This window comes from Melanerpes formicivorus, unplaced genomic scaffold, assembly GCF_026170545.1.
Source record: "Melanerpes formicivorus ecotype bairdi unplaced genomic scaffold, bMelFor1.0.p_v2 SCAF_13, whole genome shotgun sequence".
NCBI lineage: Eukaryota > Metazoa > Chordata > Aves > Piciformes > Picidae > Melanerpes > Melanerpes formicivorus.
In genome coordinates, this window is record NW_027142365.1 from 4731124 (window position 1) to 4851801 (window position 120678).

A 120678-nucleotide genomic window follows, 5' to 3' on the forward strand; every position below is an offset into this window, starting at 1 on the left:
CAAAAGGCATAAATGATCTCTCTCTGCTTCAGCTGCCATATGAGAACAAGACACCAATCCTTCATCTCAATGGCTTGGGGTCTGATTCCCATGAAAGCACAGTCCGGAGGAGTCTGGACCTCAGGGGTGTGCCCACCATGGCGTGAACGAGCTGCCATGGGGTAACCTTTGCCAGGCTCACACACCCATTAACCAGTGCCACTGCAGCTGAGCCTCCCCTGCCTCTGCAGCCTTTGCTGCCGAGCGTCTCCCTTCTGCTGGATTCAGCTGACACTGGAAATCGCAAAGGCTCTGCCTGGTGACCCTGACCAGAGCGGGCTGGAAGCTGCTGGGTTCCAGAAGGTTTTCATTAGGGCTGAGAGAGAGCCCCTGAGGTTTTGTGGAACTCCAGAAGTATCTGTACAGCAATTTGCAAAACCACCCTGCTTGCAGGGATGTTTGTTTTCGCTGATCCTCTTTGCTTTTTGTCTTCCCCTCCTCAGGGTCTCCCACTTGAAGGCAGACACGCCGGTCTGCCCAGGGGAAACGCTTTCCCTGTGTCGTGGCTGAAGACTGAGGACAGGATGCTCAGAAAGAGGTTGGTCTTCATTACCAAGTTGCCAGGCTGGTGTTGGTTGATCTGAGCTTGCTCTTGTCTTTTACTACCCAGTTCCTGCAGTGATACTGGTTGGGAAACTTCATCCATCCATATCCTGTGCTCTCACTCTGCTGCCACCCCTACAGCAGCAAGTGACATTCCCTGCTACCGTCTTACAGCAGACATGAGGCAGGTGAACATCTCAGTGTAGCTCTCCCACAGTGCCTCACCCTGAGATTAAGCCTGTAAATCATCTGCATTTGCTTTGTGAATGCCTGAATCAGGCCTCTAAAAGACTGTAATTTAATAACAGTAATCAGGAGCTGATAGCCCAGATCCTCAACTCAGCTGGTTGTGGCTTATGTAAAGACCAGAAAACCACTCAGGAGCAGCAACACAATAGTTTTGTTTTCCTGCATCTTATTCCCCCATGACTAGACCCTGTGAAATCCACCACTCTGCCTTAAAGTTCACTCTTTGCCTAAAGAGCCAGTCCCTGCTGAGTCTTCATTGCCACCAAGTATTTCCCTGAAGGTTTTTCTGGCCTTCAGGAGAAGCAGGCTGATGTTCTGCAGCAGCAGCAAAACAAAGCTTTTCTAGGAGAAACCTCATCCATCCTAGCAGATAGTCAGCCAATAACCCCAAGAACATCAGGTGCCCAAACCTGCCATCTGCATTAGAATCAGGGTTTGATGGTGACCCTGGGGTGCTGGGCACGCAGGGCTTGAGTCCTTCTGGAAGTCTCTCCCACATAAAGCAATGGTCTGAATACATCCGGATCTGAGCTGGGGCCCCTGCGCAGCACTCCTCCTCTGGCTGGAAGGCAGCCAGGGCTCCTGTTTGCCCTTGCCACGTCATGGTCCCACCTCAGCCATCCTGTTTTCTCAGTGCACCTGCTAATTCTTGGTGGCAGCGGGCGAGAACAAACGGAGAGAGGTGCCGCGGAACCCACGCCCGCAGTGCACACAGACATGGCCTCTCCCGGAGCTTTACCACCTCCTGGCTGACCCTGTGCCTGGGCCAGTCGCAGATTAGTCTCCTCAAAGGTGACAGCAGCTCTTCTGCTCCAAGGCAGGACTCACTCACCAGTGGGAGTTTGGAAGAAGCATCCTCCTCGAGGATTTTCCCCCAGTGTAATTGCAGGAGAGAAAACACAGTGCAGTTTATCACTCTGCAAAGCCTTTGGTAGAACCCAGAGAGACCAAGGGAGGTCTGGCATGGTGTGATCATTTCCATCAGTGTTGTTAGACCAAAGTCAGCGCACTTACATTCACTGAGTTGTTTCTCCTTGCTAGCAGACACTTGGAGTTGTACCTCCCACCTTCAAGGATGAGTTATGGACATTTTAGGGAGGTTCAAGACTGACCAGAAGCTCTTGCAGCCCTTGCTGTGGTGCTACATCAACTCTGGCCCTCTCTCCTTTTCTTTTGCAGGAAGCTACTTTTCCCCATAAGCCTGAGGAAACATGAGCCAGTTATACCCAGCAGAGCTGGCTTAAGATGGGTTTTGCACTAAGATTGCCAAGCAATGAATTGGAGCAACAGGTACAGGTTTCTTCTGCCTCAATGCTGTAACCCCTGCGCCAGAGAGACTGCTCCTGTCGTAACCTGTTGCAAGCTGTTGGCTCTGGGAAGGCCAACAGCATCTCAGGAGCCATTGCCAAACCTTTTCCTGCCTGAAGTCAGCACTTACCACTTGGCACTTACCACTTGCCGAGGCCACTCCTTTCTTCTGAATCAGGAGAAGAGGATTTGGCCCATACTGCCTCCTAGGTATCCACCACTCACACAGCTCCATGCACAGCATTGCCCAAGAGCCCCTGAAAGGGCTCATTTGCAGAACCAAGGCTTCTCTTTGTGCTGAGAGCCATCCACTGTCACAAGATGACCAGGTAAGGGTGTAAAGACTCCCTGCAGCTCAAGACAATAGTCTCTGTTAGTGCAGCACAGCCTGGCACTGTCCCTGTCCCAAGGGGTTTCCATTTGCTGCTGTTTGCCATGAGCTAGCACACTGTCACCTAGCAGAGGCAGCTCTGCTGCCTGCTCAACTGGTGCTTGCAGAGCACTGCCAGTGAAACTGTGTCCACTCAGAGCCCTGACCTCCACCAGCCCAAGCTTGCCAGGACAAAGAGCAACGCTGTGTTCACTGGCCTGCCTCAAAATTCCCTTGCAGGCAGCTGGGCCAAATCCTGATGCTCAGTCTCTCATGGCTGCCATTCTTGCTTGCAGGTTAGATGCAATGGCTGGCTGAGATGTACTTCTTGGAGGGGTCTTCTGCTTCAGCAAGTTATAAGCCCCAGGAAGAGAGGTTTGTGCATGTATAACAGCCAATATCCATACACAGGTCTCTCTTTCTCACCTTTTTCCCAATAAGCAGGATACAGCAGGTGAGGGATTAGTACATTCCATAGCCCAGTCCTCCTCTGCCACATCCATTAGAGGCATTATGTAGATATTTTTGGTTGGTTGGTTGGTTGGGTTGGGTTGGGTTGGTATTTGATGTGATGGCTTTGCAAGGCAGAGAAGTGTCTGGGTGAGACTACTTGAGGAATATGTAGTAAAATATCAATAGAATAGAATAGAATAGAATAGAATAGAATAGAATAGAATAGAATAGAATAGAATAGAATAGAATAGAATAGAATAGAATAGACCAGGTTGAAAGAGACCTTTGAGATCATCATGTCCAACCTATCATATAACACCATCTAATCAACTAAACCATGGCACCCAGCACCCCATCAAGTCTCCTCCTAAACACCTCCAGTGATGGTGACTCCACCACCTCCCTGGGCAGCACATTCCAATGGCCAATCACTCTCACTATGAAGAATTTCTTCCTAACATCCAGCCTAAACCTACCCTGGCACAGCTTGAGACTGTGTCCTCTTGTTCTGGTGCTGGTTGAGTGAGAGAAGAGACCAGCCCCTGCCTGTCTACAACCTCCCTTCAGGAAGTTGTAGAGAGCAATAAGGTCCTCCCTGAGCCTCCTCTTCTCCAGGCTAAGCAACCCCAGCTCCCTCAGCCTCTCCTCACAGGGCTGTGCTCCAGACCCCTCCCCAGCTTTGTTGCCCTTCTCTGGACATGTTCCAGCAAGTCAACATCTTTCCTAAACTGAGGGACCCAGAACTGGACACAGGACTCAAGGTGTGGCCTAACCAGTGCTTTGGTTCTAGGTCAAGGAAAGCACTCCTGAAAAGTGTTCAGAAATTCATGCAGTGCTTTGGCTGCTGCAAGTCAGGACAGTTGACCTCACATAAGTGGTGATAGGACTTTGCACTGGTGTCCTGAGCAGCTCCTCCCCTTGCTTTTCCAGTGTGAGGCCCCTGCTGAGTTATCTCATCTGCAGGGTTTGGCTCTTCCCTCTTCCTCCCAGAGCTCCACCCCCGAAAGCAGGGTGGAAATACCTTTGCAACATGTCATTTTGCAAATACATCCCTGGCAGAGCCTGCTTCCCTGCACACAATGTCAACCTTGTCCACAGGCACGTGGGTCAGTCAAGGCTGAAGCAGATGTGGGCCACTGCACTGCCAAACCTTGACTCTGCACTTGATTCTTCCTCCCAGCAGCTTCTGATTTACCCCAGCATCAGCCTGTGACAATGTCTTCAGTGTCTCAGGCTGAAAACAGCCTCATCTGCCAGCTGTATGCATGAAAAACCCCCACAAGCTCTGGGAATACCAAGTCAAGGCTCAGGACAAGAATATGAGCGCATCAGGTCACGCACGTGGCACAAATAGCTGGAGAGGAAAATCTCAGGCCACTTCTCAGTTATGAAAGTCAGGCTGGTCTGTTCTCTACCAACACTGAGTTAAACTGCTTGGAAATAATGCTTTCTGCTCTGTAACCCCACGGCATGACCAGAATCAGCAGGAAGCTAAAGTGCCTGCAGCTCAACACTAAATGAGGCCATTTTTAATGGTAAACCTTTTTTTTTCCCCCCCTTGGCACTGACTGTTCCAAGCTGCTTTGCATCTACTCCTAAGGATTTGGGCTCCTTGAACCCAGAACTATTTATCACTTTTTCATGGTGGTGATGGAAAGGGCCCAGCAGCTCAAACATCACCTGTCCACGAGCCTGCTGGGCAGCACCAAAGCTCTGGTACATGCTTCATCCCAGAGCTCAAACTCAACTAGCCACAGACATGGAAATGAGCGGGTTCACATCAGCACTGAAAATGATCCCAACATGCAACAGCTATTCATTAACCCCTTGGTGCTGGGGTTAATAAGTTCATGGGGCAAAAGGGAAATGGAGGCACCATGAAGTTTGGTGCTGATCCTCTGAGATCCCCAGCTGTCCTCACCCCATCTTCTAACACTTCCCAGCAGACCTACTGGTGTATGACCCTCATCACTGCGCCAGCACTGGGCTTGGGATTGACTGCAAAGATAAAAAGCAGACTCTGTTGCAGGTGCCTGTCTTCTGTGGACTGGAGGAAGACAGCCCTGCAACAGAGGAAGACAATCAGCACAGTGAAACTGAAAAGAATGAGAGGTGAAGGCTGTTACTGGTTTTACAAGCTGCAGCCTGCTGGCCTTAGGGGATGAAGAGCTGGGTAAGAGTCTGGTTTGCATTTTCAATCAGGAAACTAAGATCCGTGAAGTGTCCAGCTCAGGTAGGGGCTGAATGAGCAGGTTCAACCTGCCCCCTGTTTACAGCTGTCTGTGGTTAGTGGTACACAGGTCTGCAGCTAGTGTCACAGGTATTTTGAGTGCTCTTCCCATTGCAGGTCTTTTAAGTCTAGAAGTGGTCAGTGGACAAGACCTGTGGCAACTGTTGGTTCAAACCTAGTCTGATATGTGGTTTAGCTGACAAGCTGATCCGTATCTGTTTTCAGTTTGTGTGGGGTAATCTAAAGAATGAAGGAAGTGGCAAGAGAAGTTTTATCTGTAGGAAGGGAAGGACTTGGCTGGTTTCCAGCCCACAAGAGTTGTGTAGTGTAGTCTCCATCCTTGCAGATACTCAAAATGCAGCTGAACGCACTCCTGGCCCCCTCAGAGGCAAAGCCACCAGCTCAGAAGAAGGTAAGAAGGGGGGCATCTACCCTTCTCCAGGCAGAGATTGTCCCTCCACTGGCAGTGAGCAGCACCATGCTGATGCCAGACAGGAGCACCTGGGAATCAGAAGAGATAGTTTGTTTTCACATCCTTCACAGCCTGTGGCATCAGGGCATCTTTGGAGCAGATGGCTGCCTATTCCAGCCACCCTTCACAGGTACAGATAGTGCAAGGAGTACCCACGGACACAGCTTCCTGCTGCAGGAGGCAGCTACAGCCAGGAGCAATGATAAACCAGTTTCTGGTTTATCATTATTCTTCTCCCTGGAGAGCAGCCGGGTTGCATGCTCCAACACTCTGTTGCATCCCCTTTTCATCCAGTAATCCTGAGGCAGTCCTCACCCCTGCTCCCCACCGTCCCACACTGCCACATACCCAGGGCTCCAGCCTGCCAGCACAGGGAGACCCAGGCTGGCCCTGCAGGAAGCCCAGGAGAAGGCTCTCTGCCCTGAAAACCTCTTGCCTTGGTCCAGCAGTGCCAAAATTGGCCGCAGCCAGTCAGGGACCAGAGCTGCTCTTGGGTCTGAGCATTACAGTGCCACTGAGCAGCACCACACCTTGCTTTGTCCAGCAGAAAGAGAAAATGGGGTGGGGGGGTGGGGGAAATTCCATCTCTATCCTTTTAAATCTGGCCAAAACAGGTTTCTAACGAAGCAGCATTTAATAGTTAGAGCTGGGTGAATACAGGGCTGGTGGGGAGTGGATGCAAACAGAGTTGGTTGAAACTCACCCCGGCTTCCCCTCGGTCCCTCCGTGGGCCTGGGAATGGGTGTGATCTCCGAGTAGGAGTGTCCCTGCGGTTAAGTAGAGGATTGAATTACCGAGCACTGCTGCTCCCGAGCTGACAAGGTAGCAGAACAGCAAACAAAAGTGCTTTCAAAGTAGTTCGCCAAAGAGGGGAGAAGGCACCGTGTTTGGCACAGAAGAGAGACGTGCGAGGACACTGCGCGCTTTGCAGCAAGGTAAGCAGCTCCCCTACCCCTCTTAGCCTTAGTTCTGAAGGCCAGAAGAGTCGCTCTGGGGGGATAGTAAGAAACAACAACAAAACAATTAATCGATTGCATTTTAATCTTTTTATTTGGTGGGTTTTGTTTTCCCTCAATTGCTCACTTGGAGTAAACCAGGATGGGTTTGCTGGCAGCAATGAGCCCATCCCAGTGGGCTCAAGCCTTTGGGGACGTGACAAGCACTATCTCAGCTCACCGATAACTGGTCCAGGCTAGCTATCAGCTCCGAGGACACATGCTTTTCATTTAGCTCTGCGCACAGGCTGGCTTTGATTTCGTGCCACGAGCAATTGCCAGGGTTTTGTTTTGGCCTGGTTTGGTTCGTGCTTTGCTGCCGTGGGGATTCGCTCAGAGCTCGCCTGCCCTTGCGACGCGGTCGTGGGTCCAGGCAGTGACAGAAAGTCCTCCTAAATTCTCATCGACAGGTCTTGTCATCTAATCGATAGATCTGCTAATGGCTGAGCTGCCGGGCTGGGTTGCTCTGGAAGTACAGAGTGTTTTGTCCTCCTGTTCGTTTGAGATGCAAATTGCACCGAGATAAAGCTGAGTTGTAATGGAGTGGAGCTGCAGGCTTGCTCGCCAGTATTTTTCTTAGGCGTGCCTGTCAGAAACATAAATATTTAACGCAGGGGAGAACAGATATGAATTAGCATCAGTGGGAGGTTCACAGTTATTCAGGGCTGTCCTTGCACAGATGTAAACAAACGTTACACCAGCTGAAGCAAACCGGCCCCACCGGAGTAGCACTTAGAGGGTGAATCATCCAGGTGCTTTTTACACCCCAGCGCTAAAGGTGCAGATTAGAGCCTGCAAACCAAGAGATGAGACAGTCACTGGTCTTCCTTTTCGGCAGCTTTTTACCCTCCCCTCCCACGCCGGCTGAGATGCTGGGTGGAAGCAAATGTAAGGACGGGCACTAGCTGGCATGGTGCAGGTCAGGGAAGCCCTGACCGCCTTCCCTCACCTTCCTCCTGGCAGAGCCAGGTGAGCCTCCCCTACTCTGCCTACTCCCTGCCCCAACAGGCTGCCCCTTTCCTCCTCCAGCTCCCTTCCTACCAGCAAACACGTCGGTCTCATGACGTTATTTCCAAGGCAGGACTTTGTGGCAACAGTTGCCAAGGTCTCCCAGCGGGGAGCAAAGGTTTCATGCCAGGGCTGCAGACCATGTCACCCTGGCCTCCTGTCTGCCCGTGCATCTCCAAGCCCCTGGTTAGGTTGGGACATTAAATCCCTGCTCTTGAATGGGCAGGGATGCTGAAGATGCTCATGGTGTCTCCTGCTTGTTTGTTCAATGGAGCTGTGCAAGTTTCTGTAGACTTTAAACCTGGAGATTATCTTTTCCAATCTGCATCCCCCTGAGGAGCTATGGGGCATGTGACATGGAGGACACATATCATGGACTGTGGGCTGGGTTTGTCCTGCAACCTGCTCCTCCAGCACCACCCATGTCATGGTCATTCATCCCCAGCTGAGGAGGAAACTGGCTCAGACATCTACTCCATGATATTTGGGTTCTGATCTGTGCCAGGCACATCCTGCTGGACCAGAACATTTCCCTCAATTTTAATAGAGCTAAATACATGGTAGCCAGCTTGGACACGGAGCCCTGAAATGCCCTATGCAATGAAGGGGAGTTCAGGACACAGTAAAAGCCTTTGTGCTACCTGGCCCAGCTGCATTTTAGGCCCCCCTGAGGAGCTTGTGAGCCACTAGCCCTGCTGGAGGTCCCTCTGTCGTCGCAGGGAGTAGGCTCTTTGGTAGCCTTCTGGAGTCTGCTCGGGACCGACACAAATACACAGGTTGGCCTTTCTATGTATGGAATGTCCAACTGCATAAGGAAGGACTCCAATATAGACACAGCACACCCTAACTATCCCTGCTCCAACACTTTGTTTATTCATATCTATTCCTCAGCTCCTGCTGGCCTCTCAGAGAAACAGATCGTGCAGTCACAAGGGGATACACTCTCCTACAACTCATTAAAACTTCTCTTATGCTCTCCCTTTCCACATAATACAGCCCTGGAAATGGGCCTAATTATGATTTATCCTGGATCATTATACATCCCCACTGCATTTCCACCCATTCTGGGTGTAAAAGGAATGCAGAAAGGGGTGAACATTGTCACTAAGTCTCTGGCATCCTTCAGTGTGAGAAGTCCTCAGAGGTGTAATGTTGATTTCCAACACTGGATGATGTGTTCTTGCTTCATTTGCCTTAATTTCCATGGTCCTCTGCTTGAAACAGAAATCCTACTGATTGTTATCCATCTTTATCTGAACCTATTCATGCTTATCTGAGGCAGTGCTGGGTAGAGTAGCAGTGAAACTTGTTATTACCTTATACCCACAGAGGGGATGCTAAATTGCATGGTTGAGCTCCATCCTGGGCAGTTCCTGTGGAATGAGCTATTCAGAGCAGCCAACCTCTCCTACCTAAAAATGTCCTGTTGCCATGGCCTGGGATGAAAGAATAGGTTTCTCTCTGGCCCTTTATTTAAAACTACTCTTACAGAAAACCAGCTGCACAGGGTAAGAAAACAGGCAGGGGTGGAAATCAGATTCTTTTTTGGGTAACAGGCACCATCAAGATACCCATCTTCCTTTTGGGGAAATGGCTGCACTCAGTTGCTGTCTATGAAATAGCTGTCTGGGGCTGAGCAGATCCCACCCATCCCAGGCTTCTAGATGCCTGCTTGCCTTCCCTGTGCTGAGAGAAAAACTCCCACTGGCAGCCCTGGGTGCAAAAGGCAGTCCTGGATGAATGACTCTTTCTAAAGCTGTTTTCAGGATTTGCAGGGATGTTTTGTTCATTTGGCTTTATGCAGTTGATATGCTGCTCTCTCTCAAAGCTGGCCTTCATTTCTGCCAAGAGGGCACTGCACACTCCTCTCGCACTTGCATGGTCCTGCGTGGGCTGGGTTTCACATATTATGCCAAGCAAGTGCCAGCCACATGGCCCTGTGGGCTGAGGCTCTTCTCTTTGCTGTTCTGTGTTGGCAGACAGCAGTGCTCAGGCCTGCAGGAGCCTCACAGCTGCACAGCACAACATTTAGCTCACAGAATCGTGATGCACCAACTCCAGCCATCATACAGCACCTGATACCACAGGGCTAAGTTAGGCTTTCTTAGTGTCCTATGTTCCTCTGCCTCCTGTTCCCAGCAATCCATCCCATCTTCGTATGCCCTGATGTCTGCTTGGATCCTTTTCCTACCACAATAGGGAACAGCCCCCAAAACCCATCTCATGAAGGAGATACAACCATGGCAAAGTCACAGGAGGCCCCTGGGCTGCAGGGTCTGGATAAAACTGGTAAACACACAATGTATGTGCTGATGAACAGCCCTCAGGTTTCATGCAAGCCTAGAGGATAAGGCTGGTGTGGGTGACTGGTACCAAAGAGCTGGGCATTACTGCTGTTCCCTTGAGAGAACATCCCATGAAGGTCTGGCTCTGTTTCAAAGACCTTCAAGCTGATGTCAGGTAACTCACACCTTGAGCACGCCATCCTTAAAACGTGGCAGCCTAGGCTGGGTGGGTTGGTATCTGCTTGTTTGCCCCAAGTGAGATGTCCTTCAGCAGAGCTGTGTCATCCAGCATACACACAGGCTGAGCTTTCCCTTGCAGCTCAAGGAACAAACCTTCCCCTCATCTCATCAGGCCAGCGATGGAGATGCAGTCACCTATGAAGCACTACACTTGGCTCAGGTCATTTCATTCGCAGTCTGAAATGAAAACCTGTTGATTTGGGGTTTTTTTCCTGGGTTTCTCTTCCCAAGTTTGATGTGATGCTTGCAGGCTGAACTGGAGCGAAGGTGGAATGGTTCCTTCCTTTTGATAGCTGCTCTTAACCTTGCTACTTTCCAGTGGGAATTAGAACAGCTTTCTCTGGGAACCTGTTCTCCAGCTGGTCTTGAGTGGAGCCAGAGCAGGACCCCTGCTCCATCACCTGGCAGCAAGGTGTGTTTTTTCAGCTGCACTAGTCAAACTGTGCACCCTGTTCTTTATCTTGTACACATACATGTGTGCACATCTATGCATGGACAGTCTTACACTAAATATAAGCTCTTATGTCCAATAGCAAAAACACTAACTCCTGGACTTGGTCTTGAGAAGGATGGGCCAGGTGGGCATTATGCTTGGGTTTAACTGCAGTTTGTTTGTGTTATTTGGCTTGGTTCATGCTGGCAGCACTGGAAATCAGAGTCTCAGGGCACAGAGGAGAGGACTGAGCTCCCATGCTCTGAGAGAGGTGATGTGCAGTGTGGCAAGCTGGGGTCTCTAGCCTGTAGGACAGTAAGTCCCTCCTGACTGAGAGTCACCAGATCTGCCCTAGATCCAATGTGAGGATGCAAGGTGCCACACAGGAAGAACACCTAAATCCAAGACATCCAAGTGAAGATGGAAGAATCCCAGCCTCTAGCTGCCTCTCCCAGCCCTCCTTCAGGGTCTTCTAACCCTTCGTTGGAAGCATTCATTCTTCATTGGAAGCACTGGCCATTCCTCAGTTTCAGCTGGGAAAATGCCTTCTTCTGAGGGTTTCCCCTCAACTTCCAGCTGTCACACCCACATCTTTGAAATGCAGGTAGTCCCCAGGGCTCAGGAAGCTCTTGCACAGGTGCTCAAACACACATGCTCTGCTCCCTGATGTCTCAGGTCTGGTTTTACTTTACCCACAGCCATTAGGTTAAATAATGCTCAATTAGAATGCTAGTGTGAGAGAGGATCATAACTTTTCTTCTTCCTTCAAGGTGATGAGTAGTTAGAAGTTAATTTATGAGAATGTTTCTAACCTGCATCACTCCTTTGGAAACCAGGAAGGGGAATTAAAATGGCTTCAGCTTTGTTTTCCTTCTGCATGTGTCTCCTGCCCTTGCTGTGGCACAATGCCCTTGCATTTGGATGCAGGGCTGGTCCTGGGCCAGCCATCTCTCCCTTTCACCAGCAGTGAAAGAGCTGAAAGAAAGGAGAGATTTGTTTGGCATGAGCTGGCAAGCCTCCTGCTTGCCTTCCCCTTGGGATGGCTCCGTGCTGTTACTGCCTCAATGCCCGGTGGTGGAATGGATACCTCTGAAGTAGGTGTGGGCCCAAGTGCATTTTGTTTATGTGAAAGTAGTGCACCAGGCACCATGCCAGGGGCGATGCTGCTGCAAGGTGCCTGCACACAGAAGGCTTTTCATTGCCTCTGGTGCCAGTTTTTCCCCCCCCTCACAGATTCCCAGAGAGAGAGAGGTGGGTTTGTGCCAAAGGAGTTTGTTATGGAGTGCTGGGACTGGTGTCAGGGGGAAGCTGCTGCAGCTCAGACTCTGCTGCTGCTTCTGAAAGCTTTGAATTTAATAGGCCTGCCCTCACCCTGTGGAGACGCTCCCTGCCTGGGAGAGCCTGCTGCTTTCAAAGACATCCCAGAGAAGAAGGACTTCCTGAGAAAACAGCCAGCCAGGAGCTGCATGGGTGCTCTGACCTTCTCTGTGAGACACCAAGGCAAGGACTGCCAGGCTCCACGTCCAGCCAATTTGCTCTCCCTCTTCCAACACTGAGCACTGGGCTCTGCATCCAGCATGATGAATGTGGAAACTCAGACTGCATGACTTGGGAGTTGTGGCTGGTGTTAAGGCTCTCTGATTTAATTGTCAGTACATTGTTCTTGCACTGCTGAGAAGTTTGCTGGGACAATACAGCTCTGCTGTTCCCAGGAAAAATAGTCAGTTGTTAATGTTTGAGAGCAGGGAGGATTCAGAAATAGCAGCAGTTTGGGAAAAATCTGCTCCTACAACTCAGTTTCCCAAGACCATCTGCTTGGAGACCAGGCTGCTGGAAAGCTACCAGCAGCAAGATAAATAGAGAGGACAAAGGAGGTCATAAAGAGAGGTGTGGAGAGATGAGCAAGATTTTCTGGATGGAGCCAAGTGTTGAGCCAGAATTTATGGCAGGTGGAAATGAGGCAGCTGCAGGGGCCAGTCAGAGTCAGAAGAGGCAAATCATGGGCTGCCTGCCCTTCTCAATCATATGCCCTCTGAGGAAGCTGAAGAGATCCATGAGACTGGGGGTTGCTGCAACTGAGAAGATGGCTATTTCCCACTCACCTTGTATTTGCTTGGATTCCTTCCTTTTAAATAAGGAACAACAGCAGTTTTGGAGAATTAATGTAAAGCCCATCTGCACATGGCTCACAAGGGGCTAAAAAACATCTCACAGCATCAGTGGACTCCTCAGAAGGACTGTGTGTAAGCTACTGAGTCAGACATGCCAGAAATGAGCAGATGATGAAGGCACAGGTTATAGGCAGCCACACTAATCTGAAGGTCTGCTTCTTGATCACACCTGGGACAGTGGTTGGAGATGGAGTAAGTTAGGAAGGTTCAAGAGATACAGCAACTGGGTCTTGAGGAGAAGGATAGACTTTTGTCAGAGCAAAGTGGTTATTGCTCATGCAGACCCTGAGACATGTTGTGGCTTTGTGCATCCTTTGAATTTATTGAACAGGGCATCTATGCTCTTCCCTCCTAGAGTATAGAGAACTTCTTTTTTGAGGCCTTCAAGAACATAAAATAATCTCAGTGATTCTCCTCTTCATCCAAGGTCCTTAAGTCTTCACTCATATTGACACCTAACAGACTTGAGCATCTCAGTCCTCAGCATCCTGGCCCTCGCCCTATGAGCAAAGACAAGACCACCTACCTGTGATGCAGGTAGCTGCTTGGAGAAGACATCATCTGATGGTCCCTGGCAGTCCTTTGTGGAGAAAGGGAAAATGTGCCCATATGAACACAGTGAAGTCCTTCTTAGCTCCAGATCTACTGACCCAAAACTGAGCAAGAAGCTTCTTCACAGTCTTAGTTCAACCTGTGCAGCACTCCATTTCAAATTCTGATCCATCTCTACTTAATTCAAGGCTAAAAAAACCTTTCAACCTCTTCCATGATCCACCCAGATGACTTGGTAGCACAGACAGGAGATATTTTCTGACCTGTGGCAGTGAAGCCCTAATGCTAAACGGACAGGAAGGTACAGCTTGCTGTTAAGTGCAGCAACTCACCAGGGGCTCACGGGCAAAGGCCCCAAGGAGCCGAGCCCAGAGAGCTCACCTCAGCCATTCTGAAGGCACGAAGTAAAGGCAAGCCTGCCAGCTTCCCTAAGAAGCTGTTCCAATATTTAATTGCCCACCATGATCAGAAATAGCATCTCATTTCAGGGCCTGCCTTACGTAATTTTAGCTGCCAGGCAACAGCCCTTTCCAAGAGGGCTGAAGTGCTCTCTGTGGTCAGCCAGGCGTGTCTGTGCAGAGCCCTCTCCTTGCCTCGCTGGCCAGACCAAGCTCTCCTGAACATGGACCTCACAGGACTTATGGGAGAAAGGTGAGCCAGAATGGACTCTGTCCTTTTTTTACCACCCTCCAAAGCACATATCCATTCCTTACCTCATCAGTGCATCCCAGCACACCCAATGTAAGCAATGGAGTTCAGCTTCTCTGATGGTAACCCTTCCTGTGACTGCATCAGAGGGCAGGAGCTGTCACCAACAGACATGTACACATATGGATATGTATGTCACAGGTGCTTGCAGCTATGCAAACCTTGCCTTCCTGCCAAAAAAAATGGAGGAGAGTGTAATGTATTGTGTCTCATAGCAGTAGGACAAGAGGAAATGGCTCCAAGTTGCATCGAGGGAGCTTTAGGTTGGATATTAGGAAAAAATTCTTCACTGAATGGGTTGGCAAGCCCTGGAACAGCCTGCCCAAGGAAGTGGTGGAGTCACCATCCCTGGAGGGATTTAAATGCTGTGAAGGCGTGGTGCTGAGGGACATGGTTTAGTGGTGACCTGGCAGTGCTGGGTTAATGGCTGGACTTGATCTTAAAGATCTCTTGCAACCCAAACAACTATGTGATTCTATGTGACTGAGTGCATGACATGGGAGAGACGACAAGCCCCACTGCTGGACCTATCATCTCCAGGTGAGATGAAAGCTACTTTCTTACCTCTTGCAACAAGAAAATAAAAGGCAGCTGATACTGATCGAGTACTGTGCTTCTGGACAGCCACTTGCTAGAGACAGTCACCCCTCAGAGCAACAGTCCACAGCAGCAGCAACAGCAACAGAGCCACACAATGTGCAACCCAATGTTGAACTTCATTCCTCTGGGCAAAACAAGAGTTAACTGCTTGTCCCCTCTGCAAGCAAAAAAATGGCACCTACTTGGGCCCAGATGCCCAGCTATAATGGAGACAATGACAGCAATTCAACAGCTCTGGTTTACCTCATCAAATGCCAATCCAAGTATTCCCAATAATTGGGCCTTTCAGGCTGGAAAGGCTGGAGCCACAGCTGCTTCCTATTTTCCTGAGGCTGTGCAGAGCATTAGTCATTTCACCGGGGGTTTTTCATTGCCGTGGCTACAGCCCGGTAAGCGTGCCGCCAAAACCCCAGACAGGCCAAATCAGAACGTTCCTAGGCAGCTTGAAATGACCTCCTGCTCCCCCATATTTTCCTTCCCCACCCAAACAGCCCAGCTCTGCCTGAGGAAACGTCCTGCTGGGTCTGCTTTCTCAACACGTACCAGGTTGACCAAAATGGAGCAGTGGTTGCTGGCGCTTCCACCTCGACTGTTATTCATTAACCAGTCTTGGGAGTGACCTTGACACTTAATTAGTCATCTAGTCTTCCTTGAAGGCAAAGCTTTTCCCCACACTGTGCTGGTAGAGAAGGGATGGGGGTGGTGGTGGTCATATTTAGCAAGCAGGAGTGTTGCTGTGATTGTGCTGTTGAGGGGAGCAAGTGTAAAACAGGCCCATCTGCCCTCACCCACCAGCCCTGTCACCTACATTGTGTTAGGGAAGGCTTTAGTTCTAGCTCTGGATGCTTCAGGTTGTCCCCACTGTGAAATCCAGGCAAGATGCTAGCCACCAACACTTGCTTTCCAGGTCCTCTGCCCTCAAGTAACAGTGGCATTTGTCCTTTGCAGTTTAATTTATAGCATCTTAACCAAGAGTTGGAGACCAGGCAGAGCAGCAGCAAGCCAGAAGTTGTCCTCGTTACGCAACTGCCACCTCTCAGCCTGCACTCCTGGTGTGCACTTGACTATTCTTTCCATGGTTGTGAGGGTTCCTGGTGGAATTATCTGGCTGTGGAGGTGGAAATTGGGTAGTTGTTGCTAATGTTGAGGCAAAGAGGGGAGCTACAGCTGCTGTGGTGCCTCCCTTCTTCCTCCTTCAGAGGCACAGCTGTGTCTGTACAAGGAAGCAAATGTCCACCCCCGTAACCAAGTTTTTTCCAGTGAGTTCTTGCCCCAGAGGCAGTTGACTCATGCTCCTTGCTAATCTGCATTTCACCTAGTGCTGGGCAAAACTGGTTTGGTTGAGATCAGAACTAAGCTGGACACCTCTCCCCAAAATGATCTCCAATCTTTTAACGTCCTTTGTGGTGGTGGTGTTGTTTTAACGTTAGAGAGGTTTCTGCCCTTCCTGGTTTCAGCACAGATGGGAAGTTTTCAGTCTATAAATGCTGGATTTTGTGTCTGGGCAGGAGTTGAATTCTGGGATCATCAGATTAAAAAGCCATGATAAATCATTAATGAAATGAGCTGTCTGATTATATAAGTCATATTCCTATTATTTCTAACTTGGCCAGCAGCCTAAAGAAGCTGGAAAGTCTAAAGAAACAGCCAACACTGTGCTTCACTCTCCACTCCAGCTTAATGACTAAGGAGGAAGGGAGGGACAGCTTTTCCCAGAAAACTGGGGACCAGCACTAATGGCCAAGTTTCAGGTGGAGAAAGGAGCTCCAAGAGTGGAGGAGACCCAAGATCACCACCTTGAGTCAGAGATGTTCGGGTGGGAATCAGTAGAGCATTGCCAGCTGTGGGAGATTTTGTCCAACATGACTGTCTGGGTTCAGAGGACTCTCAGCATCCTTTGGGTTAACTTTTCTGCTGGGAGAGGTTGGGATGCTGGAGAAACAGGGAGCCAGCTGCGTCTCACAGCTGGCCAGCTGCCGGCTTTCCTGCACTGTTAGGCAAGCACGATGCCTGCTGCCTTCCACAGTGAGCAGTGTCAGTTTGGCTATAACACTTCACCCACCCTGAATTCTCCCTCACTTGCAAACATCTTCCCTGGCTTTGTTTTCAGGTTGTGGCTGTTGTGATACTGCAAGGGAAAATTAAGTAAAAGAGAGCTGAGGAAAGAGGCTTCACTTGGCCTTTTCTTTGACAGGGACCTTTTGAATGCCACATCACAAGAAAGGAAAGGTTCTTCTGGTTAAAGATCTGAACTGGGAGCATATTTTTGTTTTCAGTTCCAGATAGCCTTGGGCTTCACAGCAGGTGAGTCAGGACCCCTTTGACAGAAGTGTTTAGCTCCTCTGTAGGCACTGAAATACCTTCCTGGATCTGGCTTTTAATCTGCATCTGGGAATTGAGATGACAAATGTCTTTTTATCTCCTTGATATTTGTCTTCTTGGCTGGAAGCTATCTGGAGGACCTGAGAGGGAGGTGAAGGTTGCTGAATGTGGAGCACCTGGTAGGTACAAGAGGCCATATGGACTCAGTCTTCCATGGTCCCTCAAATGTATTTGTGTTCAGGAAGGAGTGAGTGTGTCTGCCTCCTGCTACCCAGTGCCGCCAGACTGTGGGTGCCTGCTCAGTTAGCAGCCAGCTCTTGGGGCTGTGCTCAGGACCTCCCTGGAGGTACTCTGTTGCCTGTGCAAGGAGCCTGGGTCTGGCAGCTCTGGGCTGTAGGAGATCTGGATGGACCAGTGTTCCTGCCTGGAAGAGTCATTTTTGTGCCCTTTGTGTGCAGACTTTTCAGGAGAAGGATCATCATTTCTTATCACTTTATGGTGCCAAGCTCAGCTCATCTCATCTCTCCATGCTGTCATAGCAGGAGCAATAAACATGTTTCCTGGCAAGGAGATCATCTCTGTTTGTTCCCTCCTTCGTAAGAAGCTCCCTCCATGGCTTTGTTCAATAGCTTCTTTTGTTTTCCACTTTATGGGGGCTCAGTTGTTGTGCCAAGTTGAGGCACTGTTCCTTCTGGTAGGCAGATTCCTACAGCTGAGCAGAGGAGCCCAGGAGAGGCCATGGCCTGCAGTCAGTGCAGTCTCTATCCAGAGAGAGAGAGAAGAAAATGCAGTCCATCAGGTTGCTGTTGTTTGTAATGTGGTACACTCTTTGGGTCTGTCCTGAGCAAATGCAAATCAGGGGAGCAGGCTGGTGGAGGAAATGAATGCCAGCCCCAAGGACCAGTGAGCCGTGGGTTCTCTCAAAGCTGGCTTTGATTTGTGAGCAGGATTGACTCATAAGGGAAGGGCTGATATGGGTCTTGCCCCTAAACAAACACAACCTGTGTCATGGTTGTTAGCCATTGGAATGGGCTGCCCAGGGAGGTGGTGGAGTCACCATCCCTGGAGGGGTTCAAGAGGGTATTGGACGTGGCACTTGGTGCCATGGTTTAGTCATGAGGTCTGTGGTGACAGGTTGGACTTGATGATCTTTGAGGTCTCTTCCAACCTTGGTGATTCTGTGATGGCTGCTCCATGAGACCTCAGATGCTCAGAGGGAACCTGCTGTGCCCCACAGGCCAGCCAGCTCTGCTAGGAGGTAACTCAGCATTTTTGTATGTGCTGGGTTTGGGGCTGATTTGGTTCACAAGGTTGTCCTGTCAACAAGCTGGGTTCAGAAGGTGCTGCTTGAGCAAAACATCAGTTATCCAAGCAGCAGAGAAGGGCAGCATAGCTAAGGGTAGACCTTTTATAGTTTCACAGCTGGTAGGTGTGATAGAGGATGGATGGGAAACCTTCACCTGTTAGAGGGACAGCTGGAGATACAAAAGCATCTACAATGTCCCTAGACTCCTGTGTGTGGGCAACTGAAACCTACCTCGTCACCATGTAGGCATTAGAGTTTAGGTGGCTGCTTGGCTACGTGTTGAGTCACCAGCTGGGTTGCTCCATGTGCTCTGCTGACTGCACAGGCTATGGCTGAATTGACCTGTATGAAACTGAGAGCCTGGTGCCCTGCCCCAAGGTACTTTGCAGGAATCTCAATTTAGACTTCAATCCCCTCCTGAAGTGTAAGGGCTTCATTCCTTAGGCTCCCAGGGCACCTGATCTCCAGTAGCTGCTCCAGGGGGGCATGAGTCTCCTGGAAGTCCACCGTTGCTTTGCTGCCCTTTGTGCCGTGGTGGGAACAAAGCAGTGCCCGTGGCAGGTCTGACACCCTGCAAATCCTTTCTGCCTATTTCAGCAGTGGAACAATAATCCCCCACCAGAACAATGGTGTCCTGTCCAGCCTTGGTTGAGCTGTGATCCCACACTTTGCTTGGCCCTATCATAAGCATGGCTAACCTGGGAGTGGGGGTCATCCCACCCAAGAGGTGTGTTTGCTTCATAACAGGAGGAGAGAGGCATTTCAGGCGTGGATTAGCTGTGTTAAACCTCCACTGATGGCCAGAGGAAGCCAGCTGAGTGGCACACTTACTGTTGTATCCAATTAGAGGTTTATTGTGCTTTTTCTTCTTTTTTTTTTTTCCCTTCTAGCTCAGACTGCAGGATGACAGAGGGTGAGACAAACCTCCCGACAATCGAGAGAAAGCTTGGACTGCAGATATGGAGCATAGAGGTATGGCAAGAGGCAGTGATGGCACAGTGCCCCCTGTATGTCTGTGTGTTTCAACAAATAGATACTCTGAGTGGGAAAAGAGGGTCTCACAGACAAGATGCAGTGGGAAACAGGAGACCAAACTCCTTCATATGGAGCTTTCAGCATGGTTTTGCTTTAGTTTCCTGCTCTGTGGAACAGAGATAATGGGCTAAGGAAATACAGATGAGGTGGGACTGAAGCTGCTCCTTCAGCACTAGAGGCTTTCTCACCTGCTTTGAGAACCAATATAAGGCTGCATTAGCACACCAGCAATTAATTCCCCGTGTCACCAAGAAGAGGTGTCATGCATGGCTAACCTTAGTCTATACCAAGTGCTGCCATGGGAAGGCACCCCTTTTTTGCAGCAAAATCATCCTATGTCTGCACTTACCTTCCCCACTCTGATCAGTAGCTCACTGCATAGACAGATAACTGCAGCTTGCAAGGTCACCTTCTGCTTCTGGTGGTCTTTGCTTCTGATTTGGAACCAGGTTGTGCTCATTTCTGCCTTCTTTTCTGGCCCAGCTCACCAAGAATATTTCCTTGCAAGAAAAAAGGGCTAAGAATAAGTTCCAAAGCCCAAAGCTTTGGGAAAGGGACTCCAACATGTGTCTCTCTTCAAGTGCTGCTGGCCCTCTGCAAGTCCTGGCTACACTGCAAATATCACAGGGGCTTTGCCTTTCTTTGTTTCTCCATAAACTAAGCTTCTTCCCAGAGGTTCTGTAATCAGAGCTGGGTCAGTTCACAAGGGTCAAGCTGGAAAACAAGTCAGGTGACCAGAGGAATGTACCTCTCTAGTTCAAGGGAGCCACAGAACCAGTTGAGGCTGAGGAGATGCACTTGTACTGGTGTGTGGCATGTCCAGGCACCTATGCTGGGCAGGCATAACTGGTTAATGGTGCTCTTCTACCAGAGGAAGTGTACAATTAGGGTCTGGAGGAGTGAGGCACACATTGGTGTCCTCAAGTCTGACTTTTCTCAGCACTGCTGGTTGCTGTGAATCCCTGGCAAAGTGGTTATCCTGAAAAGCTCTGAAAATTATCCTTCAGCTTGTGAGTACTGAGCCAAAACTATTCCCCAAAACTAAACCCAGGACAAGATGTGCTCACTCCCCTGGGAAGTCTTCTACAAATGCAGGCTCTGGAGTGCTTCAACCTGACCTCTCCAGGCTCTTGCTCTAGATCGTGGCAGTTTTGGGCTGTGCCTAGAAAATTTTCCACAGATCTTGAAGGGACTGCAGAAGGGCAAGGAGACTAAAAAATCCTTGTCAGTCTGGCCTAGCAGCATTGCCATTTGCCCCTTGTTAGTACCTCCTAGTCCCTGTGGGATTTCCCACAGAAAAGCCTTTTTGCAGCTCACAAGCACAGCTCTAATTCTGTCTTCTCCAAACCCTGGCTGTCTCCTTAGTGCTTCATGCACCCCAGCTCTCCTGTTTCACACACATCAACTTATGGCTCTGAAGGTCTAGCAATGACCCAAACACTTCATTTCCTTGCAGAACATGAAGATGGTTCCTGTACCTGAGAAGGCTTATGGGACCTTTTTTGAAGGGGACTGTTACATAATTCTGCATGTAAGTAAGGCTAACACACATTGGTCTGTCTGTAGGCAAACTCAGATGGAGACCCACCTGAAGCTCCATCTGTCCTTCCCAGATTCAGTCCAGACCTACTTGAAGACAGCTGAAGCCTGAAACTTCATCTGCCCTTCCCAAATCTGGTCCAGACCTACCTGCAACCAGCTGAACCCAGGCTAGTCAGAAGCATGAGAGACTTGGGAGACCCAGCTCCATCCTCTGGGCTGTACAAAGTGCCTTGTGTTCCTGTGGGAGGATGAAGTATTGCACTCAGCTCCCAGTCAGTCATCCTTCCAAATCTCTTCACCTGCATAGAGCATTCCAGGCCCCACTGAAACAAACAATGTCCATATGGTGCAAAACAGAAGCATTTCCCACTTCCTGGGTCTGAGTCTCCCTCCTGCAAACATCTCTCTCAGTCAAGGGGCAGCAAGACCTCCAGTGTCCCAAAAAGGACCAAATGCACATCTGCTATGCATCAGGAAAGGGAAGCAGGCTGGGATGGTGACACAGAGCAGGTCTCCTGCTCTAGCACACCGTGCCTGTGCCTTTATGCTACCTTTCAAGTGCTGAATCAACTTGGTAGCAGCTACCCAAGGACATATTTAGAGAAGAATATGAGTGTGCTTGCAAGGAGCTGACTGTAGAAACCATTATGGATTTTGATGCTCTCAGGCTCAGCTTCTATTGCAATAGCTTCCCCTTAATGAGCCCACAACTCTCCTTCACTCCTGCTGACAGGGGAGTAAAAAAGCCCATAGAATTGTTTTGATTGGGAAAGACCTTTAAGATGATCAAACCCAACCTAATACTCATGTTTGGTACCTTGACTGGAGGCTCTCCAAACAGAGGCACTCCACAGGACAATGGGACTTTGATCACCCTCAAAAAAAAAAAACCCAGTGTCTTAAATGGAGCCATTTTGCAAGTAATTAATTAGCTGTGCCTAAAGGAACCGAGCTGTGTTCTAGTCAGGCTCTTCCAGTGTGCCTTCGCTGCGGTATCGCGGCACAAAGCAAATAAACAGAGTTTAGTGTCAAATCCACTTCATAAAGTGAGCTTTTATTACCCTTCCAAGGTGTTCATAATAGGGTTTAGCTCAGTAGGCGCTGAAAAAATACCTGGCACGACTCAGGTAACGATGAGCTTGCCTGCTCTGAGACCGCTTGGCTCCTGTGTCTTGGCTGCTGTGGGTTTTTCTGTAATCAGAGGAATCACTCCCAGCATGTGCACCTGGGCTCAGCATCGTTGGGAGGGAGCTCTGGTTTGCAAGTCAGCAGGAGCTCTGAGGCTGTTTGTGGTACTGTGGAGTGTGACACAAGGAAGAGAATGGGAAAGAAAGGATCGTATCTTCAGGCAGATAAGCAGCGGTGCACTTCCATTTAAACAGGGACTCCATGGGAAGAATCATAGAACGTTAGAGATTGGAAGGGACCTCCAGAGATCAAGTCCAACCTCCCTGCCTAAGCAGGGTCACCTAGGGTAGCCCTCATAGGAATTCATCCAGGCAGGTTTTGAAAGTCTCCAGAGAAGGAGACTCCACAACCCCTCTGTGCAGCCTGTTCCAGTGCTCTGTCACCCTCAGACCAAGCAAGCTTCACTTCATGTCAGGTGAAATCTTTAGGAGAGGCTGGGGGAGCTGCGGTTGCTTAGCCTGGAGAAGAGGAGGCTCAGAGGAGACCTTATTGCTGTCTACAACTACCTGAAGGGAGGTTGTAGCCAGGTGGGGGCTGGTCTCTTCTCCCAGACAACCAGCACCAGAACAAGAGGACACAGTCTCAAGCTGCACCAGGGGAGGTTTAGGCTGCCCAGGGAGGTGGTGGAGTCCCCTGTTCCCCATGTGTCCTGTAACACTCCCTTTACTGAAAGGCCACAGTGTCTCACCAGAGCCTTCTCTTCTCCAGGCTGAACAACCCCAACTCTCTCAGCCTTTCTTCATAGGAGAGTTGTTCCAGCAGCCTCCTAGAGCATTTTTGCAGCCTCCTCTGGAGCTGCTCCAACAAGGTTCATGTCTTCCTTGCTCTGAGAAGCACACATCTGAAACGTACCTATGGGCTGTGCCTTCCCCCTGACTCATCTCTCCCTCCTCTTCCAGACCAAAAGAGCCTCTCGTGGCACTGCTGTGGATCTGCATTACTGGATTGGCAAGGACTCCTCTCAGGATGAGCAAGGTGCTGCGGCCATGTATGTGACGCAGCTGGACACCGCGCTGCGGGGCAACCCCGTGCAGCACCGGGAAGTGCAGGGACATGAGTCGGAGACCTTCCAGAGCTACTTCCGCAACGGCATCATGTGAGTAGCGTGACAGTAGCCTTGCAGTGAGGTGGGTCGTAGCCCCTCTCTTTTTTTCAGAGCCATCAGCATTTCCAAAAGCTACAAGACACAGATCAGCACTGAAGTGGCCAAAATTCAGAAGAATTGTTTCCCATTGTGAAAGGATGATTCATCAGCATTGAGTTTGGAACCAATCGCTCTGCTTTGCTGGCCTTTCCCCCAGATATTTGTAGTAATTGAGGCTGGATGTTAGGAAGAAGTTCTTCATAGAGAGAGTGATTGACCATTGGAATGGGCTGCTCCTGGAGGTGGTGGAGGCACCATCACTGGAGGTGTTTAGGAAGAGACTGGATGGGGTGCTTGGTGCCATGGTTTAGTTGATTAGATAGGTTGGGCTTGATGATCTCAAAGGTCTCTTCCAATCTGGTTCATTCCATTCCATTCCATTCCATTCCATTCCATTCCATTCCATTCCATTCCATTCCATTCCATTCCATTCCATTCCATTCCATTCCATTCCATTTGCATCTTAACCTTGCTTTCCTTCATCCTATAGTCTTCCTACCACCCCTCCAGACACCTCAGATTAAAGTGCCCATTCAGGGCATTTCAGACTAATACCCACCTTGGAGAGAAATGCTCATCTGACTCATGCTGGGAGTAATAATCCTGTAGTGGAAGGAAGGTTTGACTCAGAGCTTATGCAATCTAAAAGATAATGTTGAATCCAATCCTGTTGTGAGTGCTCCCTTTGTGGTCTTTGGAAGGTGACTCCAAAAGCAATGCTCTAGGAAGAACTTCGCTGGCAATAAATGACCTAAGTGCCTTCCTTTTAAACAGCTGAAGTAACCCATCCTTGGTCAATACCCTGTATCCCAGCTTGGCTTTTGATGCCTCTGCATTGTGCATCTCTACAAGCTCTCATGAGTTTCCTCAGATATTTTGTGAGGCAGAGAAGTGCCTTACCCTCATCTTAAAGATGAGTAAGTAAGAATGAAGGTCTAAAATTAAGACCTTCAAAGACATGCAGGTTAGGATGTCTACCTGCCTCTGAAATCAGTATGTTAGACTTCATCTTGATCCAAACTAAACTACATCCCTAAAGTCAAGAAGGAAGTCTGAGGCAGAATGAGAAATTAAAGAAGGCTCTTTCCCCATCTTGGCAGGTGGACTAATCATCAAAGCATCCTTCTGTATGTGTTAAACTGGACCAGACAAGTCTGAGGTACTGTGAATCACTCACAGGTCTGACCACCCTTGCCAGTCTCTTCCAAGCTATGATAAGATGCTTGGTGAAAACTGTAAGGTTCTCAGGAGTTGCCTCTCTTCCCTATAAATGGCAGTTGTCACCAAAAGCTTGAGATGTTCTCAGAGTATGCAGGGGAAGGTATTTTACAACCAGCTCTTACCTCTTTTTATTTCCTACTGCAAACCAGCTACAAGAAGGGAGGAGTGGCTTCAGGATTCAAGCACGTAGAGACCAATATGTACAACATCAAGCGTCTGCTTCACGTCAAGGGGAAGAAGCACGTGTCAGCCACAGAGGTAAGGAGAACCCTCTCCCCTTATGGATCAGTTCTCCTGGCATCTCTTTCTACATCCATTTTTCACCAGGTTTGCCTACTAGATGCATCATCTCTGCTCAAGGGCCCCTGCTACAGGATAGGCTTCAAGACCTCACCCAGTTGTTTGGTAGTGTCATCAGAGAAGTCGCTTGGCTCAGTGAATTAGCTGAGTGGTAGGAGAACGAGCCTGTCATTGCAGACCAGTTGTTACACCCCTAAGGGCAAATTCTCAATAGCTGTGACTTGTCTCCTGAGCTCTTGCTGTCCTCCTCAGCTCACCAGATGCTTTCATTTCCTCCTGACAGGTAGCGCTTTCCTGGGACAGTTTCAACAAGGGTGATGTTTTCTTGCTGGACCTCGGGAAAGTGCTGATTCAGTGGAATGGGCCCAGCTGCAGCATTGCTGAGAAATCCAGGGTGAGTACAGGCAAAAGCTGCTTACTCTACTAGCAGATATTTTTGTTGCCTGGACAGAAAAACAAAGCAAAACAGAGAAGCAGTGAAAAACCTCAGTGAAAGCAACAACACAGAGATGAACAGAGAAAATTGCAGTGAAACAGTGGAATAGGCTCCCCAGGGAGATGGCTGAGTCCCCATCCCTGGAGGTGTTTAAAAGACAAACAAATGCAGTACTGAGGGATATGGTTTAGCACCAGACTTGATAGTGGTTGAACTCAATGGGCTTAAAGGTATCTTCCAACTGAAACAACTCTGTGATTCTGTAAATCTTCCTCTTGCCTATCTGTTGGTGTCAGATGCCCAGGGAAGAGCTTTGCTCCAGTTCAGCTTGCTTTTCACTGCTGCCTGTGGGCACATCACCAGCTCCAGCTACAAAACAGTATCCAGCTTGCTCTAGGGAGCTCCATCTACATAGTATCATAGTACCAGTCAGGGTTGGAAGGGACCACAAGGATCATCTAGTTCCAACACCCCTGCCTTGGGCAGGGACACCCCACACTAGATCAGCCTGGTCAGAGCCTCCTCCAGCCTGGGCTTAAACACCTCCAGGGATGGAGCCTCAACCACCTCCCTGGACAACCCATTCCAGGGCTTCACCACTCTCATGGTGAAGAACCTCCTCCTCACATCCAGCCTGAATCTCCCCACCTCCAGCTTCATTCCATTCCCCCTACTCTTATCACTACCTGAGATCCTGAGCAGTCCCTCCCCAGCCTTCCTGTAGGCCCCCTTCAGATACTGGAAGGCCACAATTAGGTTACCTCGGAGCCTTCTCTTCTCCAGACTGAACAGCCCCAACTCCTTCAGTCTGTCCTCATAGGGGAAGTGCTCCAGCCCTCTGCTCATCCTCATGGCCCTTCTCTGGACACCTTCCAGCACATCCATATCCCTCTTGTAATAGGGGCTCCAGAACTGGATGCAGTGCTCCAGGTGGGGTCTCACCAGAGCTGAGTAGAGGGGGAGAATCACCTCCCTTGCCCTGCTGGCCACACTTCTCCTGATGCAGCCCTCTGTGCCCTGTAGTTTGCTATATGTGAAGCTAAAAGGTTAGCAGCACAGCTAAGTTTAGCTGCAGTAAGTACCCCAGAGGCACATGAATTTTAAGTATATATTTTTCACACAGGGAATTCCAGCTTGGGCACTGTGAGACAAGTAGGAATACATAACCCAGGGGTTGGTAGGGCAGACCCATAGATCTTAAGGCACTACACAAAGGGCTCATTATCCTTATTTTACTGAAAGGTAAACCAAGATACAGAGATGCAATAAAGCAAGATATATCAATCAGCAAAGGCAGTAGCCAGTCATTGTACATTATATGCATGAACTGAAGGGCAAGCGAGTCTGCTCTTCACATGGTATCACCTCAAGAGCTAGGGGAGAAAGAAACTTCACAAAGAAGGCAGTTTTCCAGGACACAATGGCTAGAGCAGAATATCCAGTGGAGAGTGGAAAAGAGATGAGAAAACCTTCAGGATACAGAGGAAGGGGAGCAGGTAGAAGGATGGCTGCTGTAAGGAGCAGGCCATGGTTCATCTCATGCCTAGCAATCAAGGAGGTTGTTTCTTAGGTGCAGCAGAGTGGCTCTTCTCGAAGCTATTGCTGTGAGAGCCAGGGAAATAAAATGATTAAATGGAAAATGGAGATTTCAGCCTAATTAGTTGCTTGGCATTTCACGCTGCCTTTTTTCCCACAGGAAATATCAACTTTTTTTTGAGTACTTGAAACACTGTAAAATGTCACCACGGGGCACCCAGGGTCCTGCAGCTCTGCAGCATCCAGCCTCCTTGTCCTCAGCATGCCTGTGTCTCTCTCCCAGCCCATCTCACTAGATCATTAGTCCTGCTTCTGTACAGTCACACAAAAGCAGCACCTGTGGTGCCTGCTGCCTGCCTGCGCCCTGCAGGAGCAAGCACCGGGGGGACTGCGGTGTGCAGCAGTTTCCTGAGAGTTCATTAATAAGCAGGCATTAGAGATGTGTCCCTTTCAGTAGATTATTTTGGAGGACACCAGAAGACCTCATTGCTCTCTACAACTACCTGAAAGGACGTTGTAGAGAGGCTGGTGCCGGTCTCGGTCGCTTCTCACAGGTAATTAGTGATAGAACAAGAGGGAATGGCCTCAAGCTATGACTGGGTGGGTTTAGACCAGACATTAGGATACATTTTTTCACAGGAAGAGTGATCAGGCATTGGAATGTGCTGCCCAGGCAGGTGGTTGAGTCACTAGCTCTGGATGTGTTTAAAGGTGGTTTGGATGTGGTGCTTGGGGGTATGGTTTAGGAGTGGCCCTTGTAGAGTAGGGCTCTTGGTTGGACTTGGTGATCCTGAGGGTTTTTCCCAGCATGAATGTTTCTGTGATTCATAGAGCTGTTGTAGCCTGGCATGGAGTAGTGGTGCTCAGTCATTGCTCTGTGCCTGAGGCTTGCTAGATTTGTTGCTTGGATCAGGACTTAGCCCCTGGTGTTCCCTGTGCAGGGTCTCGCTCTGGCTCGCAGCATCAGGGACAGCGAGAGAGGTGGCCGCGCTCAGATCGGCATCATTGACAACGAGAAGGACTCCCCAGACCTCATGCAGATCATGAGGATGGTGCTGGGTGAGAGGCATGGGGAGCTCCAAGAAGCCATCCCGGACACCAAGGCAGACGAGCTGCAGAAAGCAAACGTCCGGCTCTACCAGTAAGTGCAGGGCTGGGCAGCAAACCCTGCCCCTGGTCACAGTGGCTGCTGCGAAGCCTGACTCTGCTTGGTGACTCTCTTTCAGTGTCTATGAAAAGGAGAACGACCTGGTGGTACAGGAGATAGCTACTCGGCCCCTGACACAGGATCTGCTCCAGCATGAGGTGAGAGAAAGCCATCAAACCTTACAGCAAGCAAAGGATATTGTGGCCTGCTTTGTTTTCAGCTGAGCACCCCTGTCAAGAAGATGCTCTGCTTGCTGAAAATTATCAGCCCTTTCGTCCCTCAGGTTTATCAGGTGTTCTCTGAGAACAGGACAGTGTACAGCCCTGCCACTATCTTGGTGGCCAGAGTCAGGTGGTGTGTTGAAGCTGCTCTAACGAGAGAAGGCAAATTTGCCCTCTCAGCCAAGGACTATGTTGGCTTGGCAATCAGAGTCAAGGAGAACTGTGGGCCAGGAATAAATTGCAGATGGCAATAAGGCTTCTTCATAGCTGATGTTTGGAGACAGCTCTCCCTCTGCAGAATTCAGAGCAAACAATTACTCTGCTCACAAAGTCATGAAGGCATGTTTTCCTTCTTCTGACAGTCTCATCTCAGTGACCTACCCTGGAAGGAGATTCCTTCTGCACAAAGGCTTTTGGAAGGCAGAGAGTTTCCTAATATCCTTCTGCCTCACATTTGGCAGAGAATTGCTCAGCCTTAATTCTCTGCAGTGCAAACCAACCTATTCCAAAACCACGCTGTGCTGCAAGGCTCCAGCTCCCCTGGTGTTAGCCTTGCTAACACTCAGTCTCCTCTTACAGGCACATGAACTTTTGCTTTTCTTGTCAAGGTTCAGTCTGAAAAATGAGAAGCCTTTGGTCACACAGTGGGTTGTCAATTTGGAGCACCAGCTCTCTGCAGTGGAGACAGGCTGCTTGACAGCCATCTCATCCTCACTGGGTTTGGGACCCTGCTGTGTTCACAAAGATGCAACGGCTTCAGAGTGGGGCACAAAGCAGTCACACAGAATATGTCTAATGTGGATTTTTCCAGGTCCTTTATTAGCAGGCTTGGCACAAATGAGCACCACCAGCAGCAATGCTGAAACACAGCAGGCTCAGGGTGATATTTCAGCACATACTTCTCCCAGCGCCTTTGGAGATAGTTTTCTGTTGGTTTGGGAACATCTCTTATGAGATGGTAGTGACTGCTTCTGAGCAATACCTGAGAAAAATACCTGGTTTAACTCACTGCAGTTAAAGGGCAGTTACCTGGGTGAGGTGTGCTTGCAAAGTCAGTGCAGCAATGAACCCTGCCCTGTAGGGTTGATGGTGGTTATAGTTCATTTACAAAGAGTAAATCCACCCACTGTTGTCTCTCTTAATGGCTGCACCAGGGTTAGAGCTCTGCAAGGCAAGGACATGAGGTAGGGCTACATCTAACTGGCTGCCTAGAGAGGTGGTAGATGCCCCAGCCCTGGAAACATTCATAGCCAGGTTAGGCAGGGCTCTGAGCAGCTCAGTATAATTGAAGATGTCCCTGCTCAGTGGAGGGGAGTTGGACTACATGATCTTTAAAGGCTCCTTCCAACCCAAAGTATTCTATGATTCTAGTTTAAATCTTCAGGAAGGATCCAACCTGAGTATGCTACAAATAAGAACATTTGCTTGTTTTGAGCTTTGAGGGAGGTGGTGGAGTCACCATCACTGGAGGTGTTTAGGAAGAGACTGGATGGGGTGCTTGGTGCCATGGTTTAGGTGATTAGATGGTGTTGGGTGATGGATTGGACTCAATGATCTCAAAGGTCTCTTCCAACCTGGTTAATTTCATTTCTATTCTATTCTATTCTATTCTATTCTATTCTATTCTATTCTATTCTATTCTATTCTATTCTATTCTATTCTATTCTATTCTATTCTATTCTGTTCTATCCTATCCTATCCTATTCTATTCTTTCCTATCCTATTCTATTCCTATTCTATTCCATTCCATTCTATTCTGTTCTATTTCTATTCTATTCTATTCCTGTTCTGTTCTATTCACATCTGTGTTTTTTTCCCTGTTTCCCCTCAGGACTGCTACATTTTAGACCAAGGTGGTTTTAAGATTTATGTCTGGAGAGGAAAAGCCTCCAGCCCAGAAGAGAAAAAAGCAGCCTTCACTCGAGCTGTGGTGAGTTGTGCAAACAATGTCGTGGGAGGCTAACTGAGTGCTAATCTAGAAATGACCACTAATTACAGCCAAGTGTGGGTCTTGGGGAGCTGGCCTGGCTAATAACAGAGAGAAGTTAAATGTCTATGGGGGCAGTGATGATGTAAACACAAAATCGTTAGTCACCAAACTGCAGTACTAAGGCCTGCCACTAAAACTAAGAAGGAATTCATTAAAGGAGAGGAATACAGAGCAAAACACCTTGTTGCACAGTAAATGCTGTACTTCTGGGCTTTGCTGGTTCCAGATGTGATGGGAGCAGAGAGTATCAGAAGGGTCAAGATGAGATGAGACAAATTTGTGGCCTACAGGTCCATAAAGAGCTATTAAAGAGGCTCTTAAGTCCTCCCTAACCAAGAGTAACACTTTGGGCAAGTCAGTGGGGGACTCTCTGGAAGTCTCTGGTCTCTCTGGAGAAGCCTGATCTATTATACAGGTGCTTCCAAGTCCATTATAGGTAACAAAGTGTTTTTCACATCAGTGGGGCTGGGCCCAGGCTCTACATGTGAGTTTGAAGATGATACAAGACTCTTCCAGAAAGAGCTCTGTTATTAACTGCTGTTAATTCAGGTTGGCAGACCAGGGCTTGTGTTAAGGTAGAGCACACCAACACAGTGTCCTGGCACCTCTACTGCTCTCCCAGATGAGCTGCCCTGCAGTTAAGTTCTAGCTGAGCATGCCTCAACCCCTCCTTCCAGGAAAAATTAGCTTCAAGGGAGCCTGACTGAGTGAGGTAGTTGGAAGCTGGTTTACAATTTGGCATGTTGAAGTGATTGCTACAAAGGAACTTAGCTTTTTATTTGTCTGTTCCTTTATGTGAAGACCATAAATGACCTCATCTTCAATGAGATCTTCAGTAAGGCCTTACCTGAAGACACCCAATTGCATCAGTTGTCTTGGAGAAGAAAAGCATAAAGGAACTTTGCCTTTAAACCTAGTTTGCAGTCCTCTGTGCTCCTTTCAAAAGCTTAACTCATGCTTTTTAGTAGACAATCAGCTCTAAGAATTCTGGCCCTGAGCTACACATGTAGAACAAAAGACATCTCTTTCTTTCAGCGTGGCAGGTGGGAGGGATGGGAAGACCATCTGCTCTGCTTTTCCCTGGGGGTAGTGTGTGGCTGCAGTATTTCCAGCAGAAGATGAGTGCTCAGAAGCCCACAGTCAGGCTTTTCTGAACCATGGCTGTCAGCACCAGTACCTCCAGGTCATCCTGGAGCCTGTTGAGATAAACACAAGAGCAGTTTCCCAAAAGTGAGCTATGACTTTGGCATGGTGGCAGGACACAGGTGATTTTGTCCCCTCTCATATTACGTCAAGCACCTCTGTGGAAGTAGTCATTTAACTCAGCAGGGGCTCTGTTGTGAAGAAATAAATTTGGGTTAGGGAAAAAAAAATGCTGGGAGGTACTTAGCTGCCTCCATTCCTTCAGTAGATTGGCATGCATGCTCTCCCTCATGCTCCAGGATGGAAGTCTCCCTGGTTTAGAGAGGGATACAATGTTTGGAACAAAGCAAAGAACTGAGCTAGGCTCTTGGGTCAAGAGCACACCCCACTGCTGCTCCCTTTACTCCTAGATCCATCACCAGAAGCCATCTATGGAGCTGTCTGAGATAGAGGAGGAGGCTTTTCATTAGACCATTGAGTGAGACTTTCTTCCAGACTAAGGTGCCACACAGAGGTTAAATGTAGGATGTGATCCAGGTGACCAGCCTCTGGGGTGGGGTGCAGTCCCCTAAACACACAAATGAACATGGATGCTAGAGAGGGAGATTGTAGGCACCACCTTTTGTAAGTCTGAATGCAAGGCTTGGGTGAACCCCTGCCCTTGGTCATACCACTCTGTTTGCTGGGAGGCATTCACTCTTTGGGCTGGTTCAGGTCCATGTCCCTCTTCTGATCATAGAATCATAGAATCAATAAGGTTGGAAAAGACCTCAAAGATCATCAAGTCCAACCTGTCACCCAAGACCTTTTAACTACTAGACCATAGCACGAAGTGCCACGTCCTGTCCCCTCTTGAACACCTCCAGATGCCTCTGACAAGCTCAGCACATCCACACTAATGTCCTTTCTCCATGGCACCAGGGTTTTATCCAAGCCAAAGGCTATCCTTCATCCACCAACGTTGAAGTGATCAACGATGGAGCAGAATCAGCCATGTTTAAGCAGCTCTTCCAGAGGTGGACAGAGAAGAATGAAACTCAAGGACTGGGCAAAGTCTACACTACAGGCAAAATTGGTGAGCATATTTGTCTTGGATTTGGCTTTCCTAGCTGTGCTAAGCAACAGCTGAGGCAACATCATTCACTTTAGCTCTCTCCTGCCTCTGCAGTACCTAGAAAATCTAGTGCACATTCTCTTCATGCCTTGAGGCTTCTGATTTGAACCAAACTGCCACTTAATTCCAGATGTTGATGCTGGCAGAAGACCACTCTCACCTGAAAAATTTGGGGCAAAACTTCACACTTGCAGGGCTTCCTAGTTTTCTTTATAAAAGGCTACTGCTGAACCTGACAAGGAAGCATTGAACAAAACTCTGCTCTCATTGACACTGGCATCCACCCAAGACCCTTCTGCGTCAATGGAATTATTCTGCCTTTGCTGCAGGTGTAAATGGTTCCTCAGTTACTGAGCTGCTGAGGTGATGACCACAGTGCATTAACCCCCAAGAGCGAACGAGACTGAAGAGAGAGAACTTGTCAATGAATGATAGGATGGTGACAGAGATGCTGAATGTTTTCATCAACAATAGCCTGAGAGCCACAAATCTCTTTCCCTTGCAAGTTCTCCCTTTTCTCTACACCTCTGTCTTCCTTTGTGCTGTCCATACTGCCTCTCTTTAATCATGGGCTGGAGAAACTGAGCCATTTCATTGCTGAAAGCAACATTTTGAAGGGAGGGGAATATGCATAGATTGGGAAAACAATTAGGACTTTCCAATCAGGAGGCAACTGAGGTTTTTGCCAATCAATGATCACTGGAATGTGCTATGAGGGGGAAGATTTCTATCTAACAACAAAGCTATATGGCCAGCTGCCAGCCCCAAGCAGGTCAGCACTGGACTGTGTGAGCTCTTGCAGATGCCAGAGTCAAAACTGGCTTCCTGCTGGTGAGACTGGCTTCTTGCAGCTGTGGACCAGGCTTTCCTCATGTGTATAATGATTGTGAGTTTGCATGAGGGTGGTGCAGAGGGTTTGTGTGTTACTGTGCATTCACTGGGTTCTTGTTTCTGTTCTGCTGGTGCATGCAGCCAAGGTGGAGCCAGTGAAGTTTGACATCACTCAGCTCCATGCCAGACCAGAGCTAGCTGCTGAGCAGAGAATGGTAGATGATGCCTCTGGGGAGATACAGGTGAGAGAGCTCCTTTTGCTGACAGAGGATGCAGTCACTGGTGTATTTCCAAACAGCTCTGCCTTTTCACACTCAGCAGCCATACAGAGCTCTGAAGATGGGCCCACCCATCCTCCCCAAGGAAGCATGGCTGCAGCCAGAGCAAAGTGCTTACAGACTCTAATGCAGCAGTTAGAATTAGCTCAGGGGCATTTCTCCTCCAAGCCATGACCAGTGGAGCAAAGCAGAGTCACCAGGATGACTCCTGCCATGTGTGTGGGTCATGAGACTGATATGGCCAACCCCCTTCTCACACTGGTGAGAATTACATCCATATCAACCAAACTCATGCAGAGCAAAGGGCCCTCTCTCATTCTTGTGGGCTCCCATGGAAGATGGAGCTGGTTGAGAGAGGAGCTGAGAGGGACCTGGAGGCTGCTCTTCCTTGAGGGCCATTGGCTGCTGAAGGTCTATGTATTGTGGCAGTCACTGGAGAGACCTGACTTTGCCAGCAAGCACTTAATCAAGCTGAGGAACATAGGCTGGCATCTAGAGCAGAAAGGAAGGGTTGTATTGATAACTGAAGACCTGAACTTAGTGGTCTGCTGCTGTGCTCTACCCTCACATTGACTTCACTGCTGCTGACCGAGATGTTTCTTTCACTAGGTGTGGAGGATTGAGGACTTGGAAATGAAGCCAGTGGATCCCAAGACATATGGGCAGTTCTATGGGGGTGATTGTTACCTGGTCCTGTACACCTACCTGAGATCAGGCAGGCCTCACTATATCCTCTACATGTGGCAGGTAGGTCAAACCAAAGCAGAAGGAACTGTGCTGTGTCTTCTGGGAGCCTAAAACTGAAGGAAGCCATTGCACACAAAAATCCCAGCCCAAGCATCCAGAAGAGCTCAGATGTCTTTTGCTCACCAGTTGTCCATTGCAAATACCCCAAACTGTGTTTTGTACACAGCATGGACACTGATCCCAAGCTGGCATCAGACTGAGCACCAGCAATATCAGGCAGAACTGGTGAAGGAGTTCACAGTGCTGAGGTCAAACTTTGCAGTCTTTCAGATTGTCCCTTAAGCCTCAGGTCCTGGAGTCATATGAGTAAAAGAATATCTCTGTTTTGCCTTTAAAAGTATATTTATCTCCCCGGGAATGCAGAGAGGAGCTTGGAAAATGGGATGCACTAAAGTATCCAAACCCAGGATGCAAGGGAAATTGAACCACCTGGTAGTTTTAACTCCACTCTCACGATGCTATGTGCAGGGCTTGGGATTGGCAAGAGGTTACACACTCTGAGCCCTACACCCTCCACCCCATCACACTGCATGTGGCATCTTTCCCCCCACCAGGGTCGGCACGCCTCTGTGGATGAAATCACTGCCTGTGCCCTCAACGCCGTTGAGCTGGACAAGCAGCACGGGGACGAGGCCGTGCAGGTGCGCGTGACCATGGGCAAGGAGCCCACACACTTCCTGGCCATCTTCAAGGGCAGGCTCGTCATCTATGAGGTAACCTGTGGGCACTGGAAGGGGCAAGCACTAATGGTGACTTGGGAGTTGTGATGGGAAGACTGGTGAGAGGCCTCAAGCACAGCCCTATGAGGAGTGGCTGAGGGAGCTGGTGTTGTTTAGCCTGGAGAAGAGGAGCCTCAGGGCAGACCTTATGCTGGGAGTTGGAAGGGACCTCTGGAAATCATCTATTGCTGTCTGCAACTACCTGAAAGGAGGTTGTAGCCTGGTGAGGGGTGGCTTCTTCTCCAAGGCAACCAGCAACAGAACAAGAGGACATCAGTTTCGAGCTGTGTAGGGGGAAGTTTCAGCTTGATCTTAGAAAGATGTTCTTCACAGAAAGAGAGATTGCCCATTGGAATGGGCTGCCCAGGCAGGTGGTGGGGTCAACATCCCTGGAGGTGTTTAAGAACAGACTGGATGAGGTACTCAGTGCAAGGCCATGGTCCATCGTTGCAGCAGCATGGAAAGTTGTAGTGTCAAGGGCCTTCTTCATCCAAGCTGGATGTGCATGCCATCCTCACCTCCCAGTACCACCCTTGCTCTGTTTCCTCGCAGGGTGGCACAAGCCGGGCTCAGAGCAGCACACCCGAGCCGGCCATCCGCCTCTTCCAGGTGAGGGGCACGGACGAGATGAACACAAAGGCCACAGAGGTGCCAGCCAGAGCCTCCTCACTCAACTCCAATGATGTCTTCCTGCTGACAACCAGCCAACTCTGCTACCTGTGGTGTGGGAAGGTGAGTCCAGAGCAGGCAGCTGAAGGGAGCTGAAATTTCTGATGCAGCTCTTGGGTCTCCTGCATCCAGTGAGCTGTGGAGGTGTATCCTTGAGCTGGAACCCATTCATGTCAAGGGAGGAGGCTCCCAAGAGAAGGCTTCCTCTATAGTGGATCAGCAGTAACACAGCCCTCTTTGTTGAGGAGTAACCCATCTTGGGTTCACCTAGTCACGTTTTAGATGCTTTCAGGTGAATAAAGCACTCCAGGTTCCCCAGCTGTAACAAACTAGCCAGCATTAGAGCAAATCATCTATCCTGCCTTAGTCAAGTGTTTCAGGATGAGATGGTAGATCAAACAGAAGCAAAAGGGTTGCCCAGAGAAGCTGTAAATGCCCCATCATTTCAAATGTTCAAGGTCAGGTTGGATGGGGGTTTGAATGCCTTGAAACAGTAAAAGATGTCCCTGACAGGGAAGGCTGGAAGCCAGAAGGTTGGACTAGATAATGTTTAAAGTCCCTTCCAAACCAAACCATTCTATGATAATATGAGTTTCACTCTACATGTCATTGGCTGCACTGAATATGCCTTCAAGGACCAGCTCAGATGAGACTCTCAAAAGCATTCAAGCAGGTCTAAAACTATCCAGAGGAGGGTAGGACCAGGCCAGCTTTTCCCCACAGGGAAGTTTTGCCTGTCTGTCCCCATATCCACCTCAGTCTTACCTCCTGAATACAGGGATGCAGCGGAGATGAAAGGGAGATGGCAAAAATGGTAGCTGACGTCATTTCCAAACGGGACAAGCACACCATTCTGGAAGGACAAGAGCCAGCAGAGTTCTGGGAAGCCTTGGGAGGCAAAGCACCCTACGCCAGTGAAAAGAGGTAAGCATGACCTCCTTGTTCCTCTGCGCTTGGCCTGGAAACAAGGGGTCAAAACTCTGCAGGAGGATGAGGATGCGCTTCGATGCTGTGTCCTCACTAAAGGGAGCACACCAGAATATCCCTAAAAGCTTGGCCAGAAAGCACACCAAGATGTCTCTTGGTGCTGCAGACCCAAGCCCTGCAGTGTGCTACATCCTCCCTTCCCCACAGTACATCCATTCCATACCTTGTCACAAGGTCTATGTGCATCATGAGCTCCACTTCGAGATGTTTTTAGCTTTATGGCCAGCCCTTGAAGATGCACAAAACTGAATCTGCTTTTGAACAGCCTGGATTTCTTCAGCCCTCTGTGTATGTGATGGGTTCCTCTGCAACTGATCTGATGTGCTTTCACCTGACACAGAATCATAGAATCAACAAGGTTGGAAAAGACCTCAAAGATCATCCAGTCCAACCTGTCACCCAACTCCTCATGCCTACTAAACCATGGCACCAAGTGCCATGTCCAGTCCCCTCTTGAACACCTCCAGGGATGGGGACTCCACCACCTCCCTGGGCAGCACATTCCAATGGCTAACAACTCTCTCAGTGAAGAACTTTCTCCTCACCTTGAGCCTAAACTTCCCCTGGCGCAGCTTGAGACTGTGTCCTCTCATTCTGCTGCTGATCTCCACAAGGAGAGAGGAGTTCTGCTTTGGCCTTCTTTGAGTGGAGGAAAAAAATTACCTTTACCAAAAGTTCAGGTGTTCTGAGAATCCCCCAAATCCTTACACTGCTGATTTTTCAAGCCCTCAGATGAGTGTTACCGTGTTCCAAACTCTTCCACCGAGGTCATAACAAGTGGCAGCAAGGCCCCACAGTTAAGCATGAGGGAAAGTTTCCCATCTCTCTTGCTTTTTTCTTTCCTTGCCATGTATGAGGAAGGTTTCAGGAGAAGATCACGCACTACCAGCCTCGCCTCTTCGAGTGCTCCAACCAGACAGGTCGGTTCATCATGACAGAGGTGGTGGGCTTCTGCCAGGAGGACTTGGATGAAGATGATGTCATGCTGCTAGACACATGGGAAGAGGTCAGCCCAGACTCCTCCTCTCCTTCTCCCCATATTTTCAAACAAGTTACTGCTTAATTGGTTTGAATCCATCATTCCGTGTGAAAGCAAGGGCAATATACCTTCTGTCCCATCTCCAAACCCTTGGCAGACAAGCAGGTGCATGTCTAGTCCTTCTTACCCAGGTACAAAACACAGGAGTAAGGTAGTACTGCTAGCCCTGTTTCAGAAAGGAGGGAACTGAGGCACTTGGTCCATGCTCTGCTCCAAGCTAGAAGAACTGGATCTACTCCAGTCTTTGGCAGGTCAAGAAGGGGCTGGCAGCCAGAAACCTTCCCCTTCATTTCCCAGCACCAATGGGAGTGACTTACTTTAGACTTTCCCAATCTGTCTCTGGGTATTTGCTTTCCAAGGCTGCTGGAGTTCTGGCCCATGCAAGGACTGGGCCAAAGAAGCTTCTTGAAATCTTTAGCTTCATGCCTGTCTCAAAAGCAAAATCTTTCTTGGCTGGGTGTAAAACCAGGATGAAAACTCCAGAGGACTATTGGGGAACAACACTTGCAGTGTTATCTGTGCTCCAGGTGGCAGGGGAGAACAAACTGCTGTGTCTGCAGAGGTCCTGCCTGCTCGCTGATCTTCAACACCTTCTCTCCTTGCAGATTTTCCTTTGGGTTGGCAAAGGCTCCAACACATATGAGAGGAATGAGGCAATTGCCTCAGCTAAGGAGTATCTCAAGACCCATCCAGCAGGGAGAGATTTGGCAACTCCAATCATACTGGTGAAGCAGGGATACGAACCCCTCAACTTCACAGGATGGTTCAATGCCTGGGACCCCTACAAATGGAGTGTAAGTTGCTGGGAAAGCCCCAACTTGTGCACATGTGCTCAGGAGTGCATAAAGGGTGTTCATGGTCATATCTTCTGTGTTGCATGGAACAAAACATGCCCTGAGCTTCACAACCTCCTGAGCAGCTTCTACTCTTCTATTCATGAGGTTGGACTAGATGACCTTTGGAGGTCCCTTCCAGCCTGGACCATTCTATGATTCTTTCACCAGCAGAAAGTACCTGTTGGGTGAAACTGAGGCTTTTGCACACCTAAGTAAATGTGCTTGAGTTCACAATATCCACACTTGTACTGTAAAGAAAAACAAACATGAGATCCCAAATCAGGTTGGTGATTTCAGCAAAAATGGGTTGAAGCTGCTAGGAGTAAAATCAAGTTCAGGGTGACAACAGAAAGTATCCTGTGTCATAATGAAAATTAGCAAAAGAGGGGGAAAAAAATGTTCATTTTTTCAAAATGCAGCCAGAGAGGAAAATTTGTGACCCAGCTTTAAGGGCAAACTCTAGAGAAATGAAAGATGTGAGCAGACAGGTCTCATGTTCAGGTTTGCAGGCTGCCCATCAAAGCCCAGGAGCTCCTGAGCAAGGTCACTCTTGGTCCTGCCCATCAAAGCCCAGGAGCTCCTGAGCAAGGTCACTCTTGGTCCTGCCCATCGAAGCCCAGGAGCTCCTCAGCAAGGTCACTCTTGGTCCTGCCCATCAAAGCCCAGGAGCTCCTGAGCAAGGTCACTCTTGGTCCTGCCCATCAAAGCCCAGGAGCTCCTCAGCAAGGTCACTCTTGGTCCTGCCCATCGAAGCCCAGGAGCTCCTGAGCAAGGTCACTCTTGGTCCTGCCCACCAAAGCCCAGGAGCTCCTGAGCAAGGTCACTCTTGGTCCCTACATGCAAGCCTTCTGTTAAAAAGTTGATTTAGAAACACCAGCTCATTGCTATACAGAAATGGAGACTTGCCTCTGGAGATGCCTGGGAAAGAAAGAAGTCACAGAATCAGAGAATGGATTCAGCTGGAAGGGATCTTGAAAGTCATCTAGTTCCAATCCCCTTGCCATGGGCAGGGACACCTTCCACTAGATCAGGTTGCTCACAGGCTCATCCAGCCTGTGCTTGAACACTTCCAGGGATGAAGTATCCACAGGGAAACCTGTTCCAGTGTCTCACCACCCTTACAGTGAAGAATTCCTTCCTAATATCTAATGTGGATCTCCCCTCCTTTGAAACCATTACCTCTCATCCTATCACTGTTTCCCTCTTTCTCTCCTCTTTTAAACACCTGGGCTTTAAACCAGATCATTTCAGGAGCACAATGTGGAGCAGAGATTTGCTCATGTGGGCAGTGCAAGGTCAGGACCCTATCTCCTCCCCACAGAAGGGTTGGATGAAGGAAAGAGCGATGCCCTTCACTCCATGCAGACCATGCATCAGGCAGGCCAGCCAGCCTGGGGACTCTGTGCTGGCACACAGAATATATAGGTACATAAAGGACAATCCCAGAGGGGCTTTGGTAGTCAGTGGGGCCAGAGTATCTGTTCCCAGCAGCCAGGGGGAAGCAGTGCTGCCAGGCTGTCCCCGTGAGTTCCTGCCACCCGATGGCACTGGTGTGCACGGCTTAATTAAAGGTAGAAAACGATGGGCAGTTAGGAAAAGCTCAGCTCCCAGGTGGTGTATTCCCAAGGCTGCTCATGATCATCTCTTACCTCTCCTGGTGTTTTTCTCTATGATCATCAGTGTTCAACCACTTCACAAGCAATCCCATCTGGTGGTTGCCCAAAGGGCTGTGAGTGAAGTCCCATGCAGGTGGGACAGACAGGGCAACAGAGTTTGCATTGCCTTGCTTTGCAACCAGCGTGGTGGTAGAGAGCCTGTCTTGACAGCTGGATTGGGACAGACAAGACAGCAACTCCCACAGCACTGACCCTTAAAACACAGTTGATGGTTAGAACAAAGGTCAAAACTTGGGTTTTGTTGTTTTGTTTTGTGGGTTTGGGGGTTTTGTTGTTGCTGTTGGGTTTTGTATGTGTGTCTTGGGTCTTTTTTTCCTGAGGAACTGCTGAGAAACAAGGATACAGCTCATAAGATATGTGCCTCTAAAACTATCCCCTGTAGGCAGCTTCAGCAGCTACAGACCAGCAATCCAAAGTGTTGACATCCCAGAAACATCTGGGTGTGTGTGTGTGTGTGTGTTCATTGCTCAGTTTTGGGTCTAAATCTGTTTGCTCTGCAGTCCATGTGTTTGTGGTGTTTGCTCTTGTTGGGGGAGCTTTGGTGGATGATTCTGTTAAGGACTGACATCTCCTGACTGCTTAGGGCAACAGTCATCAGCTTTGCCAAGGTATCTGCTGTATCCCTTTCTTAGGAAGTAAGAGGATGCTGGTACTACAGGACAGCAAATCACAAGAAGTCAGGGACCAAGGCTTTCCTGTTGCTTTAGCTAAATTAATCAGGGAAAGGAAACAAAGGAATATGATTTTATCCCTAGTTTTCAGGCAGTGCAAGATTCATTTAATACGTAAAAGACTGAAATCCAGCAGTAAACACAATCTCTCTTCACTTGCCTTCTGCACTCTGAAGTCTTTAAATCTCTTGTTTTCACCTGTTGTTGTACAACTGCAAAGGTTGGAGTCCATTTGTTTCTTTCTTTTCAAGTGAAAGTTCAGATTATGGCTCAGTCTCCTGACCCTGGGAGCTGAGGTTTGCAGGAGGTACCAACTGCCCCCCGAATGGCCACCACTGTGCTTTAAAATTCCTATGATCTCCTGACCCCCTCAGAGAGCAAGAGTGTGTGCTAATTAAAGGTGTCCTGTGCCTCTTACAACTCTCTTTTGTTTTAGGATGGCAAGTCCTATGAGGAGATGAAGAACAGCTTAGGAGATGTGTCAGCTATATCTGAGATCAAAGTGGTGAGTTGCTTCTTGGCCATAGGGGTTGAAAACACCTCAGTTGAAACACAATTTCGTCCCCCAGCCTGGTCATGGGAAGGAGAGAACATAATGATAAGAGCAGGCATGGGGACCTCAGGCTGTCAAGGTCAGATCTGTGGCCTCCTGTGGAAAGCTGAGGGAGATGTGATTAATAACTCATAAATACACCCAGATCTCCTGGGCTTTCTCCAGTCCTGTGCAGAAGCATCTGTGTGTGCAGGAAGCTGGCCAGCTGCTTTCTAAACTACACATGCAAATGAAAGTGGGGGCAGATAGAAGAGTGTGCAGCTAAGTGTTGCATGAACAGTTTGCAGTGGTGGAGCCCCTGAGACCCTGGGTGAGGGGCCCATGGTCAGGAAGGGCATAGCAGGGTGGAAGATCTTACAAAGCACAGAGGAAAGAAGGTCCCAAACATGAATGTCACAGAGATCAGTTCTGCCCTGGACAGGGGCAGGATAAGGATAAGTGGGAGGAAGTGGCAGGGGCTTTGAACAAAGAGATATGACATATCAGGGAGGGGAATGCAGGTAATTTAGAAGTTTTAGAGATGGTAGATATCTCATCTCACCTTCTGTCCTCCCACATGCACCTTTCCCTGCTGTTATCTTGAGAAGAATGAGACTGCTGAAAGTATCTTCAGTTATTTCCAAGGGCTCTCATCAGGGCTGTGCTTTTAGCAGGCCTACCATCAAGATGTAACTTCAGTGGAGGTGCTGGACTAATATTTTCATTCAGACTTTCCCATTGTTGCTTTGGAGCTACAGGCCAACAGTTAGTCTGTGCCAGAAATAGGCCCTCACCCCCAGCAGAGAGAGAGATCCTGGGATAAACCCCACCCAGCTCTTGGAGAGCCTCTTGTCTTCATGTGTTTTCCTCCATTTGGCAGGACCTTAACAACATCAACCTGAACAAGACCATCCTCAGCACACCCAGCTTGGCTGGTGTGAGTACAGCAAGTGCTTCCCCAGAGTATAAATCACACCTGAACCACAGCAACAGCTACAGCAACAGCAGCAACCACAACAGCAGCAACAGCCCTTCCCCGCTGCCCAACGGGGAAGGAGTTTACTCCCGAGAGGTGCTGATGAACAAGACAGTGGATGAACTTCCAGAAGGCGTGGATCCCACTAAAAAGGAGGTGACAGCATTGCTGGCTTGATGCCTTTGTAGCTTAATCTGGAGCTCAGTCGCTGGCTAAGTGCCCTAGGGCTTTGGATCATTAAGTTCTGCTCAGGCTCAAGGAGATGCTAGCTGGACACATAGGTCTCATCAAAACGCAGGAGCTTCGTGTGAGAGGACAGGAAGGTAGTTTTACCCTAGTTGAAGCATTTCTGGTTTTGGCAGAAGATTTCATTTTAAATAGTCATTTTTAAAATACTCTATATTCTGGGAGTTTTACTCTGCCCTTTACACCCAACCTCTGTCCTTTGAGGAGCAGGGAATCAAAAGTACAGCTCCTGTGAGACAAGCCGACACAGCCGAGGAGGAAGGCAGGAGCTGCCTTGTGCCTGCTCTGTGGGTGTTTTCATTTGAATCTCCTTCCAGAAGGAATCTCTCTTGTTTTGCTGGAAAGCCTGCATTTCAGTAAACCCTATCCAGGCACAGGGAGGAATGTCACCTCTCAGAATATCCCTTCAGCCCAAGGGCTTTGGCAACATCCGTAGCTGGGTCCAAGCAAGCTGATGGGAGGGACACAGGAGGCTGATTCCCTTCATTCTCTTCAACCCGTGTCTTGCCCAGGAAGATCTCTTGGCAAAGGCCAACAGCCCCAGCCAGAGAGCTGATCCATAGCTGGGCCAGCAGCTCTGCCCCATGGCAATGCCAGTGTGCTGATGGTTGTGCCTGAGCTGGGCTGTACATGAATGCTTGCTTCTACCCAAACTGCTGGGAACGACTCTGCCTGCCTTGCCCACGCAGTCTTTCTCACTGTCACTGATGAGCCCACTAGTGACAAAACTTTCTGTCTTTCCAGCCCTGGGTGTGAAGATTTCCTGTGGAATTCTGGGAGGAGGGAACTGAGAGGCAGATGCTTTTCTTGTGAGCTTCAGCTTCTCCAACACATGGATTGTCTTCTCCTCAGTATGATTAGTAGGGACCAAAGTCCAGCCAGAGCATCCCTTTGGGCTGGCAGGCTTGTATTCCCCCAGGGCTTTGGAAAGAGATCAGGAAGAGTTTCTGGGACATTCCACTTCCCACTACAAGGACAGGCAGCAGGCAGGAGCTGTTGGCATGGCATCAGGGGTCAGCACTAACACAGTGAAGAAGGGGTGAAGCTGATGCAGCCAAAGCTGACCTCTCCTTGCTCTCTCCTCCCACTGCAGTTCTATCTCTCTGATGCTGATTTCCACGACATCTTTGGGAAGTCCAAGGATGAGTTCTACCAGATGCCCAAATGGAAGCAGCAGAATGAGAAGAAGCAACATGGACTCTTCTGAGACCACAGGGGCCATCCAGCATCCAGTGACTCTGGGACCAGCCCTCGCTCTCTTAGGAGCTGCAGGGAAGAAGTACAGACAGTTGCTCAATGAACCCAACCTAGCACCTCAATCAGGCCAAGCTCCAGGGCAGTTATTCCAGCAGCCACTGTTCAGGGGACAGTTCCTTTCTCTCTGAACCTCAGGAGGAAGGGACATACCTTCTGCAGGGACAACTTTGCAGGATGTTTTTGCCTCTTTTTGACACTTTATTGCTCATAGCCATGAAGAAAAGTATGTGTCACACAACCATATTGTAGCCTCTTCATTTCTCTCTCTTGTGCAAATTGCCACATGCACAGGGCCATGATGTTCCTTCATTTGTAGGAGTTTAAGATTAGGAGGACAAAGGCCTTGCAGCTGCTAGGTAAATTCTGGGTGAGGAGAGGAAAGCAAAGCTGTGAGGTCAGGAAAAAGATAGTGGAGTATCCAGAAGTATTTATTAGCTGATCTGTTTCCAGAAGGTGGTGAGATGCAGAGCTAGACACAGCTGTTGAGTTTGACTGCCAGACAAGACTCTGACTACAATTCTCTCCTTCAGACAGCATTTGCAATCTCACCTGACCATCAAGTACACAAACCTATGCAGATGATTGAAGACCAGAGGCTTGAGAAAGCTTGGAGGCTTTTGGGTATGACCTGAGGCAGTGTGTCCCACTGAAGGTTTTGTCAGACCTCCATCCCTATGATGTCCTTGGGGCTGAAAGCACTTCCATACCAGGAGTTCAGTCTGATTGAGGAGGGCAGAGGAAAATGTAAGCTAGCAGTGATTAAGGGATGCAACTGTAAACAAGAGAGACATGCTTCAAAACTCAGAAGATGTGGATTTACAGCTTTACTCCAGTTCCAGCCTGATCAGTGATTCCAAATAAATGGCCAGCAGCAGCACTTAAGTGTCCTTGATCAGCATGTGGGGTAGGATGGCCTAGAAAAGCTTTGCAGGGCCACATGCCCTTCAAACAACTGATGGTGAGTGGGATTTGGGATCTTTTGGAAAAGAAAATAACAAACAGAGGAGGTGGGGCCCTCTCTCTTCCCAGACACCACATAGCCAGGACCATTTGTTTCCCCAGGTCCATGTATCCTGCTCCTGAAGCTCCTGTCCATTTTGCCCATGGTGGGTCCTTGGCTGTTCAGCAGTTGTCCAGACTCCCCCCTGAGGGGGAGAGCTGAGAGGTGGAGCTGAGGAACTGCAGCTGGCTGTTGCTTGAGGAGTGAGGAGCGCTCATTCAACACCCAGCACCAGGCATTAGTGCTGAAGTGTCAGCCCCTGGCTGAGCTGGAGGCAGGCACCTCCAGGTGCTGGGGTCCTCTGGACAGATCTTTGTGTTTAGAATAGAATAGAATAGACCAGACCAGGTTGGAAGAGACCTTTGAGATCATCAAGTCCAACCTGCCACCCAACACCATCTAATCAACTAAACCATGGGCACCAAGTGCCTCATCCAGTCTCTTTCTAAACACCCCCAGTGATGGTGCCTCCACCACCTCCCTGGGCACCACATTCCAATGGCCAATCTCTCTTTCTGTGAAGAACTTCTTCCTAACACCCAGCCTAAACCTTCCCTGGTGCAGCTTGAGACTGTGTCTTCTTGTTCTGTTGGTGGTAGTGAGCCACAACTCTGCCATTACCACTGTGCTTCTGCCACCACTTCATTCCATTTCTGCTTGAGGGTCTAGCCCAAATCCCATTGAAGCCCTGTGCAGAATAAGGTAAGTGTCAAGCCAAGACACAAATCAGCAGGTTACCTGTATGGTTGTTCCTGATGTCCTCCTGCTGGGGGCAACCCATGCACATTGTCCCTGCTTCAGCCTCTATTGCCACTGCTGGAAGCAGCAATGTTTGTGTTGCCCCACTGCAGCATGCTCCTGCCAGCTCCCAGGCAGACAGGTTGCATGTGCTCCTCAGTGGAATGCTGCAGTGCCACCTACCAGCCCTGACTGGGCACATGGAGCGTGGTGCTGTCACATGGAGACCGGGGGCAATCTAAGCAGATTAAAGAGATCAGTTTGCTACAAACTGCTTCAGCTCCTGCTGCCACAGTGCTCACCACCACGAGTGGAGCACTGCTGCCAGGACTCAGAAACCAGCATGGGACTTTACAGAGAGCAGATCCTTCTGCTCTCTGGGCCTGTTAGAAACTGCTGCTGCTCTCCCCAGGGGGAGAGCTGGTTTTATTCTCTGCCTCTGATTTCTAAAGGAGAGATTCTCACCCACATCCTCTCATTCATGCTGCTCAAGGCTTTTGCTGCGGTGCTTAGTGGGTCAGGTCCTGTTTCTGCTGCTCTTTTCACCAGAGTTCTGGGACTCTATCATATCCTAATCTGCTCAGAGGTGAGGTGCTTTGACCATGGCATGGATCATGTCCCATCTTTTGGGGAGAGACCTTACAACATTGTCCATCATTCTCTGGTCCATCTCAGCTGGTTATCTCAGCTACCTTCCAACCTGGCTCCAATAGTTTTTTCCCTGACTGTGCCTACCTGACAGGGGATGTTCTCTCTTCCTGCAGATCTTGCCTACCTTTATTTAAGTGCAGAACATCCATATCTACTCTGGCCCTGAATAGTGTAGTCCTACTCCCACATCTCTTCCCATTCCCTGTCCCTCCACTTCTCTAGTGCTGGCCACTGCAGGTAGGTGAGGGCTGGTTTAGCTCAATAATCCAGCTGGAATCCTGCAACACCAGAACCACAAATAATTTGTTCTCAGCTCAATGGGGTTGATCCAGCTTGCCTTACCAGAGCTGATGCTGACATGAATGGAAGCAGGAATGCCACATGGTGCAAGCCCCCTACATGTTACAGGGCATTTCCTGGTGTCCTTCACTCATGCTTTTTACCCCATGGCTCTTCAGAACAAAATGCTTGAAGCATCCTGTGAGCAGGGAGTGTATTTGGGCTGTCCCTAAGTCATGGATGCTCCTGAGTTGGATGTCAAGGGCAGCCTTGGCCTTCAAATGTGTCTCCTGATACAATATTCCCCATCCCAGAGGTGAGCTGAGAGAGACTGTAGGACACCCTCTGCTACCTCAGTGGCCTCTGCCACTCTTGATCTCTTCCAACCACCATTTTTTTCCAGTCAATATGAGCCTTTGAGTTGTGGATAGGATTCACATTTAATCTGAAACTGTTTTAACAACATCACACAACACTGTAGTGAAGAGGAAAAACCCAAGGTGTCCAGCAAGGATTACCACAGCACAACATGAAACACGGTTTTGCAGTGGGACCAAAGGATTGCTCAATCCAGGCTATTCTTGGACTCAAAAAATAGGTGGAGGAGTGAATGGACTGGAATGTGTTTCAAGGGACATTAGCATCATAGTGTCATAGTATTATAGTATCAGTCAGGGTTGGAAGGGACCACAAGGATCATCTAGTTCCAACCCCCCTGCCATGGGCAGGGACACCCCACACTAGATCAGGCTGGACAGAGCCTCATCCAGCCTGGGCTTAAACACCTCCAGGGACGGGGCCTCAACCACCTCCCTGGACAACCCATTCCAGGGCTTCACCACTCTCATGGGGAAAAACTTCCTCCTCACCTCCAGCCTGAATCTCCCCACCTCCAGCTTCATTCCATTCCCCCTAGTCCTATCACTCCCTGACACCCTAACAAGTCCCTCCCCAGCCTTCCTGTAGCTCCCTTCAGATACTGGAAGGCCACAATTAGGTCACCTCGGAGCCTTCTCTTCTCCATACTGAACAGCCCCAACTCCTTCAGTCTGTCCTCATAGGAGAGGTGCTCCAGCCCTCTGATCATCCTCGTGGCCCTTCTCTGGACATCTTTGGTAGCAGCCCATCCTCTCCCCCACCAGGCATGAAAGACCCTGGAAGCAGTGGGAGCTTTAAGAAACTGGGCAGTGCTGTCTTCAACTTCACGTCTGTTGCGCTTGAGCAAGACAAAAGAGCCAAACAGTGACAAGCAGCTGGACTTTTTTCCAGATTGTTTGGGTTGGCTTTAATAGTCTAACAAATTGTCAGTAAAGATAGTTGGCACTTCAAAATATATATACATATATTCTTTTATTTCAACAACATTCCCTCAACTCTGCAGTTGTACTTGGAAGGGAAGGGAAAAAAAACCCCACCACTTGTTGCCATAAATACTGTGTGCTGTGACCTCTGCAGTGCAACTGGGGATCAGGCTGACATTTACAATGGTTTCTATTGCCACTCCCTCTGCCTTCAAAAATGACTCTTTTTTTTAATTAAAACCCCTTTTTTTTTTTTCTTTTCTATAAAAAACACAAACACCCAAAAAAGTTTCACTGCGTTACACAAACCCCAAAGCCCTGCTGTCAACCGAGCCTATTTTCGGCTCTCACGGGGAGCAAGAGGTGGCCTCTGAGGTGCCTTTGAGTGGGTTTCACTTTGGGCTAGAGGGAAGGCTGCCATTCAGCAGCTTCTTTCTCCTTCACAGGGGGAGAGAGAGGCAGGCTTTGAATGCAAAGCGAGCTGGCTGAGAGCCAGGTGCAAGGCAGGGTAGTGCTCATGTATTCTTTATGACAATACCAAAGGCAAGTTACATAACAGCCTTGGGAGTGCAGCTTGCTTTTTTAATCTGTAACAGAAAAGAGGAGAGCTCTGTCCCCCTTTCAAGACTTCATATGGCTGACATCTGAAGCCCCAAGAAGTTCACCTGGCGTCTGGCCACTGATCTCGGTGGTGGGGTGGACTCTTTCCTTGCACAGATGTTGGGTGCTTCGTGCAGCTCTCTGACCAAACCCACCCCATGAGCTGTACTTTAGCTTAAAAAAAGGAGTCCCTGGCCCCTTGCTAAAAGCAAAACTGGAAAGGAAAAAAAAAGAATCACACTGACTAGAGTGAACTAGAACCACAGCTGGGTTGGTCAAACAGGTACAAAAGGATTAACCTCAACAGCAGCATTAGTGTGTTTCCAGCAGAATGGAGAAGGTCAAGGACAGCTCTTTCACCTCTGAGGAGTGCCCTTTGCTGCTCCAGAGGAAGCACTGGGGACTTGAGGGGGACCCTGACATTGGCAGATGGTGCAGGCTGAATTCCTTCTAGGTCTGTAACGAGGTTCACTGTGTCCTGAAAGAGCTGAGCTGCTACTCATAGTCCTGGATACTGACGTACACAAAGAGGGTGGAGGAGGAGTACGGGTCTCCGTTCTTGGTCAGAAGATGGATGTGGCGGTAACCTGGAAGCAAAGACACAGAGGGGATGTGGCCTCCGGTCCACTTGGGAAAGCATTTGCTAACATTTGCCAAAACCCTGCAGAAACATCTCCCTGTCTCAGAGCATTTTGCTCCCAGTGCCCCACAGAACAGGTCTGAGAAGTGTGGCTTTGAGTGTGGGGAACATATCATGCCCAAGGCCACTGGTCACAAGGAGTTCCCTTCCCCTGAGGCAGTGTTAACAGCTTCCTAATAGACCATTTACCATCTTGCCTATACCCCAGAGAGATAACCTGTTCTGACCCAAGGTGTCTGACCCAAGGTCTGGAGCTTCCCAAAGGCCTCAGTGGTTCTGGGAAATAGGGAGTGGGGCCTTACCTTGCTTCAGACTAGTGAAGGGAAGAGTGTACTGCCCAATGAAGTCGTTCTTGGTTGACAAGTCAAAGTCTTCCACCACAAAGCGGACCAGGGCAAGTGCAGGCATCTCTATGTCAAATGTAAACTCTTCATCCCATTTTGGGTTAAAGCCTGGGCAACACAGACAAAGATGGAGGTCAGACTTGCCTACAAACAAGGAAGGAGGTGCAATATGCACACAAGCAATGATGGAGGTCAGAGATCTTGGCAGGTAAGGTTGGAGACACTTGCAAATGGGTGGAGATTTTGCCTAACTGCCAACCTAATCTGATCCAGGACAAAGGTCTCAGGAGGTGCCAAAACCACTGTTCCCAGCTCTCACACAAGCTATCTGGTATCAATAAATCCTTTTTCTCAAGCAGCTTACTGTAGACCTCAGCACCACAGTCCCAGAAGGGAGCAAGGAGCAGGAGGAAGGTAAAGTCAGCTCTGCTCCACAAGCTCTTGCTGACTGATTTGTGGACATCTTTGGTTGCCATTGGACCAGCTGCAAATTTTCACAGCCCTGAACCAGGGGGGAGCAGAGAGAAGAGCTGTGCCTTTGTGCTGTGACCATTTTTCGTCCCTGCCCATGGCAGGGGGGTTGGAACTAGATGATCCTTGTGGTGCCTTCCAACCCTGACTGATACTATGATACTATGATACACCTTAAGCCATGCTCAGTGCTTGAGGTGTACCTATCTGTCACCACTCCGTGCCTTAGTTTCCCTGTCTGCAAGAAAGGTTAGTGAGAAGAGTCTGGTTACAAAAAGATCATTAAGTATGTGGACAAAATCATTTGTGCCTCCCTGTAAAAGGGCAGAGTCTGAGACAGCTGAACTAGCCCCACTGCTCCTATGGATAAGGATCTTGTGGACCAGACTCACAAAGCAAACAAACCTCAGCAAGCTCAGTGCTCTCTCCCTGCAGGTCATGGTGGCTGCTCCCTGCAGTTCAATAAACCACACCCCAGAAAGAAACAGGAGGAGAGGACATCCTGTCTGAAACATTACTGCTGTCAGCCCAGCCTGTGCCGAGCAGAAGGACAGCAAAACCTCAGCTCAAGCCTGGTGGTCATGGAGGGTCTGCAGACACCTTGGTGGGAGGCAGGGATTTTTCAGCTGGCCCTGAAGGTGCTGAGATGGGCATGTGGACAGTGCCATGGGACAGTACCTGTGCTGGCCTGGTGCACTTTATTTGGCCTTTCACAGGATTAAAGCAACTGGACTGTCCAGGTAACACACATCTGCTCCTGACCCCTTTTATCCTTCGGGGAGAAAAGCCCCAGTGTTGCTGATCTTCTGGAAGCAGAAATCAAGCTAAGGGAATGTCATCAGCCCTAGGACAGTAGGTTTCCCTGTACTGACATCTGCAGGGGACTTTCAGTCCATCTCTGAGCCACAGAGAGATGCTCAGAGCTGCTGAGCCAGCAGGTTCCCACAACCTCTTGAGCTCTACAGCTGCACCGCTGTGACTTGGCCTTTGCCCACAGCCCCTGCTTCAGTCCCACCAACAAAGGATCACAGAATCATTTAGGCTGGAAAAGGTCCTTAAGATCATGGAGTCCAACCATAAAAGATGAAATGAAGTAAGATGGTGAAGTGTGGTGACATACCTGAAACCTGAGCCCAGGAAATGCAACACCCTCTCTTCAGCTGCCCCTCTCCAACCCTGATGGCCACTTTTCACTGGCCAACACTCCCTCCAGCATCACTCCAGACAGACAAGGCCTGGCTGTGGGGCTGGGTGTGCTGAGCAGCCCTGAGGAATAGGCCTGGTGAAATGTTCCCTACACAGCTTTCACTCAGGACATAAAAAAACCTGTTTATTGTAGGTGACGGAAATGGCTGCGAGCTGTAGGAGCCAGGCCAGGTTTACTCAGGCAGGAAAGAGGAAAAGGGAAATGTTGTTAGCAGGGAGGAAAATATGCCTTGACTTTCCAGCGCTTGGCTCTTACTGCCTCATTACTCCCACAGGAGACAGGGCTGAACTTGCCCTCTGCAAACTCAGATGGCCACAATATTCAGACCCTCACTGCATGGAGGGAAGTCACAGCTGTGTTTGACCAGTGAGAAACAGTCCATGGGGAGGTGGAATGTCTGTGAGATCTCTGAGGCTTGAGCCCAGCTCTTTGCAGACAAGGGCTTATGGCTTTACACTTCACCTGTAACTGTGATGGGTCATTCATTTAGCTTCAATGCCTTTTTGGCCAAGAGGATGAGCTGGTCCAGTGTCCCTGCCTTGTGATGAGGCTCAAGGCTACAGGAAATGTCCTCCCTTTGCACAGACCTTGGTACATGTGAGAAAAGGCTGAGACAGGTCAAGTAATTCAACCTGGAGAAGGTTGAGGAGGTTATTATTGCCATCCTCCACTATCTCCTTACAGAGAAGACAGAGCCAGGGTCTCCTTACAGAAAAAGCTTGATGCATAATGGGCACAAAGTGCACCAGGGGGATTTCTTGTTAAGAATAAGATCTCTTATTTTATGATGAGATCAGTCAAAGACTGCATCACATCAGAGAGCCCAGAGAGTCTGGGGAATCTCCATCTTCTGAGATATTCAGAATTCACCTGGGCAATACCCTGAGTATGGCTCTCCTTTGGTCAGGGGCTGGAAAAGAGCCCTCTGAAGCCCCTTGCAATCTCAATCTTTCATGAATTTGTGAGTAAAATCAGCCTCACAAGATCTTGGTGGGGACCCAGGTCAAGTCCAACTGCATGAGCACTTCCAAAGCTTTAGCTCTGCAAATTTGGCAGCCAATCTCAGAACTAGCTGATGTTGCTTTGCAGGGAATTTCTGTCTCCAAACATCTTAGAGAAAGAAGAGAGGGAAAAAACCCTGCTGCCAGCAGCAGTATATACCCCAGGAGGCCCACAGCATCTCATGTGTCTGCTTGATGTGGGCAGGCTAGGGTGCATCCAGGCAGGTCTGGCCACAAGGCATCAGTCTTGGCAACAATTCTGCTACTCAAGATGAAGAATTACTGGCCCATGGGAGCACAAGATGGAAGCAAACCCCTTACCATTGTTTTCAATGACTTTGGTCTGCTTCTTGTTGTTATCCTGTTGGACACCATGGATCTCTATCGTTACTTTAGGATCAACGATGGAGTTTTTGCTTTTGTTCACCTTGGGCAGCTGCTGACCAGAGATGATCTGTGAAGGAAACAGAGAAAGGGGTCAGGACATCATTAGGAAAGAGAGCTCCCTGACAAACTTCCCTCTCCTTCCCAGGAGAGTTGGACCTGCTGTGACAAGCTGGTGCTGGTCTTTCAGAACCAGTGCTGGGACATCCTTCAGAGGGAGCTGCCATGAGCCAAAGCACCTAATGAACACTGTTCCAGCTTGGCTGGGGGACAGACAACTTTTCCAACTGTCCCCACAGTGATCAGATGATCTTGGGAACAACAGTGGTGTCTGTTGACTTCACATCTGCCTGTAAAGACAGTGAATGTTGTCACTAACCTCTCCTCCTGCTGAACATTAAGAGTGTAAGTCCTTGAAGGACGAGAGCCCATGCAGGACTGAAACAGAGCCCCCAGCAGTAGGGTTAGGATAACACTGCCCACCTGGTACAACCTGAACACCCTCCCCCAAATGTGGCTGCCACTGAGACATTTTCCAACTTCTATTCTTACTTTAAGCAGGAGCTTCTTCTTTGTCCCCCATGTTCCTTCTGTGATGGATTTTGGATTGAATTTGGTTTGCTCATCCCGGAGGAATTCTGGCTTTAAGACATACCCAGAGAACCCATTGTCCTGGAACCGACCCTGGTACACATCCATTTCTGTGCCTGGAGTCTGGAAGTTTAGTGCAACTGCAACACAAGTAAAGAAATCCAATCACTTTCAGACAGTTTGATGGGGATATTTTCATCCTCATCCCGTTCACACCAGACTGCATGTCGTGGACATAAACATTGGCTTTGCCCTTCTCCAAAGAGCAGTGATGAACTCTGACCCTCACAGCCAGCTCCCCCTGAGGGTTTCCTGCATTCCAAGGTAATACAGGAGAAGCATCTCATTTGTCTTCCTGCCTTCCACAGGATCAAAAAGTGTCCCACATTGAATTTATGTCACCTGGTTGAGCAACTGCATCTTTTAGACAAACCTATTCACTTCTATGCTGGAGGAGTTATCTCCTGCAGTGAAGCCAGCAAAATCCTCAGATTGCTTCTCTGGCTTCTTAGCCTCATTATAAAACCTCCTTTCCAGCCCAGGTATGCCTGTTTTCATTTTGCCATCCTGAGGGGCATTGATGCCTCTGTTGGTTAGAGGCCTGTCTCCTCATGAAGGACTACAGAAGCAGTGATCAAACTCTCTCTTTATTGTCTCCTGCCCAAAATAGATCAAGCCTCGCTGGTGTCCTAACACCAGGTAGATTTCCTGCATGCCTTCCAATTTGGCACTGTCTCTTTTGAAAGTATTGATGTCAAATCTGCAAGCAGGCTCTGAATAGCCTCACTCATACCACACAGGGAAGACACAAGGATTCCAGCACCTCCTCAGCACTCCACTGATTTCCAAAGGCTGATATTAACCTCTAGCAGCTTCTAAGACAGCTCTAGGACAGGCAGCAATTCATCCTGGTCCTTGCTCCAATATACTGTGTAATACTGGAACGCCAAAAGCATTTTAAAGCACTCCCCTGTTTTCTCATCTGCAAGCAAGACTTTACTAGCTGCAGGATACTGGTTTCACTGGGAGCTGCAAGCACTCAGGGGTTCTGAAAAATCTTGTTTGGAGTGCCCAAACACTGAATTCAGGTCAGGTCTGGCCTGTATACCCCAAGGGACCTGAGTCCAGACTCAGTGCTGGGGAGACAGGCCAAGAGATGCTACCTGTGCACCCCATGGGAGCTGCAGATCCCAGTGAGTTCATATGCTGCCAGGCACGCCAGACCATGCAGGTCTATGTGGATACAGGTCAGGGAGCCCTGCAGCTGCAGCTTCTCTTGTCTGGCTGGGCCACACAGGCTCAGCTAGGACATCTCCAACACCCAGCATCACCAAGAGAGCCCAGCATGTCATCACCAGCCTGCCCATTTACCACTGCACCAGGTTTCATGGGTGAGAGCTACAATATAATTCACTTAAGCTCTGGGACCCTTGTTTTCATCAAAGCTCTGAGACATCAACCATCAGGGGCCTCAGCACCCTGGGAGGAAGTATGATTCTCTGACTACAAGGAACAGCTCAGGCCACAGCTTGCAGCCTTGTGCTAGGACTCATAGAATCATAGAATCAACAAGGTTGGAAAAGACCTCAGAGATCATCAAGCCCAACCTGTCACCCAACACCTCATGACTACTAAACCATGGCACCAAGTGCCACGTCCAATCCCTTTCCTGGACACCTCCAGAGATGGTGACTCCAACACCTCCCTGAGCAGCACATTCCAACAGCTAACAACTCTCTCTGTGAAGAACTTTCTCCTCACCTTGAGCCTCAACTTCCCCTGGCACAGCTTAAGACTGTGTCCTCTTGTTCTGGTGCTGCTTGCCTGGGAGAAGAGACCAAACCCCACCTGGCTACAACCTCCCTTCCATTAAGGTTGGAAAAGCCTTTAAGATCATCAAGTCCAACCATAAACCCAACACTACCATGCTCACTAAACTGTGTCTGGAAGTGCCATCTCTACTTGGTTTTTTGAACACCTCCAGGGATGGTGACTGCACCACTTCTCTAGGCAGCCTGTTCCCATCCCTGACCACACTTTCAGTAACAAAACTTTCCCTCATATGCAATCTAAACCTTCCCTGGTGCCACTTGAGGGCATTTTTCTCAGGAGAGCTGAGTTTGAGTCATATCCCTGCCAGAGATTTCAGCACACTGCTCAGTAAGGAGCTGCAGCTTTTGTCTCCCTCCTCCTTTGTTACACAACAATAACTCTGCTTGCAGTGAAACTGCAGGGCTGTTTAGGAAAGGCTCTCCTAGTGGTTTAGAGATGGGCCAGAGAGTGATCTTTGAAAAGGCACTGAGCATTCACTGAAGAGCTGATCTGCCTCATCTGAAGCCCCTCCACAGCCAGGTCACTCACCAATCTGGCAGCCGACGTTCCACAGGTCAACAGGATTGTAGTTGGAAGAATCTGTCCTCCGGCCTGCAGGGTAGATCCGGCTCAGGTGCCTGATGTTGTGATGAATAAAGCTAGTTCCTACATTAAATAAACAAACAAACAAATAAATAAAAGAAGAAAATGGCCCCTTCTGTGATGGGGGCAACTTTTACCTCTTCTTGCTGCAGCTGCATGCGCTGTGTCTCTTCCTCGTGAGTCTGTATAAACCGCCCTGCTTGGTGACAGCCTCTGTTAAGCTATTCCCCACTGCTTCTCAGTGACATTCATGACCAAAGAGATCATAACCCACATCTTTTAGGATGCCCTTTCCTGGTGCTTAACCACCTTTTGGAATGGAATGGAATGGAATGGAATGGAATGGAATGGAATGGAATGGAATGGAATGGAATGGAATGGAATGGAATGGAATAGAATAGAATAGAATAGAATAGAATAGAATAGAATAGAATAGAATAGAATAGAATAGAATAGAATAGAATAGAATAGAATAGAATAGAATAGAATAGACCAGGTTGGAAAAGACCTTTGAGATCATCAAGTCCAACCTATCACCCAGCACCATCTAATCAACTAAACCATGGCACCAAGTGGCTCATCCAGTCTCTTCCTAAACACCTCCAGGGATGGTGATTCCACCACCTCCCTGGGCACCACATTCCAATGGGCAATCACTCTCTCTATGAAGAACTTCTTCCTAACCTTCCCCTGGTGCAGCTTGAGACTGTGTCCTTTTGTTCTGGTGCTGCTTGCCTGGGAGAAGAGACCAACCCCCTCCTGGCTACAACCTCCCTTCAGGGAGTTAGAGACAGCAATAAGGTCTCCCCTGAGCCTCCTCTTCTCCAGGCTAAGCAACCCCAGCTCCCTCAGCCTCTCCTCACAGGGCTGTGCTCCAAATCCTTCCCCAGCTTTGTTGCCCTTCTCTGGACACATTCCAGCAACTCAACATCCTTCCTAAACTGAGGGGCCCAGAACTGGACACAGGACTCAAGGTGTGGCCTAACCAGTGCTGAGCACAGGGCACAATGACTTCCCTGCTCCTGCTGGCTACACTGTTCCTGATCCAGACCAGGATGCTATTGGCCTTCTTGGCCACCTGGGCACACTGCTGGCTCAAGTTCAGCCTACTATTAACAAGTACCCCCACTAGCTGTCCCTTCATGAGAGCCAGGGACAGAGGATGGCCCCTTGCCAGGCAGATCATACATACCAGATTCCTGGGCCAGTTTCAGAGCTTTGCTCTCTGTGAACGATGACATCTCATAGAAGGGCCGAGGGTGGCTGGGGTCCTCAAAGCCATTGAAATGGACACTCTTGCAGTAGACAACTGTGTCTGACAATTCCTTGGCCAGCTTCAAGGTGTCACTCTAGAAGCAGAGCACAGTATTTGTAGGGATTTTCTGCAATCATACTCAAAAGCCAGTGGCAGGACTGTGAGGAGAGAGGGTGGGAAAGGAGGAGGCTGCCCTTTCTATGTCCTTGGCTCTGCAAGAAGAGTGCTAAGCCCTCCTCTTAGAGCATCACTGCACTCTAAGACCCATCCTGGCCTGTCTACTGATATCACTGACTTCCCATGTGTTACTACTAAGAATATTTAATCTGGGACATCCCTCCATCCACATTTATTTGCATGTTATTATGTGAACATTTCAGGCTATCACAGCTTCCAAGTGATTAGGGCTACAACCACAGTAGCAACCAACTCAGTTGGCTTATATCGGTGAACTAAGAGAGGATTTCACACCACAGATGTCCTAGCACCCTCATTGCATTATGTTCTCCAGATGGATTGTCTCCTTGTTGGTGGGATACCCATTCTGCTGCTCTCTGCATGATCACTTGTATTCCAGCATCAACAGCGGTCTCCACTTGCTAAACTCTACAGCAGAGCCTTAGCAATGAGTTTTCCTTACTGCCCTGGCTTCAAGCATGCAAACCAGGCAATAAGGGGAAGGGAAGGATGTTTTGGGCTCCACAGAGCCTGGGCTTTTTCCCTTGACCTGGGAAGTTCTCACAGCCCTTTAATGCCTCCTGTTCCACAGCCACATTCATTGGTGCAAGGGTGAAATTACAGCCAACAGCCAGCAAAGACAGAAAATGACAGACTTCCAAATTACACAGTTCAGAGAATGAAAGAAGACCCTCTAAGAGTGAGCAAATCAGCAAGGGGAAGCACAGATCAGACCAGATTCAGAGGCAGTGTCAATCAGCTTTGCCATTGGTGGGACTGAATGTATTTATACCACCTATGAACCTGCTCTGTAAGAATTTGGCCTCCACAATGACCTGCAGTGTGGAAAAATGAATGTCCTTGCATGAGAGAGCAAAGCACTGCTGCAAAGGCCAGCCTCTTCCTGCCAGAAATAATCATCCCAGTCACTTTGGTAACCAGACCCTCATTCCCCCTAGATCTGTAGCTTGTCCTGCCCTCCTCTGGGTCAGAAAAACATGTCCAGTGAGGGTGCAGGTATGTCCCCAAATGTGACTAGAGAAGCACCAGTCTCTAGTAATAAACAAAGTCATGATGGGCAAATGACAAATAGATCTCTGGAAATCAGGCAGAGACAGCCTGGGCAGGTGTCCTTCTACTGCTTCCATACATGCTACATGATCTGTGCCAGCTGCAGGGTCCTTCAGCCTCCTTTGAAGGCAATAAGCCACCCTTCACGCTTAGCTGGCTCGGCCAGGTCTCTGCTTGTACTTGGGACAGAAATTCTGAAGCTGAGCAAGGACTAGACTCCTTCATTCCAGTGATTTCAGCAATTCACCCTTGCTTAGCCTCAGCTGAGGAGCTGAAACCAGACTGAAAATTGTCTTAGCTGGGAACATGTTAAAGATGGAATTTCCTCATGCAGGACTTCAGAGCTGCCTGCAACAAGCAAAGATCTTTCTTATAGCCTTTCAGTCTCTCCAAATTTGCCTCTTGTCAGAATTTAGTTACTTCCCTTTTTTTTTTCTACATACCTTCCCCTTCTGCTCTATCTCAGTCTTTACAGATTCATCTTCCATTTCAGCTGCTTCATCTTCATCTGAGACATCCTCAGCCTCCAGGTTGTTGTTCCCATTTGTTCCAGTGGGGTCCTCCTCCCTGCTCAGCTTCTTGCCTTTCACCAGGATCTTCCCTTTCAATTGCTGCACAAAGGAAAGTGGACAAAACAGTTGGTGATCAGAAAAGGTTCTGGCTTGCCCTGCAGCAGCAAGGATGTAACAGCTCCTCAGCTGCAGCCAGGCCTTTCAGTGTTGCATCAGTCACTTATTTCTTCTCCAGAGTCTTGTTGCATTGCAGAGGTTTAGTATTCCCCTATGCAGGTAACTTCCATCATGTCTACAAGGGAGAGCAGTGCTACATAGCTCCAGACAAGATGCATTAGCTTGTGGGTTCACAATGAGAGGTGACATTCACCCCAAGCACAAGCTTTGCCATCTCCATCTCCTCCAGAAGGTGCTGTTCTACAGCAGCGTTGCACTGAACCCAGCCTGCCAAAGCTGCCCATCCCTAACACTGTCCTCACTTTATATGGGTGCAAAGTCCTACATTTCAGTGCTTACCTCTTTAACAAGGTTTTTAATAAGCTGATTCACACAGGCACAAACAGGCACTTGTTCCATCACTTTTTTTGTTCCCCTTCAGATGATATTAAGTATTTCTAGCCTGAGGTGAAAGACACTCAGCTCATCAGTTCAGCTCCATTGAGTAGATCTCTTGTCTTAGCAAGAAGCATTAGCTGAAACTCTCAATAAATATTCTCCAACTAGACCATAAAGCTTTCCCAACTGCCTGTGGCAAGCCCAAGGTTGAATACAACCAAAGGAAAGGCTACAAGGACATTGGACTCTGCTGAGACCATGGAATGGAGTGGCTGCTGGAACAGAGGCAACTCTTGCCCTTCCTTATGTGCCCTTGTAAATCACATTGGTTTAGTTCTCCACATATGCAGCTCCTCCACTCTCCTGCCTTTTCTACTGCATGCTGAACAAGCTCAGCTCTAGAAAGGAAATGCCTTTGCTTCCTTTGGTAGTCTGTGAATTGGGATATGGCAACCATCTTAAACAAAATCCCTGCTGCTTTTGTCAGAAGCAGCAGAGCTGTAAAGAGCAGAATTTCAAAAGGTGTTTATCCTGCTTGAAGGTTTCCTGCCTTTACTGGCAACCTGAAAGCCAAGGTGAGGTCTGCATCCCAGTTTTCATCATAGAATCATAGAGTCAACCAGGTTGGAAGAGACCTCCAAGGTCATCCAGTCCCATCTGAAGTAGAAGATTCCTAAAGCAATCCACCCCATCCAACTTTCTGTGCCTTCCACACTTTCTTTACAGTCAACAGAGAAAATGAAACACTCCCTGGGTGTGACTCTCTGTGTCTGTTTAGACAAACACTTAGGAGGAGGTGGACCACACCTTCAACTCCCCTGACTGTATCAACTGTTTCTCAAAAGGAGTCCTAAGTGCTCACGTATGTGGATAGACAAGGTCTGAGCACTGCCACCTTCCATCCCACTCTCAGGATGAAGATAGCCATCTCCTCAGGTTCCTAGGAAGCTGTTGCAGACCAGAGGCACTAGTAGGTATCATGTCTCCATCTGTGTATGTCTTTCAGCCCAGTGTTGCAGGGTTTAGCACCGAGTGGCACCAGAGGAAAAAGAGATTCTCAAGAAAAGGGAAGGGAACACATGACCAAAGGAGGCTTCAAAGGGAAACTCAGCTCAAGAATTTCAGGCAAGAAGCTGCACTGCAGACAAGACTGACACAAAGTGGACTAACACTGGAGAAACACACAGATGTGCAGTTAGGCAGGAGGACTTGGAGCCACCCTCATGCTATGTGTATGGTACAGAAGTAATCCTCCTGGGCAGATGGTTCCTGGGATCCACTGCTGACTTAAGAGATCTGGGACTGAACAGGGTCTGGACTTAGCTGAGCCAAATCCAGAGGCATTTGCTGCTCTTCTACGAGCACAGGGCAGAGCAGGTCAGCTCCCCTGCTGCTCAGATCAGCTGTGCTAAGCCCTCATAACCCACAACAGCTATATGCTGGCAGTGTGTCCTGAGCTGTGTGGCTCAAAGTGATGCTGAATGAGGGCACTGGACATAGCAATGGGTATGACTGGTGGGACAGGTGGTGGAGCAGGGGTAGTGTGGGATGGCAGAGAGTCCTTCCACTACAATGGGCCTCTCACCTAGGGGGATTCATGTTCATCCCCTAAGACAGTTGAGCCCAAAGCCACTGACACTGTAAACAAGGAAGTCCAGGAACAATGACTTGGAGGGTTTTCAGATATGCCTGGTATGTTGAAGAACTGCATGCACTGTTGGCAGGTCTTTTAGTCTCATTCCAGGGCTGGGGATTTGCAGTATATCTGGCTGGGATGTAGGGAAAGGTCCTTGGCAGACCCCTGCACCGATCAGGGTTGAGGCAGAAGGGTCTGCAACAAGCCAGCAGCAGCAGAGGCTGGATCAGCTCTTCCCTCAACCCTGGCAATGCCTGCAGCTTTTATGCCAGTTTTGACCTTTAATTTACTATTAAGACCTAAAGAGGGCAGCTTGAGGCAGACATTTAGATGCTGTGTGTACCCAACACTGTTTCTGAGTGGAGCCTAACAAATCAGATGCCTGCCCTGGGGTGTGGTACGAATCGTTAGCATGAATCCCAACTGTGTTGATCTTCCTTTGATTGCTGACACTGCCCTGCTAACACAATCTCCAGCAATGCTTCACATGGTTTTATTTACAGCCTTTCAGCCCCCTTCCCAAAGGCAGGTCCCACCCTTTTTCTAGTCCTGGGCTTCCCCATGTCAGCTTCACAAGGAAGTGGAAAATCCAAAAGGTTCCTGGTTGTTTTCCTTAATGTTTCAGCTTCAGTGTACTTTCCACACACAAAAAGTCAGCACTTCAGCCCTTGCACTCTCCTACTTCAAGCAGCAGAGAGGCAGAGGAAAAGTACTAGAGGAAAAAGGGTAGGTTTTGCTACATTGGCACTTTTTCTGCCTTTAAGCTAAATGATTCAGTTCCTCCAATGGACCATGTCAGCCCAAATCCATCACTGAGGTAGATCTGGGCTGTTTTGTTCCAACTGGGGCCACATGCCCATCTGGGCAATCAAAGCAGGAGATTAGATGAGCATAGGAATGGGAAAAACATCTTTGGGTTCACTCCCTTCCACACACACATCACACATTTCATTTCCTGGTGTTTCTCCTTCCTTTCTTCATATCATTCCCCTGGTCACAAGGCAGTGTTTGAAAAGCCATCAGCAGCTTTCCTGATCCTGCACCAGGATAAATAGCAAGCCAGGACATGACATCCAAGACTTTGATTTTTCCATCTCAGTAACAGCCTGCAGAGACCTGCCTCCATTCTGGCTGTATCATCACCCTGAGAGAGTCAATTCTTAAATGGAGGCACCTTGACTGTGCCAGTGCAAAGGTCCTGCTGAAGCAGCAGCATGAAAAATTATGATTCATCCTAATTTATTGCATTGGTGCCTAGGGACCAATCCAGAGCAGCTTCCCTCTGTGCTAGGGATCATGTCAAGCCAAGCACGACACTCCCAAACAAAAGGGGAAAGTCAGGAAGGGAACAGAGAAAAGGGGAGAGGGAGAACAAATAAAGAAGATATTTTGGGTGGATTATTTTCCTCTCCTTTCTCTCCTGGTGACTGCCAGCTTGATCCCACCCACAAACTCCTTCCAGCTCTGGCTGTGCTCATCCAAGTTTTGGAAAATGATTTCTTTAGGAAAGAAATGCAGCTGAAAGGCAACTGCAGCTGTCCACATGGAAGTCTCTTTCTGCCAAGTGCTTAAGAGAAAAGAAAGAAAGAAAGAAAACACAAATCCAAAGGGTGGAAACAGAAAAATGGTTCATTTTGGCTTCTGGTTGGGAATTTTTCTCTTTCTTCCTTCCTTCCTTCCTTCCTTTCTCTCTTCTTTCTTTCTTTCTTTCTTTCTTTCTTTCTTTCTTTCTTTCTTTCTTTCTTTCTTTCTTTCTTTCTTTCTTTCTTTCTTTCTTTCTTTCTTTCTTTCTTTCTTTCTTTCTTTCTTTCTTTCTTTCTTTCTTTCTTTCTTTCTTTCTTTCTTTCTTTCTTTCTTTCTTTCTTTCTTTCTTTCTTTCTCTTTCCCTCCCTTCCTTCCTTCCTTCCTTCTTTCCTTCCTTCCTTCCTTCCTTCCTTCCTTCCTTCCTTCCTTCCTTCCTTCCTTCCTTCCTTCCTTCCTTCCTTCCTTCCTTCCTTCCTTCCTTCCTTCCTTCCTTCCTTCCTTCCTTCCTTCCTTCCCTCCCTCCCTCCCTCCCTCCTCCTTCCTTCCTTCCCTCCTTCCCTCCTTTCTTCCCTCCTTTCTTCCCTCCTTTCTTCCCTCCTTCCTTCCTTCCTTCCTTCCTTCCTTCCTTCCTTCCTTCCTTCCTTCCTTCCTTCCTTCCTTCCTTCCTTCCTTCCTTCCTTCCTCCTTTCCCTTCCTTCCTTCCTTCCTTCCTTCCTTCCTTCCTTCCTTCCTTCCTTCCTTCCTTCCTTCCTTCCTTCCTTCCTTCCTTCCTTCCTTTCCTTCTTTCCTTTCCTTCCTTCTTACTGTCTAACCATGATTCCATTTCCCTTTTTTTCCATTGTAAGCTAATGATTCGATAGTGGAGGTCCACTGTTGAGGGCTCTATATCTCCTTCTCCCTGCAGAGTTCCAGCTCAGCTCCCAGCTTCATGGCTGCCCTGATCCATGAGACTCACATGGCTATCTCTATGCAACCTCCTGTGTCCCCTTGTCCTCCACAGACATCTCCATCTCCACCATCCCAGCTCATTCTCAGCGGCTACCCCAGGCCATTCTCAGTGGGAGGACACTTGGTGCTTGACACAGTTTTAGGCTACCCGTGCTGGTTTTCCTCTTGAACTTTGAGAGGCAAGCAATCCCAGCCCTCACCACTGCCTAGTCAGACATCTGGATCTCCACAGTAGAGAACCAAAGGATTAATGAAAGCATTAATGGAGGAGGGGAGCATATGCTGCATCCCTCAGCACAGGGCGAAATATCTCAACTACCATGAAATGAAGCAGTGTCCAGCCTTGCTGGATTAAAACCACAGAGACACCTCATGGGGCTAATCTCCCCTGCATGTGTAGCAACCTAACAGTGCTTCAGAGGACTTTGGGGTGTGGGGACTGGACACAAGACAGACCCTCAGGATTCAGCTTCTCTGGGACAAACCAGGAAAGCAATCTCCTCAGGGGCAGAAGGACATTTCCTGCCCTTGGTAAATGGATCAAGAATGTCCTCAGCCTTGCAGAAATGTCTCCTCTGAGACCTTAGACAACAAACAAGAAGCAACAGGTCATCCTGTGCTTAATGTGCACAGGCTGCTTCTAGCCACTTTTGATTCCTATTCCACAGATGATGTCTGTTCCCCAGCAAGTGCTGCTCCCACCAGTTCTTAGGCATATCTACTGGGCACCCAGCAAGAAGACAGACCTCTTTTCTTGCCCACCCTTAGAAGGCAGAAGGTGCTGGAGAGGTCTTGCTTACCTCTGGGGAGGGGAAGTGGGATTTGTTTCCATCAAGTGGGGCAACCAAGAGCATGTCCTGAAGGATTGTTGTCATGTGATGAGCCATGACCTTCTGCTGGTCCACGCTGCAGTGGTTCTCCAGGGAGATAATGACAGGGTATGGTGAGGTCTAGAACAAGAGAGCAAAGGTACACTGTGAGTGAATTGTGCACAGTTCACAGGAACTGATACAGATCCCAGTGCTGCTTTCTCTGGAAATGCTTTAGTACTCTGCTAAAATGAGCATTTGTTTAAAATGGACAGATTTAACTCTAGCTACTCAGATCTCTGCTGATGTCTTCCAGAGATGATGATTCAGTGGACAGAGCATCAGGCTCCATGAGGATGCCTCCCACAGACTGGTTAGGGCGCTTTGATGAAGCTCCCTATGCCTCCATTCCCTACTTGCACTGTAGGTCAGAGCATCTTCCTACCTTAGATGAAGGACTGGGAAGGAAAGCTCTGAAATCACTGAGTTCTCTCAAATCCCTGGGTGACATGAATCCCTCCTCCATCAGTGCACAGGCCTGGTCTGGTCCCCTTAGTCATGCTGATGGCATTGTTATTGTCACTGCTTTGTAGCCCCAAAGGAAACTTGTTACTAGCACTCAAGTGCACTGAAGGAAAATAGCAGACAGCCTAATGAGCCTGGCTGGCCCAAGGTCTCTTAGAGGCTGCTGGCCCTGCATCGCTGTTCGAGGCTCCAGACCTGCTCATTTCTTTCAAAGCAGGAAAGAAACAGCCCTTTACATCAGTCCCTCCAAAACACATGTACATGGGTTCCTCTAAATCAGGAATGGGCCCTGAGGCATCAGAGCCTCACAAACCATGGACTTCTTCATGTTTCCCCCCCAGCTATGCTTAAGATATTTGGCATTTATATTGCAGTGGGGTCCAGGATGCAGCTGTGCTGGTACAGTTTCAAATTCATCCTCAGATGCTGCTCTGCCTGTACAGCAACTCCCAGGAACAGAGCCCTGCAGAAAGCAGAAGATGGATGCCCAGAGAGAAGAACACATCTTGTGCCCATGAGAAATGCTAGGGTGAAGTCTTCATTGCTTATACTCTCTGCTGGGAGGGCAGAGCCCTGCTATCAGTCTCAGATTATGCAATGTGAGAAATCTTAGATAGTCCCTCATCCTTACTTTGAATGCATAGTTCTTGATGGCCTTAATGACATCACTGAAGAGGATCTTGGAGGTGAGAGTGTAGCCATGATAAATGACAGGCTCCGAGTTAGGGCCATCCCAGCAATCCAGTTCCACACAGCGGCAGCCTTTGGTGAGGGCTCTGGAAACAAAGAAGGGACCTGGTTGGGTTCTAAGTCTTCTGCTCCATCTGAAATGGAGGTGCTTCAGGCAGAGTTACTGCCTGGGAAGGCTGACAGGAAGTTTAGGGAACGAGGGAGAAAAGAGGAACTTGGAAAAAGAGGAAAGCAGATGGAGAAAGGATGAGTCCAGGAGAGCTCAGTCAGTAAAGAGAGCTCAAGGCTGACCAAGGAAAGCACAGTGGGATCTGAGAAAGGAGGAAGTGGAAGTCCAAGATAAGAATTATCCAAACAAGAAGACACAGTGAGTGCCAGATGAGAAAGAACAGTCATGACTGTTCCTCACATCTTTTCCAAAGAAGAGAAGAGAAAATCAAGGGTGGAGACAGTGGAAAAAAGACAGTAAGACAATCAGCCTCAGAAGTCAAGTTGCAAAGCCTGGATGATGTGATTTCTTCATCCAGATCTGGAAAGACAAGAGAGCTGAATCCTCAGGGGTGTCAGGGAGGGAGCTGTGAGAACTCTAAGCAGCTGGGGAGCCTGCTAAGGGCCATTTCCCCAAACTGAATCTTCTGACTGAATTTCCACTTGAAACTCCCACCTCTACATAGCCAGATTGTCATTTTAATTGACTTTCAAATGTAGGTTCCCCCTGTACAGACTTACCTCTCTAGGAAGTGGGTTTGTCTCTTTTACAGTAACTCCCTATACAACTCAGATAATACAACTCCTTTAACTTGTGGCAGTGAGAATCACAGAACCATAGACTAGTTCAGCTTGGGAGGAACAGGAAAGATCATCTAGTTCTGACCCCCTGCCATGGGCAGGAACATCTTCCACCAAGACCAGGGTGCTCAAAGCTCCATCCAACCTGGCCTTGAACATTCCCAGGGATAAGGCATCCACAACTTCTCTGGGCAGCCTGTTCCAGAATTACAAGATAAGTGTTTTTACAACAACACACAACTCTGTGCTCTTAAGATAATGCAAGAGGAATCCAAACAGCTGTTGAAAATCACCTTTCACTTTCTACTCTTTTGAGCTGGTGACTCCAGACAGTCAGTGTTCCTTGAGAATCAGATAAGTAATGAACAAAGACAGATCTGCAGTCATTGGCTGCAGTCTCTCTTGATAAGAGTACAGGTCAGAGCAGAAATAATGTCAGGCTGCTGTGCAAGTTTGAAAAGGCCAGCTGCAGACATCTGGCCATGAGACATCAGTTGCTGTTCAAGTCAAAAGTAAGGCAACACTTAATGTTCTGCACAGGAATGCTGTGGGAGCATCTGAGCTGCTAAAGAAGAACCAGACCTAAGTTTCCTGATCGCCTGCACTGGTTCATTAGTTCTTTTGGTTTTTGGACTACTCCAACAAGGCGTCTCCAAAATAACCCCCAGTGTGGTTCTAGGGACAGCCCATGCCAGGGGTTACTCCCCAAAGGCAATACAGAGCATAAACATCATGACAGTATGCATCATTTTGGCTCCTTCCAGCCCCTACACAGCCCTGAAGCTCTATCCCAGAAATCTCTGCACCTTGTAGGCTCCTTGCACACCTCATGCCATGCTCTGGGCAATGCAACCTACCCACTTAGCATCATGCTTTGAAAACTCTATGCTAGAGGGCTGCAGTCCAGCCTCCACACGACTGCAGATACATTAAACTACTCCCAAATGTAGTGATTAAACATCTTACAGTCAGGTGGACACCATATGGGGCCCAGCAGAGACCTAGGTCAAAGTGCAGTGAAAAGACCTTCTGTGAACATGGGCCAGTCCACATTACCTGGTCTTGGGATGGGAAATTAGCTTGTGGAACCTCTTGCATCTAGCAGCACAGATGCACCCTGTATTTGCTGTAAGAGGTCAATCTCTCACAGACATAAACACACACACACACACATACAGTACCTGATATAGGCTTCTGTGCTGCTTGGACCTGTGAGCTGGTCTTCCATAAGATAGGTATTGTGTGAGGATGACACCAAGTAGTGACTGAGAGGTTGAGTCATGTCCTGGTAAACCTTGCGGTGGGCAGAGTTGAATATGTTCCCATCATCAGACAGCAGGTACATCAGGAAGCCATCTTTGGTCATAGCATTGCCCCTCTTGGCTGCCAGATAAACAGACAGAAAAGCCAGGCTAAAAAGCTGGCACCTCTAGGGTGAGCCATCCTCTCCACCAGCCAGGCCTGCTGCTCTCCAGAGGGTCTCAAAAGCAAGACCTGCTCCCTAGGCATTCAACTCATAGTAAAGATATTGGCATTGTTCAGATCATGACTACAGCTTCATCTGTCTGAAAAGGCTTTTTAAGCTCCCTCACAATTACTGTCCTGAAAGGTGTCAAAGGCAGCACTTACCTCACCTATCTCTAGAGATCTACAGCACAGAGATCTCCATTAGAGCAATTCAAGCTTCTCTCCTGCCACCACACAGAAGCTGTCAGATGTCTAGACAGAATCAGATGAATCCTGCCTAGATTATCCAATGGATATATTGATTTGCAAAGGGTAAATGCAAAACATGGCAACTCTGTGGAGAAACTAGGGTCTCCTCATCTTGAGGGACTGAGCTAGATCTCAGTCTAATCCCCAAGCCTGCAAAGAATTGTCACCCTCTTGCAGGCATACCAAGAGAGTGCAAAACCGACCTATGAGCCTGCGCTCATTTCTTGAGCATGCCCCCCAAGGTGCTACAGCCTGGCAGTTAATTTCTGAGCAGAAAGACAGCTCTGTGATTGCTTTCCTAAACAGCTGTCACCTTCTTGGCCCTCTACTCAAGAGATCTCCTCACTCAACAGCTTTTCAGGTGCCCACATTCAAAAACATGCTTCCATTCCTGCTTCTGGAGAACAGAAACATTGCTACATTCTTAACCTCGAAAAGCCCATCTGAGGTCTTGGCAATTGAATAAGCCATCAGAGCCTTTCCCTTAGGAATTTCACCACACTCTAGCCAACTCTCTATCAACCCCTCTCCAGCTGTTCATGGTACCCAAGCCAATACTGAAGAGAAGTATTTCCCAGGCTCTCCTGTGCCCTTCTCTCCTAGAGCTGCTAATCTTCCCCTCTAAGACTGGTGGTTTAGAAGCAGCTGTGAGGAGGAGATGGAACAGAAGAAAGGCATCAGCAAAGCAATTAATAACTCATCATGAAAGCAGGGTTCTGAAAGAAAGCAGCCAGTGTTTCCAACCTACCTCTTTCATTGGGCTCATATCTCTGGATTAAGGCAGGGGCAGCGACAACAGCATCCTCTTCTTGCTGCGTCTCATAGAGGAACCTCACCAGATTTTGGCAGGACATGAACCCTTCCGTGTCTGAGTACTTTTGGAAGATCTTGTCTATTTCCTTTCTCTCTGTCAGTATCTTGTAAAATTCCTCTATCTCATCATCCTCCAGAGCCTCTGTTTTGGACTTGTCACAGTGCTGTAAACGTAGAGGGGAGAAGGAGTGAAAACCTTCTTTCCTTCTGGCATATGCCAGCCGTAATCTGCACCAGGGCTACACAACGCAGAACACAAAATAATTGGAAAGAGTTACTGGCCTGTGAAGGAGAAGCACTTGGTCAATGACAATGGTTCCCACTGACAAGGCCAAGAGCCAGAGAACAGTTACAGTTATTAGTATTATTATTATTTACTCCTATTATCAGTGTGCTGTGGCCTCGAGTTCCCCTGCACTGCGTACTGTGCCAGCGGTGAGTTAGAAGGACAGCTCAAGGCAATCTAAGTACAAATCAAGGGGAAGCAATGAACACAATGAATCCCAAACTATTAATGGAGACTGTGGCCCCAAATCCAGCAAGTAAAGTGAAAAAGGCCTTCCCCTTATCTTAGTGGGTCTGAGCTTGGGCCTCAAGAGTCTGCTTAAGGTTAGCAGTAGGGCTGGTGGCAAAGATGGCATCGAAAGTGACTTCAAAAACAATCCTGCTGAATAGGTGCATGTTTAGGTATCCAAAAAATGCCTCTTTCCATGGAATTTTTCCATTCTCCTTCAAAAATCACCAAGTAACAAATTATCTCATCTTCCAAAGGAGCTGCAATTGGAGTTCTTCATGCCCCTACGTTCCTCGCTGCTTTGAGCTGCTCCGCTAGATAACAGCTCTGAGGATTTGAATCAAATCCAGGCTCAAGTTGAGGGCTTGGCTGAGCACAAAAGATAAGCAATTTAAGATACACAACACAAAGCCTGTATTTATCTAAAACACTCCTGGGTTCCATTTTTCATCAGGAATTACAAATGTTCTGTGGCAAATCCTGACAGGAATTTCACTGCTTGCTCCTAGCAGAATTCTCCATGAGGAGGTGAGCAACTGCTTTTCAGATGTAAAGCTCTGCTTTTAGACATGAGCAGAGCAAAACAAGCTGCAAGGGAAAGCAGAGCCTCTTTCAGAGGGATCACTATGGCAGGGAGCACTATAGCACTTTCAAGTGCAATTAACCCATTTCTAGTTAATGCATGATGATGATGATGATGATGATGATGATTCCCTCTCTCCCAGTATCTAAAGCAAGCAAACGGACCCTTAGCAGCAGTGTCCTCACCTTGTACAGCCTACTCCCATTTTACACTTTGGGTAAGTCTGAAATATCCCATGTCCATCGTGGATGCCCAAACCCCTGCAGGCCATGGCTTGCCTTACTTAGTCTTTGGCCTAAAAACTTCTCTCTCCTCTTCAGGCCTGAACTTGGAATGGAAACTGTGCTCCAAGCCACTCAGAAGAGGTTGTGGTGCATTTCACTTCACCCTCACAATGGAGAGGCTGCTGTGAGTTACTACAACTCAGCTGACAGATGGTAACTTGTAAGAGGGATTGAATTGCTTTTGGTCTTTGATCTCTTATGACAGACAACTATTGTCCTGGGGTTTATGGCCAACATTCCTGTCTCAGTTTAACCAGTTGTCATACTAATCTCAGCCTAACTCTGCCAATGATCTTAGTGATGGCCACAGTGGCTTTGACAGCACCCTAAGCAAGGTGGTAATGAGGGACTTTCTTTTCCTACAAATTGTGCACCAGAGTCCTCCACTAGCACTTTGTGGCACACATCTACATCAAACAAGATGATCATGAGGCATAGCATTTCACAAGCAGCACTGACAGCAAACAGTTCAGCTGGTCCTGATTTCAGAATCCTCTGGATACAAGCTCAGGGACTGGACAGCCTGTGAAATGCTCAGTACTTCAGACACCTTCAAACTAGGTTTGAGCAGTCCAGGGATTGTCTTTTCCTTGCTGTCTGTATGATCCTGTGCTGTGGCTTTGGCAGATCTTGCAAGCTAAGCTAAACATGATGCTTAGCAACAGGAAAGGGAATATAAAGAGGAAAACCAACTGGTGGAGACTGCAGGGATGCCATGAATGGCAGACTCTCTTTTCTTTAAGACACAACAGGGAAAAGGACATGATATTGCTTCTAGAAAACTGGCATTCTAAGTGATGTGTCTTGGGAAGTTGTTCATTAGGGGCCATTAAAGGCTGTTATGGAAACAGGACAGTAGAATTGGTATCAATGATTATATTGCAGGACAGAACAGATGCATGGCATAAAAATGAGCTCCTTCTGCTTGGGCTATTAGAGCTCCAAATCAGAAAGGGACTCTCAACTCAAAACCCTGCATTTTATTTCATGTGCATGGATCATGAGCCATGAGTCCTGAATGAACCCAGGCCTGCCACATAAAAGTCAGAACCTTTTGGACACACCAGAAAGAATATTCAGATTGAAACGAAGTGAGCAACTAGGGGAGCTTTGCAGTTTCTGGTTGCATTGCATATGTCTTACTGAGATGTGTCTAAAACCTAGATGTGGACACAGAGTGATGTGACAAAAAGCCCAAATCATGTGAGAACATGCCCTGTAGCGCTCTCTTGAATCCTTGATCACTCTTCCATCCTCTGACTAAACGAAGGAAAACCTCACTAAGACAGAGAGGATCACCCTTTTAATCTGCTGTGATGGCTCTCAGTCCATCTCAGCTCAGGCAGTATGCAACTTGGAAATGTCATTGCTTTAGGAGCAAGACAGGCTCTTCCTGCAGGCAATTCAACCCACAAGAGATATGGAGAACCTCTCTTTCCAGTGGCTGTACAAGAAACTTATAACAATTACATGCCTAATGAGGGTCCTTCCACTAGCTGCCAGCACTTAGATGGGAAGAATTAAGGTTTAGTAATTACTTGGAGTCCTTAAGCTGAAAAAAAAAATAAGGAGAGAGAATTGTACTTCAAGTTTCCATTCCTAGAGTTCCCTAGTAACTATTTCAATAGCAGAAGAGCTTCATTGGGTGAAGAGGTTGTGCCTCTGAAATAAAAGAGTGCCTTTTCAGATGTTTGAAGATGTAGAGAGTGATTCATCTGACATGCACTCTGTAGGATGAGGTGAATCACACCCCAGCCTCCATTATCAGCTTAAACTTTATTTGCAGTCTGTGTAGGTCAAGTGTTGTTGACTGCTTCCAATGGAGCTGTCTGCACCGGAGACCTCTCGCTCCATCAGAGCAATCCCAAGCTATACTGCAATTATTTCACCATCTTCCTGAGCAGGGAATAAAGAACAGAATCTGCCAGCCAGAGCAGCCACTACATCTGGAAGATTTTGCACGTTGATCTGCTGATGACCTTCCCCCAGTTCTCACAGAGTTGCTAGAGAGAGACCTCCACAAAGCAACAGTTAGGAAACTTGTACCTCCTTTGGGGGAATGTCCTAGAGGGAGATCTTGTCAGCCTTTCCTGCTATCTGATTACAGGAAGGAGCAGGAGAACTATTGCCTGCTGCCCAAACTCACCCAAACTCACTCACTACTGATCAGCACAAGCATTTCTGCAACTGCCCACCCATGAATTGAAATCCTGCTGCAGACAGGCTGGAAGTTGGGAAATTATCCAGCTGTTTTATCTCACCTCAAGCAGGAAGGCTTCTTCAGAGAGAAACCAAAAGCTTAACAATTGAGAAATTTTCATCCCTTCCTTATCTTCAGACAGGCTCAGACAGCAAGCTGAATCTTGAGAATGTCCCTGATCAGCTCAGCCCAGTGCCTTGGGCTATTATATCAACAAGACTGGTCCAGGCATGGGTGCAATGTTACATAACCATCATGAATCTGGGAGGTTTCTCCCTAATTTGTGCTTTCCTTATGCCTGTCACTTGGCACCCTCTTCCTGTTAACAGGTGAGGAGCTGGATTCATAACTGCAACCAAACCAGTTTCAGCCAGACTCAGGCACTGATGCGTGGTTGTGGCACACAGAACCCTTGAAACACTTAGGACCCACATTGCCCTGAAACCTGTAGGAGCAAACACTGTATCTGCTTGCTCTCATTACCTGGAAAATCTTCTTGGCATGATAGTCATCTACTTCAATGTTCACTTCTTTCAGGAAGTCCTTGAGCTCTTTCAAGCTCATCTTGTTGTCTTTGTTTTTATCAGCTTTCCTCAGGCAGGTGTGAATCCAGCTGCAGGATGATGTAAGGAAATCTTTCCAGGCCAGTGCCCAGCCTAAATACCACCCTTCTGCTGTCCATGGCAGGGGGGAAATCTCTTCTAAAGACTCTGAACTACCTCTCCAGCTGCTGTAAATCAGCATGCTACCACTGAACAGCTTACATCATCTCACCTTCTGCTCTGAAAGAGCAAAATGGTGCCTTGGCAGAAGCAAAATGCATTGTAATACAAGAGATTGTGACCCCAGAGGAGCTTATCACCATCTGGCCCAGGCTGGATCAGCTCACTTTGCTCTGTAGGAGTTTCTGGCCATGGCCAGAAACAGTTTGATATCTCTTTTATGTCAGAAAGTACATTCTGCTCCAGACTGTTAAAAGGAGATAGAGGAAGGATGAAAAGCTCCCAAGTGGAGTTTGGTAAACTCATTTTATGCATGTGGTCAATATTCAGTATATCAAGGTGAACACTGAACAGAGATGCTCCAAATGAAGCATTAATTTTTGTGACCCCCCCACAAAAGGGCATTATCTAACAGCATTAGAGGCTGTAGACATAACCCTAAAATAGAGTATTCATCACAGCTACCACCACATTCAAATATTTCCAAACTATGGGGATATGTGTAAGCTGTTTGTAAGCATTGTTTGTCTCATGGAAAGCTGAACTTTCTCTCTTTAAAAATCTTGGCAGGTGCTAAGCAATGACCTCATGCAGCATCTGTCCTAGCCTGCTAATATTAATATTCCCCTTCTTTAGACTTGGAAACAAAAGTAAAGAGAGGCTGCATTTCCCCCATCTCCCAAGGACACTCCAGGGTCCTGAACTAGGGTCTTGCTTGGACTGATTCTTTCCAGAAATCCAAGCTTGAGTCATCAAGCTCCCACGTGCAGAGGATGCTCTGCTGAGAGCACACCACCTTCCACCCCAGGGTGGAGAACACTCCCTCCTCCAGCTGTGCTCTGAAGAACATCTGCTCAGAATGCCAGTATGGTGCCACTGGCAGTGCTGCCCATTCACACTCAACCCCCACACCTCAGCTCCCCTTCACAGCCTTCCCTAGGCAGGAATAATATGCAACTCCACTGAGCCAAGAAGAAATCCAGCCTGCCACAGCCAAAGGTGGGCAGCAGGGTTAGATGACATGAAACTGTGTGTAGAAACTACTCTTTTTGCTCCAACAATTTGAAAATAGAAAAAAACCACACAAAAGCCCACCTTTTTTCAAAGGTTTGCAGTCATTTCCACTGGTCATGAGCATCCAGATGTCATGTACACAACTAAAGTCAGCTCTGCAAGGCAGTATGTGGGCAGTAAAAGCATCTGCGAAAGAGTGTGCCTGTGTCCTGCCTCTGAATGGAGGATGCTTTCCTGTAATGTACCTCCCTGGCAGGATGAGCAATGTGTGAGGGAAATCAGAGAGCCCACAGAGGGCACAGGCACGCAGTGGGCCCTCTCACCACAAGGGCAAGCAGCAAAGAGAGGAAAAAGGAGACTACAGACAGCTGGGGCCTCAGCCTGTTGCTTCAGCAAACAGCAGAGTCCAGTCCTCAAAATACCCAAACTCCCCAGGCACCTGGATGCCTTCAGGCTGCAGAGAGCTTAAAGGAGCTGGGTGAACTGAGCACTTCAGCTGAAATTCTTCCCATCTGATACAGACACCATTTTGCAGCCCTGCTTGAGGGTCTTCCTTTCACTTGAAGTGCCAATTTGGGCCTGGGTAGACTAGGAAAAAGCTGTTCCCATTGCTGTATACATCTGCCTTCTGTTTTTAAAGGATCTGCCAGCTTCAGGGCTCCCAGCTTTCTATCAGGAACCAAAGAGAGAGGACTGAAACTATCTGGCAGATATCCCATGAATGTGCTCAGAACAGAAATTCTGCAAAACTTCTGGTAAGTGCTTTCCACCCAGAAGAAAAGCTCATCCATAAATCCCAGAATCGAAGCAGGCAGTGCCACGCTGCTCAAATGAAAGGTCCCTTGTGTCTAAGGTCTTCCCTAAACACATACCTGCAATATTTGCTAGATAACCTATGCCAGCTTGCTGCAGAGTTGCATCTAATGCTTAATAAAGCAGTACCCTGTGTATAAGAGCATCAGGAGGACTCTGCAAGCAGGTGGGAGTTTTGTCTTTGTAGGAATGTAGGGCTGGAAAGCATACCTGAGACACCACACTGAATTTCTTGCTACCACAGGCAGCTCCATTGTGTTACAAAGTGAACAAACCTCATCTGAAACCAGCAAGGGGTTTGTTTTCAAAACCTTGCTCATTCCTTACTTGTTTTGCAAGGTTTTGGAGGCTGGAAAAGGTACACTGCAAGGCAGTTCTCCAGTCATGGGGGACAGGCAGGGGACTCAACACTTCTCCTCCTCTACTGACTCTTCCCCTTCTGTGCTCACAGATGCAGAGAGAGAACACTTCTGAGGTTTAAGGAAGATCTGAGTAAGCCCACGCTGCCAAGGCAGGCTAAATTTAAAATCCCAGGCTTTAATTAAACATCATCAAATTTCAAATGAGAAATCATGCTGCTCTGTAATTCCAGGTTACGTTAAACGGCCTGAGACAATCCCAGATTGGAAGCCAGCACCACATGGTAATTACTCTTCCAGAAATATGGCTTGCCTACCCACCCTCTGTAGCTTCAATTCTGCTTTCCAAAGAGAGAGAGGCACTTTTCCACACTGGAAATTTACAGCCTTCTTCCCTTCCAAATGTCATTGTTATTTCCCTCCCCCCCCCACTTAGCAATCTCATCTCTTCTTATGGGGAAGCTTTTCAGCAATATATTCAAGCTGACATACTCCAGGGACAGCTTTGTGTAGCCCAGATTTTCCCCACACACACTGTGGAGTGGGGGCAGCCTTCACATTTGAAAGGAAAACTGCCAAGGTGCAGCATTTCCACCAGCACCAGCTTTGCAAGATTTCAACTTGGTTAAGGGCTGCTCCCTACCACCACGGACACACAGCTGCTGACACAGCTGAGGCATGGCCTTACAGCCTAGAAACCTTCCCCAAAAATACTCCTAGTGCAGGAGCTAAACACAGAGTCCCATGCCCATCAGAACTAATGGAGTTTGATTCCTTTAAATGGGCAGCACTGTCACTGTGCAAGTGCTCATTAGACTTCAGAGAACCCACAGAAGAGTGAAGCCTGATGAAAGCTCAGCATTTATGTGCTGTCTCTGTCACCATCAGGACATTATTACCCAGCAGGGAACCCACATGGAGTGAAGGCTTCACTGAGGGCAGGACTCCCTGGTGTCTCCCTGGAGGTGTTCAAGAAGGGATTGGACATGGCACTTCAGCACAGCACTTCCCCACATGGCTGATTCTGCTTCATCATTGATCACTTCAACGTTGGTGGATGAAGGATAGCCTTTGGCTTGGATAAAACCCTGGTGCCATGGAAAAAGGACATTAGTGTGGATGTGCTGAGTTTGTCAGAGGCATCTGGAGGTGTTCAAGAGGAGACTGGATGTGGCACTTGGTGCCATGGTTTAGTAGTCATGAAGTGTTTGTTGGCAGGTTGGACTTGATGATCTTTGAGGTCTCTTCCAACCTTATTGATTCTATGATTCTGTGACTCCAGCTTTGTGATTTTCCCCAGCTGATGATTTTGCATCTCCCCTCCTTGGCAGAGATGATTTCTTTTGTGAATCATAGAATCAACCAGCTTGGAAAAGACCTCAGAGATCATCAAGTCCAGCCTATTACCTAATACCTAACACCTCATGACAACTAAACCGTGGCATCAAGTGCCACATCAAGTGCTTTGATGTTGAACAAGGCATGAAGCTCACACAGCCTTCACTCACTGAGAATGATACCTGGTTTCCTCTCTGGTAGCCCATTGCCTATCTTTGTGAAGCTTAAAGGAACTTAGTCTTTTACAACTGCTGGAGTTCTGTCAAATCAGGGTGAAATCAGCCAACAGGTTCATATGTCATGGTCAGGGCCTCAGACACACAGGGACTGCAGAAATTCCATCAAACATGGCACCTGTAGATATGCTTTTATACATAGAGATGTGAGACCTGCAGTCACAGAACAACTAAGTGAAATGCAGCCCTGGGGACAATTCCTTGTGAGTTCAGCAGAGCCAGGATCTCACCCAATAACTAACTCACTCTCCACATCACAACCAACTCACTCTCCTTTCCTGCTCTGCTGCTTTTCCTTCCTGATGTCTTCATTGTCAATGGAGTAATTGCAAATTCTTTCAGGGCAAAACTTCCTCCCATGCTGAGGCAAGTAAGAAGTAATTTCACTTAAAGTCATTGGAGCTACCCCAGAGTGAATCTGGCAGTGAGAAAGAGGAGAATCAGTTTGCTTGTCTTGTGTTACTGAGAAACATGATAAACAGTATGGGCTTTTCATGCCTTGCCAAGAAGTGCCTGTCCTGGAGTTGAGTGCAATACAAGTGAAATAGACCCCTGAAGAATATAAGAAGTAATGATTGTTTTATCTGGAGCTTCCTGAAAGAGGCAATTCTTTGCTTAACGACCTGTGTGAAGCCTGAACCAGCTCTGGCTGGTACCACTGCAAAGCAGGGGAGAAAAGCATTGGAAACCAGGGAGCCTGCCTGGGTGCAGGATCAGCGTGAGAGAAAAGCCAGCGCCCAGGGCCAATAGGGAAAGGGAAGGCTGTTCTACTGCCTCCACCCCCAGAGGAAGACAAGTGCATCTTTGTCTGGCCTTAGTGGCTTTACAAGGCAAAGGATACTGTTGGAGCTTCTGTTTCTGGTTCATGGAGTTGCTGTGGGCTATGATTTTCGCAAGGCCGGAGATCCAGTGGTTGGCATCGTCCTCTGAACTCGCAATGAGGTCCAGGTTTTTCCGCTGGTCTTTGAAAACGATGGAAAAGCAGCGATACTCTGGGACATCCTTGGCGTACTTTTCCATGCCTTCTGTTTTATGGCCTGACCTCACATCCCGAATATCTTCGATGGAGACTGTGGAAAGAAAGCAGAGCCTGCTGTCAGCAGGGGCTTGGTCAACCTTATCTCTGCTGGGTGAGGGATATTGAGAAGTTTTACTCCCTTCTCTTTTTCTCTGGAGGACTCCTTTCCCTTTCCCCACCCTCCCCCAAAGTTCAGTACTACCGAGAGCTCAAATCAAAAGCAGCAGAAAGAGCAAGGATTTTTTAACAGTAGACCTCTTTCCCCATGTTCCATTTAAGAAAGCAGCAGAATATGCACTCGATGCCATACTGTGATATCATAATATTTATGAGATACAAATCACTGCCAAGAGTTCCAGTCCTCCTGACTTGATCTCTGCTCCCACTTGAGAGTAGGCAGAGTGGAGCTGTGCCTCCCTGTGAACATCACCTCACAGGAAAACTTCAGTAAGAAGAGGGCAGGAGCCAAAACAGTCACTCCTTAGTTTGCAAAGAAGAGTGAGAAGGTAAAACTTCAAATGCCATCTATCCTTCTCAGCCACACTGGTGCAAATTAGGGAGGCAAAGACCAAGGCTTCAGAGAAGCTTGACGTCACCCACACTCCAGCCTTATCCCTCTTAATGCTAGGCTCCATCTTTTATGCTTTCAAGACCATCCTTCCCCATTTGCACCTCTGCCCCTCAGCTAGTAGAAATGAGCCCTGAAGTCACACCAAGTTTGCAAAATGCATGCACAAGGCCATCCAGAAAGAGCAGCACATTGCTATTAACCCCATCTAATTAACAGAGGCACCCCAACATTGCTCCTGAGAGAGTCAGCTGCCCTCAGACTGTGCTGAAATCAGGCAAGCACCCAGCAAGCATGCACAGTCTCTTCTTGTCTTTCCTGGGCCACTTAATGCATACACTTAATGCCCTAAAGTCACACCAAGTTTGCAAAATGCATGCACAAGGCCATCCAGAAAGAGCAGCGCATTGCTATTAACCCCATTTAATTAACAGAGACACCCCAACATTGCCCCTGAGAGAGGCAGCTGCCCTCAGACTGTGCTGAAATCAGGCAAGCACCCAGCAAGCATGCACAGTCTCTTTTTGTCTTTCCTGGGCCACTTAATGCATACAACAAAGGACTGAGAGGAAAGGGCAGAAACCGCTTAATCACCTTTACCTGCTGAGCAACTTAACACCAAAGTAGGGTCGGCAGCCGCACACAAGAAATGGCAGAAAGTTTTGCAGGCAGTGCTGGAATCCATAACTGAGAAAGTCTTGGCACATTTTCTTGGGTGGGAGACAGACCTGCTAATATTTTGCAAACATCAAGCCCCGTGCCTGGAGGTTTTTAAGGCCAGGCTGGATGTGGCTCTGAGCAACCTGATCTAGTGTGAGCTGGGGGGTTGGACTAGCTGATCCTTGAGGTCCCTTCCAACCCCAACAATTCTATGATCTACCAATACTATCTCAGGGCACAGCGAGAAAAAGCAAGACCTGAGAGATATTCAGCCATCTTCTATAACAAGTATGGCAAAAAAAACCCAGAGATAATCACAGGAATTTGGGGGAGAGAAAAGACCCAAAAAGGCAAGCTTAATTTGTCCTCTACCTCTAACTGCAAATTACAGGTACAAATGGTTTCCTGTGTCACAGATGTGTGGGATTGATTTTGTTTGTGCTTATCTTGAAGGAGCTGTGTTGAAAAGCTCAGCCACTGCTCAGCTGAACCTTGCCTTTAAACATCCATTTTATCCACTCCTGCATTTAAATTGGGGTGATTCCACCATCACAGTGCCCAGTTCTTTCGAAGTCAACACTGCAGAAAAACACAGCTCAGTATCCACCCTGCACATTTTTTGCATGGCTGCTCTGGGATCATCCAAAATTCATCAGATGCTGGTCAGAGTTTGAAACTTTTCCTTTTCTCCCAGGGCAGTCAAGGTAATGCTCAGCTGCTGGGCAAAAATAAACCCAAACCCAAACCACCCAAGCCTTCAGTCCTCAGATATTAGTGACTTTCCAAAACCAGCACTGGTCACTTGCTTTAAATTCTCACCATATGTTGGGGGGTGGTCAAACACCTTCCACAGCACTTTGCTGGTTTAGTTCCTTAGGAGAGCATACTGTGAGGACCTTCCTGGAGCTGGTAAATCTCCACCCAGACAGTTATGAGCAGTTATCGCTGTGTGGTCTTCTACTGTCACTTCATAAAGGGCAAGAGTTCATCAGTCAGAGGGGAGGGGAGGAAAAGGTTGGGTTGGGCTGCTGTGGAATGACATTATCTGGCCAATTTGTGGTAGAGTGAAAGTTTTGAGTACTAAAACCATCCTTGAAAGAAAAGGGCTGCAGTTCTTTTGCAGCCGGGCTGCTAGTGGAGAGCCTTGGAGGTGATCTTGCCTGTTAATCAGAATGTTGGGCAAGCCATGGTAACCAGGCCTTAGGCAGAACTACCTGAGTAGTACATTCTTAATGTCAAGGATGCTACCATGATTGGATGGGTTCAGTTCAGCCAAAAAAAAAAGTCTAAAGTTTGGTTAGGCTCCTTTCACAACCAATATGAACAACAACAACAAACCCCCCCAAAAAAACAACAAAAGAGCTTTTGGAACAGGAATGTTCTGCCTTATTTAGACAAAAACATTAGAATAGAATAGAATTAACCAGGTTGGAAAAGACCTTCAAGATCATCGAGTCCAACCTATCACCCAACACCATCTAATCAACTAAATCATGGCACCAAGCACCCCATCCAGTCTCTTCCTAAACACCTCCAGTGATGATGACTCCACCACCGCCCTGGGCAGCCCATTCCAATGGCCAATCTCCCCTTCTGTGAAGAACTTCTTACTAACATCCAGCCTAAACCTCCCCTGGCACAGCTTGAGACTGTGTCCTATTGTTCTGGTGCTGGTTACCTGGGAGAAGATAAATCATATAGTGTGGAGTGCAGTGGAGTGGAGTGGAGTGGAGTGGAATGGAATGGAATGGAATGGAATGGAATGGAATAGAATAGACCAGACCAGGTTGGAAGAGACCTTTGAGATCATCCAGTCCAACCTATCACCCAACACCATCTAATCAACCAAACCATGGCACCAAGCACCCCATCCAGTCTCTTCCTAAACACTTCCAGTGATGGTGACTCCACCACCTCCCTTTAATCCATGGCTATAGTGAACCCTTGACCAGAAAGGAAGTCCAGGCTGAGCATCTCAGACACAGACCTGTGCCATGGTCCATAAGTACGTGATGCTCCTATGCTCCCAGTTGCTTCTGTTTATGGCAGTGCAAAGGGAAGGCTCATCCTGTTGTTCCTCGTCTCTTGCCAGCTGCTCACCACTGCTTGGCTCAGAGGAGTTATTGTCCCTTCAGAATGGCTAGCTAGTCTGCTTGTGCAATCAGCCCCTAAACTTTGGGTTGGCAATGACCTGGTGTTTCCAAGGCTAGAAAATCTGATGTTAAATATTGGAAATTCAGAATGGATTCTTTGGAAACCGTTATCTGGCAAAGTGAATCCACTGGAAAAGAGAGCTGTGTGGGAGGGAAAAAAACACACCAAGATTGAAAACCTGTGTCTGGAAGGGCTCCCTTGATCTCTTTGGGGTCTACTAAGAAGGGGATGATAGAGGGCACAATGCTCTTCGATGAAGAGAAGGTACAAAGAAGGTGGAAGGACAGGACTGGTGTCTGCTGTAGTCATTCGAGGTATAAGGAGAGAAACTATCAATGCAGGAACTGCAGAGAAAGCAAGGTAAGGGAGGGTACTTTTTAAAGCTTTCCATAGCTTGGTTGTGTTTGCTGCTTTCATCTCTCAATAAAAAAACCTGAAGCCAGAGGAGTCAGCCCAAGCCATCTGCAAATGTTATCTCTTCTCTGGAAAACCTTAACCCAGCATGAGTACATTATCAGCCGCTCACAGACACTGAGCATAATGTATTAGCAGTCCCAAACCAGTTGGGCTCAGCTGAGCTATCTGCAAGGAGAAATCAGTAATAGCTGGGGGACAGAGACATTTCAGAGCACAGGAACACTTGAAGCTAATACCCATCAATCACCAATCCCTGCAGCCTCCCTGCTCTTTCCCCATCACACCACAGCGGGGAGGTAACCACAAGCAGAAGAGAATCTGGAAAGTTTGCATCTACTTCTCCTGAGTGTTTATGGCTGCTGAGGAGGTGGCTTGCGTAAAGCTCAAAACATGAAGCACAAGACAAGGAAGCTTGTGTCCTTCCTGGCCTCCAGACACTGAGTCAAACAGGTTATGTCCTGGTCAGCCCTCCTGGCTGCTGCTGTGGATGCCACTTGGCTGGTGCCACAGCCAAACACTCCCCACTGACCTGGACATCCAGCAGGATTCTCTGGAGCCAGTAAATTTACTCCTGTCTGAACTAGTCTCAGGAAGATCTTGAGAACTTTTCTTTCCATTGTCATCATTGGACACTGCCTCTCTGCCCCTCCCTTGCTGATTGTTGGCCCAGTGCCTCGCTCCTGCTTCACCCCTAGCATTAGCAGGCAGGTGTGACTCAGACCCACAGCAGATCACCTTTGGCAGCCATGACATTTTCAAACAATCAACATGTATCTTTGGGGTGTCTCTTTTGATTTGGGTTTCTCTCTTCACGGTTTTCAAGGAGCTTGCTACTACAGTTGCAAGCTCACTTCCTCGTGCAGAAAGAATGGGAACACCTTTAAAAGTGAGACAAAAGCTGTGACTCACACTGATGTGCCTCTAACTGGGCTTAGAGAGTCTGCAAGTACCTAAGTCCCAAAGAGTGAACCACAAAGCCTTGCTGAGGATGTGTAGAGCCTCACCTTTGCCTCTGCCTGACACCAAAACTCCTCATGCCACAGCAGTTAGATTCTTCCTTCAAGTGGTCCCTGCACAAAACGCTTCCCACCTCCCTCTAGCAGAACCTGAGCTGACCTGACCACCCTACATGAGGTACCCTCAGAGAAATTCCAGTGCAAGGATTTGAGCCTTGTGGAGAGGGGATGACCATTTGTGTGAGAACCCTTCCTGCAGGAAGCAACAGGGATCTCCTCACCACCCTAAAAGCTGTAACCCCAGAGCCTTCAAGCTTCAAGCTAGGAGCCATTAGGCAGCCAAAATACATCTTGAGGAGCCAGAAGAACAAGACTAACATGAAGCCTAATTATTAGAGCATTTGTCTGAGAGATGAGCCCTGACCACTGGCCTCTCCATCTCTTCTCCAGGTTATACTCAGCTGAAATGTCCAGACTGTGCTGAGATCCTGTTTGACTGGCAGCCCTTTGAGAGGAGATATTTTATCAAGAGTCCCATAGAAAGGACATACAACAAGAGATGCACCCACATGTCCTGCAGACCACTGGGCATGTGAAGGACAAGGACCAAAAGGTGCTTCTCCTTCCTCATGCCTTAGCTAACAAATGGGGAGAGGATCATCAATGAGACTTGGAGGCACTGCCAAAACAACTGACCCTGAGTTACTCATGAGAGGAGGGGGGCAGGTTTTCACTTGGGGGTGGAATATGCTCAGATCCTTTCTTTTCCTTATCCTACCTCCCTCTCATTAGCAAGCAATCTCTGCAATGTGGCATTCAGTCACATCTAATTACTCCATCCCACTCTAATTGTCTCAATAAGTCACTTCTGTTTACTGTCAGGAAATGCAGATGAGGAATGTACCCAGCTGCTAGTGGCTTGCACCATATCTGCACCCAGCGCTGCATCTCTGCAGAGAGAACAGACCTTCAGCAGCTGCAGCTCGGCCAGGCTGGCTTAGCATCTTGTCAAGAACAGCTGAAAGCTGCTATGTGACCCCAGGACTGCCCTGCCAGCTGGGATGGCTGCAGCGAGGCTGCATGGATTTCACCACACACAAAGCACGTGGGGCAAACCAGCACCCTGAGCTGCTTCTCTCTTTGGTTTCACCCCAGAAAAAGCAGTTTAGCTCATTTCAGTTTCACCATGGGTGGCTGATGCTAATGACCAAACACAGCTGGGATCAGGACCTCCATAATCAGCAGGATCAGGTGCACCCTCATCTCCCTGGCCTGAGAACACCAAAGGCTATCCATCACCCTCACCGATGAACAATGCTTTAACATGATCATTGAAGAGTGGGTTTAGCCTGAGCCCCACTGTGCTGTGCTTTCTTAGGCCTGACCTCGTTGCTCTCTCATCTCCCTGTGCATGAATCATGGCAGGTCCCAGATGCTGATTTCTCATCCATTCTCTTCTCCCCTCCCTCCCCACTGATTTTCTCATCACCATGTTCTAACTTGAGATCTGCTGTGCAGCAGCCTGCCCTCCTTGCTGGTGTGGCACCAGCTGGCAAGCAGTAATACAATGCACATGTCACTTCTCAGGTTGTTTGGAACTACCTTTTCTTGTAAGGTCTTTACCTACCTCTTTCTGTTTACCCACCACAGCTCAGGGCAGTGATGCAAACAGAACCATCTCTATTTACATTCCTTCAACACGCCACAGCCAGGCTCCTGCAGTCTATTCCTGCAACTGGTTCCTACTTCTGCTGCTAAATTTGGATCTACAGGCTCTCAACACTTGCACTGAACATAAGGGCAACAAAGTTGGTGAGGGGTTTGGAACACAAACCCTATGAGGAGAGGCTGAGAGAGCTGGGGTTGCTTAGCCTGGAGAAGAGGAGGCTCAAGGCAGACCTTATTGCTCTCTACAACTACCCGAAGGGAGGTTGTTGCCAGGCGGGGGTTGGTCTATTCTCCCAGGCAACCAGCACTAGAACAAGAGGACACAGTCTCAGGCTGTGCCAGGGGAGGTTTAGGCTGGATGTTAGGAAGAAATTCTTCATAGAGAGAGTGATTGCCCATTGCAAATAGAATAGAATCAAATAGAAGAGAATAAACAAGGTTGGAAGAGACCTTCAAGATCATCTACCACCAATGATGGCAATGTGCTGCCCAGGGAGGCGGTAGAGTCACCATCACTGGAGGTGTTTAGGAGGAGACTGGATGGGGTGCTTGGTGCCATGGTTTAGTTGATTAGATAGTGTTGGATGATAGGTTGAATGTGATGATCTTGAAGGTCTCTTCCAACCTGGTCTGGTCTATTCTATTCTGTTCTGTTCTGTTCTGTTCTATTCTATATGCTACAGAGAATAAGGTCAATATTTGTCTGTCCAGTGCCTGTGATGAAAACTGTCCCAGCAAGTGTGGTGGGTTAACGCCTCAATGCCCATGCGGGGTCTTCACTTCCTCTTTCGTCCCCAGCTGCAGCCTAGGTAAAATGGTGTGAGCCGCCTCCCTTGGGCCTGCCCAGGCCCAAGGCTGGGTTGGGGAGGGAGGAAAGAGCCCTGGGGGGGGTTTGGGTGTACCCCCAGGTGGGGATGGGATGGTTTTGGGCATGTTCTGGGATCTCTCTCTTTGTCACGGTGCTTGTGGTTCTCTGTAAAGCTTTCATTGCTGTTTGTTCTTAAATTGTTTTTTTTCCTATTTAAACTCTCCATCACTTTTGCAATCCCTTTGTCTGAGCCGTTGTTTCTGCCCTGTGGTGGGGACGGGGTTTGCCCCAACTCATTACAGCAAGGCATGCAGTGGGCTGATTCACAACTGAATGGAAAAGCCAGGCAGCTCTGCAGCTGAAGTGACTTGGTTTATGGGTTGAGTGATTCTGATAAAAACTAACGAGACCCACAGACAGCCGGGTTTGTTTTCACAGCTGAGGGCTGCCTTGCATAACACATTCACATCAGCAAATATTTTTCCAGGGACAAATACAGGTCTGACCATGAAGTAATGATTCCTAAAGAAACTGCCTAACGAGCTCCAGAAGGAAGCTGCTGCTGCAGCCAGCTGCCTGCTGTGCGCATACAGGTTGCCGCGAGTTTCTGTTGACTTTAGGCATTTATCAGGAGGGATTCAAAGTTTTCACTCCCAGTGTAATATCAGCTCCTTCATTTCCCTGAGCAAGTTCAGGGCATTAATTCAGTGGAGACAATCACTCTTTCTTCCACCAAAAAAACAAATGGCATGGGATGCTGCTGGTGTGGCATTTGAAAGGCCTCCCCTAAACTCCACAGGAACTTTAAACTGAAGGAGAAAGTTCTCTGCTGAACACCGGCTGTAGGCTATAAACACCAAGCTTTCCTGCTATGTTAGAACCATGCAGAAATATCCTAGAACTGGGTCAAAAGGCTGAGGAACTGGAACAAATCCTGTGCATTGTTAATAGTGAGGATAATTAGCCATTAGCTCAAAAATACCAACTGAATTACTTAGATCAATAATCCGACATCACTTGCAGCGTTCAGCCGTGCAGCTGAATTGGGCTCACCTCTGTAGACTGCTCCCCAAACTAATTCTTTTAATGAAAATATAGGGGTGGAAAAAGCCACCAAATAACAGTAGTTTTAAAGTAGAGCTTTTGGCCAGAGATGGAACTATTTCAGCCAAAACTCCCAAGTTTCTTTCTTGACTACACTGCTCATGACTCAACAACGCACCCACAGTGAGTCATCCTTGGTGCAGTGTGTGGAGCTCACTCCTGGCTGTCATCAGCAACGTCATCTCCCTGACCCACCAGCAGAGAAAGGCTGCAGGAGGTAGCAAAGCACCAGCTTCTCCAGGGCTCCACTGTGGCACCCCTAAATCTAAATGGCTCATTCAGTCCTCTCCTTCTGGCTTTGAATATTCTGTTTCTCCACCAAACACGCTCAAGAGGATGCTTCACTGCAAAGCTGTCAACCAGCTTGACTGATCACACTCCCTATGAGGAGAGACTGAGGGAGCTGGGGTTGCTTAGCCTGGAGAGCAGGAGACTCAGGGGTGACCTTATTGCTCTCTACAACTACCTGAATGGGGGTTGTAGACAGGCAGAGGTTGGTCTCTTCTCCCAGGCAACCAGCACCAGAACAAGAGGACACAGTCTCAAACTGCATCAGGGGAGGTTTAGGCTGGAGGTCAGGAGGAAGTTTTGCACAGAGAGAGTGATTGCCCATTGGAATGGGCTGCCTGGGGAGGTGGTAGAGTCACCATCACTGGAGGTGTTCAGGAGGAGACTTGACAGGATGCTTGATGCCATGGTTTAGTTGGTTGGGTGGTGTTGGAAGATAGGTTGGACACGATGATCTTGAAGGTCTCTTCCAACCTGGTCTATTCTATTCTATTCTATTCTATTCTACTCTACTCTACTCTACTCTATTCTACTGTACTCTACTCTACTCTATTCTATTCTATTCTATTCTATCTCCAAGTTCAGAGTGGTTTTCAAAGGGACTGAATCTGGCTCAAGTGGGCTCACATGAGGGATTTCACCTGGTTTAAGAAAGGACTTTTAAAAATCAGTTTCCCTGAAAGCAGCACACACCTTTTTTGCTCTTTTTTTCCCCATAGATGAGACCTAATATTTGACCATAGTTGACATTACTGACAGGCTGCTGCTGTTCCTTCAACACAAGTCCATCTGCCCTCTTTCTCTCTCCTTCCCACCACAGTGATGTTCTGACTGAGCTGTTTCCCAGTTCCTTTGCACAGACCTCTTCTGGGCCTCAAAACTGTGAATCCTGCCAATATGAATCCTGTTTTCTCAGCCTAGGGAAGGGCAGAATGAGAGGACACAGTCTCAAGCTGCGCCAGGGGAAGTTTAGGCTGGAGGTGAGGAGAAAGTTCTTCACTGAGAGAGTTGTTAGCCACTGGAATGTGCTGCCCAGGAAGGTGGTGGAGTTGCCATCCCTGGAGGTGTTCAAGAGCGGACTGGATGTGGCACTTGGTGCCATGGTCTAGTAGTCATGAGGTGTTGGGTGACAGGTTGGGCTTGATGATCTTTGAGGTCTTTTCCAACCTTGTTGATTCTATGATTCCATAAATCTGCCCCATGAATAAAGGCCTTGGGGGATGAAGAAGAATGCATCCCACCTACAGCTCTATGCATTTCAGAGAGCAGCAGAAGCAAGTTTGTGAGCCCAGAACACAGCTCACAGTCAGGATGCAGCAGACAATGGTGAAAAAACAGATTCCTAGAGGTGCTTTTGTGCATCACTTCGTGCCCAGCACTCCTGTGTTTCTGCTGGAGCTAATGAGAGAGTATGCACAAGGCATGAAGTGTGCATTGGAAAACTGGCCACCTAAAATGCTTCAAGGGCTGGGGGAGGAAAACAGCTCCCTTGAGCCTAAATGCAACATTCTGAAAGACAATGGATTGTGGGTAATAAGCAAAAAAAGATAGTAATTCATTAAGTTCTACCTGTGTAGAAACCATTTTAGAATGGCAGCCTGTCCCCCCCACCAAAGATCCTTGAGGGGAACACAGTTAGCAAGAGAGCATCCAATCTCAATTTCCAGTTGTTTAAAAGGAAGAAAACAGAGGAAGGTACTGGTTGCACCCTGCTTATCCTGATCCAGGGAACATCTATGCCTGTGTCAACCCTGATATGTTGCTGGGTTTTTCAAAGTTCAAACATCTGAGATTCTTCTATCTACCCTCAGCAGTCTCTGGTTTTATCTGCTAGACACCACCTCTCAGTGGTTTACAAGCATCTCCTCTGCATGATTATAAGAGCAGCAGCAGGAATAACAGGAAATTATCCAAACAAAAACATAACAACCCTTACCCTACCCAGACTTTGCTCCTCTGTGGTGCCTTCATCTGCTTGCTGCCCACAATGCTGCAGATAAGATTAGACCTGCTACTAAAACCTCCCAGTTTCCATTCTGCTCATTCTTTTTCCTTCCAAAAAAACAAAGGGCAGCTTATCTGCAGTTTTAGAAAGGCTTTGTACTGGAGGGAATGTTGCTGTCTGTTAACAAGGAAGGGTGACTCTATGGAGAGAGCTCATCTTGAAGTCCCTGATTTTAAGTATCAAATCATGACCCTGCACTCTTCCTCTGGACCAAATGACACAGTGACCATAGCTATAAAGCCCATCAGAGGACACAACACTAAGCAGGGATAATTCTACTTGAACCCCAGGCAGCCTGGTAAGGTCAAAAGCTCAAGAAACAAACCCAAACCCGCTGATCACTCTGAAAACTTGGGGATGGAAAGTCTCAGAACACCAGAGAGGAGAAAGCCATGGGAAAGCAGATGTCCTTGGGGTTATCTAGGGGCTGGGCAGGTGGCAGACCAGCACTCATCTCTCATGTTGACTTCCAGTTTCAGGTGCATCCCTGGCACATGTTAAAAACAACCCTGAGGTGGACCCTCCCAAAAGCTTGCACAATTGCTTCACATTCTCCTAAGAGCATGTAGGGGCAGCATGCCCCAGCACACTTGGTAGGTCACAGCCTGGTACCAGGCATAATCCTGCAGCCAGCCAGGTTTATGGGTGCAAAGCCAGGCTGGCCAGAGCCCTGCCAGATCTTGCTTTTTCAGAGCAGCAAGGACAAGCTCTGCCTCAACTGCTTTGTCTCCCTTCCAGCTCTCATGATGACAGAACAAAGATTCTCTCTCCACAGCAAGGTGTGAATGCATGGGGGTGTTATAGAGCATGCAGGTGGGTGTGTGGCAGAAGGCAATATTACTCCATCTTCACTTTGCACTGGTGGCAATGCCAGAGCACAGCAAATCCCCCTTCCTGCAGTGGCATTGCCTCTGTCTCAGAGTGGCAATGCTGGTTGTGCCCAGTTAGCAAAGTATATCTTGAGTGCTCTCAATCCACACCCACACAGACGCACGCCCAGCTTGTGCTCGATACCCAGCCCCAAGGATCTGAGCTCACTGAAGGGATCTTGTTGCAGCTTAGGAAATAAAGCAAGTTAGAGTGTGCCATGCCCCTGCCCCAGCAGTGGAGGCAATGGATTCAGCCTGTGCTTCTCAAGTAGGTGCCAAATCCCTGGGCCCACAGAGCAAGAACTCTCTCCCACCAATATCAGAGCACCCAGGTAGGGACAGGACTGTTGCTGGAGGTGCTCTCAACTCTCACAATTTGGAAACTGCTGGCTCTGAAATTCATTCCTCTCAACTCATGTCTTTATTTGTTGTACAGCAAGATATTACCTGGGAAAGAACATTGCTTGGATATGGGACAGAGCCCAGCAAAGCAAATATTCATTAAGGGCTCTGTGTTGGGTTTTGTTACCATGGGATACTGCATTGGTACCTAAAGAGCCCAGCTGAGCACACACACAGTGAGGGACAGCATCAAATCCAAAGCCTTTTACAGCCAGAGAGACAAAGAGAAAGGAAATGTGTGGGGAAGGATGCACAAAGAGATTAAATGATGTGCTCAAGGTCATGTGAGAGGATTGTGGCCATCAGGATTATAATCTAGGCATATTTTGCCCTGCTACCTTACTCCTCCTACTGAAAATCTTATCACTGCTTGTGGGAGGGGGTAATTTGGAAGACCCACCCTTCATTTAGTTAATTGTGACTGTTACCACAGAAATTGTGTAAATAACATGTAACACAGGCAGCATGTTCTGCATTTCAACATGCCATAAAAGAAATTCCACACTGGTCATTTACCTCCTGGCTTCACAAGACCAGGAGGAGTAGTGATGGGGAAAGATGTCAGAAAAACACCAAATGAGAAGGAAAACCAGACAGAAGCAGATATACATCCTGCCTGCTCCCATGTTGATGGCACAGCTGGGCTCCTCATCCAAATTATGGCCCCAAGATGAGTCATGATGGTGCAGAATGGTTTTCCTGTGTCCACATAATGGTGACTGTCCTAGCTGGACTTTTTACAGTGGAACAGACTGGGTTTCCAAGAATAGAATAGAATAGAATAGAATAGACCAGGTTGGAAAAGAACTTTGAGACCATTGAGTGCAACCTATCACCCAACACTATCTAATCAACTAAACCATGGCACCCAGCACCCCATCCAGGCTCTTCCTAAACACCTCCAGTGATGGTGACTCCACCACCTCCCTGGGCAGCCCATTCCAATGGGCAATCACTCTCTCTATGAAGAGTTTCTTCCTAACATCCAGCCTAAGCCTCCCCTGGCACAGCTTGAGAGCTTGAGACTGTATCCTCTTGTTCTGGTGCTGGCTGCCTGGGAGAAGAGACCAACCTCTGCCTGTCTACAACCTCCCTTCAGGTAGTTGTAGAGAGCAAGAAGGTCTCCCCTGAGCCTCCTCTTCTCCAGGCTAAGCAACCCCAGCTTCCTCAGCCTCTCCTCATAGGGCTTGTGGTTAAGGATGAGAACAGGCTTTCCTTCCCAGAGATATCTCCTGGAAGCCTTTGTATCTCCACGCCTCTGTGTTTCCCTTGTGAGGCTTAAATGCCAGCTCTCCCAGGGGCTGCAGGCAGAAAAGAAGTGTCCTGGCAGAGCCCAGACCAACAGCCCAAGCACACCATACCACACTGCAGATGCTCAAGCCATGTCTCACAGGCTCCAGCACCTGAGTAACCTAAACTCTTGCTCTGGGGAGGAAATGGGCTGCTGGGACCAGCACAGGCCACACCACAATGATTTTAAGCAGTAGCTCATGAGCTTGGGAAATGTGGCCAGTCCTGACACGGCAGATTCCTCCCAGCTGCCTCCAGAGATGACAGGAGGTGTGAAGGATCTGCTCCAAGCCCTACCTCCACACCACAAGCACACTGGTCCTGGTTCACCCCGAGCTCCTCTGCCCACAGTGCCTCATGTCTATGATGAAGGAAATTGTACTTACAGATCTGGGACTCTGGAGACCTCAGCACCTTCTTTGATTCCTGCCATATGGTTTTGCAGTCCTCCTGAAGCTTATAAAACCTCTCCTTTCTCCAAGAGCTGGACTTTACTTTCAGCAGCTGGCTGCCTTTCAAGAGGAACTTCAGATCTTTGTCATCTTTTAAGCCTGTAAAGAAACAGAAGTGGTAATGCTGTAAGAGTCAACTCGAGAAATGATGCTCATGGGCTCTTTCCTTCCTCAGGTCACTATCACAGACAGACCACTGCAGTCCAGACAGGTCTGGGGAGGGCAGCAGAGCACAGACACCCAGAAATCTGCCATGCCATGCCTTTATGTTCAGAAAAGAGGTTGGGGCCTTGTAGATTAGAGTCATAAAATCAATAAAGTTGGAAAAGACCTCAAAGATCATCAAGTCCAACCTCTCACCCAACACCTCATGACTACTAGACCATGGCACCAAGTGCCACGTCCAATCCCCTCTTGAACATGTCCAGGGATGGTGACTCCACCACCTCCCTGGGCAGCACATACCAACAGCTAACAACTCTCTCAGTGAAGAACTCTCTCCTCACCTCCAGCCTAAACTTCCCCTGGCACAGCTTGAGAATGTGTTCTCTTGTTCTGGTGCTGGTTGCCTGGGAGAAGAGACCAACCCCCACCTGGCTACAACCTCCCTTCAGGTAGTTGTAGACAGCAATAAGGTCTCCTCTGAGCCTCCTCTTCTCCAGGCTAAACAACCCCAGCTCCCTCAGCCTCTTCTCACAGGGCTGTGCTCAAGACCTCTCCCCAGCCTTGTTGCCCTTCTCTGGACACATTCAAGTGTCTCAATGTCCTTCTTAAACTGAGGGGCCCAGAACTGGACACAGGACTCAAGGTATGGCTGAACCAGTGCTGAGTACAGGGGCACAATGACTTCCCTGCTCCTGCTGGCCACACTATTCTTGATGGAGACCAGGATTCCATTGGCCTTCTTGGCCACCTGGGCACACTGCTGGCTCATATTCAGCTGCTGTCAACCAGTACCCCCAGGTGGGCAGCTCTCAGCCACACTGACCCCAGCCTGTAGCTCTGCATGGGGTTGTTGTTCCCAAAGCACAGCACCCAGCGCTTGGACTTGTTGAATGCCATCCTGTTGGACTCTGCCCATCTGTCCAGCCTGGCAAGGTCCCTCTGGAGAGCCCTTCTATCAAATTAAAAGATTGAGTCCAAACAAGATTAAAAGATTGAGTCCAAAGACTTTTGTACTGTAATTCTCAGGTGGTTTAGAAACATAAACTATCTTCTTCCCAGCCAATACAGTCTGATGTTAGGATGTTAAAAACCACAACCAACCCAACAGTAAAAGCAGAGGAAAGAAAATTGCATAACTGCTATTGGAGTTCTGTCAGGAACTTTCAGATCTATCCTGCAACGAATTTCCTTTGTGGAGACAGGAATACACAAAGATATCTCTCTTCCTTCTCTGGCATGCAGTCCCCTATTATCCTCGTGGGAATTTTGAAGGTCAGTGTCATGAGGCTTAGGACACACACAGAAAAGTTTGGTGCCACACAGCATCACGTCAGTAAGGCAGCAACCATGTTCTCCTCATTGCTCAGCTCATATAGTATCCTACTATCAGTCAGGGTTGGAAGGGACCACAAGGATCATCTAGTTCCAACCCCCCTGCCATGGGCAGGGACACCCCACACTAGATCAGCCTGGCCAGAGCCTCATCCAGCCTGGGCTTAAACACCTCCAGGGACGGGGCCTCAACCACCTTCCCTGGACAACCCATTCCAGGGCTTCACCACTCTCATGGGGAAGAACTTCCTCCTCACATCCAGCCTGAATCTCCCCACCTCCAGCTTCATTCCATTCCCCCTAGTCCTATCACTACCTGAGATCCTGAGCAGTCCCTCCCCAGAGTGACTTCCCCAAGAGGACCTTTACCTTTTCTTACCCTGCTAGATCCCCACAATGCCAAGTAATAATAACCACACCTTCTGGTTCCAGGAGCTTCAGTTTTCACAGCATAGTATACATTCAGGAAGGCCCTTTGACATCTAGAGAGGCAACAGACATCTACCGAGACTGAACACACGGATTTGGCATTCCATATGGTTTTGAGTGCCTCAGCAGTACATGACTTCCACGTACCTAAACACCTTGGAGAATCTGTCCCTCAAACCAGCTGTTAATTACAGATCTGGAGGATGTGGGCTGGGGAAGGTGAGAGCATCAAACATGAGAACCACATCCTGGGCTTTCAGTAATAGGCACCTTGCATCTCCCTGACTCTGCATGAAAGGCTGGCTCAAAGCTGATGAAACAGCGCTTAAGCCTGTTGCACTGATCAAGCACATCCCAACTCAATGGGAGGTTTGCTAACCTTATCTTGGCCACTTGCAGCTACCTGACATCATGGGGAATTTCCCAGTTACCACAGGCTCTCACAAAGCAGAATTCATGCAATCATGTCTATATTGCAGCATGGCATTCCCCTCTGACAGCAGATTTGTTCTTCTCTGAAAGACACAGAATTGAATTGTGGCTTTTGAAACAGGGCAAGGCAATAATCTACCAGGCATAAGTTCAGGCCTGCCTGAAAAACAAAACCCAGCATGGGATCCAAATAGCCAAATCCTCAGACTCCTGACCATTCACACAGGAAACTGAAATACCTATGGCTGCAGAGCACCAAGGTGGGTTGTGGTGACAGCAGCAAAAAGCAGCACCATGGGTTTGTGACTGGGATATATTGGTCTGAAGAGACCATTCTAGGTTGCCAAAGAAAGCCTGGCACCACCATCAGAGATAAATGTTAGGGGAATCCAATCAGCAAGCTGCTCACATCATTTTACTGGTTTTGCAGATGCTAAGGAGCATGCCCAGAGCTGAGCCTGGCTGAGGAATCCAGGGCTGAAGGCACCACAGTGGGAGCTGGAGATCCTGAAAAGGTGACTGTGGCCTCTCTCTTTCCTCTACATTCAGTTAGCTACCTCATTAATTAAGTGTCTTCCCACACTACAGCATGCCCTGGACTTCTCAGCTCAGGTCTGATCTGGAGATTCCCAAGAGGAGAACTTGAATGCTTCCTCCTCTGGAAACCTCAGAAAGAAGGGGGAGAAGAAAAATGCCATCTCCAGTGAAAAACAAAAGGGTGACTGCTGTCCTGAGTGGGGGCAGTCTGTGTCTTCTGCTGCTTTGCAGCTGCTCCCCAGGCATGGCCTTGGTCTGGATGGAGAGGATAGTGCAACACCAGCTATGGCATCTGAGACATCCTGCAGGGTATACTGAGATTCAGGCACAGCTGAGGGCTGACAAAAAGCCAGACCATCCAGATGAAGGGCAGATATCACAAGAGCTTCACAGGTCTTTGGTCTCCTGAGCTTGCTCAGGCTTCCTCTCTGAGGCAAAGTTTGTCCGTGTGCAGAGAAGATACCTCAGACTTAAGCCTTAATAACACTTCTGTAGTCCCCCTCAAGCTTCCTGGACATGAGAGAAACTTTTTCCTTTTCTCTATTCACCCACACCATTTCTGCCCTGGCTCCCAGCCTCTTTCTTTCTCTTTCTTTGGATCCCAACCACACCAGGCATCACTATGGGACTAGGAGGAAGACATGCCGTCCTAGGGCCACATGAGGAGGAAAGCAGGAAACCCACCAATTCCTTTGGGTGTCTATGTGCATAAATGTGTAATGAGAAATCCCCATTAACCAAGGCATGTTCTGTTACACAGACACCACATGCAGTGTGTGCAACATGCCATGTCACCTGCACATCCCAAAGAGCTGCACCAATGTCATCCAGGCAAATCTGGATGGGCACAGGCAATGATCAAGAGCAGATTCTTCTTCTCAAGGCTTGATCCACAAAGGTCACACACCAGCTGGAGTTCAGACTACTTCATCCTGCTCACCAGCACATCCCAGTTCGGGTCAAAGCTCCCCTTCCTCTTCAAAAGGTCTAACTATGGACCACCATGGTCATGAAACCATCTCCTGAACACCTCCAACTCCTGCCTGAAACAGGTGGCAGGACCATGTCTTGCTTAGCATCCTTTGTGAAATACCAAACAAATACTGAGCATGGCAAATTGCAGCATGTGTTTGAAGGGTCAGACCCACCTCTGTGAAGTAGCAACCACACACTCTCTAAAGAGAACAGGTTTAGAATAGAATAGAATAGAATAGAATAGAATAGAGCAGAACAGAACAGAACAGGTTGGAAGAGACCTTCAAGATCATCGCATCCAACCCATCATCCTACACCACCTGATCAACCAAACCATGCAACCAAGCACCCCATGAAGTCTCCTTCTAAACACCTCCTGGCAGCCCATTCCAATGGCAAATTAGTCTCTCTATTAAGAATTTCTTCCTAATATCCAATCTAAACCTCCCCTGGAGCAGCTTGAGACTATGTCCTCTTGTTCTAGTGCTGGTTGCCTGGGAGAAGAGACCAGCCCCTGCCTGTCTCCCTTCAGGTAGTTGTAGAGAGCAATAACATCTCCCCTGAGCTTCCTCTTCTCCAGGCTCCTGTTTGGCAAAGGTAGGAGTGCCTCATGCACACACAGCACTGCAATAAGCATGAGGTCAATATACTGCACTGTGAAACTTTATCCACTAAGACATCAAAAATGTTAACCTTTGTATTATCTGTCTGGGGTTTATAGCGGGTGGGAAGCACAATAAAAGAATAGCTGTCCCAGCAGAAGCCAGGCCCTGGAGTTCACTAAGGAGGAAGGGTGAAGTCTGTAGCAGACCGTGATAACCTCTATTTCTGCCTGGCTCAGTAGCAGATCTGCTGGCCTGATAGAAACAATTTAACTACGGCTGCTATAAAACAAGTCTCCTCCTGCCAGCTCTTCCCTCTCCCCCCTGGTTTAAGACCAGACCGAACTCAGGTTTGCTGGTTTAAAAGGGCAGATAAAATCCAGACAACTCAGGTGGGTCGATGCCAACTTTCCATCTCCACCTGCTCTCTGTAGCCACAGATATCAAGGGACTGGCATCTACTCGAGCTGCCTCTCCAGAGAGCAGGAACCAGCAATGAGTTCATAGCACGACAGAGGAGTTATGAAACTTCCTGGGTTTCCTGTTTCTTTTCATCCAGTGAGCACGTTCCTCTGAGTGGCTCCTCGGGCTTTTACAGAAGCTGGCAGCACACCACTCAGAAGCCCTAAAATTAGGCAGGAAAAGGGCACTGCCTTCCCCAACCATCGACAGTTCAGCAAGCCCAACAACAGATCTGGAGACCAGCTCTTTGCCAAAGAGGTCCCTCCTTCTTTGATGCCTCAGATGAAGCGGTTTACACATCTGGCAGGTGGTTACAGGCAAAGCAAAGGAAAAGAAACCTCAGGAGTTTAAAAATAACCTCGGAGCTGCCTTTAGGGTGGAGCACTGCCTCTGAGCAGGGAAAAGAGGCAGCAGTGCAGCAGAAGTGCTGAGGCCAACTTGTCCCTTACCCAGCCTGATGCCGTTCAACGCGGCCACTCTACGGCTCTGCTCCCGTAGGATGTTTTCCTGGGACGCCGTGCGCTTGGGCTGCCTCCGGATGCACTGCATGATCCAGCCTGGAGCTCAGGGACAGCAGTCGGGAAGGATGGGGGGGGCACGCCACCCCGGCGAGGATCCCTGCTCATCCAGGAGCCTCCGGCGTGTGCGGTGACAAACGGGGCTCCAAGGAGCGAACGGAGGCACTGGCAGCGCCGGGCAGGGGAGGGCAGAGTCCAGCTGGGGGTGGGACCGTGGGAAGTCTCTCCTCCTGCTCTGCTCACCAGCACACGCTGGTTGCTGAATTACGCCGAAGCGCCGGCCGGCAGCTGCCCAGGTAAAAGGAACGAGTTTTCCTACAGTCATATGCCAGTGGGGTTTTATGCATCATTTCCAGAGGCTGGAGGACTTCCAAATATTGTTTGTGGCTCCTAATCAGTGCCTGTGGCTTGTCAGCTCAGCCTGCCCACAAACGCCTGGATCAGAGGGAGCTCGGCTCCACCCTTCTGTGCGGAGCTGCTCTGCGTTATCCCCACTGGCACCACACAGCGAAGAGGAAGCTAAAAACACCTTGTAGCCAGGGCAGATGTAGCCCAAAAGCTGCTCGGAAAGTTTATTTTAATGCTCTTCGTTTTTCCACCTAGAGAAGAGCATTTTCCAAAGACTCCAGAGTATCTTCTCTGCCACTGATTTCCTGTATGACTTGGGTGAGTCACTTACCCTGCGTTTCTACATAGCACTGGGCTTAGTCTTGTAGTTCAGATTTGTCCTGCAGTCTGGTAGCCCCCATCATGCTTTAACAAGTCACTGGTTACATAGAATTAGAGAATAATTCAAGCTGGAAAGGGCCTCTGGAGCTCTCTAGTTCAATCACCCACTCCAAGTGGGGTCACTGTCACAGGTAGATCAGGATGCTCACAGCCTTGTCCAGGTGAGTTATGGGTATCTTAAGGACAGAGCCTCTATAGATCTAGATCTTTGTTCAAAATCTTAGGTGTTCTCAGTGAGGAATGTGTTAATTACAACCAGTATAAATTTCCTGTGCTGAAATTCATGACCATTGTCCAACGTCCTGGCGATGACTGGGGTGAAAATTCATCTCTTCCCTAGCCATGACCCCTTCTGCAGCAAAATACAGCAGCTATACTTACTAAGTTGTGCCATCCTAGGTAAATTTGCAGCCCTTTTTACAGACTAAGGGGGTTTGTCATTGCCTTTGCTAGCTGCTGTGCCAGGCAAGGCAAGGGTGAAGATACTGCAAGCAGAGGTAGTCAAGCTGGCGTGATGTCCCTTACTGCAGAAGCCACATGTGCCTGAGACTTAACTGAAGGCTCTCCATCACCAATCCTGCATCACATTCAACACAAGTTTATAGGATATATTCTCTGTTTCTGGTGTCTGGCAATCCAGTCATCTTCCCCTTCTATCTTCCACATTTTGAAGGAAGCCCTCCCAACCCTCACAGAGTCATTAATGACTCCTCTATGTCACATGTAAGAAACTCTCTGGGGACAAAGCAGAGCTATTGTGTGGCCTTAAAGAGCAGTACAACTGGTAAGACCTTATTTACACATGACAACTACAAACCACAGCCAGCAAGGAGAATAAAGGCATGTTCTGGATGGGTTGTTGCTGAACATGTTAGCCAGGCAGTCAGTGGGTACTTAAGGAAACACCTCCAGCCCTTCCTGCACATACAGGGACTGGAGATTGGAGCTGTGATCTCTGCAGCGTTTCCCTGGGAGCTGGGATGGTTGCTTTTGCCCTGGCTAGGAGGTGAGCACCATGATGTAATGGCTAGATGAGATTTATTAGCTAGCAGTCTCAGAGCACTTCCCGTATTTCACATTGTACTGGAGAGGACAGATACAATCAAAGGAGTGGGGAAGAGAATAGTCTCCTGCACTTGCCTTAGCAAAACAATTTGCTTCCATGCTCCAGCTCGCCTGTCCAGTGGCAGCCACAGCCCCACAGGGATCAATTTGAGAGCACAGAGTGTCCCTCTGCTTCATCTTCTCATTAATTCCTAACAAGCAGTGCCAGTGACAGCATTGCTTTGAGCTTTCCAGGCCCTCAGAGAACATTTTACTGTACTTATCTCTGAAGTCTGTGCACACACAAAGCACAGGATTGTCATTCATGGGTTTATATACTTGACCAGAACAGTAATGTGTGCTTTGAGGACTTCAGAAGTGTAAGGCAGTTCAAATCAGTTTGGTTTTAAAGTGAAGATGAGACCGTTGAGCCAGAAATGCCCTGCTTTGGGAAACAGCAGCTCTGGATGTATTGTGGCCTTGAGGTCATTTAAAGACAAGGTCACACCTCACAGATGAATCCTGATGGATAGGTGTGACCCTGTGTGTCACAGGGCATGGCTCTGTGATGTTGCACAGTGCTGCGTCACGCTCCAGCGCTGGAGGAAGTGATTCCTGCAAATGGCTTAGGGAAAAATTCTCCAACCTTTATTCACTGCAGGTAACACCTGACTGGGTCTGAAGCCTGCAAACACTCCAGCACTGCAGTTTTACCCATATGACCCACTGAAATAAACAGCACCAGTCACATGGCTGAAGTTATTCAGGACCCTGTGCCCAGGATCGAGGCTGTGCTAATCATTCCATCAATTCCTACTGGATTACTCATGGAGCAAATGGAAATCTATGCGAATGAGGATGTCAGAACAAGGTCCCAAAGTCAGCAAAGTGCTTTGACATCCAAGAAACAAGCACTTGAGATAGAAAGGCTGTAGTGTCTGGTAGGAAATAAGCAATGTGGGGAAACTCTTAATGCACAGGCTGCTCTTCAGATAACTTCCCAAAATGAATTACTCTCCACCACATCCTTACACAAAGGAGCTAAGGAAGCACCATTACCACTTCCTAGAGAAAGAAACAAGTGGAGTTTGGGGTCTTGGACACCAGACTTGTTCTTCCATCACTGCCACATTGGGACAGCATCAAAAATGGTGCAAATTTAACACTGATCATAGTCTCTTTCCACCACACTGACATAAATTGGGGTCGGTGTTGATAGGTTGGACTCGATCATCCTCGAGGTCCTTTCCAACCTAAGTTATGCTGTGATACTGTGATACTGTGAAATGGCATGACAGAAGTCAGCTCCTGATGTGCCTCCATTTGTGAAAATTTAGGACCAGAATGAAAACACCCATGCTGCTTGAAGAGCTCATCACTTCCCCACTGCATCATGCACATGATGGAAATTACTCTCAGTAGTAGCACCTATGACACACAATAATACATGTTAAGGGAGGTTGTCCCACTAGAGGCCAAAGGTTGTGCTCTCTATTTGTTACCAAGAAGGGAAAAAAAGGTCTATGTCACATGATGCTGCTCCTCAAAGAAACAGAGTCATGTCATCTTCTCTCCCAGACTCCCTGACAGTGAAATTCAACAGAGTTATTTTAATGGGAGCATTGCTGCTCATTGATGAACTGCAATGTCTGCCCCTACGTATTCCTCATCCTCAGAAAGTGTGAGGTCATGCAGTGCAGGTGAACTCAGCATCAGGGAGAGTCTGGAAAAGCTGTAGTGCAGCCCACCTGCAGTAACACAAACAAACCTTCCATCACTTGTTAGGACAGCACTCAGGAACTCGTGTCCCTGATGGTAAATAAAGTTTGAGTTTCTACTATGAGAAGAGTTGTCAGTGCAGCAGCAGCTTGAAATGAGCACAACCAGCTGCAACCCTGGGCAGTAGCTACTGCTGGGAAAAGCAAAAACCTGCCAAGTGATGAGGATTAAGTCTGCTTCTCTAGTGGTTTTGCAAGTCACTGATGTTACCTGTGAATTGCCTCTGCATAGGTCTCTTTTATCCTTTGCCATCACCCCAGGTTATATCCAACCTGTCTTTTATTACAGCCCTGTGCCTGGGATAAGTGTGGTCCCAGCGCTGGAAAGTTTTCTTCCAGCTGCGACTCTGCCACAAGGAGAGGACAGCAAGACTCCCTCCACATCTGCAGGGTCTGACCTTGCCCTGCCTTTCCCTCTGGAGTCCATTCTTCACTCATGCTCTCTCATATTTCACTTGTAGAACCCTCACTCTTTCCTCCTTCCTTGCTACCTTGAGGACACTGCTCACTTCCGTCAGCTTCGTTCTCCCCAGCCACACCTCATGTCCTCCAAGGACCAGGCCTTGCTGCTTGGCACAGCAGAGCTTGACAACAGCCATTTTCTCACAGTCCTCTAGATCAGTGCTCCTCTCCTTGCTCACTCCAGGGGAATGGAGGCCAGGCAGTGGGTGCTGAGACCATAAGCATCAGTGCATCCCTTGCCAAAGATGCTGCTGCTTGTTGCCAGTTGGTGCATCTCCGGTGCATGTGGTATGTACCAAGTTCCACCTTGTGGTGACACTGAGAATGGGCTTCTCAACAAAGCCCTGGGCAGCATCAGCAAATCTCCTTTCCTTCCTTACATTGGCTTGTAATGCCCACTCTGCTTCCCTTCCAGGATGTTTGAGAGGTCCTGCTGAGCCGAGGCAGGGTTACCTTGAAGTCTCACATGCAAGTTTTCCTAAGTATCATGTTGTGGGGCTGTCCTTCAAACCACTGCCTAAAACCTTCCACCACTGGCATGCTGGCAAGAAGCTGTATGATGGGCAGGTTTCTGGTGTGCTGAGATCAGCAGTGTCATGCTGGCCCCAAATTTCTCTGTGTCATGTGGCTGCCTCTCCTTGCCTGCATGGTCTGTGAGAGGAGAATGTTCCCTTCTCCAGCTCTGTTCTGCTCAGTCCATGCCACGCAGCCACCTTTACCCAAAACAGACTGTTTATATCCAGACTGCCTACTGGGAAAGCTTACAGGCTCGTGCTACCATCCAGACCATGCTACATGCTAGCTTGCTCTGGAGAAAAACCAGGCTGGGGAATGTGCTGGCAGTTAAATGGTGCAGAGCCCTGGCCCTAGTTGGTACAGATGAAGCCAGGCTGCCTGCTCAGGCATTTCACAGACAGTTCAAATTATAACCTTTATTTGTGAAAACCTTCATAAGGCTTTCTGACAGTCTGGGTCACTTGAGGAGAGCTTGGATCCATGCATGGCACTGGCTGTGACCCATCAAAAGCTGCTGCCCTGAGTTCTTGATGAGACCCAGGTAGAAAACCTAACTAAAGTTCATTGCATTCAGGAGCTGAAAACCAGCCTGAAGGTTTGGACCTTCCACTGGTCCCTCCATCACGATTTGGCTGCAGAGTGAGAGGCACTAAACCAAACACTGGCTTGCAGTAAATTACAGCTTTTCTAGTAGCTGGTGTGAAAAGAGTGGGAAGAAAATAGCTGAAAAGAAGGATATCAGCTTGATGAATAGCACCAGCACCAACAGCCAGGAGCACTCATGCTGCTTGGTTGCCTAACTCCTAAGTCATATTTCTGGGCACATGCTGATGAATGAAGACATTCCCTTCATAAAACCAAAGTCAGCTGTAGGTGGCTCCCAGTTTCATTTGCCTAATGCCACTTAATAGTTTTTCTCAACATTTCCTTCAGGAGCTGAGATTTCTTCCACAGATGAAATGCAGGTCACTCTCACCACTTGGCAGCAGGGCAAAATTAGTGCAATAACAAAATTGCACAATTGAATTATGGAAAACTGGAGGGGGAGGAAACATCTTCTTTTCTTTTTCCCTTCAATAACTTCTCTGGAATTTCAGCATTCTGTAACTTTAGCCAAAAAAAAACCAGCCAGCAAGGCTTGTTGTGTGAAAATTTCCACACACAGGTTGTCTAAACTGGCTCATTTAAGGTGTTGCAATAACCCTGCTTAGAAGAAACTGTTGTGAAATCTTCTCTACCTGTACAAAGGAAAAGAGAAACGCCTCTGTGTTTGACCAATGTCTGCAACTTTCCATTCTGGTGCACCTGACTAAGGACTGAGCCCATCCAACCACAGTGAGGACCTAGGAGACACATGGGAAGGGGAGTTGGCTCAGTATTTAGGCTCAGGGACTTAAGGCTTTTTAGCCTGGAGGAGGCTGAGGAAGGATCTTATAAAAACTTAAAGGGTGCCAGGAAGATGGGACCAGTCTTTTTTCAGTGGTACCCACTGACAGGACAAGAGGGAGTGGACACAAACATTGGAAGCTCCATCTAAACATGGGGAAGAACTTCTTTACATTGAGGGTGGTAGAAAACTGGAGCAGGCTGCCTGGAGAGGTGGTGGAGTCTCCATCTCTGGAGTCATTCAAAACCCACCTGGACGCCATCCTGTGCAATCTCTACATAAACCTGCTCTAGATGAACTCCAGAGGTCCCTTCCAACCCCTATAATTTTGTGGCTCTGTAATTCTAGGATTTAGGTGTCTACACTGCGCTGAACACGAGGCCAGGAGAAGACAGGGTACAATTCCCCTGTGTAAAACCCTGTAAGTCTAAAATCTCTCACTGATACCTAAATTTAGCCAGCCAAATCCCTCTCTGGATGATTAAATCACCAAGTATTTGTCTGCAGCTCTCCCTCATAAGTAACTGTTTATATTTTGATCTCCCTGCAAAGGAAACTATACTTTGCTCCCAAATCATGGACACCTTTGGTTCCCAGGGCTGTCCCTCCAGTCAGCTGAGTTTCCAGACCTTGCACAAACCATCTCTTTCCCACACACCTCTCCGTCTTCCTTTTCCATGTAGTTGGCTGTGCCTTTTCATCTCTGCTACCTGCAGCAGCTTTCCAACTGGGTGTTGCATTTCCTCCTTCCTCCTCTTTCATTTCCCCATTACAATCTCTTCTCCCCCCTGAGCATCTTCTTGCCCTGACTCATCCACTTTTGGGCCTCATGCTGGGGCTTCGCACACTGGCGACAACCTCAAAACCAACTGAGGGCTTTAGTTTTACCAGAAGACATTGCTCAGGTTGGAAATTTAGCAGCTTTTGTGTCAAATAAGCAAATAAAACTCACAGACAACTCAATTTGATGTTACTTGTCCTGTCTGGGGAAAAAACAAAGGACAGGACAAGTCCTCAGCTGCACCTTTAATGTACTGAGCAGTGTCGGTATTGCAAATTCTCATGCACTGCTAGAAACACTGTGCCTCAGAAAATTCCATGTTAACACATTGGGCACAATCTGCATCAAATGGGGTGTGCTAAGAGCATTTTGTTTGCAGGAAAGGAGATCAAAGTCACCTGCTGCATGAGAGCAGATTCTAGCTGATGCCCAGTAGTATTATCTCCACCCATAGAGGGTGAAACCCAGAAGGAGCCTCCTCAGTGCTCCCAGCTATGAAGGGCAGGTGGAGATGATTCATTTGGAAATGTACATCTAGAAGTTAGTTGTCAGGATTAGTTGACAGTAGAAACAAGGACATGGCCTGTTTTGTAGGGCTTTACCAACCCTGCCCTGCTGAGTCTCACCCTGGGCTGTGGCAGAGGACATTCCCATAAAAGGGCTGTGGCATTCCCTGCACAATGTAACAGTGTCTTGGATGAAAAAGTCAGTGTGCTAGAATAAGGCAGAGTAGAAACTGACCATCCCATAATCTCTGTGAGCACAAGGCCTCCCAGTTCAGAAAGGAACCAGCTTCATGAGGCAAAAGGAAGATCATTAATAGCCCCCAGAGTCTCACAGATTCCCTGCACACTGAATGTAGATGAGCCTTTATAAAATAAATAAGAAGCCCATCCAGTTGAATGAAACACATTCAAAATGAACTGAGAAATAAGAAAACCAGCCTAAATCACAGCAGCTACTCTGTGGACAAAAGAACACCCTCAGTTTCCTTCCCAGGGCTCAGGTCTCCATGTAAAGGCAGAGTTAACAAAACTACACAAACTTTTCAGAAGCTCTCATCTGCATCAGTATCTGCTTCCACTACCAGAAGATAGCTCAGTGGTCTCTGCTGACTGTCAGATATTTTACTGAGGCTGACCCATGTGTCTGTGGCTAATTCTGACACAGTAAATGCAGCTGTTGTTGTAGCTGTATTGGAGAATAAAAGAAAAGAAAAGAGGGAAAAACTGCAAGAAAGGAACCAAGCTTCAACATGCACCCACAGCAAAAAAAAAGTATCTATGAACCATAGAATCTGAGAAATTTCTGACAAAATGCATAGCACAAGCCTGATCCTGCTAACAAACCACCATGTGAGCAACTTCTCTTGCCTAAGTAGTCTGGCATTCAGAGTGACACTGGCACTTGTGTGTGCTATGTGTCAAGGAATGTCAGTAAATGCTTCTTTAAAAGCTTGGCTCTTTCTACACTTGTGTGTTTTTCTGCTTGAGTCAAGAAAAGAGATTAACCAGCAGCCACTGAATTCTTCTTGGTTCCTAACCCCAGAGGACTAAATAATATTCACTGGAAAATGATCTACAGGCCAATAATAGGAAATATTTTTAACAGTTCCAGATGTATCTCTTAGCTTTCTTTCCCCAGTGGCTGTGTAATGAATGAGATACCTACAGAAAGTATAACAGTAACCTCTGTTTCACCTTCCTGTCCGATTTCTAACATCCAGGAAAATCAGAGAGAAGGTTCCTTGAGTTTGGGGGAATCTTTTCACATTTATCCTGGCAATGCTAAATTGATTGTGTTTAGGGTCAATCACTTCTTGCTCTATTAGTTTAGCTTTGTCTATAGCACATCTGTAGTAAGAAAGCACCTATCTCATGAAACAAAAATAAGCACTGTAGACTTTCCCCATGTCTTTGGGACCACAATATCCCATTTCAATCCGTAGCTATCACAGCCCTGAGTTGTTTCTGCTCCTCAGAGTGAGTAAAGCACAATGAAGAGGTAACAAAGTAATATATTAAAGTCAGATGAGGGACTGAGGGGCATTTCAGTACTCTGTCAGACAAGCCTCCCAGTCCTGCTACCAATTGAATCTTCTTAAACCTCACTTGCTGGAAGAACAGAGAGGATTACTTCTTCTTTAGAAACATTACTTATTATGTACTTAACATTTATAGAGTCTTAGGAGTAGACCCTGAATGGAGATGATTTATCCTGGCTCTGCTGCCTTCACCAGAGTCCAGAGAGTTGACTAAGTGGAGCATCCGTCCCACTCTCAGACTCACCATGAAGGGGAGGAGATTTGGATCAACTTTTCCCGACTTGCTGACACTTAACCAGCCAAAGACTCTCTTCCTACCAACACTGCTAACATACTCACTGAGAAAAACATGTCATCTCTCTCTGCAACACCGATTACAAGCTGCATTGCTTACAGATGAGAGAAGGGAGACAAAAGAAAAGGGAGAAGAGAGGAGGGAAAACAAAGTTGTCGAACAAGATAAGAGAGGTGAAATTCAAGGACATTTCTACAGACTTACTGTTACAAGCGAGGAAAGTGCCATTCGGTTCCATTGCTGCAAACCAAGCCGCTGTGCAGCAGCAGAAAAGGGCCCCGGCAAACAGCTGTGCCCAGATGTTAGCTCTGGCCCGGGTGGAAGCCAGACCCGCGACACTCCCCCTGCTCTCTGCTCCAGTAACCCCCAACGTCAGCTCCCTCCAGAGAGGCCTGCTCCTTCCCCTTGGCTGGAGATGTGCTCTCGCTGTGACTCCTCATTTATTTCTCTCCCGCACCCGCACGCCGCCGCCTGCCCAGCGCCGCCAGCGAGCCCAGCGCCCGAGCGCAGCTCCGCGCTGGCCCTGGCTCCTCCCCGCTGGAATCTGGCGTCTTCAGCCCCGGCCCAGCCTCCTGCCTCTTGCTCCCGCGGCGGCTTGACAGCCGTGCCTCTTTCCGTGGGGCTGGCACACTTTCACGCCCCGCTCCCTTCCGGCAAGGCTTCCAGAAGGCATCAAGTGCTGTGAACCTCTCCTTCGTGGTCCCCAAATCTCGGAAAGGGGCTTAAAGATGCCAGCCTAGGTCTACAGAGCTGTTGCACACTGGTGCAGGCATATTTCTTCTCGCGGGGGGGTGTGGAGGGGGACGAACAAATCAAAACAGGTCGGAAATTGCCAATGTAGAAATAGAAGCTGTAACCACAAACGCTCACAGAAGCATGAGCTCAAACCCGTAAAAGAGTGACGAGCTTTGCATTTAAGGCAGTGAGGCAGAAAGCAGAAACACTGCCCAGTCCCGAGGCTTCTGCTGAGTGCGACTGACAGCCTCCATTCCGTTCCCTGCTCTTGAATTCGATATTTTATAAGGGTAGAAAGATGATGCTGGCAAACAGGGAGGGGGAAAGAAAGAGAATCCATTAATCCAGTATGGAAAATGAATTTTCTCTCCACTGAAATGTTGGGGGTGTGTGTGTGTGTGTGTGTGTGTTTGCAATTATTGTTTTGTTGTTGTTTGTTTCAATTTCTGGTTATTAGGTTATCTTGCTGCAAACAATAGCTGGATTTGTTGGCAGATTCCAAGCCCTCACTCCTCAGCAGCTGTAAACCCAGCAGCTCCACTGACTGAAGGCAAAAGTCCCTCTGTGATGGTGACAGATAGGGGAGACACATCATGAAAAACACTTTGGGACTAGGACTGTTTGTCCCTCCCTGCCAGGAACTGGGCTGCTCCCTCTGGGAGGTTTTACGGGCCACAAATATAAGGCTGCTGCCACCACCCAAGGAAAATCACCTAATATAGCAAAACTCCTTGTGCTAGTGCAAAAAAAACCCTGAAATAGAAAGGAAGGAAGGAAGCAAGGAAGCAAGGAAGGAAAGGAAGGAAGGAAGGAAGGAAGGAAGGAAGGAAGGAAGGAAGGAAGGAAGGAAGGAAGGAAGGAAGGAAGGAAGGAAGGAAGGAAGGAAGGAAGGAAGGAAGGAAGGAAGGAAGGAAGGAAGGAAGGAAGGAAGGAAGGAAGGAAGAAGGAAAGAAAGAGAAAGAAAGAAATGGGGGAGAGGGGGAGGAGGGGGCAAGGAAAAAAATGAATAAAAGACAAAGAGCAGAAATTTTGCCCCATGACTCCTCAAAAGCTCACTCTTCTACCTCATGGCCACATACAGAGTATGGGGGCCTCATTTCCCGCCACACACTTTCCAAAGGACCTGGGAAGAAGCATCCCTTTTGCAAACCACAGACAAGGGAGCACTGGCTTGGACAGGGGCAAACTGTTTGGCAGCAAGATAGGCTGCTGGCAGGCCAGGCAGCCGCTGGAGGCACCTAAGAGATTCCTTCTGCAGCCCTAAAAGCCTCAAAACGGAGGCATTTCCGGAGGACACCACCAAAACCTGTCACCCTTGCAGCTGATGGGGAAGAGTACTGGAGGGAGTGTACAGGAGGCTGGTGGATGAGTCAGCCAGACTGGAAACTCCGGTAAAGCTGAGGTGGTGAGGACATTACGGTTTTCACAAGGGAGGAAAAGCAGAGAAGAGCAGTTTGAAAGTGGTGATGAGAAATGGCATTAGAGCAGATCCTCCCTGATTTATCATCACTCCTCATTGCATCCTCACATTGCCTAACACGAGCCCCTTTCTTAGACACACTTCAGCCTCTGTGGCAAAAGGAAGATGTAAGTGACCTACAGCAGTCACAGAAGTCACAGAATCACAGAATCAATGAGATTGGAAGAGACCTCAAAGATCATCAAGTCCAACCTGTCACCCAAGACCTCATGACTACTAAACCATGGCACCACGTGCCACATCCAATCCGCTCTTGAACACCTCCAGGGATGGTGACTCCACCACAGCAGCACAGAACGCAACAACACCAGGACACAATCATCACTCCCCTGCATGGCTGTGAACACCACCATGACTGCACTGACTGCCTCAGGCTGGGCAGAGCATTGCCAAGCAAGTGAAACTGAGTTTTCCTGCCATCACCCCTTCATTATTGAAGGTGATCCTCTGCAACCTTCATGACAGCACACCATGTATTCTTGTGTTTTGTTCTTATCATGCTGCTTTCTCTGTGGTGATAGCAGAAGTGGTAGCAGTGGTGCCTCTCACAAGACCTTTCCCAGCTTTTCACTTTCCCCCACCACACTTACTCTCCCTGTCTCTCCATAAATCCACAAGCATCACCATTTAGGCTCCTCTGAACACTGTGGGACCTTTCTGTCACCCTAAGCTAATTCATCACCATGCCTAAATCCTTCATGGGCATGATATTGTGTACATGCTCAGAGCAAGCCTGGCACTCACAGCCAGCCTTGAATTTCTTGCATTCATTGGAGAGTAGAGGAGTCACCCTCAGAACTGGTGATATCCTGCATCAAACACCCAGAAGCTGAGATCACACAGCACAGACAGGTCTCATCAGACCCTTGTTTCAGAAGGCAGCAGTCCTTTTAGCTAGATTCCTGCATGCACACCATACACGATGAGCTCCCTTTCCTTTGGATTGCTGAAAGCAGTGTATGTGCAGAATAACAATGAAACTGAAGTGACAGGAGAAGCTGCTGGGCTCCTCTGAGCTGCAGGAATCCTAACAAACAACATTCTAGGCATAATACAGCAATGTAAGACAGTCAGACAAACCCAGCCTCTGATCCCCGTTTTGCATCGCTGTGCTTAGCGTAGTCCTTCCTGGTTCGGATTTTGGCAGATCCAGCAGGTGTGAGACGTGAAGGGAGGCTGCTCTCTGCCTAGCTAATCCAGCATAGCAGCTGAGTGGCAAGTTTCAAACTGGTGACAGAGCTGCAAAAAGCCTGCACTCATCTGGAAGCCCTAACAGAGCCATTCATTTTATGACAAAGTGTGCAGTTAGGACACTTTGCAGCTGACTGCTGTTGCATCTTGGCTTATCTTCTGAAAGCTGGCTGCTTCTTCCCTGTTCTGAACAGGTCTCACAACCAGTTTTGTGGCTCTTAATCTTCGAGATCAAGCCAGGATTTGAAGGGGAGAGCTCAGCATGATTAAAATTAAACAGCACTCCTTTGTTGCATGCTGTCTCTCTACTCACAGCAACAGTACTGTGGGCAAGGGTCAAAGTTAAAATACATGCAATTTATTCTGAGGAGATTGGTCTCAGCATCCATAAAGTGGCATTTCAATACCCTTTTTAGGCACTAGAGGTTTGTCTTCTCTGATTTAAGGATTAACTTTTACAGTGAGATAGCAAGAGGACTGTGGAATCTTCTCTTTTATTGCAAGGCAACTGAGCGAAGTGATTGCTTTCCCTCTGCTCGTGCTGATTTAGCTCGATTTATTCCTCAACACAATTGCCTCCTCCAGGATTTTACAGCAGGCAAGTTGACACATACTGATGGTTTTGCAGAAGGAACACTCCTCTTTTAGCAGTGAAAACAAAACCTGACAGAAAGGTCTGCTTTCCTGAAGTCTACAAATACATTATCAATTACAAGGAGTGGATTTATTCCCTCCTGTGTGCGCCACCCACAAGCAGTGACTTCACTGCTGAGCTCAGCTTGGTGTCTCCCAGCGTTCCACACACTGCAGGTTATTACATTTAATGGCTCCCTAAGACTTAGGAAGCTGCTTTATTTCCCTGCTTTGCTGTCATGTGGATTTTAATCCCCAAATCTCCCTGCCAGACTGAAGAGGAATGTGAAGAATTCCCTGTGGTGTCTTAGCCACATATCACAGGCAGCTCCCGTTCGCCACTTTTCCTGCCTGCCCACAGCTGTACCTGGACCTAAGCTCCTCCCAAAAGGAAGGCAAAGTTGGGATGAAAAAGTAGAGCAGCAATCAAAATGAAAATGACAGGATAAGGGCATGAAATCAAGGAGAGGAACAGGCAGTTGCAGGGCTTCTTGGCCTCAATGCACAGGGTTTGTCCTCCTTGTTTGTGTGGGTTGCCTGCTATAAGATGGGACCCATACACAGAATAATGCAGTTATAAATGGCAGTGCAGGGGGGAAGATGATAGGATTGAAGTCTACATTGCAAAAGTTCCACAAGTGTGGGAAGAAACCACAGAAATTACTCCAGAAGTAAGCAACCTCTCATGTTTTTTTTGTTCCTTTCTCTTCAGCCTCCCTTCTCCAAGGGAAATTGTCTGTGGAGGTGTTCAAGAAACAGACACAGCACTTTGGGACAGGGTTTAATGGCCATGGTGGTGTTAGGTCGATGATTGGACTCAATGCTCTTTTAGGTCTTTTCCAGTCAAAATCATTCTGTGGTTCTATGTAGGAGAGGGAAAGCACAGCTCCTCCATGCTGCTCCCAGCTCTCCCATCCCCTCAGCCACAGAAGGCGGCTCTCAGGGATGGGGTAGGGGCCAGGACTCCCACGTTTCAGTCACACCAGAGAGGAGTTCAGGGAGGATGCATTTCTTGAGCAGGAATCTCTGAACAACAAGAGGCCAGAGGTGCCATGAGATCCTGTTTGAGGCTTCTCTTGGGACTATGCATATGGATCTGCTGCACAAACACATTTCTGGCAGCTGCTTCTCCCAAGTTGTTGTCAGGGTGAGGAGAGGAGGCTCCTGGAAGGTGGAGAGATGAAGAGAGGACATATTGCAATACATACATCATCCTCCCAAAGTACCACAAAAATCCTGAGCTTCAGGCTTATACCAGTGACAACTATAGTACCCCCAAACCCTGATTAAAGGAGGCACAAAGACCTCACAAAGCCCATTTTACCCCACAGTCCCTTTAATTTGGCTCAGCCACAGCCCAAACTCTGCCTCAAAGAACTCTCAGCAAAGACAGCAAGAACTGAGCCACAGTCAGCAATACGCTGTGGCTGTTTAGGTCAGGCCTTTCCCCTCCTAATTCACCTTCCACCCCAGAAAAACTCACACAGCAAAGTGCCCAGCATCAGACAAAAGTAATTACATTTCAAAGGAATAAAAAGGCTCATAACCTGCTCTGGGCATCCTGGTTTTTTTCAGTCCATGCCACCATTTTCTAAGCTCTTCAATCCCAGTCAGGACATTTCTGAGCCTGGAGATAGGTTGTAGGGTAAAGTTGCCACCCACAAGGTGGTAGCAAAGCTGCCTGAGTTCAAGACCAGCATCATGTTTTACCGAGGGACAGGTCCTAAGCCAGGACACACCTTGGTGAACCCACTTGCTCTCTAGCCACTTAAGTGAATTTGAAAGGAGTTAAAGGCCAGACAGGCTGGGTGAAGAGCCTGCCTTCCTCTGTACCACAGCCTCCAGATGCCAAGATCATCAGTTGAACTGGAGCTGTGCAAAGTCGAGGAGAGCTCCCTTTTCTCGCACACCTACAGCCCTTTGCATTCTTCTCCTTGTTTTGTGCACACACAGCCCAGCCCAAGCAGCAGAGCATGTGCAGACTTCAAAGCCAGAAATGTTCCCAGGGTTCAGTTCAACAGTGAACAATAAATCATAACAAAAGCAAAGCAGATTGCCTGTCTCCACTCCGCAAGCATGACTCAAGTGTTGATTTAATTGTACACAGTGGAGGGAGTAGCTTTTCATCTCAAGAGGAATGCACCACATCTTTCCTATGGAGAAGATGCCTCCTGGCTCCCTTTTGCCTTTCAGGCTCTCACACACACCTTCCTCATCACACACAAACGTTCCCAATGCCTCTCCCAAAGATAACAGCAAGTGCTTTGTTTGCTTTGCAAGAAGGGCTCAGAATTTCTGCCTCTGTGACGCACCAGGAGTGTAAGCAGTATTTAAGGGTTATATGGCCAGCTTTAGTATGTAGCCATGTGGGGTTTTGTAGTTGGTTTGGTTTGGTTTGGTTTGGTTTGGTTTCATTTGGTTTGGTTTGGTTTCGTTTGGTTTCGTTTGGTTTGGTTTGGTTTGGTCAGCAGAAGAATTACTGAAAGCAGCACAAAAGATAATGCCATATTAAATAGAGTTCATGTCAATGCAGAAGTGGGGCTGGAATTTTTCAGACACTTCTCTTACAGGCTGGCTGTCCACAGAAATTCTTTTCCATGCCCTTTTCCTAGTCTGTTTACTGTTTCAGTGTCTCAACATCCTCAGCCCGTTGGGTGTCTCTACTTCCAGCTGTAGTGTAAATAAATCAGTAACAGATGGACAGCAAAATGTAAAACTCTCAGCTGTCCTTTATAATTTGAGAACTGCTCAGGGCTCTTATAAAGCAGGATGCATACCAATTTGAAAGGCCAGCTCCAGCCATCCTGATGACTTAACTTTTGTAAAGCTATCATTACTCTTATCAGGACCTTCTTTCATTAGGTGGATGTAGTTCTTGTTGGTAGGATGTTGCACTCCCTATCTATGCACAATAAGGTGTTTAAAGGAGTGATCCTGCCAGTGAATCTGCTCCACCCAACCCTTTCAGTGGATTTTCCCAGCATTGCCAGGTTTCTGGCAGCTGCTGGCCTTTCACCTGCAAGACACATGTTCCAGGGGGGGGAAGTGCAGCTTCACGACTATGCCAGAGCTGGCACAGCTTAGCATCTCTGGAAATCAGGTTCCCTTTGGAAATGTACTGGGAAAAGCTCAGAAAGCAGCTTTATGACTCTCCAATAACAGAGAGGACAACTCACTGGACAAAGTAATCCATTGCTGTTTATAAACTAGGCAGGAATGGAAGCAGCACAAGCCAGTATCAGTTGTGAGAACAGGTAGGCCAGCCAGATGCCTTGTTTATCACCACAGACAGCTGTGCCAAAACCTCTTCAGACTGGATGATGTTGATGTATACATCTGCATTTAAACCATTTATTGCAACAGTTACTCCCATTCAGCAGAGTAGTACATGGCCACAGGAAAAAGGAGTGACAGATGCTGGGATGTGTAAAACTAAACCTGCTGCTGGCATAATCCCATGCAAGTCCCATTAAAATTAATGAAGTATCTCTGCTGGAGCAGAAGATGAATTTGATTTACTTAGCCAGAAGTATGCCTACCTGACTCTGTATATCTGAAGTATTTGGAAAGGTTTTCTCTTCACTTAGTATAGGTAATCAAGAGCAGCTCTGGCCACCAAATAAAGCAATAAAAAAAATCAAGAGAGTCATCTCTTGCTGCACTGGCCACAATTAAAGACTTAGAGAATCACCAGCTCGATGAGTTTCATATTGATTTTAGATGGGGAAAATCATATGAAAATAGAGAAGGGAGGGAAAGAGGTAAGATCATGCATAAAAATTGGGAATAAAATCATAGTATCAGTCAGGGCTGGAAGGGACCACAAGGATCATCTAGTTCCAACCCCCCTGCCATGGGCAGGGACACCCCACACTAGATCAGGCTGGCCAGAGCCTCATCCAGCCTGGTCTTAAACACCTTCAGGGACAGCACCCCAACCACCTCCCTGGACAACCCATTCCAGGGCTTCACCACTCTCATGGTTAAGAACTTCTTCCTCACATCCAGCCTGAGCCTAAGACCTAGCTTTCTCTAGTTATCCCATAAAGCTCATTAAAACTCCAGGAATTTCCTTATAAAGGAGACACTTAAGTAATTTGACCTTTATCCAATGGTACGAAGCATGACTTAGGCATCTCACTCATTTTGTCTTCTAGACTGATCTTAATTTGTGTTCTATTTCTATTTTGTGTTTGTTTACCTCCTTTCAGTCACTACAGGAGAGATTTATGAGCCTCTGAGAGTCATTTTTGGGTTCTTGGTGTGTCTCTAGGTTTTAACCAATTTAGGTTTAAGTGAGCCCTCTAACGTTGAATTCCCTGCCTTTAAATATTTTGATTCCGGGATAATGAAAATGTCTTTAGCAGAGAGCTGTACAGAAAAGTACATCTAGTCTTAAATACTAATTAGCAAGGTGTTTTTTTTTGGAGGAGGGGACCCCAGAGACTTCTTCTGAAGCTATGAGAAGCAAATCTGCTGGTGAATAAGAAGCTGAAGGAAAATGCCACACAGGCGTTTCATCATCTTCTCAGTTCAGTGGCTCGGTAAACAGCGCGGATCAGGCACGCAGCGCTGAACGGCATTTGATTTATGGCTGTGTGAATCATTTTGCACATCTGACCATTAATATGAAGCTAACATGGCATGAATGAGAAACAATGGCCTGGCTGGGGAATCTAGCGATGTACTAGGCTTACTGGTATGAAAACACTGCTTGGAGCGATTATCACTCTCGGGAAGGAAGAACAGCGGGAGGCTGGGCCTGGGGTTCTGCCTCTCTTATCTGCCAATGGCTCCTTCTGGTATTTCCCAGATCACAGCTGAGACACTGAGCTTCACAGCCATTAACAGGCAGGCTAGCAAGAACATTTCTAACCCTGAAAGACCACAGCCATTAGGCCAAGTCACCTGCTGTCAGGAATGCTTGACACAAGCCTCTTCTGCCTTGCACCGTTGCATCTATACAGCCAACCACACTGGGGTACCCAAGTTAAGGACAGGGGAGGGCTGATGATTAATGTCATGATGGTTCCTTTTAACATACTTCATCTGTCAGCTTAATTCTCTGTAACTGGGATAATCACAATAATTAGATGCAATTGTTCATATCATTACCTAATTGCAGACTGATTCATTATTTTTTCAAGTGTAGCCAATTCATGTGAATTTTGGATGTGCAGGAAAATATGGAAACTCTGAACTGCACTTTGCACAGCTTGGAAAACTCCTGCGAGGGGTCAGGTTGCCCCGTAAATGTAAACCACACATAAGGATCTTGTCTCCCCAGAGTGTGCAATGCAGGTAATCAGTGATGTTACAACCAAGGCATTTTTATCATAGAAGCATAGAATCATAGAATTGTTAGGGTTGCAAGGGACCTCAAGGATCAGCTAGTTCCACCCCCACCCTGCCATGGGCAGGGACACCTCACACTACAGTAGGTTGCTCAGAGCCATATCCAGCCTGGCCTTAAAAACCTCCAGGGGTGAGGCTTCCACCACCTCCCCGGGCAGCCTGTTCCAGTGTCTCACCACCCTCATGGGGAAGAACTTCCTAACATTCAACCTGAATCTACCCATTTCTAGTTTTCTTCCATTCCCCCTAGTCCTATCACTCCCTGACAGCCTAAAAAGTCCCTCCCCAGCTTTCTTGTAGCCCCCTTCAGATACTGGAAGGCCACCATTAGATCTCCTCGGAGCCTTCTCCTCTCCAGACTGAATAGCCCCAATTCCCTCAATCTGTCTTCATAGCAGAGGAGCTCCAGCCCTCTAATCATCCTCGTGGCCCTTCTCTGGACACCTTCCAGCATGTTCAGATCCTTCTGTAATAGAGCTACAGGACACAGTACTCCAGGTGGGGTCTCACCAGAGCAGAGCAGAGGGGGAGAATCACCTCCCTCGACCTGCTGGCTGTGCTTCTCTTGATGCTACCCAGGATGCGATTGGCTTTCTGGGCTGCAAGTGCACACTGCTGGCTCATGTTGAGCTTCTCATCCACCAGCATCCCCAAGTCCTTTTCTCCATGGCTGCTTTCAAGCCATTCGCTGCCCAGCCTTTATCAGTGCTCGGGACTGCTCTGAGCAATTTCTGATCCCAAGGAGTTAAAACTATAATTCACACAAGCCCAGTGACATCAGACTTCCCTCCACCCCCATCCCAACAATTCATGCGGAGCAGGAAAATGTTATTGCCTTGCTAACATCTCCAGAGCAGATGTTTATGCAGAAAATATGCAAGGAATCCCTGTGTCTCCCAGAGGCCTAATCAATGGCCAGCATTTTTTTTGGTGTTAATCTATAATCAGCCATACTCTTGGAAAATCAGCCAAACACTTGGAAAAGCCAGACAAAAGATGAGGAGAAAAAGCCATTCTGAAATAATTTAGGAGTCAAAAAAAAAGAAAGGAGAGAGAGAGATCAGAGAAGGTAACAATTTATAGCTAGATTAATTTGTAGATTACCATGTTTCCTAAATGAATAAAAGCCTGATCTTGTAAAATCTCATCAAATGTATTCAGAAAGAGTCTTCAGAACCTCTAATTTAGCTCCTTCCCTTATCTGGTTTCATTTCATAAGATGAAAGCTAGGAGCACAGTTCAATAAACTGTCACTGAGGAGTGGGGAGCCTTTGAAAAGAATGAGGAGGACCAAATTAAAATGCTGAAGTATCTCAAAATAGACTAAATACCCTTCAGAGAGGTGGTGGTGTAAGTCATGTGCTGGAACTATCACAAAGGAAGTAATGAATCTTCATTTCAAGTGCAAAGCAGAGCCCAAGTTTAGGCATAAAGGTGCAACTGCTATTTCCAAACCCATGCATTTACAGCCCTGACAGAGCCCCATGCATCCACCTTCCTCTGGCTGTTGGTGGTGTTTGCCTTTCTGCAATGAAAACACCACAGGGATAGCAGGGTGCAGACAGAAACACTAAAGTTGCCCATTGAGGAAGTATTTTATTGTTTTTGGTGCCTCCTCATCAGTTCTGCAGCATCTGGTGCAGCCAAAGCAGAAAGGTTGAGTGACTCATTTCCTTCCTGCTCCTGCTGTGGGGCACCTAAACCAGCAAAGCCTTTACACAAACCTGCTCCCCCCTCCGACTGTGGGAGCTTTGGTTTGTGCCTGCAGACGTGCTGCTGGGAACAATACCCGGAAACCAAAGCACAGAGCTACCCAACTGCTATTAATATATACCACTGGGATCCCAGCTCCAAGCTCGTGGGCTGTGCAAGAACCAGAGAAGAAAACCCTGAAGCTGTGGTCTGGGCTTTGCCTTAGAGTTTGTGGCACATTAGGTACCTTCCTTAGCTCCCCAGGGCTTTGCTCATTGGATGCGATGATCTTGGAGGTCTCTTCCAACCTGGTCTATTCTATTCTATCCTATCCTATCCTATCCTATCCTATCCTATCCTATCCTATCCTATCCTATCCTATCCTATCCTATCCTATCCTATCCTATTCTGCCATCAGCTATCCTTGTGCCCACCATGTGATCCTGGAAACTTCACTATCCTCACTCTGGCCATTTGCTTGGTGGAACAGATAGTGGAAATCCCCATGGAAAACTATTTTTGTACAGACATTGAGCTTGTAGTTGACACACTCCTGCTTGTGTCAGTGGCAGATCTCAGATGAAAGGGCTGCTCTTCCAAAACAGAAGACAACCCAACAGCACAGCTTTGGAGGCTTATAGCTTCATTTTCAAGTGTTGCAATCATGTGGTGTCTCACCACAGGAACATGTCATAAAAGAGAGCCAATCATTGAGTTACTCCCAGCAGCATAAATTAGCCATTGTGGACCTCTACCACCTCATGCCATATTGCTTCCAGGACAGAAGACATTCGTGCAAACCTATCTCTGCAAACCTGGAATCTGCAGAGTAGGTATGGGGTACAGATATCTCCACAGTGATGTCCCTGAGGGGTGGAAGAACACTATTAAACATCAGTTAAATGTTTTTGTTACTGCAGAGTCTTTGAGATCTGGAGAATTGAAGGCTGTGGTCTACCACCATGTAGAAGAGGAGAGGAGGAGGGAGAGGAGAGGAGAGGAGAGGAGAGGAGAGGAGAGGAGAGGAGAGGAGAGGAGAGGAGAGGAGAGGAGAGGAGAGGAGAGGAGAGGAGAGGAGAGGAGAGGAGAGGAGAGGAGAGGAGAGGAGAGGAGAGGAGAGGAGAGGAGAGGAGAGGAGAGGAGAGGAGAGGAGAGGAGAGGAGAGGAGAGGAGAGGAGAGGAGGAGAGGAGAGGAGAGGAGAGGAGAGGAGAGGAGAGGAGAGGAGAGGAGAGGAGAGGAGAGGAGAGGAGAGGAGAGGAGAGGAGAGGAGAGGAGAGGAGAGGAGAGGAGAGGAGAGGAGAGGAGAGGAGAGGAGAGGAGAGGAGAGGAGAGGAGAGGAGAGGGAGAGGAGAGGAGAGGAGAGGAGAGGAGAGGAGAGGAGAGGAGAGGAGAGGAGAGGAGAGGAGAGGAGAGGAGAGGAGAGGAGAGGAGAGGAGAGGAGAGGAGAGGAGAGGAGAGGAGAGGAGGAGAGGAGAGGGAGAGGAAGAGGAGAGGGAGAGGAGAGGGAGAGGAGAGGGAGAGGAGAGGGAGAGGAGAGGGAGAGGAGAGGAGAATAAACCAGGTTGGAAGAGACCTTCAAGATCATCACCTCCAACCCATCATCCAACACCACCTAATCAACTAAACCATGGCACCAAGCAACCTATCAAATCTCCTTGATGTGCCAAGAAGTGGATTCATTAACCAAAATAGCTCTAAGGCCCTTTATTGCCACAGGCAAAATAAGAAGAACCTGGGTGTGAAAGTATAAACCTTATTCTTTAATTTGGGGGGGACAAGGCAAAAGACTGCTGCTGGGTTGTGAGTCTAACCAGGAACTGCTTTTCTTGTTGGCTTTCCTTACAGATAATCAGTGGATCCCCAGCTAGTCACTGGCACAGAATAAAAGCCACCAGTTTTGATAAAAGACTTTCCTGGGTAGGGCTGTTTGGGTAACTGTTTAGCAAAACACATTCCTGGGTAAATGTAATAGCTTTTGGACAAAAGGAGGTCAGACTCTGTGCTCCAGTAACCCTCTCTGACCCAGGGACCTGCGGAACATGTTGGTAAACGCGGAGCATGGGCCCCTTGTCTGCTCTCTCCTTGAGGGCCCCAGTGTCACACCAGCACTGCACCCTCCAGCTAGATCTCTGCGGGGAGGCGTAGCCCATTTCCAGCTTAATTAGAGAGTGATGTGCCTGCCCAGACACTGTTGGAAAGGAATGACTGGCTCCTTTGTGCATGGCATTTTCCACATGCTTCTCTACATGTTGGGTGTGTCTGGTTTGTAGAATCCCATGTGGCTTCAGTGAAATTACAGTGTAAGGATCTCAGCAGAATTACAGCAATACCCACTGGCTGGTTTTAGTGAGGAACAGGCTTGTAGATACAGGAGAGGGGTGTGGGAAACAAAGAGAAGCCTGAAGTCAGGAAGTGTGAACTGGAAGCAAGTGAAGGGGTGGGCTCATGTCAGGAGACTGCCACAAAATAACACTGTGCAAGATGTTAAGAGAGAAAATAATGAATATTCAGGTGGAACTGCCAGTCACAGGTTGTTTCAAGCTGTCTCCAAGAGCAGTGGAGATAATCTAAGTACAGGCAGCAAGGCAGGGGTCTGTAAGAAATGGATAGTGTTTAAACTAACTAGGAGATGTGAAGAAAAACAAACAACTGGCAGGACAAAGAAGCAGTGCAATGTGAGAAGCCAGCTTTCAGAAACTGGGCTGTTCGGCATTTTTACCCTGAAACTGAAAGGTTGCTTCTCCATTTTCCAGGTCTGTAAATTTTACTTGGGTTTTAAAGTCAGGCTGTGGATGCTGCTTCATCTTCAGGATACACAGGGCAACGTGCAAGGGAGACTGGCATTCTGGTGCTACCTGTTTGGCTGCACCTGCAATAATTAAGGGATAATGTAGGGTTTGCCTGTGCAGTGAATAAACACACTTTAGGTAATACACTGCTAAAGGAACAGGCAAGATGGTGATGGGAGAATTTAACCTGCTCAGTTCCTTGATCAGAAGGACCTGATGGAGCAGGTCCAGAGGAGGGCCACGAAAAAGATCAGGGGTGTGGAACACCTCTGCTATGAGGACTGGCTGAAGGAGCTAGGGGTGTTCCACCTGGAGAAGAGAAGGCTTCAGGGAGACCTAAAAGTGGCCATCCAGCACCTGAAGTGGGCTACAAGAAGGCTGCAGAGGAAGTTTACAAAGGCCTGCAGTGGAGAGGACCAGGGGCAATGGTTTGAAATGAGAGCAGAGCAGATTTATATTGGATGTTAGGAACAAGCTCTGCACCATGAGCGTGGTGGAACACTGCAACAGGTTGCTCAGGGAAGTGGTTGAGGCCCCATCCCTGGAGATACTCAAGGTCAGCCTGGACGAGGTTCTGAGCAACCTGATCTAGTGGATGATGTCCCTGCTGACTGCAGGGTTGTTGGACTAGATGACTTTTGGAGGTCCCTTCCAAGCCAAACCATTCCATTCCAAGAAAGACTAAATACAATGTTTGTTTCCAAAGGTTCTTGTGGATGCATAGGGAACTTACTAGAGCCACTGGAGGGCAGCAACGTCAAAGTGAAGCCTTCATCAGCCTGCTTTGGGGAACTGTTCCCATGAAAATCCAAAGTCAGGAAGACCTCAGCAACAACAGAGAAATAATTTTCTAGTACCTAGCTGCAAATATGAAACCCATGTGATTCTTTCAGCAGAGAAACCAGTAATGCAGTTTCATTTTCCTTAATGTCCTGTGTCAGAAGAATGCTACCTGAAGCCCTCATGACTTGTCTGAGTATCAGAAAGTGCTAAGAACATCCAAAAATCCTTAGAATCTTGATGCACACTGAACTCCACTGACTTTTAGATTTTATTTATTTATTTTTTTATCAACACATATGTCAAGATGAGGCTAGCTCTTGGAGACCTTAACTTCAGAGTAGTTTCCTCCAAGAGAAATGCCATTGTGCTCCACACTGCACACAAACACGTATCTTCAGATTT

General features: G+C 48.1%; 2 protein-coding genes across 4 annotated transcripts; one reads left to right on the forward strand and one right to left on the reverse strand.

Annotated features, from left to right (window-relative positions):
• The first annotated feature begins 6360 nt into the window (after positions 1–6360).
• On the forward strand, positions 6361–44006 carry VILL (villin like). Of its 2 annotated transcripts, none has more exons than XM_068145917.1 (20): positions 6361–6599; positions 19175–19256; positions 20776–20850; positions 22949–23145; positions 24564–24672; positions 24998–25108; positions 27628–27827; positions 27913–27991; positions 29886–29984; positions 32109–32262; positions 33274–33374; positions 34020–34157; positions 34712–34870; positions 35429–35608; positions 36324–36469; positions 37394–37538; positions 38177–38365; positions 41191–41259; positions 42167–42418; positions 43602–44006. In XM_068145917.1, exons 2-20 carry the CDS (start codon positions 19188–19190, stop codon positions 43713–43715), a joined length of 2586 nt encoding a protein of 861 aa, XP_068002018.1. In that variant the 5' UTR covers positions 6361–6599; positions 19175–19187; the 3' UTR covers positions 43716–44006. The 2 variants fall into 2 exon arrangements, with proteins under 2 accessions (XP_068002018.1, XP_068002017.1); XM_068145916.1 differs by lacking the exon at positions 6361–6599 and adding an exon at positions 17129–17157.
• Positions 44007–47690: 3684 nt separating this feature from the next.
• PLCD1 (phospholipase C delta 1) lies at positions 47691–106360 on the reverse strand. 2 transcript variants are annotated; one of them, XM_068145920.1, is made up of 15 exons: positions 105822–106360; positions 91064–91228; positions 77312–77540; positions 72472–72601; positions 68343–68571; positions 67060–67261; positions 65031–65175; positions 63866–64015; positions 58334–58501; positions 56580–56736; positions 55334–55450; positions 52934–53112; positions 52319–52451; positions 49277–49426; positions 47691–48921 (listed from the first exon to the last, which is right to left on the reverse strand). In XM_068145920.1, exons 1-15 carry the CDS (start codon positions 105853–105855, stop codon positions 48830–48832), a joined length of 2280 nt encoding a protein of 759 aa, XP_068002021.1. In that variant the 5' UTR covers positions 105856–106360; the 3' UTR covers positions 47691–48829. The 2 variants fall into 2 exon arrangements, with proteins under 2 accessions (XP_068002021.1, XP_068002019.1); XM_068145918.1 differs by lacking the exon at positions 105822–106360 and adding an exon at positions 96513–96739.
• Between the last annotated feature and the right edge of the window lie 14318 nt (positions 106361–120678).

Bases quoted from the DNA above. Each gene is read 5' to 3' on its own strand.
- VILL (XM_068145916.1), top strand. The intron at 19,257-20,775 runs GTATGGCAAGAG...ATTTCCTTGCAG, and splicing joins TGCAGATATGGAGCATAGAG to AACATGAAGATGGTTCCTGT. The intron at 34,158-34,711 runs GTAGGTCAAACC...TCCCCCCACCAG, and splicing joins ATATCCTCTACATGTGGCAG to GGTCGGCACGCCTCTGTGGA.
- PLCD1 (XM_068145918.1), bottom strand. From the start codon at position 96,612: ATGCAGTGCATCCGGAGGCAGCCCAAGCGCACGGCGTCCCAGGAAAAC. The intron at 91,229-96,512 runs GTAAGGGACAAG...GTTTCTTTACAG, and splicing joins GTTGAACGGCATCAGGCTGG to GCTTAAAAGATGACAAAGAT. The intron at 58,502-63,865 runs GTAAGCAAGACC...TCCTTTGTGCAG, and splicing joins CCCACTTCCCCTCCCCAGAG to CAATTGAAAGGGAAGATCCT.